Source organism: Anopheles marshallii, chromosome 3 (assembly GCF_943734725.1).
Source record: "Anopheles marshallii chromosome 3, idAnoMarsDA_429_01, whole genome shotgun sequence".
Lineage (NCBI taxonomy): Eukaryota > Metazoa > Arthropoda > Insecta > Diptera > Culicidae > Anopheles > Anopheles marshallii.
The window spans coordinates 62,185,057-62,292,807 of record NC_071327.1 but is presented as its reverse complement, the minus strand read 5'-3'; the positions used below and the strand labels follow the sequence as shown (position 1 = coordinate 62,292,807).

At 45.4% G+C, this 107,751-nt stretch overlaps 1 protein-coding gene across 1 annotated transcript; it reads right to left on the bottom strand.

The window, feature by feature from the left end:
- Window positions 1–2,658: 2,658 nt before the first annotated feature.
- Window positions 2,659–101,271, bottom strand: LOC128715936 (protein alan shepard). Its single transcript, XM_053810860.1, has 9 exons — window positions 101,258–101,271; window positions 56,881–57,105; window positions 16,893–17,131; window positions 11,783–11,841; window positions 11,381–11,505; window positions 3,593–3,734; window positions 3,159–3,514; window positions 2,905–3,075; window positions 2,659–2,802 (listed from the first exon to the last, which is right to left on the bottom strand). Exons 2-9 carry the CDS (start codon window positions 57,016–57,018, stop codon window positions 2,659–2,661), a joined length of 1,374 nt encoding a protein of 457 aa, XP_053666835.1. The 5' UTR covers window positions 57,019–57,105; window positions 101,258–101,271.
- Window positions 101,272–107,751: the final 6,480 nt, after the last annotated feature.

Genomic DNA, 107,751 nt, shown 5'->3' with positions numbered 1-107,751 from the left:
CAGAAACAAAAACAAACTATATCAAGAGCTGTTGAAACAGTACACGAAGGTGGCCAAATTGAGAAGAAGAAAACATAACAATCAATTGCGGAATGCCTCCCCCCGTATGGTTGGGGCATTGCGAACATGGAAAAGTGGTAAGGAATTCAGTAATATTCAGTGGAACGCAAGGGAGGAAAACATAAACAGTGCACTAAAGCGCACCACGGAGGAAGAGTGTGGGGAGTCCTTCGAAAAATCCTACTTAACGTACTAAACACTCTAAAAACTAATCTTATCAAGCTAGCACGTAATGGGCGCATATCCGTGTCGCGGGGGATTTACTCTACTGCTTTCGAGTTTCGTGTTTCTTCGATTGATCTACTCCTGCTCGCGCCCAACACTTTCGGCTAAATCGTCCCCCTCTCTCCATCATTGAGGTTTGCATTCCACAAACAAACGAGTGTATCATTATCTTCGCCCAATGTGTGCAGGATCCCTTTTTGCCTCCTGATTCTTCTCAATTAAATCATTCGTTCTACGAGACTAAAATATAAACTAGTTCTTACGCTTTCAGCTTCCGCTTTCAGACTACGCACTCAGCGCCTTTCTTCATTTGCCTAGATGCGATCCTCACATCACTTTCGAGCTTCCCTCTGCTCCTATCCCTACAAATCGGCCCCTCCTCCCATTATCGTCTTACGCTAATGCATTTCCCTTCCCAGCTACTTCCACGTTTCGCTTTAAATTAACAAAGACAAAAAAACATTTCCCGGAATGGAAAACAAAAATAAAGAAAACAATAAATTAAAATTAACTCTACTAAAATCGAGCAACACATCCGACAGGGAAAGAACAAATCCCCACAAAAACATAACCGAAAACGGAGCATGGTGGATTTGTAAAACGCAATCGCACACCGCCCTCGTTTTGTATGCCCTGGGGAGCGGGAAAAGGGATTGTTGGTTGTTTTGTGGTTGGCAAAATATGCCAAACACGTACACACCGGGAGTAGCCAATCCACTACCGTTTTGAAAGTAAGATCGGCACGTTGTACGCTTTCTGCAATATTCATGCAAAAAAAAGCAATCGCTTCGGTTCGATTCGACAATTCGAAGACTCTGCATCAGTTTCAGTGCAAAACTTTTCCATGTTCTAAGCCTTCTTTCTCTTCTTATTCTTCTTCTTCTTTGGATGATCATATAAAGGCTATGCTTTGTTACCCTTGGGTATGCCTTTAATATCGATTTACAACACATTACTTGTTTTGCGTACCCTCTGGTGATCACTGAGACGGTCTTCGTCAGGTATTGCAACATTTCGTTCAAACTTTCCCGATATCGCAACGTGGCAACAGCAATTACCAATTATCCACTTCTAAACCACCTCAACTGAGGAGCATGAAGTGATGTCAAAATACATTCGAACGAACACTTGTATTGCCGGTAAAGCCATCGCAACCGGTCACAAGCGATCAACGATTTGCGCCGATTGCGGGCTGCAACAAATAAGTGCGAACAGGTTCAAATGTGCTACATTTTATGGCAGCCTCAGAGAAAAATGTTCCATGCGTGTGTGCACCTGCACAACGTTCCGTTATTAGTAACGTCTACTATGCAACCAGAAAAGCAAAGTGTTTATCATCAGTCATTCGGGTGTATGGGGACGATCATCGGCCACTGGGTTCGTGAGGTTCGTGTCTAATCGCTTTTGCCTTCATTTTCTTCCTTTCTCGTTAAACTCGTTTAGGGTTTTCGTTCGTACGCGTTTCTGCTCGCTTTAAACATATCGGCTCTCTTTTGCACACGATTGCACGGTGCATTGCACATCCACAAGCGGTCTCCACAAGTTCGTTCGACAATCAACTTCAATCGAACCGTATCGTTCAGTTTGAGGTATCTTAATTCATTTGGCCTACCATAATGCGGGACAGACTGCAGCATATCGTGACACGCTCTCTACCATACGCTGGCACTTGTTATGCACCGTCTCCAATGACTTTCATATAATCTCTGAGTGTGGCCGTTGTTTTCCCCAGCATTGTCTTCCTTTACCGCGTGTCTTATTTGGTATTTCTCGATGCTTGCAACGATCAATCAAGAGTGCACTTACAAGTGCACTGGTTGCATGTAGTCTTACTATCCTATGCTCAAGAATGTGATGTATTTCTTCCTGTGATGTTACAAATTATCATTTCGTGGAAATGATACATCTATGGACGTCCTATCGATCGGTGGTAGGAGGTCATTGTAAATATCGGCACGATCCGGCCGTGATGCTATACGTTTAGTTAGCAATAACGCGACCATGCATCGATTCCTCGTTTGTGTGAAGAAAATACGATTCTCTAAACATGTCGCCTACAACGCAAAACGATGTTGAAGCGTTCGATCAAGGTGTACACGCATACACGTATGCCGTGGTTACCGCAATCTAACCCACGCGTGCGGTAAAAAAAAAGACGAAGGAGATGGGTTTTGCTGTTTTGTGTTGCACACACGCTGTTTTGTGGATGTGGTCACGCATATCGATCATTCATTCATGTTGTTTTCATCGTTTGCAAAGATGGTGACGGATGTGGTGTTGTTGTTGTTGTTGGTGGTGATGGTGAATGGTGTGTCTTGGCTACGGGAGGGCTGGCGGGCTCTTCCGGGTGTGATCTCTGCTCGGTGTAAAGATCTACTTCGGAGCGTGCTGATACTGCGTGGTGTATGCTTCGTCGGGTGAGGCGGCTGTGCTCGCCTGTTCCGTATCGCCCATCTGCAGCGTGTGGATTACCGACGTCGGATGGGTCGGATAGTACGGATAGGTTGGGCTGATGTACTGCTGCTGCGGGAGAGAAAGGATCGGCTGAAAAGAATTGTGCAACAAGGATAAAAAGCGATTATTAAGTATTTTTATTTGTGACTATTTATTAGGACGTACCGAGGAGCCAATCTGCAGTGTTGCCAACTGTGGCATCATGCCGTACTGGACGGCTGCTGGGTTATCACTGGACATGATCATCGAGACACCCCGTGGCTGCACCGGCGTCACACCGTCCGTCTTGTACGGTGTACCCACGCTCAGGTGAGAAGCGGGAACCTGAACGTATTGCTGCAATGGTCCCCAAAAAACCACATTACAAATGGAATCTTTGAACATCGCCCCCATCATCACTCGCATACCTGCTCCTCGACCGGTGCAATCGCCTGTGTCATCATGTAGCTTGGCACCCACTGGGAACCGGGCACGGCATAGCCTCCGACCTGCGGTGTACTGAACCCTCTGTACGGCATGTTGATGTGCGTACCGACATTGACACCGATTCCGTTCTGCTGCATGTTCGGATCGTAGGTAACCGGGATACCTTCCGCTCCCTCGCGCCAGGTTCGCGTGTTCGGGTCCGGGCTCTTGAACGGGTTCTTCTTCTTGGAGCCACCGTCGGCAAACTTCACTAGCAGTGGTTCCTTGGCGCCCGGCAACTGTGTACCGTTGAAAATCTGAATAATTTGCTCACACTTGTCCCGTGATTCCATTCGTGCAAAACCGACACCTGTAAAGGACGTGGAAGATGACAACATTAGTGGTTGCGGTTGGTTTAACCAAGGTGAGATTTCGCCCTGACACTAACCTTTCGACTGTGCATTCTGATCGCGCAGAATTCGGGTCGAGATGACCTGGCCGTACTTGGACAGCAGATTTTCAACGTCCGTCTCTTTGTAGTTCAAGGGAAGATTCGCGATGTACAGGTTGGTAGGATCCTGCTCCTGTTGCTGCTCAGCCGGCACCACCATCGCGGGGTCCAGCGATTCCGTGCGTGAAGAGGCGTCATATCGTTTCGGAGCCGTTTGCGGATGGCATTAAGTGTGCGTGTTTTTTTGTTTTTTCAACACGACGTATGAGCGTACATTGAAAATAGAAGGATGGTTTTGTTTTTGTTTTTTTGGAAGCGTTTTTCCGTTTAAGAAGGAGGGTTTTTTTTTGCGTAATACACCACAAACATAAACAACGAAAGGGAAGAGAAGAAAATTCATTAGTTCGGCTTTCCAATTGCCCGTGTGCCTGCGCGAAGCTCTCTCTCTTTCGTTGCGTATACGCAAAGCTGCTGTTTCTCGTTTCTTGTTTTTTTTTTGAAGGAGGCGAATGGTCTTCTTTTTTAACTTTTACTGGTCTGATTTGATATACGTTTATAAGAGTAGAGGGGGCGTTTGGGTTTGGTGGGCTAGAGGGGAATGGCGCATTATGGACGGACAGAGACAGTAGAAGATTTGGTGACTGAGAGGCGAGAGCACACATGGTTGGAACACACATATATGGTCGCCGATGAGAAGATGCGATGCGAATGATGAATGCTTTCGAGGAAGAGTTTTGAAACAAATTTGTCCTACAACGTTTGTGTTTGCTGTGTTCGGGTTCATCAATTAAGGGGTATGGAACGCTGTGAGACGAAGGATTCGGCGTTTTTTGTTGTTGCTCTAGTTGGTTCCTACTGGTGATGTGCCACAGTAACGCACCGAAGCATCACTGATCCTGGGGATCAGTTCAGAAAACAAAAAACGTTTGTGTCTCAACACAATCGATAACTTAATATTCCCGCCAGAGCATCGTAGAACCAACGCATACAAGCAATAACAGCACCAACAAAACTGCCTTTTAATGTTTGATGAACTGTCTAATGTAGTTTTTTTTTTCGGTGAAATGGAACAAGCCGAGATGAACATTAAGACAATAGGAATTAAGAGAGGTGGACACAAAAAAAAAAAAACGGAATCATTCCGGTGCTTGCAAGATTGTTTTCGAAAAGACCAACACGAAAAGATTGTTCTAAAGAGCCCACGCAAAGAGATTTCCTAGGGACCTAAGTAACGCTGGCTGGGAAACGTTGGACAAATCCGAATAGCATCCGAAGTCCACGAATAGCGCGGTACACTAGACCAAGACGAACTAGCCTCGAACCGAGTTAAGAAGGGATACAACGCGATATTTCTCCTGATGCCTACGCTTACGCTTCGAACATGTAATACTTTCTTAATTGATAATTGGTGTATGATTGGCCGGCTCACTATGCACGTTTTTTTGTTTGTTGTTTGTTTTGGTAGATGGTAAATATATGATAGCAAACAAGATGCCGCTAGAGCTAGGCTAGTTTACAAAAGTTTATTTGGTTAAGATAAGAAAAAAAAAAAACAACGAGGGCAATATTATACAGAGAATTGTGTATGTGTGTGTGTGACAGAGAGAGAGAGAGAAAGGTAAGAAAATAGTATTCACTATACAACAGTTTATTTACGATGTAGCAAGTTCTTTCGCTCGTACCGCTCTCTTTCTATGTTACTGCGTAACCATTACTGCAAAGACTAGCTTTAGATAACGACTTTTTTTTTGGCAAACTTTTCTATTAATCCATTCTGGAGTGGATCAAATGCTAATTAAGTAAAACAACACAAGGTACTAGGAAACTTGAAACACTGTAAAACTGGAATTATAAACAAAAAACACATGACTAGGTAGCTATTCAAACCACTACAAGTTTGGGCCTACGGACAGCCGTTAAGGCCGCACGCTTATTATTACGTTACTTTCTCCATTTTGTACATCTTTTCGAGAAGGAGAAATAAAAACATTACAGCTGTAAGCGAGCGTACGAACGAACGATCGAATCGCAAATATCAACAATTTGCTTGTTATCCACATTGACGGATTAGTGCGCTGATTACACTGCGCACCGGTGTACCAACGCAAGGGGGTACGTAAAGGGTAACGATTAGTGTTGGGTCGTGAGCGCTAGAGGTACCTAAATCGCTAAGCTTAACTAACAGAGCGAGCTCAGAGCGCTTAAAGCAGAAAAATGGGTAGCTCAAAGCTCAAACGATCACTCAAACGAGCGCTTGAACAATTAAACACGTCGAGCTCTTTGAGCGCGTTGAAATTTGTACGAATGAGCGAGAATGAGCGCCAAACTAAATTTCCTTTAAATTAAATGAAAGTTTGTTTGGTGTTTAAACCGCTTATTCGTACAAATTTCGAAGCGCTTGTTTGAGTTCGACGCGCTCAACACGCTCAACGCCCTTAAAACGCTAGACGCTTGCTTGAGCTTCTCAAGCCACCTCGCGCTCAACGCTCGCTTTGTTGAGCGCGAGCGGTTTGCGCAGCTCACTAAAACGAGCTACTTGACCCAACACTAGGAACGATGCAATATTTTGGCACGGTGTCGAAAGAGCGCAACAGAGAAAGAGGGAGCGATTGTACATATATTTAACTGTGATTTACATGAAGTTAGCATTCGATTAGATTGGTTAATACTGTGTATTCTCTGTTTCATACTTTATGCTGTTCTCCGGGCGGGAGGAGAAGGGGGGGCGGGTTTTAGTACGATAGTAGCAATAATAGTAGGCAGCCACGTTTGCGGCATCGCTTCGGCTATATTAGGATAGCGGAGGCAAGCGCAGGACGTGCCTTAAACATTACATGGTTACTGTACACAATATGTAGATTGTTTTCCATTGTTTTTTTTTTTGGCAACTTATTATCTGAACTTTTTGTTTGATTTGATGCGCTATGTACAACAACTTGTTCGCATGTAACAAATACTGGTTGAGTGGGGAGAACTGAGACACAACCTAATCACGTCTCTTTCCGGTACAAGAACAAACGGGAACAGTACAAGAACTAGACTAGAGAACTGGTGGCTACTAGAGCTAAGTAGAGTAGAAAAAGCTCGCTGGTAGATACTATACGGCCTATGGGGAAAGCGTTGTAAAAAATAGGAACCAACAACCAACAAACGGCAAAAAAACGGAGAGCTGAAGTTGAAACACTGTACTTAAGTACTATACACTAGCGAACGAACGTACGGATTGGATCACACTTTTATGGTACTACTGCTGCACAAGGGGACAGGGGAGGGAGGGGGGGGGGGGGTTGATTGATCTACAGACGTTGCTGGAACAAATGTTGGAAAGGCAAAGATGGGACATACTGGACGGTCGGGGGCGAAAACAAAAAAAACAGGATGTATGGGCAGGGCAAATGGTAAACCATTTTCTTTTTTATTATTTTTTGACAATCGTTGTTTTAGTACAAAAGAGCACAAAAGAAAAACAACCTCCCCCCCACCACCCTTTGTCAAAACCATTTCCTACATTAACGGTGTCAAACGTCACCGTTTCGTGTGGTTCTTGTTTGCGAGAGCGCAAAGCGTTAAATGGTGGAGGTAAGGACATAAAACGGTGCTGCATTTAATCCAACCAGCTTAAGGAAGGGCTAAAGTGTTGACAAACCGATTTCCGGTTTTACTGTCCGTCTCGCTGTACCATCACTTCCACCCTTCCGCCCCCTGCTGCTGGGGGTGGGGGTGGTGCGGGCCATTTTGTATCAGGGAAAATTGATAAATAAACCGGTCATGATGTATAAAAACCGGTAAACAAAAAATCAAGTAGCGCGAAAGGCATTCAAGGGTGTTTAAGCATGATCCGCCGGCCGGACCCGAACGGTTCCATCCTGTGAACGGGCATTAAATAATCCTTGGCCGGAAGCACGTGGGCGTGGGACGCGCAGCACGAGGCACAGTGGCAACTGCTGGCGGTAGTGTTTCGTCTGCAGTTTATTGCCATCCGACTAGCATTTACACAACTACACCCATGTCCGGTTAAAGCTCATTTGCAGCGCGCTGTAAAATGGGGTAGGGTTACACACCATAAAGCAACCCACCTTCCGCGGGAAAGCGTCGGTCGAAAATAACACCCACCGGACAGGGTTGGTTCAAAGATGCAAATCGTGTAATTTTTTATCGTTTCTCGTAAAATGATTACGACTGAGATGGTTAAACCTATCGTCCGGGAACGTTTCATAAATCTTTGCCGATTTCTTTTTTTTTTCAAACTTTTTGTGCCCGCATTCGGTCACGCATCATAGTACTTTTAAGCACAAATTTTGCTATAATTTTTTGCTTCTACAACAACGGAATGTTGGTGAACCCTTTTCGGATTCGATTTCACATTGGGAATGTGTCATCGTAAAAAACACGCAAATGAGTAGTAGGTGGTGTAGGGAGCTGCAGCATTACTAGTCGAGATCAGTAACAATAAACTACTGTAGTAAACGTATTGGACACTTTAGTACAAGATGAGGGAAAACAATAGACAACTACTAGCGGATGGCGACGTTCAAACAGAGGACGGAGGTGGTGGAAATCGGGACGAGTATCGAGATGTACGGGATGTCATAGAACCTTGGCAAAACAACACTACCACTAGGTGTCCTGTAATAGCCACCGGGTGTTGCAGATCTGTGGACACTATGAACGAAGAAGTAGTAACGAAAAACCAAACAAAAAATCAACACAACAAACACTATCTCTGTCCGCTAGTCAACACCAGTCGCTTCTCCCACTAGCTGACGGGAGAGTAGCGCACTAAGATTATAATGAACCGCATTGGAGCAACAAGTCAACCTCTATTCTAGGCGCTAGTATACTATATGGTCAGAGCTATGAGGGAATCGGTTGACAAATCGACTATGCAACAAACGATGGGGCTAAGGGGAGAACACGGTGGCGGGGGGTGGAGGGGGGGGGGGTTTGTTGAGGAGGGAGGTAAGTTTGGGGTAAGATTGAACTCTCTATTCTAGGGGATTGTTTTTTTTATCTCGTTTCTATCAAACAAACACACACGCACACAGGACAGCGTCGCTGAAAGAGAAACAGCTGAAGATGGCTTCTTCTCTACACATTGCGCTTAAACTGGCCGTTAGGCCGTGTTGAAGATGGTCCAAATAGTAGAGTGGATTCGTGTGTATGTCCTCTGTATGATGGTTTTGTTTTTTTTCATTCTAAACTGTCCAAGCTTCTTAGTTCGCAAACAGGAAAAAACCAAAACGTCTTCAAGGGCGGAATGTTTATGGAAGGATATCATCGGACAACAACACAAACAACAAAAAAAAAAACCCAAATATTTGGAGGTAAAGTTTTGGAGAAAATTGGAAAGTAAAACTAATTTAAAAAAAATGTACACGAAACAATCTACATAATGGTTAGCTGTTTGGAGTATGTTACTGTTAGCGATTGTGAGCGATGAAAACAACCAGGTGGGGTGGTTGGGGGAACAACATTGTTGTTAAATGGACGAGCAACACATATACACACTGAGTGGTATCGATCTGTTAGTATCATATCAGTAGCTAGTATCAGACAGTCGCCAGTTACTTTCGATTTGGTTAGTCAACTCCATTCCCCACGGGGTACAGGTGGCTGTTAGTAGGTGTATATGACAGATTGCAGGGGGGCAAATGTTTTGTGCCAATTCACAGATTTTATACAAATAGCATAACAATGTCGGGTTCTTCGTTCGATGGATTTGTGTAGGTAATTTTGTAGCTGGTTGTGTGTACAGTTGGTGTACAGTTGTTTCCCCCAAAAAATGTGTTGCTTGTTTTTGTTTGTTTGTTTGTTTGTTTGTTTGTTTGTTTTGATTTGATTTAATGAAATGAAGTAAACATTCTTAGAATAGAAACAAAATGGATGGATCGGAAGCATACTCATAAAGTTTTCCATTGCTTCTTATGGAGGAACTGGTTCAACAGGGTTTCCCGGTAGCACATTAACAGGCACACACAGCAAAACATAATAAAAAAAAATCACGGTTCATGAACTTTGACCCCATTCGATCGAGCAACCCTTAAAGGATGGGTTTGTGTGCATTGAAATTTCATTGAAGTGTAATATTAATTATTAACTCGTTTAAACTTCTTCGCTTGCTTCGCTACTTTCGTGTACACGCCGCGTCTGGATGGTGGTAGGGCTACCCTCACAAAACAAAAAAAAAAGGCAAGCAGGAGAGCTTCAAGAGGACACAGAGAAGGCAAACCCGAGCATTTTCATCACCTAGGAGAAATTGGTTAAACATAATCAACGGCAAAGCCTTTCCGGCTTTGTACGTGGCATTGGTTTCGCTTCACCGTAGTTCACCGCTGGCCTCGTCCAAAGGAACAAGTTTTTTCTTGGGTGGGTGGGTGGTGGTGGTGTTAGTATGTTACAAAAAAATACTACAAAAACAACAACAACGAAGCAAGGATCACAACCTCACACCGGAAGTTCCCTCCGATGCGGGGTTGCACCGTGAAAGAGGGGGAAAACTTTTTCTCCGCTTCAAACAACCGTGTTTGTCGAGGACGTTCGTCTTTTATTTTTTGCGTCTTATTGAAACTTTGCCAAATCACGGCTAGCCGCGGTCGAGTCCAAGGATGTTTTTTTTTTGCGTTTAGCTCTGCTTTAGACATTTTTTGCTCCCCAATGCTGTGCAGCAAAAGGATGTACAGCGGTTTTGTTTTTTCGCGTCGTTGTTGTACCCATCCAAAATGAGAGTGAAAATTAGCTTACAAATAAAGCATTCAAAAATCCGTTTGTGACTGTTTGTTCATGGTGAGATCATTTCTTTCGGCAACTTCTTCACTGTTACGGGAATGCTTTGATTTGCCGTTTGGGTTTTGACTGTAAAGCCGTAATGCCTGTTCAGGAATGACGTACCGGATGGGATGAGAAAAAATAAACAATTTGAATAGTTTAGGAACAAACGAGAAAGAAACCGAAAGTATGTAAGCAAATTAAACATTTTTTATATTCGAAACAATACTATTTAAATCTCTGTGGAATGATGATCAATGATTTGATTGTTTTTTGTTTTACTCAACTAGAAGCTAAATGTGTGACAGAATAATAAAGTAGCAAAAGATTTCTTCACTTAAACAAGTGTTTTGATTGTTATGAATGAAAACCTAACTGTATGTTCCGTTACTGTAGCAACGCATCATCTGTGATTGATAGCGCAGTTGATTTAAAGAAAAAAGTAACAAAATTAGAGGAAAAAAAAACACAAAACAAAACGTTAAGAAACAGTTAACAATAAGCAAACGCTGCAGCTTGACTGTCGAACCGAAGAAGCAATGGAAAATGAAGGAAACCAAAGGGAAAATACAAAGCAATACAGAGCAAAACAAAGTTTTAGGGAGGAACAAAACAAATGTAAAAAAAAAAGTCGTTGCAGGATATTGGGTCGCTCGTTGGTACTGTGGTCGCGGTTAATTGCTTGGTTTGGTTCCCTATTTAGTCGCAAGTCGAAACGTCCCATTGGTCTAATGCCATGGCAATTCCATGGTTTTGTGATTCTTAAGTGTTGTGCCGTGTATGTGTGTGTGTGTGTGTGTGAAGACGGAAAGGGGTAAGTTCGATGCGGTTTCTTTAAACCCGTCCGTTACTGTTAGGCGTGTGTTATGGCGTTTTGTTTTCGTTTGGTTTTTGTTTTGTAGTTGTGGGTGTGTGGTTTTTTTTTTTAATTTAAGCTAGAGAAACGGGTTGTCTTCTAACAAGAGAGTAAAACAGGTACGGGGGGAAGTGTAAGTATTACTTGCATGCAAACAAACGTACAATGGCCGGCCTATGTAGCACCCAGATACCCACTTTGGCCATCTGAGCTTGGATGCCCTTCGCTTGAAGCCCTTTGACGGCACCCTCGGCACACGATGGCGACTCGAAGTCAACAAATCCGTATCCTAGTTGATGTGGAGAAGGAAAATCGGAAAAGAAAAACAGTGTGGGTGTGAGAGAGAGAGAGAGAGAACGGAAGGAAAAATTAATGAAAATCATCGATCTGGCTGTCATGTTTGGGTCGGGCTGGCTGCGAGAAGCCATATTGTTGCAAATTGGTTGTGCGTTTCTTGGTGCTAAATTGCTGTTTCGTTATGAATAGCTTTTACGTTAGTTAACAAAATGGAGTTCACGTATGCGTACGAACACAAACGTTTGAACTGTAGGTGCCTGTAGTCTTACCTTTACACTTGTTTGTTGTTTTATCTAATATTGCCTTTGTAGAGATGATGTTACCATACCTGCACGAGGGAAGAGAGGGAAATAAGAAGGTTTTAATAATTATTTTAAGTAGTTAAATTTGTTTATAATATTAAGTTTATATAGTGCCCAAATCCTCATTAAAAACTATTTCGTCCTATTTGAGATTTTAACCCAGGGTGATCAACAGTATAGTACACTAGCAGTGATATCCCAACTATGCGTTTTTTGTTGTTGTTAACCATAAATCATAGTCCACATTTCAACGATTTATTTTAACTCATACAAAAACAAGCCTTGACTGTAGTTCGGCCATTTCCCATCCGGTAGCTAGAAATATTAATCCTCCAGCGCTAGAAGTTGCCCGTGAATTTATCGAACAACGATTGGACAATAATTAATGGCAAACAGTGTGTTCCGTGTTCCGTCCTCCCGCTTTCCCGTCAAAATACATCATTATCGTCACACCATTAGGCCGGTACGTTCCACAAGGGAATTGGGCCACGCAATGCACCGTGCGAAAAGGGCTTTTAATTTTGTTTTTCCGTCTGCGCCTGTTTGCGACAAAAAGAGCCTGGCTGCTGGACACGTTTGTGCGCTTCAATGACCAAAACAAAACAAAAAATGATGCATATAAATACAGCTGAAATCTCGGAAAACTGTGAAACTGTGTGTGTGACAAACAAACGCAAAAATACACGTAGAAACGCACGGAACCGTAACACGTGAGGTGTTTCAGTGGTTTGGAAAAACGCAATAAAAAAAAAACAACAGTGGAAAACATGGAGGATAAAACCAACAGCACACAGGAAGCGAAAATGTGGAAAAAGGATCAAGGAAGCACGCTTCGCTGAAATGGGATAGAAGAAAGAGCACTGGCAGAGGGGGAAAAATGAATGGGAAATTAATTTTGGAGCGATGTACTTGAAAGTGTAAACAATTTCCGGTAGCAAAATTCTCGGCCCATCTAGGCTGACCGCTCCACTATCGGGGGGGCACCAGAAGATTGGTAAGGGGTGAGTTTTTTCTAGCCAGCGACCACCACACGAGGGGAAACTCGTTAGCGTGCTGCTCCACCCATCCCCACAATGCCCCCTCCTCCCCCTTTCCTACGTGTATCTCGGTCTACATCCATTCAGAGTGTCATAAACAATTGCACCGGTGTGGAACGGTAAGCCGGGGAACGGTTGTTGCTGCCACCCCCGAAGGAGGTTTGATAATTAAGCGTATCCTATTTCGAACCGAAATGCGACGAATCGGTGCACCGGTTGGCCCGTGCTTAAGGAAGCATAAACACACGGCCAACACATTACCATTGTTTCGTTGCTGGACAGCGAAAGTGGGAACAAAACCAGGACATGGTGCACAGTGGTGATATGAAACCCGACGACCGGACGTCGAACAAAGTGCAGAAGTGCACCAGTGCATTAGTGCAACGAAAGAACAAAATGGATGAAAATACTGTTTAGCAAAAAAAAAAAAAAACCAGGAACAACCCAAAACGCGGACGGAACCGTACTGCGCATAAAAGAAAAGAAAAGAAATACAAATACCTAGCGTAGTGGTGGTAAGCTCAGTTGAAAAATAATGCAAATTAGCGAACAAACTGCACAGCAGAACAAAACAATAAACAACTCAACATAATAGTGGGTAGCAACTCCCACCCATTTCCCTGGTGGGACTCGTATGACTAACGATGGGACGGAAAAACTCGAATCCAGCGGATGGATGATACCGTAGAAGACGTTGAATCGTTTCACCTTCTGTGTGAGAATAATTGTCTTAGGACAATGTTTGCATTTGAAGGCGTTATACATTTGAAAAGGTTACATTTAACTAAAAACAAATCATTATCTTTATCATATTATTCCACAAAACATAAGAAAATTAAAACTCTTTTAACCTATACAGACATGTCCCTTTTTGAAATAACTCTTGACGGGAAAAGACAAATCCGCCCAAAAGTATGCAATTCACATACAAATCACTCCCTTAGGGCAGTGAGAAAGACTTTCTGCCCAAAACAGCAATAGAACAATGATAAAAAGCAATGAACCAGCCAGCCTGTGATTTTGAAACAACTCTGGAAGGGAGAGACAAATCCGCCCAAAAGTATGCAATTCACATACAAATCAGTCCCTTAGGGCAGTGAGGAAGACTTTCTGCTCAAAACAGCAATAGAACAATGATAAAAAGCAATGAACCACCCAGTCTGTGATTTTGAAACAACTCTTGACCCCTTAATCGCCCAAATCCGCCCAAAAGTATGCAATTCACATACAAATCAGTCCCTTAGGGCAGTGAGAACGATTTTCTGCTCAAAACAGCAATAGAACAATGATAAAAAGCAATGAACCAGCCTAAAAATAAATCAAACACACCAAAATATTCCACATCGATACATTCATCATCATACAGCGACTTATTTATTGATCTGTATTGTGACGTGTGCAGGACGACGTACCAAGTTATTGGTTTCGCATGACACAGCAACCACGCACCGAACGGCACACAACAGCGAGCGAACGACGAGTGCCAAACTAGCTAATTATAGCGGGTCATACAATTCTGGGGCTTCCTGGAAGGTCCAGCTTCCTGCACGCGTAGGAAGCCATCCCGTCAGCAAAAGGCTAGCATTATTAAGAGCGCAGCATCTACAACAGCCATCCCGTGCGGGTTCATTTTCTTGCCCATCGTTCGCCGCAAGTGACAAACAGCGGAATATGGCCGGGAAGTGATGCTCTTTGTGTGTGCCCATCGAGGGAATGATTGACCTGCCCATTAGATGGGGAGGAAAAATACGTGACCATGTGGCTTGGATCGGGCTTTTTCGTTTGTCGCACATCTTCGTGAAAGTTGTATTCCTTTCTGAAGGTTATGAAGAATACATTGCAAACCATACGGGATGACATCACGCCGTAACATTGTACGGGGTACTGTGTTGCCTCCCGATCAATTACAGTCAGGAAATATGTATCAACAGTAGTAAACATTGCTCACTTAGCATCGTGTCCGATCCTTTTTCCACCTTTGCAAAACGAACCCAATTTATCTTGCCGCTAGGCTAGGCAATAGGCCCTCAGCTATTAGAAATCCTTATTCGCCCTCCCCCCCCCCCACGTTTTTCCATCAAACATTCCCACCATCACAATATGCTACGGAGCATAATAATGAAGTTTTACCAAATTAATACCGCCCCCCGCATAATGGCCACGGAGTGATGCGAGGATGATGGCGTGCGTGAGTTGACTTTTCGAGCGAAAGCAAATGCCGCACACGAATATTAGCAAAACGGGGGGAAAAAAAAGGATGATAAGGCCATCAATAAAAATTCGAGATTCGCGCAGAATATTAAGCCCATCGCCGACGAACAAATAGATAAAAATGGCCAAACGATGCTTCATTGAACGGTTTTTAGTGATTTTTCACGGTTTGCTTGAACGCAACAACGAGCGGGACGTCACGAATCCCTAACTACGCGTGGACGTGGGTGTGTCTGTATGAAATATCGATGAGTATATCGAGTCACCTTCACCACCCAAGAAGCGGACACTTTCACACCCTCCGGAAAGTAGTGGGCAAAGAAGAAGAAAAAAAAAAACAACGTTCCGAACAGTTTTCCCTCTGGTCTATGGGTTTTCAAGAAAACCGGCACCATTTTCCGCCCACCCTTTCCCCGTTTTCTGACAGTGTATTCGGAATATATTGTGCCCTTGTGAAATGCAGTGAGAGCATCTACGGTGTGCGGAGCAAAGCCGATTCAACCGAAGCGTAGGAGCAGCAACAACATCAACGATGGCATAATTTCCATGCTTCGCATGAATAAAAGATTGATTGTGGGATTTGCGGGCATTCCGTCTCTCATACGGCAGGGCTTTTCACCACCGCCAGGACGATGGTGTCGCTATCGGTGTGGTGTATTCTCGCTGTTGCCGGGTTGCCTCCTCATTACTGGTAACGCGGAACGATGGTTCCAGACGAGCGGTCCAAATATTAACGACCAAATGGCGAAAAGCAGGGATGTGGAAAGGGTTTCCCGTGAAGGGGCGAGAAGAAAACTCATTTAGAGTTATTGTTCCACAAGCCGGAGGGGAGGGGGATGGGTGAGCTCTGAGCCTACTAGCAGAGCTGCCAGATTTGGTGCCGGAAATCCGTACCATCCCAAAAAACCCACAGCCAGAAGCCGAAAGGAGCACCCCCGAAATGAGTGGTGCAATCGCATCATCGGCATGTACACTGCTTTTGGGCAGCGTTCGGTGAGGGAGGTTCGTGGGCAGTGTTACGCGCCCATTAGCGGATGGCGAGCGTCACCGATGGTTAGACAGGGCGCTCGTAAAGTGCGGCAGGATTGATGACATTTATGCGCAATCATTCGAGAAGCGTGTGCTTTTGTTCGCGGGCTTCTGGCCATTCTGGACGGAGATGAATGGGGATGGAACGATAGATAGATAGATAGTCGGTTGGCAAGAGGGAAAGGCAATATAAGCCACAAACCTCGCAAGTTAATGCTAGTAGCAGTGGTTTTTTTGGGGGCCGATATTAAAATTGCTCGGGAAATGATTTTGATTTTCTGATGCTACGATAGTTCGTGGTATTAAGTGGTATTAAATAGCCAACCGTAACTGGGTTTGGATATGTCCTTAGATATATTATGATATAAGTTGTATGGGCTTTCTACTATAAATAACCATAAGACAGCATCGCATCATGCTTAACCCAACAGCAAGACGGCTCACCAAGAACTGTATCAGATAGTATTCCCTCACGCAGTAGCTCACGCTAGAATCGCGTCGATGTTCCGCGTTTATTAATATAAACGTTGCGATAAACGTTTCCCACCCACCCGTGTCAAAATCTCCATTAAATATGGTTTAACACAAAGAAACGACTGACGCAATCTTTACAACAAAATATGATTAACCCACCCATGTCGGCAACATGCTAATCACGGCACAGATAACACGCCCTCGCGACTTCGCGAGTTGACATTATTCTGCAAGGATTTTTCCACATTCCTACCCCAACCCACCCCCAACCCACTCCCTCATCCCCTCACATGCCTTTACATGGTTATGGTCGACCCCGTACTTACTGTGCACACATGTTGACAAGATCCTTGTCGGTCGTGCCCTGTTGCAGGCCGCGAATGTAGAGGTTCGTTTTGGACAGCTGCTCCGTCTGCTGTGGCGTGTTGCTAGGACCCATCGTGTTGTTCGTGTTGGTCGTGTTGCTCAGGCTCGTGCTCAGGGTGCCGCTCTGCGAACCGGTGTTGGACGAGCTGCTCGAGTTCGTGTTGCTGGGCGACGCTGCTGTCGGCACACGCTGTCCGTACTGCGAAAGAAACAGAAAAGCACCAGATACCGTCAACATTAGTTCGACCGCATTTGGGGCAGTTTAAAAATAGCATTACCAAGAAGCATGGAAATTGATCTTCAAAATGTCACGGTAAAAATCAGCTAAAGGCTCCATTATAATACGCTGGAGCGATATGGAAAATGTTGCTCGTTTGTGGGGATCATAAGTAAAGCAGCGTTACACAACACTCACAATCGCTTTGCCGGAAACATAATTGTACAAATTTGAAGTGAAACGTTTGGAAAATTTCATAAAATTCTCGGAAAACTTTGGGGAAGAATTTGTGAGAAAAAATTGTCTAAATAAATTTAAAAAAAACGATGATCAACTCGATTTAATGTTTTGTCCTTGTCAAGATTCTATGAAAGTTATATTCATACAAGCTGGAATACTCCAGAGAAAATCTCTTGACCCTCCACCCCGTCAAAAACCTCCTCCTCGCTAGCATATTGTACTGTTGGGAAAATGACTAAAACTCGCTGGAACCGGAGGACTTGCCGAACCGCCGGGAACGGTCCGAACGAAGGATTAATAACGAACGGGGCGTGAATAGTGGAAACGAAACTAATGAATCTTGCATCAGTTGTTATTGTGCTTTGAAGTGTTGCGCCGGCCGACCGGGCCCATAACACAGCGCGCTTACTTTCGCTGCCGGATATGCATTCAGCTGTGCGGACGCCGTCGAAGATCAGACGCTTGCCGGGGAAATGCCTGAAACGGTTTTCGGGAAATTGGTACCACAACAACCAGCCAAACACGAAGGAAACAACGAAACACGCTTCCGGGAAATGTGCAAACGGGCGCGCCCGGGATGTCTCAACTCATCGTGCTTCCGTTGTCGTCCTTCGACGCTGGTATTCATCCCCCCCTCCCCCCGCCCTCCTCTACAGCCAGTGCTTGATTAATTCGAAAATTTTAATAAAACATTTTTTCGCTTCGCCGCCTCGTTCCTTGTGACGGGTGAACAAAGACAACAAAAAAAAGGAAGGAACAAGGGGTTTTGTGGGGGATGCTTTTCCAAATCGAATTTCCACGAAATTTGGCCCCAGGCGGAGACTCCTAACGTCGAGAGAAAAAGAAGGACGTGCTGATATGGAAAGCAACTGGGAACCAACTTTGAAACTTACAAATCTACTCACACACACACACCCATCTGCATAGCTCCATACACACACACACGGACACGGACAAGTTTAAAACCGAAGCACATAGGCATATCGGTTCGGCTGGTGGAGTAACTTTCGAGGAAACTTTTCGTGCAAAAAAAAAGTGGAAGTAAAATTGCAAGGATGTTTTACAGAGATCGCGGTGGGAAAAAAGTCGTGGAAGAATAACATCAAATAATATACATTTTTGTGCCCTCTTTCAACCGGATTCCTGTGCTTCGGAGAGTCTGGACCGGGATTCGGCAGCGTGGAGTGTTTTTTTTTTTGTTGCGAGATAAAAATATGAACCAATACAACGAGCGAAAAAATGGTCATCTGCTTTATTCCGCTGGGTTTCCTTGCTGTTTGCTGCAAGCGGTGTGATATGTGAGCCGAACGCTCGCGTCGCGTTGGCACTCAGGATATGCGCATACACAAGATGTTGTCTATCCCACCCTCCCCTTCCGGCTGGGACACTTTTCTTTTATTCCCCCATCCCACCCAAAATCTGCTCAGAGAGTTGGTTGAAAAAAGTTCGATTTTTCCTGCTTTCCCTCAAAAGTGGTTCCACAAACCACATGCCAAGCATACGAAAGCCGCGGCCCGATGACAACTACACACTATTCGTTTCGTTCGTCTGGTACGCTTGGCCGCTTTCCCCCCCTGCGTAGGATGGAATGCTGCAAAACTTCGTCGACGGCCGGATGCTTTTCGCACACAGAGCGCTTAACGGCAGCCGGTGGAGTAAAGCTCGCCCGGCCAAAGGATCCTTCGTATGCGCTCGGCAATCCCCCTTCATCAGTATGCAGCATGCGACGAAGGCTGTGCGCCACACGAAACGCGAAGGAATTTGTTCCCCACATCGCCCGGAGATGCTAAAATATTTATTCGATTGTATTTGTCCTCATCGAGCACTACGGTTTCACCCTATGTCAATGTGACGGTACACGTGGAACGATTTACTTAAACCAGGTGTGCGTTAGTAGTATTTCCCATGAGCTTTAGCGCGACGTGTTTTTTTGTGGTTGTTGTTGCTACATTTGAATAGAGTGGCGCATTATGCAAGTGACATTTTATTTAGATCTTACCGCTGAAGTTTTTAAGTTTTTGCAATCTTCCAAGGCACTCTCAGGATCTTGCATTTTGTTGAAGGTACGGGTTTGAAAGAGTTCGATGCCATCTTACTCACCAAAATAATCATTCAAATTCTGATAATTCAAGTAAGCACACGTGTTCAAAGTCACGAATGTTGAAGTCACAACATAGTAAGAATCAGTGTTGGGTAAATCAGATTCATGAATCTGAATGAAACTTTGAATTGAACGTATTTCAACGATTCATTAATCCTTGTGATTAGTAAATTTATAAATAAGATTCAAAGATTCATGAACCTCACACGAAACATAATTTAAAGTAATTTTAATCTCGTGGATTCATAAATCTCAAGGATTTATGCTTTTGTTAAGAGTCGTCTCCTGATCTTAATAACTCCTCGCTAAAGATTCATATGAAAGACTCTTCACAAAAGATTCATTAAGCACAACACTACCAAATATTGTTAAATCCCTTCATAGACAATACACACACATAGAACATCATTTTCTCACAGCCAGCGAATGTGTAACAATTTTTAATATTTTATAGTTTATGGAATGCCACAAATGCCACCTCTTGTTAAAGCTATAAAATCTCCAAACTTAAACAACTCGCTTATGTTCCTTGTTCTTGTTATTATTTTGTAGCTTAACACTACATAAATTATGTTTGACCATACATTATGTGCCTTGTTTTGTTTTCCCAGAACTTTTAAACTTGTTTTATTTTTGTTTGGAATCAAATTCTTAAACAGGGGATGAAGATTTGGTCATGAAAGAACTGAAAACAATTGCGTAGGCGGTCACACTGCAGTGCGTGATGAAGTACGTTAGACACATTTCCTTTGCAATTTTCCGTCCTGTCAGTTGTGATGTGATTTCCATCATGCCAAAGGCCAAATCATTTTGTCAATTTTTTTGCAATTCATCCAGTTCGAACTGAACAATGTGTTTGTGCGTAAATTGTTGTATTGAATGATGCAAAATTGCTTTTTGCTTGTTCGAAGCAGACGGGTTTTCACTCTTGAAGGAGACAAAATTTTGTGTTTTGAACCTTCGCAGGGTAAAAAACTTTCATCACGTAAGTTAAACAAAAAAGATACAATATCACAAAAATGTGCAATTGGCATAACATTTAAGTAAAGAATTTTAAATTACAAAAGTGGAGTAAATTTCGGTGCATTTAACACGTCTCATTTAATCTTCAAAATGAAATTAATGTTGACTTCCTCCAATGGGCAACTACAGATTGAACAAACAGAAACTTAAGCGAACCATTTTAATCGCCAGTCGTAACGGTAGGGGTGATAAGAACCACGACGTTCTACACGCATTACTGAAATTTTACCGAAGAATTTACGATGGTGACAGTATTGCCGTTGCCCTTGCCTCTTGACGTAAATCAATGTGTTCGCCTATAGCGAGGCTGCAAATTGATAAGGAATGAATGAGCAGCGGATGCGTAGAATCAGACAAACAGATAGATTCTTAAGGTCTTCAACATTAACTAGAATGGAAATAATTATTTGCGTTATGCATTTGCAAAGCAAACCTAAGGGGGAATACGGTTTTGTAAAGTACATTTCAATTTGCATCAACACATTGCAATAGATGTGTGGTGTTGTAGTAGTTGGAGTGGAAAAAATTGTCGTGATTAGTGTAATGAACTACAAATGTTATAGCCGAGTCGACAAGTTCATTACTCGTAAAGTAACCAAACAATTCCACAGTGGCACACATTAGAGCTTGACAAGCCAGAGCATCTCCGTTGTGGAGATGTCATTTGTTATCACACGTTCTGTATCAGCCCCTTCCACAGAGCTAAGTACATAGAGGCTTCATAAAAAAGTAATTGACCACAGGGTACGGGGTTGACGCAGTTGAGGGGTGGGAAAGTCGTACCACACACAAACCCAACAAATCGGCCATCCAAAATGACCAACCGTACACACGGACCAATTTTTGGACGAATAAAAACTCCCGCAAATGGCCGACAATGGGGTTCGTTACATTTTGGGGCGGTCAATGCAAAGGGAGCAGCCCCCTCCCGATCGCTTCGCACCACGCATTCCAACTCTTCGCTATCAGCAGGAGGTCACAGTGCAACAAAAGCGGATTGAATCGGTCATACGTCTATTAAGGCAGGCACTACGTGTAGGCCACACACCGAAAATACCCTTAAAATCTACGCCTGCTGCACATTAAGGAAGGGCTCCCTACGGCATCACACGCCCTGCAGGGTGTCAACTGCAATTTTCGTGCCAAACCGAAACCTTTCGCATTAACCACACCGCAAAGCTTTCGGCGGGGGAGGGGGGGGGGGGGGGGGCGTTAGGGGCGGCGAAACAACCCCCGTATCGTGGCTTCTACTCGGGACATTTGCTTTGCCAGCGGTTCGAGGAAGCTGTACATTCGATAATGGCGTCCCGTTGGCGAATGTCAAATCATTCCCAAATGCCCATTCCATCCCTTCCCGGCCCAAATGCACTCGTCCGCTGCTGCGGGAACCGCCCGGAGTGGGGTAAGGCGCGTGGTACGCTGCGAATATATACGTACACGAACGGTTAACGTTTATGATGACGACAATCGGCAATCGATGTCACTGGCAGCCATAATCGTAAATGATTCATGGTTGTCGTGCGTATATGCGTACCGATCATCGGTACGCTATTGCCACTGGCCGATAAGCGACCATATACATATATACCGGGGGGGGGGGGTCTTAATACTGAAACAGTTTTAATGCGGAAATCGAAACAATGCTTCGGAGGGGAAATGTTGCCGGAGACAATTTCGGCACGATGGCAGTAAACTCGATGCTTAAGCGATCGATAGATTTGGTGGATTTGTCAAATGCCCGGATAAGGATTAAAGCACCAACAGATAAATAATAAAACTGATAAGAAAATAGGTGCCTTCCAAAATGGGTCCACATTTAAAGGCAATTCAACCCAGAGAGGGTTGCATTGAAAACAGGCCAGCTGCGCAACAAAGCTCCTTGACAGAGGGGTTGTTTATGCTGGTTTTCCCAATAAATTAAACTCTTTTTCGGACTGCTAACCTGCATAAGTCCCTGAAGGACCGAAAGTTATGTTTTGTGCAACATCAGCCCAACAGATGTGCTAAATGTTGGCTAAAAAAAAAAAAAACGTTTGCGTGTCACTGAACTTTCGATGTCGGAAGTTTTCCAACCCGAACGGTGAAACGCGAGCGTACAGAAGAAGACAAAAAAAATGGTCACAAACAAACATTTGCACTCAACCTTTCACCTTTTTCGGGTGGGCATAAAGTTTATAGGAAATTTATCATAATTAGACAGCTCCCACCATGGAGCTCCGTCCGCACCACCCTTAAGATTGCGAATCCCCGTTTTCCGCCCGTTACTGGAGCAATACTATTGGACCCCGTAATGGAGCGCGCGGCAGATACCCGTTCTACCTGTTGGTAATTATGTACCGGTAACTTTTCAGCACCAAGTGTCGAAGAATATAACGGGAAGAATAAGGTGGGACCGGGAAAGACGGAAACAGAAAAAGGATACTTGAAGGGAGAGCCGCTAAAAGACCAGCGCCGTGGAGCGGTGCGCGGAAGGTCACCACCGGGGGAGTTTGGTTTTTATTTTCGATTCACGCTTCACGGAAATGACACGACCCTTGTCCAGATGTATCCGTGTGCCGTACGCTCCCGACCCGACCCCGGCGGTGACCCGAATGAAAATGGCATGGCATATTGGCCCGGCTTTTCCACGGGGTTAGCAAAAACCGCCGGAGCAAGGCAGAGCTGCGCCCGGTTGTGCCGCCGGAGGAACCTTGTAAATCTGACGCCGTTTATTTTAAAAACCCACCACTTTAGCAACTTTTATTGCTTCGGTGTTGTGATTTAATTAATCGATTACACCCTTTTTTCCACCTGGTGGTGGGTGGGGACTTTATGTTGTTGTTGTTGTTGTTGTTGTGCTTCCGCAATCTAAACCAAAACATAATTTTCAACATCTAAAAGCTGCTGCTCTTTTATTCATCGCCCTCCCCCATCGCCGGTTCGCGCAAAAGTTGGCCCGGGCTTTCGGAATGCTTCCCTGTAAAAGTAGGCATAAATATTCACGTAACGCTGTACACGGACGTGACCGGAAGGAAAGAGTGCTCCGGTGTTTATAGATTGCGTTGTGTCCTGCGGCGCTGTTTGTAATCCATCAGGTAAGGTTAAGGTTTTGCGGCAAGCTGGCAAGACGGACGGACTATGCCCAGATGCAAACAAGTGATACCGGGGGGGGGGGGGGGACGAAAAATGGGAATTTCACCACAAACGTTGTTGCTGAGGTTTTGTTGGTAAAAGTTTGTCTAATCGATAGACGACCATCTACGGTTTATGTAAAAGTAAGTGTACAAATGACTACCCGGGACAGCGGCAGAAATGATTCAGTGCAACAGATATATCTGTAATTTCGTATTAGCCTCAGAAGAAATGAATAATAGGAAGGCATCCTTTACAGTCTAAACTCCCACAGACAGCGGGAAATGAGTGGCGAAGGAAAGAAAAAAAAAACGAATTAAATTACACAATTACAGAAAAAAGCACACAAAACGCTGCATGAACGCCCAAAGAGACTTTAAAATAGGCTGTGTTCGGTACCATTTTCTTTCAGCCGTAACAGATTTTCCTTCCTTTTTCACGTCCCTAAGTTGGTGTGAGTGTGAGCATTTGTGTGGGCAGAGGCAGCTATTTCCTGGTTTCTTAAACTTGTTCGCGACTTTCCGCTCTTCAGGACTGTCAGCAACAAATGACGGAGGTCAGAAAGTGAAGATACCTGTTATTTTCCTGTCTTTTTTTTGTTAGCAAACCATTTTCCTCCCTTCGCCATTTAGCGGGATCGTTTCGGCATAGGTTCCGAAAATGGTTCCGAACAACAACAGCGCTGACCTTTCTTCCCCTATGTTTCTCTCTCTCTAGCTCATCCCGCACTTAGAAATGTCAAATTAGTTTCGCAATTCTAATTTCCTACAGGACGTGGAAAACCTCAACACTGGCGGTAAGAGGGCTTCCCCCTTCACCCACCGGAACAAGAGGAAAACCACATTCGACGTACAAACCGCTAGAGCATCCTCGTGTTCCCTCCTGATCGATGGGCGGTAGTAGTTAAGTCCATAAGTAAAGGGTATGAGAAGACAGCAGCAACAAAAAAAAAGCCATCCGAAAAATGCTATTAAATGCTGCTCAATCAAATTGAATGCTTTCAATCAATTAAACGTTTTGTACTATTGAGCCATCCCGGTTTGGATTCTGTGTGGTGCGGCGGTATTCGAGGAGCATAATTGAATATTGCTTCCAACGCGGAAGTTGTCCCAAAACGCGTCGGTGGTTACGGTTCTCACTGCGAGTGGAATCGCATTTCGAGCTCGGAGACTTTTTCTTTCTGCCTTTCGCTCTCTACAATCAGTTTTGTTTGCCACTTGTGCGCTCGATATGAAACGGGAAGTGGGAAACCAGAGCTTGTTCGAGTGTTTTTACAGTGTGTGCTGTAAAAAAAAAATCTAGAAAATGGCATTTAACTGAAATTTTGCATTATAGTGTCGAAATTGGAAGTCTATAAATGGGCCAGATCATACCATAAGTTAGAAAAGTTAAGCTTTCAGCCTCTATTTGTCAAATAATACATGTACCAGGCTGTGTCATTCTATGCAGATCCATAATGGACATAGCATTTTGACGTAAAGAATGACGTAAGGGATATTTTTTTCGGAACCACAATTTGAGAAAACTCGATTACATTTAAGAAATTCAATTGAATTGAAACAATACATTGTAAAACATTTAATAAAAACAATCTAATCCTTTTTCCTAGGCTTCATGTGACGTGTCATTTGTATGGGGAGCTGTAGGCGGATAAGCCTGGAAACGTCAAAACGCAATATGCGTTTGACAAAAAAAAAATGTCAAAATGCTATGTCCTTTACGAACCTGTTCAGAATGATATAGCCCGGTACCTGGATTATTTGACAAATACAAACTGAAAGTTTAAGGTATGATCTGCCCCAAAAGTTTGAAGCATTTCTATATTTGCTCTTCAAGTTGAAGTGGTTCTTTTAGACGAAAGTGAAATCTTTCCTTCATTTGCGACTGCTTTGCAAGCTAAAACTTAGCTGTCGTCACCGCGGAAAAGCTAAATACAAATTATACATTTCTGTTTTCAAGATTTGAGGACTATTGAGAGTGGGTTTTAATATCTGATAAGGTTTTTTAGACTTTTTTTAAAAATTGCTTCAGTAGTATGCTCCTCAGCGTAGATAAATTTCATTAACTTGATGTCTATTCTGCCATATTCTTAACACACACAGCGTAAACTGTCGCCAGGCTTCGTTGGAAGTGTCGGCTGTATCCGAATCCAGATTGCTGTGCTCTTGCTCACCATATGTGTTGCATTAGTAAACGAAAATGCGAGTGCGTTTGAAGATTATGAAAGGTAGAACCGAATGAATATTAACGGCTTTACGGCATTGACTCCAGCATAGGTTGGGGATGACGCTACGTCTCTGTTGGAAAACAATCTGTGCACAAAGCGTGGCTGCGCCTGGGCCATCGCAGAGCAACTTCAAGTGGCACCGTGCCGTGAGGTTTTCTTCGGGGTTGGTTCGTTAGGATCGTGTGCGCATTCATGTTTTGTTCATCCCCCCCATTCAGCTGACGCTTCCATCCGGAAGTGGCACCAGCACCGTGCTTAACCGCGCTATTGTCCCCGTGCCATCCGCTATTGTTTTGCGCTTTCTAATCCATTTTCAGAGTGGATTTTTCTTTGCTCTTCAAAAAAAAAAAACACGTGTGCGTTTTCAGTCCACCTCCAAAGGATTCCTTTCGTACGCTCTCGGTCTAACTTTATTTTCACCCGTTTCCACTGGGTTTTGTTCCAGTACTCGATGGGGCTCATATTTCGTACACGTATAATCTTATCAGCGTAAGTAAGCGTAACAAGAACAATTCCTTGCGAACGAAACGAAACGCAAACAATCAAAAAATCGAACCTTCCCGTTCATTTCCGAGTTTGAAATTTTATTTTATAACATTTTCCGCAAAACATCGGCTCGGCTTGTATTTTACGCACCCTGCGGATGCCAACCCCGCAATAAGCAAAAAAAAAAACACGCTTGGATTGGGGTGGAAAAATGGCTGAATCCAACGAACCATCCTTTTTTTTTTAAATATGCTGGTAGTGACAGATTTTCCACCGGGTGAATGGGATGCGATACGTGTTATACTTTATTTCTGCTGCTCAATTTGCTAGCTGTACGGAATGAACAAACCGACTAAATTTGAAAATCGAATCAAAGGCAAACACACGCACAGCAACGTACACACGTGTGTGGGCCACACGTGTAACGAGTCGGAAGGAGTTTGCAACGGGCAACGGAAAAAGGAAGCTTTTTTTTGCCAACCGAAATGCGAATAATCATAGCGAGAGCAAACGGTGACAACAATCGGATCTTGTGTATTGCCGGGGTTTCGTCCGGGCTGCAAACGTTTTGCCGTGCCGTGGATTAGTCGTATGGATGGCCACACCAAACACACACACACACACACACACGCGAACCAAACTCGGTGGGGAGAGGTGTGAAATCGTTGCATAAAGAGCGAAGCATATCTTCGCTAGTGTCCACATCCCCAATATGTCCCCGGTAACGCCTTTAGGACGAAAGTTGGACGAGATTTTGGGGAGCAAATTTTCCGCACCCCAACGAAACCCTACTCCCACAGCTGCTCTAAACCGGATGTGTTTGGCAGAACTGATTCGCAACCATGGGTGGAAAAGCGTTCCCGTCCATCCCCACCACACTAATCCCCTTTTCCCGTTTCGCAGCCTGCAGCGGGTAGCGAAAACCCTCCACCCACGCATCATTGTCCTGAGGGTGTTGTGAAGTGGGGGACCGCGGGAACTGGGAACGAGCAAGAGAAAGTGTCAACCGAAGAAAACGTCAATGATGGGGTGCGAATGACAGGGATGGTTGTACGGGTCGTGGCATAAGCAAAAGGAAATTTATTCCATACAATAAAGATCCAACTTCCGGCATTGTTCCGGCATTGTTCCCGATTTCCTTCGCATTTCACCGACAAAAGCGCCTCAATCGCTGAAGGTACCGTTCCGGGCAGTATCTTTCGCCGCCAGCGCTTTTGTGTCTCGCTCGCACTGTTTGGTCTGTCGCTTGCCCGCATTTCACTGCCGACTGGGAGAGTTTTGGACGCCCTTTTGTTTTGCAGGCTTGTACTCGCGGCGGGAAAAGCATCAGCATAATCGGCATCCCCGTGGAGTAGAACAAATCGCATATGCAGTGTGTGTGTGTGCCTTTCCTTCTTCGAGTGAAGCTTTTATTCATTGTCTTTGCCGTTGCTGCTGCTGCCTGGTAAGAAAATTGTCCTTTTTTATGATCATTCGTTTTATCTGCAACGAGGTTTTTTTTTTTATTTTGCTAGTTTGAACGGAGAAGGACGTTTCGAGGAACTAGCAGCAGGGTAGGGAGGCAACAATCCTCATATAGAATGGGAGCGAAAGCTGAGAAAATTTTCATTAAATTCTTCTGCCATTTTGCACTGGTAATTCTTCTTCGCCGTTACCATCACACTGCCGGATGGGTGTCAGTTTCTTCGGTGGAAACGTAGGCACCACCAGCGTACCACCCCCGTAGGTCACAACCCAGCGAAGCAAAGGGTTGGCAAATTCCGAAGCAATGGATCCATTCCATGCGCTTCTGGGTCCGACGCGTTTGTTGGTCGGTTCGCGAACGGAAATTACCGCCCAACGGTACCAAACGGAAAGGATCAAAAGCGGTAAAAGCGGATGGCATTTTCACATCATTCTCCGGCGTGTCGGTGTGAAGAGCTCCCGGCCAAAGGCTAGCCGAGGGAGCGAAGGATGTGTAGAATGTTGCTGCGTACGTCCGCTCTCCATCGTAATCTTCATTTTTGTGGATGGAATTGTAAGATCTCTAAATTAGAATTAAGCGGATCTACGTGCCGAGAAATTCAAACGAAATCCGCAGGGCAACGGGCAAGCTCGAAAGGCCCACGGCCGCATGTGGGTTGTTCGCCCAAAAGGAACACGTACAGCGGTGTAGGTTCGAAGACATTTTTGGTGCGAGCATGGATGGTTTGTGCTTATTATTAGCTCGCGGCCCCTCGAAAGGTCAGCATTGGGTGGATGTATTAAGTGGAGTTGGTTCTCGCCAGTGCAGTCGTTTTCAGGAGGTGAGTTAAGACAAAGAAATTTGCGTAGGACTTATGAAGTCCGTATCCACCCTGGAAGATATGTCATCTGCACCGATTGCCGTCCAAAGCCTGTGACACATGTCGGCAGTGTTTACGAATAATTTTTCAGCTACTTCATGCGCTCCAGGGACCAGAGCAGCAAAGGCCTCCACACGTTCGCATCGTTCCATGGAGCAGCAAACGGCCGATACGGGCCCTGATTTCGTTCTCATTACCGTGTCACCGTGTTTGTTTAATCAGCAAATTCACAAATTTGCAGCAAACTGTACACACTCGTGAGGTATAAAACAGGGCACAACAGTGGAAACTGGTCCTAGACCCCGCCCAAAAAACCGCACGGAAGCAAAGATGCCTGCCCGCAAAAATACTTTCAAAGCACTTTTCGCTTATCAGCCAGCATATCGTAACGATAGCCCTCAAGCACGGAACAGATACGCACACGGTACAAGCTTCCGGCGGTCTGCCTAGTCCTCGCACGGATTCTCCACGTCCAGCGCTGTTCCACGTACCGGCGCGGCCCGTCCATGGGAAAGGTTGCGCATAAACTTTTGCATAAAATATGATAAAAATGAGATTAGCGTCGGACGGGGGGGGGGGGGGGGGGGGGGGGGGGGGAGGGGGGGCGTGGGAAATATAATTTTCAAAACTTTATCTTAATAATTTGATAGACAAAGCGGGAAGGGGGGGGGGAGGGGGGGTCGCAGACAGTGGCAGAAGGATCCGGTGGACGAGATAGAGGGAGCATAGAAAGATCATGCGATAGATGGAGAAGGTTGAGAAACGAGATGTTTCTGTCTGACTTCCGTGTCAAATCGGGAATTTTCCCCCCCGTATGGGGCACGGGGATGGTGCACGGGTGCAAAATAATGGCCAGATTTTCATTAGTATTTTTCTCACACTTTGCATCTCGCCCGGCCGCACGCTGGTTGTGGAAGCTTTTTTTCCGTGTTTGCTTCCTTTTTAAGTAAGGTCGGTTTTTGGGCAGAAAATGAAAAGCCGCACATCGGATGGTTTGGCGGTTGCGGTTTGGCGAATTATTAGTCTATGTGTAATATGTTGCTGGTTTAAGCAACTAATGAAGTAAAACCGCAACAGATTGACTGGCCATAGGCGCTGGTCGGGTGCGAATCGATTTTAGTTATTGTAAATTCGTGGCTTTCATTACTAAATTTGATCCACAGCTGTTGTTTTGTCGGGTTGTGATTTTTCTGTGCATGCTGCAGCATAAATATTCCAGCACGAAACCTTTTTCCGTCGAAAACAGCAGCTAATTTGTGATGCTGAATAAATCTTTCCTACTTCCTGTACGGTTGAGAAGGAAAGAGGATTGTTCGTGCTCCGCACGACCTCCCATAAAACTCAACGTGAACTGTTGGTGGCGGTCATTTCAACCCTAGGACAACCCGTCCACTTCGTTAACCCCAAGCTGGAGGAGAGATTGTATCAGCAATTATCGGCACACCACAGTAAAAAGCGGAGCGACAAAAGGGTTCCGTCGCTTAGTGTCCTTTTACCCACCACGGACACTGTTACACTACATTAACTTTCAATTGTTAATCTGCATACTGGCCAGGCGGTGGTGGCGCGGTGGTGAAGACTACGATGGAGTGACTTTTGAGCAGTTTTTAGCGGATTATTTCTTCCGAGGCAGCTCAAGCGTTTCGTCTTACCCGGTGACTTTTGGCGAGGAAAACAGTAGAGGCGCGTGCTGAATCGTGACTGCTGAAGCTTACCTGTAACGGAAGAAGAATGAATACGTAACGACTTTAGTGTTTGGAGCGGGCGAGAACGATTGCGGATGGACAGTGTGAATTAAGGTTTGTTGGGAAAATGGAGATGTTTTTGACGTTTCTTAAGGCATCGTGGTAAGTTATAACACAACAGTGTTGGGTTGATTTATAAAGGCTTTTGATTAACGTTGGAGACAGCGATTGTGTTAAAAGAATCTATTATTTTCCACATTTATCAAGCGTTTCCATTGATAATAAATTGGAACTCAGTTAAAACTGAGCTCCGTTTCTAGGCGCAAGTGTGCCAGAATGGCGAATCGAAATTGAAACTTGAATGTCTATTCTGTAGACCTGCAGCAAAACACCCGTAATCATGAAATCGAAGGGAACAAACTTCATTTGCCACACGTACACGCTTCGCCCGAAAGCGCTTCATCTTCAATCGGTGCGAAGTTGAACGTGTTACGCCTCGGACGATATTGCCCGACCCAGGCACCGTCAATGTCGTCGATATATTGAGGTAATGGCAGGATCGCATAAACCGATTTGAAGGCACATTCGCTTTACGGCAAATGTTATCACTGTAATGCGCGCAACACTAGACGAACTATGGCAGGATAACACCACCGTCAACGCGTGGTATTTGGCTCCCGGGGTTGTTGGTACGATGGTGAATGGAGCAAAGCGAAGTAGTTCCAGGAGCGAACATTAACCGACGACGCGCGGGAAAGGCAACGTGGCGTGGAAGAAATTCGATACCAGTAACATATGGTACCTCCATTTGAGCGTACCGGTGGTTGTACGTGTGTGTTGGTTGACAAAGTACGTATGTTATAGATACATCCCCTCATGTACGAACAGAGAGCACCAATTGCCACTAACATGGTTGGCACTTGATGACATTCGACGTTATAGCTTTTTTTTGTTGTTGCTTCTACTACTCCTTGCCGTGCCGGATTGAGTGGGTAGCTGGGAAGCATTCTTGAAGGCGATGGATACAACCCAGAGATTGGAATAACTTGGAATCCATCCCGCACCGTCTGCCAACTAACCTCGCCTTCGTCATATCGATTGCCGATCCATCGCTGGAGCTCTCTGCTTTGATCGCTAATGCAGTCGATGGAAGGTCCGGAGTGCAAGTATGTGTGTGCACCGTGGGGGTTGTTAAAATAGCATGTGCATGTTTTGCTGCATGCATGCATGGAATGAACGCAACAAAAAATAGTGTTATCGACTAAACAACACACATCGTGTATCAACAAAACCTAGATGGAAAAAGAACAGACTAATGATTACGTTACCAAGCGATAGGCACCCCCCCGTAATACGTGCCTCATTAACCGATGGTAATAAGGTGATGGTGAAATAAAAAAAAAAACACTGCCAATATGTTTTTCCCAACATAGAAAAGCAATAGGTTCTAGACTTAATGCGGTTTTACGTGTTGGTGCCGTGACCAGGATTTTCAATTTCGTTCTTCATATCGAGAACGTCCATTATGTTCTACAAATGCGCACAATGTACGGTTAACTGTAGCATTAGAAGCGAACAAATAGCGGCCTTTCAATTTAAACACACACACACACTGACGCACAGTCGTACACTCGCCCTTGCGTTATCTTTGCGTGCTACCTTTGTGATGTCTGATAGCGTCTCTGCTGCTCATTTGTGCCGTACCGTTTGATGCTGTCACCGCCTGCCGTCTGATATACGTCGAATACATGCCTTGCCAGTGATACTGCGGCCATCGTACGTTATTGCTAACCTTTACTCTCTGGGTTATACAGCGCGGTGCCGACCTATGATTGATAGGCGGTATAATCAATCATCACACGCGTTAAAACAAGACGCCCGTGGGGGCTGAAAATGTGTACGTATGTGTGTGTGTGTGTGTACTAACCCCACGCAACTAACGATTTCTAACGAACTTGACGCAGTGTAGCAGAGGTTTGTGAAAAAAAGGGGTGTATTCTTGACAAAAAAAAGCCTCTCATCCGCCACGTTTTGAAACGTCCGCTTATCAGTGAGTGGCTGCTGCTGCTACTTTGCAAGATACAATGCTTTGCTTGACCATCCAGCCAACCATCCAGCGCATCGATTCTGGATGAGTGGGAATAGAGGTGTAGCGAAGGTATGATTTCATAATCCGGAAGTATCTCAACTCGGGCTACGTGAGCACGTCCGGATGGGAATTATCACCCCCCCCCCCCCCCCCCCCCCTCCCTCGCCTGTAGGACAAATTATAATCGAGCTTTGCTAGGCCAGCCGGCAGAAGAACCATCACCGGTTGGTATCTGCGCCCGAAGTGACGAAGCAGTGACCATCGGACCATGGCTGTGCGTTTGAAGGACGGCGACTCTGTGGCGAGTGCCCGGAGTTTAACTCACGACCGAAACGAAGCGATTGTCACGTAGTGATTAATCGAATACAGCTCGGAATGATACGAACGTCTTCGGTTGGTTCTGTGCAATTCTTCCCGGAAGGTTCTTCCACCGGTAGGTCAACCCATTGCTGTCGCAAATAATTGCGGGTTATATAACGGATGCTGATTATTGTGTGTACTCTAATAGACGACGGTGCGAGATGCTTTTTGAGAGCTAAAAGGACGCTTGCAGCTGATCAGCAGTTCAATTTTACGGTGAAATGTCTACAAGGTTTGCACTGCACCACAATTAAAATCTTCTTGCAGATCATCTGGTTCGTTAAGAACACTCCATCGGGAAGGGGCAGAACCACCATTGAATGCTCTATGCTTGCTGATCAGTTTTAATCGTTAACCAGAAAGTGGTTGAATTCCTTTCACAGCAACTCATTATCGGATCTTGGGACTTTTAGTAGGACACCTTGCTCATGTCTTAGGAGAAAGGAAGAGTAGTTCCAGTTCAACACGAGACGCTTGCTAGCAGCATTCTTCCAATAATGTTCCTGATTATTTCACCATTTACCTGTCCATTCATCTGAATTGATTGGTGCTCACACACACTCTCATCGCAAGAGGGATCAAGCTGCTTACTCGAATCGTTTACTACTGACCACTACTAACCATCGTTAAATGATTTCTAAATTTCCCCCAAATTTACACCTCTCCATCAAAAGCTGTCTTAGCTAAAATCCCTCAGCAATCATTATCGTTCCGATTAATTGTTTTCTGAACAATTCTTAAACCCCCACAACCCTCCCAAAAATGGTCCGCTGAGACCGCTGTAGGCAGGGGATAGGCATGAGATGAATAATTTTCGCACCTCAAAAGGGGGGAAAAAAAACACCTCAACCGCAAATAAATGAGTTCTGATAGCGAATGAATGCAGATGATAATGATTGGAGATCGAAAGGAAGGGGGTGGGGGCACTGTTGTGGGTTTGGAAAGATATTTCTCACTCTTGCTAGCAGTATTTCCATTTCTTCCATCCTTTGCCTTCGTTTTTTTTTTTGTGCTGGCCCAGACCTTAACATGCTTTCAGTGAAGGAAGAGTACATTTTATGGCAAAGATTAATGATGTTGGGCGAGGATTTTTTGTTGCGGGCACGGTACAGAAAGAAACGCGTATCCTTCCCGTAACGGCCAGTGGATGGGTTCTAGATTCTTTGCTAATGGCAAATGATATAGTCCCGTGCACGGATGGGAACCGCTGGGTCACGGTGGGTATGACACGACCACGATGATAACTTCCCCCCTCACTTCTGTCTTCGCCCAGCGCTTGCCCCCGCTGTGTTCATCGTTCACCTATTTTGACGCTATCGTTCCGGTGGTGTAAATAGCGCCCGACCTACGCACGCACGCACGCACGGTCCAGATAGGATCCGGTGTGATTTCCCATTCCCCTGGAACCGGGCTAATGATTTTCCGGAACGCCGTTTTGCTACCGGTGGATGGGTTTTGCGCATGAAATGTGTTGCTTCCTTCCCCGTCCTGGTCTCGTGTAAATAACATAAATTTTCATTCTATTTGTTCATTTTGCAAATGAACCCCCGGGTCACGATGGAGGAAAAAGGTTGATCGCGATCGCGGAGGGGATTTTCTTGCTGGAAATTAGGTAAAAAATTGGAGCAAATTGTTAGCAAAAACTATTTTTAAAACAGGGGTTTATAACACTTTCATTCAACCAAGTCTACATTTTAAAACTAAAATGGTAGCAAAAAGAGGCCTCCAATAGACCACAGGTCTGATAGTCAAATAAAGAAAGTGGAGTAGTGCGGAAAGTGACACATGTGTCCAGTTCAAACAAGCCACATCAACATAAACAACACTTTTGTAGCTGGTAAAGATTGCCAGGGAATATAAAATTGCTTATGACTTTAATTGTTTCATCTCCGTCAGCTTGGGAAATGGGAGCCAATCGTTTATAAGCAACTTGTTGTTAATTTTCTTCTTCGACACGATCGCTGCCGTTGCCTACAAGAAGGTTAATCGATGGCACTTTAAGTACTCTCTGCACATGAACTATTAACAGCAAGCGGTTGGGACGGTACCCTGCCCCGATTCAGCCATCCTCCCCATATGTGTGTGACTTGATGAATTGATGCCGGTTTGCTGCCGTGCTGCATGTGGATGCTGAAGATGGATTATCATTACAAATCCAGATGGATGCTCACGACCGATCCGGTACAGCTTTCGGGCTGAAGTCAGCCCGAGCGCAAGATGGATGAGCGTCTGGCGTTCCGGCCCGCTCAGATTGCCCCTGCACTGCAACGAGTACGCTACGTGGCAGCAGTGGCCGTGCTGGTAAAAAGCACCCAAACCAAGACATTCGAAACGACAGTAATTACAGTTTAGCAGAGTGAAAAGAAATGGAGCGGGGTGGAGCAAAAAAAAAATCTTCCTTCCAACGGCCCATTTTCACAGCGGCGCCGAGAGGAAACAATTTCCCAGGAAAATTTCGGCTCATGTGCGCCAGCCCAACCGGAAGCATTCGCTTCTGCTTCGCTCAAGGGAAAGGCCCATCATCACCACCGGAATGGTAGGCCGCAAATGCACCAACGAATCTGATTTTGGGTAAATGGATTTATGGTCTTATCATCACCCGGTCGGATGCAGAGCCCGGCGCTTCGCTCCGGTGCATCATCCAGCGCACTAAATCACATACGAAACAAATCACCACATCCGGGGGGTGGCGGACACGCCCAGAGCCGGGTACGGGGTTTGGGGTGCATACGGTGTTGTCAACGTCATCTCCGTGTGGTTTCCGGTATTTTCCCCCCCCCCCCCCCCCACCGGGGAATGAAATTCCGGGATGCAGTTGAACGAAGGATACCGTAAGGCACAGCTTTGCCCACAGTGGCTTGCGAATACCCCGAAAAGCTCGTAGGCCGGTTGGATGCCAAAGTTTTGGCGAACAATTTCACAAGACGGTCGCCCAAAGAGCGGATAGAACGATGGTACCTGATTCTTGCATGTCTTTCAGCAGCAGTTGCAGTTGCCTTCATCGCGAGCAAACAGGATTGTTTCCGAATGATTGAATCGTAGCCATGCTACCCTACCCTCCGATTGCATGATTATTTTTCCGATATAATCCATACCACGTGCTCTATGCTGCAAATCGATTCTTCGCAGTTGGTTTCCTCGGAAAGCAGTGGCAGGAATTCGGAAACTATGCATCTATTCTCGGAGGTATCGGAACAGCTCCCTTGCCTTCAGTGAAACGCATGATTATGTGAGATCCACGGTAGGGTAGACGAATCTGACTACTTTACCTAGACCTCATCTCCTTGGACACACATGCCCTGTTCTTGATGGGAATTACTATTTCTACCGTTGGTTGAACTTTTGCAACATTGCTTCACTACACTTTCTTCACCACTCGATGACGGCCCGGGGAAAACTGATCCATAAACCATCATTGAGTTCCATAAGTTCAAAAACGGTTCTGCAACGAGGTTTCTGCACCTTTTTTCTTCAATATATTCCCTCAAGTTTATCATTTTGACACACACACACACACACACATAGCCCTCATTTTCCTAATTCTATGTGGGATTGAAAGCGCTTTGAAGCGTGGAACGAACAAAAAAAAACGAACACAAAAGCGCCTACAACGGCGCGTTGAGCGGCTTGAGAAGAAGTTTATGGAAACTCGAGTTTCGGTAAACACGACCTTCCGGCTACCGGGAAGGTTGTCCGCGTCGACATACACGAAAGTAGGCACAATATGCCGTACGTTTGCACAACATGGAAAATGTAAAAGCATATGCAAAATTTAAAAAAAAAATAACAACCAGGAACACAGTTGGTAGTTGGTAGAAAAATGGGGAATATACATCGTAACCGCACCAAGGTTTCGGTGGGGAACATTGGAACAGTCGAAAAAAGTTTTCGATAATTGAGTTTAACAACCTTCTGCGCGGCGACTGCGAGGAAGGGAAGGAGGGGGTGGCACGCTACACAAACCCGTACAACGGCCGACCGGTTTCCCACGTACGCAAAAAAAAGGGGTTTGGGAGCACCTCCGAGGGTTTTTGGTGTGGAGCTTCAACCCCTTTTCCCCCCTTTTCCAGTTCCCACCATCTTGGAGGGGTTTAACGGGTTGCAGCAGCCGGAACAAATTTAAGTTTGACAAAATGTCATGCGGTTTGCATCTAATTAAACTTGCTCATTTTTCACTGCGAGCCAGATTTGCAAGTTCGGCCGAAGGTATGGCCCGGGAAGCGCTCGAGCGTGTCTTTTGCACCATCGACAGGAAGATCCGCAACGGATTGGAAGTGGCAAAAGCAAGGGCCACCAAGCTTGATAGTGACATTTGCGGTGTAAAAGTTTGCTTGTGAGTATGACTAATATGGAAGAGCGAGAAAGAGAGAGAGAGAGAGAGATAGGGTTCAAGTTATAGATAAAGTTAGTGTTTTTAAATATCTCATTTAATTAAAATTCATTGCCGAACCACCGAGAGATAAGCGGTGGGTGATGAATTTAAAACAAAATCACGCACGCAATTATATTTACGCATGGAAGGCATATTATTATCGGATGACAGCCGCACTATCCACGGTTCCATATGGTAGCAAATCAAATGACCATCTGTTGAAGAACCGCATCGGGTTTTGCACGGACACACATTACGAACGGAGCGCAAGGGCGCCGTTGTTGCAGTTTTGCGAACATCGCGTTTCGCTTCTTTTCTGCTTTGTTTTCCCGCGCCTGATAAAGCACCGATACAATGGCCATCTGTTTCCGGGTTTATACCCATCCCTTATCTTGCGCTACTTTCTTCCACTTCCCCCGGCTCCGGGCATCGGTACGCAGCAGTGATAAGCACATTCCCGGTCACCCCGCCGTTATCGCGCCCCGCCTGGAGATCGAATCATGCTGGCGACAGATTGTCACTAGCAACATTTACGGATTCGCACACACAACCACCCGGCCATTGCTTGCTACGCCACCTACGCCGATTGCTGCACCGTGGTTTATTTATGCGCAAGGACATCAAACAATCGTACGCGGGGGGGGAAGGGGTCAAAAGGGGGGACAGTTTAAACACAGCGATGGTGTAAACAGGTGGGTGCACATCCTGCGCACATACACACACACGGGAGGTTTAATGGGTGGGAAACAAAAAAAAACACAGGAACTTACTTCCGGTAGAATGGCTTGATGAAGTGTGATTCTGGATGGAGCTGAAAAAAAAAATCAACACCCGCCCAACACTCACTCACATGCACGCACTAATAATGCCACGTGATAGGCCTTGCGACACCTCTATTTGGTTGGGTGTTGTAATGTGACAAGTGTGATCACCGCAGGTGTGTGTGTGTGTGTTTGTGTGCAACACATACAAAACAAAACAAAAAAAAACACACACACAGTTTCACCGAGTATGCTACAATGTTGGAACTGATTGTCACACTACCAACACTAAACACATGACCACATATGGCACCGGGGCCACTAATGAGCGCTAGTGGTACAATATGGTATATCGATGCCGCTTCCGTATGGATCGAACGGTGTCAAATTTCTTGACGTTTTTGAAGCGTGTCAGTCGGATGGATTCTAAACCTTCACAAACGCACTACCGGAACTGTGTTGACCGGACGCGAAGATTTACACCCCACATTAAATGACACCTGTTTCAGCTGCGGTGATAGTGCAGTAATACTCGCCACTGTTTGGACACGCACCTAACACTTGGCTCCTCTCTACCATATGGTTACTATCGTCGCACCGAAGCGGAGGGGTTTTTGCGTTTGAGAGCCTTGCTTTAGTACCTCTATACACCACTCACCCTGTGGCCCTGCTAATAACGCACTAAATAACAAACGGGATGACAACAAAACCGAAAACAGTGAAACACAATCGAGAAAAAATGTCCACTCTTACACACGCACGCACGCACGCACACCGTCACCGGTATAGAAGCGCTGGCACGCAGATCTGACGAACGTGGTACGGCTTGCGGTGTCTTATGCGTTACGTTGCGTAGCGTTGTGACGAATGAATGAATCTTGCGACTCCCTCTCCGGGACCGGGTACCACACCACGCGATGACCCGACACGATAGTCGGCGTGAGTGAGTGAGCGAGTTCGGAGTGTGTTTTTTTTTTAACTCGGATGACACACAACACGAACATGCGGCGCTGAGCCGGGAAAAGGAAGTGTACTCAACGGAACCGGCACGCACACCGAACCTCGGGCTGTGCCGTGTGTGATCTGTGCGAGGAAGATGACGATGAGGATGATGTTACGGGGTTCTCCCACTGATAGGTTTGCCGTACCATCCGGCAGTGGCAGCAGTCAGCCAAACGGCGAATACGCGGGGCGCGTCTGCCGGTTCGTTCACTCACGTTCGGTGCACGAGCTTTTATCAGCGCTCATGCGCGCTCCCGAGCGTGATAGTGTGCTCGGGCAAGGAACGAGAGTAAGAAACCCGATCGGCAACGCTCAGTGTTTTTGGGAAGAGATTGCGACAAACGCGAGGTACAATTGGACGGGGTGTTGGAGGTGATTTGATGACCGCGGGAGTGCGTTCAGTTCCGGCTGTCCGGAAGATCAACGGCAGTGCAAACCTCTCCCGCTCATTCATTCTGCACCGATGCTTTCTACCTCCAGCAAGCAGTTCTCACAGCTCTCAAAATGTGCGAAAGGAACCCGCTCTCCCCCCCCCCCCCCCCCCCGCTCCTCCAAATGAAGCTGCCACCAGAAGCATCCAATTGCGAACGTCTTTTCGGAACGTCATCTGGTTACTCACTTACTGCCACCTTCCTGTGTACATTCGCAACTCAACTCATCCTGTACTGCTTCCTGTTATCGGGATTTTTTTGTTCGGGGCCCATGTAAAGTCATCCAACCTTTTGGACAGCTTGTTCCGGGAGTACTTATATTCTACCAGTCTTACGCCAGCAAAGCGTTTTAATACCTGACGATCGTGGTTTTTATCACCATGCCAGATGGTTCGGTACGACAAACGGGGCTGCTCATCTGACCCGCGCCGTCCTGGGGTTTTAGTTAAAGCGTGACCGATTTTGACCCACCGATAGCGTGTCACGTACCTCAAGAAAACCCGTGGAATGGCTGTACCGCAAATGAGCGTCGAAAGGGATTCGTACGCGACGGACGCTGCCGCCGCACTTGGCAATGGTGAATTGTTATTTCTGGTACGTGCCGATGGTGTGACATCCGTTTAATCACGTCGAACAAGCCGAAAATGTGAGATTTAAGATTGCGGTTCTCCGATAAGCATTCGCTGCCAACCGACGACAAGCTCAATTATTATAATATTGGATCTCTCGAGTGAGCCCCTGCGCTGTCGTCGGGATTTCTAGACGGTGCAAGAACCGTGCAAGAATTTCCTCTCGAATAGAGCTCCTTTCGAAGGGTAGGATTGGGTGCCGAACGCCGGTAACATAATGACACGGTGGTGCCCAAGCGTGCCGAGCCATGCGGCATTTGCATTATACGCTTTCGGATGCATTGTTGCATACTGCTACCCGGTTGGTGGTATTATGATGGACAGCCCAACACTCGGAAAGAGCATGCGAGAAACGCACGAAAGATGCTCTCAAAACTACCACCACCACTAGCTGCATTCCAGCCATTCATCTTTGCCGGTGTGTTGCTTGTTCCTTACGTTCGAGTGCATTCGTCTTCGAGTTTAGATCGCATGCGGTACTGCGCTTACTGCATTCACACGGGTCAGACCCGGCCCGGTGCTACCGATGCACAACACTACAATGTAGCATAATCCCACGCGTTGAAACGGATTTCTATTGCTTTGCTTTCGCATCCCATTTCGATTTCCCTTTTTCGGTGCATCCGCCGGTTGATGATCTGTTCCGGCGTTGCTTGTCACGTTCGGTTGGCCTCTAGCTGTCAACAGCTATATCTAATGACGCGACAATACATTGCCGTCCTTTTATGGGTCTCTTTCTTGCCCGTTGCTTTCCATTCCCTACCGAGGGGTTTGATGACAGCTACAATCCTCTCTGCTGATGACTTCTCGCTTTAGATCGTACTTACAATGGGTATTGTTGCTAAGGAAAATTCTAGCATGGATTACACGAAACAACTTAAAAATGATGTCTTTATGCAGTGGCATTAAGCATCCAAAAGTAATTTCATAATTCTTTTAGTGCTTAATTTTGAGCTTTTCCAGTAAATTTCCTTTTCAATTTTTCCTCACATTTCCTTTTCAAAATTCGTAAAATGGCCATTTTAGATATAAGAACTTGTCGATGGTAGGTCAAAAATTGCAAATGGATTTGTCCAATGTACTATCTTGCGAACAACGTGTATATTTCCCTTGGATAAATTTCAATACTCATCTCAAACATCGCTTTATGCCATATTGAAAGAGCAAAATTAAAATAGTGAGATGGATTTAATTAATTTCCCATTCCCAGCCGACATGGCAAAATGCACACTGCGCTTCCAGAGGTAAATTAGAAATCAAACGGACGCCCTCGAAAGCTCGAACGGCAAGTAAATCTCATCCCGTGACCTGTTTTTTTTTGTGAATTCATCGTTAACTTCGAAGACGGCAGCACTCGGCAAACCCCGGGAACAAAGCGCTTAATATACATCATACAGGTCCCCGTGTCCCGGGACGGGATCACCCGGTCCAGACGAGCCGAAACCCAGGAAACCGTGCAAATTAAAAGGGAAATCTTGTCGTTAAATTAAGCCGATTCCGAAACCGGTCCCCGGGTTTCCGGTTCGCTGGGCACCGGAATGTCCAGAATGGTGACCCCGTGGGCCCCGTCTGGAGTAGAGATAGTCCGATTAGGAGGGTTTTTGGCTCGCTTTTCGTTTTGTTTTTACATGCCACTGCTCTACATGCAATAAGGGTAGCCACCCTTGCCCTTTTCCGTTGCCCTTTTACCCCGGGTTTCCGCCGCAGCCAATTCATCCACCATGGGCAAAGTTCTTCTTCGGCAAACATTATCATCCCATGCGGTTCCAAGATAAGGCGCTGCTGAGCCCCATGCCCGGCGCTGTGGCCCGTGAGCTTAATTACTGTTATCTCCGCCGTGATCTGAGGAAATTTCGTTGGCTGAATTCGCCCACAGGCAACCGTCATCATTGCCACCATCATCATCATCATCATCATCATCATCATCACCGTCAGTATCGCCAAGGCGTTGTCATCCGAGGCCTGCTTCTGCCGATTGTCCTTTGCCGAAAAACCGCAGCAACTATCACCGACCACGAAACATGCTCGGCGTACATTCCGGATTTTCCAGAGTCTTCCCCAATAGTCATCCTAAATGGGGAGGGGAGGATGTATATGTGTGTGTGTGTGTGAGTGTATGTGGTTATTTCATTTGACGGTGCCACTCCGACGACACTATACCCAAAGCAACGGTTGTCTGATTTTGGCAGCACCATTCTCCCTCTGCGTGACGTGTTTAGAGAGGGAAAGAGAGAGAAAAAAGAAACGAAAGAACCAAGAACACGACTAAAGGCATGTTCCCGTCCGCAGCCCGGGCATTTTCTCCCGTCCCGAGCTGTGTGTGTGCGGTTTTTACTGGGCTTTAGTAGCAAGATAAAATGCAAACAGGAAAACCCCAAACCTCCGCAGCGCAGGGCCGCCGTTGCGAATGGTGCTGCTCGGTGCAGATCTACCGGAAGTTCCGGTTCCGGTTGGAATCCTTCAAAAGACTGCGGTTTTGCGGGATCCGAAACTTGCCTGTGCTTTTCGTTCAATTTCGTTTGCTTTTGCCTTGTTGGTTTTTTAGCGTCTGCTTGGGTGAAAAAGGTTTTTCCAAGGCGTTCTTGAGTCCTTGCTTTGGGGCTGTGCTGCTGTGTGTACGGTGTACTGGACGGGGGTACGAAAGAAGATGCGAGATGAAGATATGTATGACACGTTGAGCAGAAAATTCTATTGCTATTATGTATGGTTTTGCAACCGTAAGCACAATTGAGAAGCAGTTGAGGAGTTCAGCAGTTTGAAGCAACTACAGGAAAAAATAATTCTTCAACGCAAAAACATATGAGCAAAGCACAAAAGTATCTCCGTTTAATATTACTTTGGTTCCTAAACGTTCCAGAAACGAACTTTGCAACACATTTAATCGAGCTTAACAGGTTTCAACCGGCGACTTTAACGCTATTAAGAAACGATCAACACAATAAAGTACACTCAAACCGGAGAGGTTCGTATTAGCGCAGCAACTCATCCGATATGGTTTCACAATCTGTACGTTTAAAGCAAATAAAGTAAGAACAAATTCCATATTGATTACGTTTCAATGGGGCAAAAGGTAATTGAATTCCTATTCCGGGGAACAGCAATTTGAGTCGAGTCGTTCTACGAACCCGAAACCCGGGCTCGTTTTGCCCGGAACTCTCGTTGCAAACTAAATTAAGAAGTCAGCTGCCATCATTTGCTTCATCTGTGCCACTGCCGGTAACAACACCCCGTCCCGGTCCGTGTGTGGGACCGGTGGCGTCGGTACTTACGTACAACGTCTCTCTGGTTTTTTTGCTTTATTTTATTTTTGTTGTCCATTCCCATGTGCCTCTCCTCCATGCTGCTTCGCTGTTTGCAATTGGGAAGGATTGATAAAGAGTTGCAACGATCTCGGTGACAAGTCGGTCTTGTACCGAGCATATCACATACCGCAGTGACGGTTCACCAGCGTCCATTCTCGAGGGACTCGGACAAATATTTGCCAACCGAAACCGCGCAAAGTCAATGCAAACGCTGATGCTGCTGCTACGTCGATGAAGCTCGCCGAGAGGGATATACGAGCGGGGAAGGTGGGGCAGGACGAAGCAAAAATAAAAAAAACTTGGCGAAGGATGGATACAAGTCCAGCTTGTTGAGTACCTTCCGGCTTCGGAATCGGTCCAAAAGCTCCACAGTTTGGCGAGCGATTGAATTGGGCTGTTCGGTACGGTGCTGGGGGACAGCAGCTCAGCAAACACGTTCGACTGTGAGCGATATCCTCGAAATGGATGTGCGGACGACATCCGGGAGCTTACAAATGGTAAACCAGTTTCAACAAATGGTGACCTTCCTTTCCCCCTCCCCACCCCGGCCATATTTGTTTTCCCGCCCGCCGGGGTTTTAAGCGAGCGTTTCGATGTACACCTACAGCAATCGAGCGGATATACTTCCCTTACAGCGGACACAACCTGGCATTGGCACATTTGTGCACTTTTTTTTGGGTAACATTTGGAGTAGAATGCATTTTCGGTACATCCAAATTCACTTTTCAGCGCGGCTCCGGAACGTCATACCTTCATCCGGAGGGTGCTAAGGGTGCTTGGGCGTCCGTTGTCAGCAGCACAAACCAAACACTCACACGGAAGGCAACCATTGGGCTGCAAATCGGGGAAACATTTCCGGCACTTACAATAATCGAGACACGACCGGATGCTTCCAAAAACGCAAAAAAAGAAGAAAACACTCACACAACGGTAACCCGGCAACGCTTATGAAACATTTACTAGAAGCTTTTTAAAGGAGTAAAACAAACTGTTCAATAATTCCTCGAACTCCTCGAAAGATTTAAATCTCTTCCAAATGACGTCATCTAACAGATGTTTACGAAAGCTTCGCATGTTTCCCTAATTGTCACATATCTCGGATGCCACAGATTAAACACATCTCGCACGAAAATAAAATTGGGAAAAAATTAAATGGAAAAGCGCCCCAAAGATGGAGCCGATTTCCTTATCGGCGCATCTTTTGCCGACGTGGCGAAATGATGTTGCAGGAAGCGGAAAATCGGAAGCTTTTGCGACACAGCGTCCGTGAGGACGGGTGGATGGCGAGAGAATCACTTAAAACACAATAAACTAAACCATACAAACAGAAATAAAAACACCCACACACAGTCACCCAACAATCACTTTCGGCTTTTCGCTAGCAGTGGAAGTAAAATGCACGAGCATTTTCATAATTGCTTGTAGGTTGATGGACAAACACTACCGAAGCTTACTCACACTGGCTAAAACATAATTTCTTTTCCTCACTCTCTCTCTCTCTTCGATTCAATCTCTCTCGCACACGTGCAAAAGTATTTCCACACGCACAGACACACACACTATCAAACATCAATTTCCAGTATACAGTGAAGTAGACAGAGGAAAAATCACCAACTGAAGGGTGGAAAAATTACCAACACAAACGAAATGCTGACGTCGGCATGGCGAGTACGAACGAACAATTCATGACGTCGATGAAGTGTGACGCCTGTACGGTGTTTTTTTTTTCCTGAAAGCCGAAAAGCATGCCGTGACGTCAGCCTACTTGATGTTGGATTACGTGGACACGCGCATGCCATTGCTGGGAGGAATTTTCATCATCCCCGAACAGCCCTTATTGAATGTTTGTACGTCGTTTGTATTTGTGTTTTTTTTTACGAGAGAATCATTTAGTTACGTTCCATTTAAAGAAAAAACTAGCGAACTTATTTCGCATTTTAAAGCGCACATGTGCGGTTTTTGTGTAAGAAAGCACTTGAACCTTCTTTACAGGTGCACCGAGATTCATGTATGGTAATCATCTTACCAAGCGGGAGGGGAAAAGCAAACGCGTACTTCAACTCAACGATGAGTACTCATTTAGCATTTAAATCACGTCGCGGCTTGATGAAGCATCGTCTCCATCGCTTCATGAGTGGCACAGGGCTCATAAAAGTCGCCGCCGTCTCTCGCAGCGTTCGGGATTAGAGTGAAAGACAACGAGCAAATAATTTTTTTTTGTTGTTTCCACACAACCACGGTAGCTTCGGGCCATCCGAGGGTACTCCCATGCACGTTCACTACTCCCGCTGGGCGGATATACACGCATTCCCGACTTCCGAACGACATCCTTTTGAAGCAGGGCAAACTGTCGGGACCTTCTGCCGTGGTGGCGTTGAGTTGGGAAGTAAATTATGAAGTTCCTTCATATTCGTGTCGGTTGTCTCCGTGAGGCGAAACGGCCTGGACGGTTCGTCCTTTTTGGCAGAATGTACGCTTCTCCTCAGTCACGCGTTTGGCAGTCGTTTTTTTTGTTACCCCTTCCGGCGGAACTTATGCGCTGCGCGCAGGTTAAGCATATTTTTGGGGCCCATTTGTCGTGCGGCGATAAGCATTCGCCGGTCCCCGGATGGGGCGTGTGGTGGCCGGTGTTGTCACGTCATATTTAGTGAAGAATGTCCTTTGATCTTCGGTTTGGTGGAACCGGCAGAAAGGAGCCATAGTTCAAGCGTAAAAGAAACACGAGCTGAGGCTGCAAACAACACACGGGGCTAGGAATTACTGTAAATTTTCCACTGATTACGCAAGGCAACGCCTAACGAAGGGGTAAAATATTTTCAACAATAGTTCAACGATAAACTTTAGGCTTTAATATATACAGTTCTGGCGCTTTTCTGAACGGCACTATTAAATATGCTTAGCTTAGACGCGTTAGCTCTCGCTCGGTTTCGAAAATATGGCGGATTAACCCTCCGAGAAAAAAAAAAACCCGTCTTTGATTCGGAAAATATATCTCACCCCGAAAATTCACTTTCCCTCACTTTCCCTCAACCGAACCAGCGGAGACTTCGTTACGGAATGTTTGCATTTTTTCCACTGAACCGGAAACGCTCGGACCATTCAATAAAATTCCCGAATCTGTAGCCGGTGGCCTCGCAAACGAACCATTCTTTAGCCACGGCCGGTACCGGTATCGGCCACGGTACGGCTGTGTGCCGGCGGCAAACCGGCAAATGGTAACCGGGGGGTTCTCACTCGCTCGCACGGTCGAGACGAAACCCCCGGGCCGTACCGTATCACCGGGTCGTGGTCCGAGGACATCATTTGCCTTGCAAAAAGCCGCAAGCTTTGCATAATTTTATGAGACCATGCGGCAACCCGTTACGCTCTGCGGTATTGCGGAAAAATGTGTTTGACGACAATTTCAGCTACGATTTGCGAACAGCAGAACGGGTGACGGGTGGGTAGACTATCCACTGTTGGAGAAGGTGGACAAATATATTCATATACAATATATATAGATATATGAACCTTCGGTGCGATGGGATATACGTTTCTTCGGTTCAGTGAAGGAGAAGTGACCGGAAACAAAATTAAAATTGGAAGAAGACGCCAGCGGTCACGTTCGCTTAACGTTGAGTGAAATATTTACCGGAGCTTGAACTAAGTGAAGCTGTAAAACAATATCAAAGTTGATTTACGTTGCTGCGGGCTTTTCTTTGATTTAACAAACTGCTGAGGTTTAAAGATACACCAAGATTGCCTTAATGAAAGATTTGCTTAATTCTTGGACACTAAGATCCGGTCGCGGAATTAAAGTCTGTATGAAAAACTTTCTCGCAATCCAAACATTTTCCCGTTATCGATGTCTTGCGATCGGGTTACGAAGCTTAATTCATGTAAAAATAAACAAACCCGGTGCGTACCATCGCAATCGCTAAATACGCATACAAAGCACCAAACCAGACCAGGTACGCTGAAAGCCATAAAAATCAACTGAATGTGCGAGCAGCAAATTTTTACGGCCCAATCGTTTGCCGCTTTTGTGGCCACTCCCCGTCATGTTCCCGGGTGAGCATTAGGCTCAATTCAACAGCATGTAAATGGTGAATCCCCTGCGGGATGGCATCCTTTTGCTATGGCCTTTCCGATCCTAACTGCTTTCAAATAAAGTGGTTCAACGTTTCTCAAACGTGTGTGTCGAAAAGGAAGAGAAACGCAGCTAGCTGCAAACAGTTTCCCGTTTTTATTTAGCATTTTTCTTTTTGCGCTAAGCCTTCAACGTACTACAATGATTAAGCGAATTCAGGATGGCATGGTTTAGTTATTGTTATTCTCTTCTTTATCAAAAAAACTCCCTTCTCTGTGGAACGAAGGTAAGATAGCACGAACTAATGCAAATATAACCACAAATCCGCATTAAACCCGTGAAGCACCAGGCGTCTCCATTGGAATCGATTTTAAATAAACCTGTACATGATGTAGGCCAGCAGCGCATGGAAACAGGGCTGGAGGCTGTTTAAAGGAAGGGAGGGGAGGAAATATTTCCATACACATTACTAGTGCTCCTACAGTGCATAACCGAAAGGATGAAATCGAGACGGGGCCCTCTCTAAACCCCACAGGAAGAAGGAGAATGGAAAATAACCGTCCAAAACCATCACAGTACAATGCTATTGGCCACGGAAAGGTAACCACACAGCAACATCCCCATCATCATCATTTGTTTTTCTGTGAACATTATTCCGCAGGCTGGAGTGAGCAAAACAAATCCAGCGCCAAATAAAAAAGCCGTTAGCAACGGTGCTCTCTCTCTCTCACCTCCCGGTGGGACGATGTGTTTTGTGTTGGCGTCCCGATAGTATACACGCATCCATGACATGTGTGCGATCAACCCCTAACTCCCAGCAAAGGAGCACGCCCTAGAGATGTGATATGTAAAATACAAGAAAGACACATCTGATGTGTTTTTTTTCTCGTCTTCATATTTGTGAAACGATGTTTTCGACTTAGTTGGCGGACATTTGCATTCGGTCAGGCATTTGCATCTATGGCAGGTGAATCACTGTTTAGCATCTTTTTACAGCGACTGCGGAAAAGTTTTGAGTTCTCAATTTCTTCTGTTTCTGGCTACGATATCTCTGCTAACGATGCGGGTTAGTAGCGTGGTTGAATGTCAGGACCTTCATGTCCCTAAAGTCCCAAGCGCACTACAGTTACGTTGTCATGTAGAACATAAACATTTATGGAATTTTAATATAAAATGAAGATATTTATAATCGTTTTTGTTTCCCTGTTTTTGCAAATGTCCAAAGAATTTCTAAAGGATCTGGATTACGGTTTGCAATTTCACTTAGGAATCAAACAAGGAGTTCGTAATTTTTTTATGCTTGCCCAAGCCACAAAGAGCATATTGAATCCAATACGTACATATTCGGGTTTTGATTGCAATCTCGCACTTGGACATCCATTGGGATGTGCTTCAAATGTCCAGAGATGCCTGCAAGGGCAATGTCGTCTCAGTACATTGCATATATTCATACTGTTTTGCCGGAAGCCATTTCTGTAATGATGATGTCTTAAAGTAAGCCCGATCAAATGTGAAAGGCCAGAAACCCTTCAAGATCACACCCACACGGAACTCTGTTGAGATTGATATGCAAACATTACAACGACACATAAAGAGATGGAATTTTCGAATGGGCCATTTGCTATTCACAATTTACAGACATTTGCAGAGCTCGCAATATGCTTGTGTAATTTTCTGATTGGAAGCCCGTTCGTCCCAATATTGAGTACTACAGCTTGCCGCCATTTGCACAACACAAACCAACCCCCTCCCGGAACGGTAACAAACAGTTAGCAAAGAAAACACCCCACTGGGCAGCGGTGTGTGCGAAGCACAAACGGTTGTCGGACACGAATGATGAATTAGCTATAGAAATCCTATTTCTCGGACCGTACAGGATTAATCAAAATCCCTTTTCTTCAACCGTAAAACCTTCACTGAAGATTCTTCTAGGAAGCAAACAAAAAAAAAACACACACACACCCTATTTGCCAACATCTGTGTGAAAAGCCACTTGCGTGCTTTTACAATCAGACCAACAGCAAAAAATAAAATAAACGGAAACAGATCCTTTTTGCCGTGGTCCGTAGTTATTTTTGATCCTCCTTTTTTTTACGCCGCTCAGCACTGCGAATTTAAAGCGAAGGTACCCAAGAATCTAAGATTGTTTCCATGTTCCATGATCCGCTAAAGGAAAAGGAAGCCACAAGAAAATTTCCTTTTGGATACACAGCAGACACCGGCCAAAGCAGAGAAAAAAGAAAGGGCAAAGCAACATTAAAAACGAAAGAACGATCCAAAGCAATATATTGTGGTTTAAGGTTCAGGATTCCCCAGAAATAGATGATGCTTCTCTCCGGCAGCCAGGGCAAGAGACGGGGAAGTTTGTTTGCACCGGTACACTACATATATATATATATATATATATATATATATATATATATATATATATATATATATATATATATATATATATATATATATATATATATATATATATATATATATATATATATATATATATATATTGATACTTAAAACCTGCCACTGTCCCGGACGATGCTAACGTGCGGGACGGTACTCGTGGTCAGTTGGGACGCGGTCGAACGGTTAAATGAAAACCTTTCACATACCCTGCGCCACAAGTCGTCAATCCAAGCACAAGATCGGTTTGTGTTCATGTTACAGGGCGAATGCATGGCAGGAAAACGTTACTATATTGACCATCGCCGCTTAGATGTCCGTTTCGCATGTAGTGAAGCAGATACATGGGTTCACTTCCCGAGAATGTTCCTTACGGTGCAAGGCATTCGAGACAGTCAGTAGAGGGAAGAGCCGAAACGGAAATCTTCCGGAAAGAAAAACAGAACCCTTAGCATCAACAGCAGCAGTGTAGCAACGTGATCCATCTTTCGGTCAGTTTTATTATGAAATCCGACAGCAGGACGGGTTCTTCAACCGCAGTTTTGAGATGAATGTTCTTTTAAGCTGTTGAGTAAGATGAGAACCGGCATCAAATGCAGGTGGATGACGGAAGGAGATTTTAAACGTACTGAAATACTTTTATAGTGTAATTTTTAGGGAAAAAAACTATCTCATTCTTATGAATTTATTAAATGAAAAAAAATATTTCTTACTACCACTAACTAAGATGCAAAATTTAGTAACTTCTTTTCAGTTTGTTTGCAGGAAAATTAAACGTTTTCCCAAAAAAGCTCCATCGAATGTAACTTTAAAGCAAAGATACGTCCTGCTGAAGATTAACACGAACGCATCGTACTGTTCTTTAACACCAGGAAGTAAAATAATTGCGTGGCCAAAAGTTGAATCGTCGTAAGCATAGAAAGCAGCAACAAATAAAAAGTAACTTTGCTTTTCCGAACGGTGAACTTTTGGAACTTCTTCGGAAAACTTTTCCACGTCTGTAGTGAGCTTTCTAAGGACGGAAGATAGAATGTGGCGAACGTCGAGTTCTTTTTGGTCTGGTCGCTTCACAGTGTACGACAGAAATCAAAGCACTCATGCACGCCAACATCTGCCACCATTGCTGACCATTTCTAGCAACACTTTTGCAGAAGTTTTTTCTGATGTCCAGGGAAGCGGTACAGGCACAGCAGGGGCAGACCGCGAACGCCGTCGCCTTGTTCGTCGTCTGGTAGCGGCGAGGGGTCAAGCAGCAAGTTGTAAAGTTTCCGTTAGCCTAACCACACCCTGTTGTATTAATCTTGGGTTTTATATCCACGAGCAAAAAAAAAAACAGGAGGCCATTTAACTGGATAGACGTTTTCATTGGCCTTGAGAGCCTGGAAGCAAACGTTGGATGCAGTCCCTATTCAGGGGTGCAGTAGCGCGGAAACCTTTCCCAAGCTGTGCGAACGGAAGCGGTAGACCTACGGTCGTGGTCGTTCCAAGCATCAGGAGCTTGAAAGACTGGACTGGACTGCAAGTTTCTCGGCATAAAGTGCTACCATCGCTACCAGTATTGTAATGGTCGGTTAACAACGAGCAAATGGCGCTGCTGGACGTGCATCGGATGCGGAATGGGAAATTATAGGGATGCACTTAGGTTTCATTAGAAGTTAAGATGTTTCACATGAGAATTGCATTTTCGCGTGTAGTTTTACGCATTCAGTGCAGCAGACGATGGACAGTGAAGAAGCAGTCCTCGATTGCTGTATCTGGGAGCAAAAGCAATGCAATACTAGTGTTGGAATTGTGATCATGCTCAATAACGTTCGAAATAACTGCACGATGCGGTACGAAATTCACGCTTCCAAGTGAAGGTACGTGACAAGGAGGAATAAAATTCAAAGAAAAACTTGCTCAATTGAACATTATCTTGCGTGGTTGGACATTTCCGGTAGCTACCGAATCAATAAATACTCCGTCGTTAAGCATCGTAAGTTTGACTCAAGAAATCGATTGAGAAATGTGTCGCTCCCCCGTACTTGGAGGGTAGTTATCTCGCACACAGCCACAAGACACTGCTAATATATTAATGGCAGCGATGTTATCCTTTATTAAATCCGACCGAAACTTAGCCCATTACACGACCCGTTACCAGCCCGGAAGACTCGCGGGTAGCGCGTCTAGCGCGTGACGACACAGTAAACCGCACACCACCACCGCGAATCCACCGTAAATCCGCCCGCTTAATCATAATTGTTCATTGGAAAAACTGGCTACCCAGAAGTCCATTTCGGGAATGAGCCAGAATCAATTATCAACGTCATGCGATGCGAGCAGGAGGTGAACACCACGGGGAGCAAGTTGTTCGGTAATAGAAAAGCTACAACACTCGTGCTGTCGGTCGAGCCACATCCGAGATAGTTCCTGATCCGGTGACATTAAACCACCAAACACCGACCGCACATACGCCGCATTAATACCGCACATACACCGGGTACGACGACATTTCCGATAATCCGGCTGTAGCACCGAACGGTACAGCACAGGCCTAAGAAGGGCAAAACGGGTCGTTTCAACGAATTATGCGGGCCCGGATGGTGTTTGTTTCGTTGAGTGGCTTATCTATTGATTGGTCATAAAGTTTTGGTCACATCCTAATCATCCCCCCGTCACTGGCCGGGTGCGGTGTGGCTGCCACCGCCAGCTCGTTAGATGGTTCAGGGCTCGGGGATTCAACTCTTATCCCGACTGTCCCTACCTACGCTTCGCCGAATGGAACATCCGCGAAGGAAACCCATCAGCAGAGTGAACCCGATGAATGGATTTCGGATATCACATTTGGTAATGTGTTTCACGGGTTGGCGGTGTTTTCCGGATACAGCACTAACGTGCACACGTGGTTCGCCAAATTCCTGCGAGGTGAGAAAAGCGGATTAGTGTCTAGAGAGGCGGCGGAAAAAAAAGGAGATAACCGTACACGGCGCCCTGTCCTCTTTTGCGGTTGATTATCGTTCCATGTGTGTTCCGTGCGGAAAGGTAAAGCACCTTCGCTTGTCCAAAATGACACAGCACTTGAAGCATTAGCTGGACGTTTTGTCGAGCGCTGCCGCTCGCTGAAAGTGTCCTCGAACACAAACGAGACACCACGTAATAAGTGCCTGTATTTATTTAGCAGGTTTGCCCTTACTCTTAGCATTATGCGCCATTAGCGTACGACGTGACAGGTAGATGGGGGATAAAGTATATTCCAAGAATTTTTGTCCAGTTTGGGGGATTTTTTTCATCTTCTTTTAGACGCTAACGGCGGTTGGGTGCAATTTGCCCGATGAAATAACTGACGATCACGTTCATTTTACGAGGCTCGAAAGACCATCGAACGATGGACGTGTTCGATGGAGGGTACGATTACAATGCGTGTACGGAAATCGGACAGCAACTGGCCAGTTGCTGGGTGCCGTGTCACAATCGGACAAAACTTTGCAAACGAGGAAACATCTTCGATGGGGTTTTTTTTCCTGTAAGGCCCCAATGTTAACGACTCGTCTCGATGAGAAACACTCCGTGTTTAATAACATTTCTTTGTCCAACTCGCGCACCTGAACGACTTTGATGAATTCGTAAATAGTTGTACTTCAACAAGCTCACTTTCATCCGTTAGCGAGCCAATCGGAAACGAACCGAAGAGGAGCCCTAAAAACGAAACCAAACAAAAAAAAAAACTCTGGAAAAACCTAACTCAAGGTGTCACATACCCCATTCGGGTGTGGGGAAATTCTTTTGAGTAGGATAAGAACTGTGCAACATACAGACAGGATTTTTCCTTCCAGCGAACGAACGGAAAGTTCGGCATTCGAAAAAGGATCGGGATGAAAAGAAAACTTCATCCCAAGCGCCATGAAAAACAAAACTGAAAGGTAATGGTAACGGGAAGGAAAGGATGAAAACTTTAATCGAGTGTCGTCTTCACTTCCGAACTAATCAGTCTTTTTTTTTCCCCCTCCCCGTAAGGCGGTGGATTTTCTTTTTCACTTTACCATTTTCCTTTCTGCTTTTCACCACAAACTCCTTCAAAACATGGAAAAGCGCCACCCTGTCACCGTGGCACCTTCCGGTGGTTCAACGGGTAGAAAGTTCTGTCCCTGTCTGAATCGTCTGCAGCAGGAAAACACATTTCGCCCCTCCATTCTTGCTGACACTTTCCTTGAGCGGAGTGCAACTTCGTTAAATAGTTTCGCCGCGTCACCCTGTGCTTTCATTCGCATGTTTACCGCCCACTTTTACATCTCATCCCAATCCGTTGCCGTTGCGTTTGCAAGCAATTTCAAGCGTTTCTGGTTGGCTACCGGCAATGAATAACACACATTTATCGTGGCCCACAGTGGCAAGAATACGCGATAATTAGCCAACTTGGCGAGAAAAAAGGGCATCATTCAGTTAGATTAGCCGCAAGTTTGAAATTTGTGTTCAAACATATTCAAGGAACCAGCAATCATTTCTCATTATCAGCATCTGCTTTCAGTAATGGTGAAGTCAAACTATCCAATCCAACAAGCTATCTTCAAGTTCAGTTACACTTTCTCAGTAAAAGTGCTATTTTAAGCTACTTTTATGTTCTCAAAATGGCATCATAGCCTCTTGCCTACGTTATCGACGATTATCCTCAACAAAAAAAGGCGACCAACTAGGCAGAACGTTCGAGTGCCGCGAGGAGTGCTTTATCTTTTTCGTCGTATTTTTTTTTTTGTAGCACCGAAACTCAATTTCTCACAAAAAGTTTCGCACTCGTCACGCTTTCGCTTTTCATCAAATTTCTACACCGCACGATAGTAGCAAATCTAATAAAAAAGCACGACTACTCTACTTGCCTTTCATTTGATTTCGCATCAGCCCATGCTTTTCGTTTCCCTTTCGGGAAGCTTCCTGGCATGAAGAACATTCCTTTTTTTTTCACTCGGCTCTGCTGTATAAGTCAGCCCTTTTGCACGCCGTAGCACCAACTGCAGATCCTGACGTGGAGGAAAAGTTGTTCAACAAGCTTAAACCTAACCGAAAAGATGTCCAAATCGAAGTCGTCCAACCGTTGCAGTGAGGTCCCCCTTTTAGCAGTTTGCCGGTGGTGCTTGCCGGCTGTGTGGCCGAAAGCCTATGTAGCAACACCCAAGCACGTCTTGAACTGCCTTCGGTCGGTGTTCAACAATTTTCCTACGAAGCAAGGGCGCATTCAGACATGGGTCGTATTGTAATCGAGTGTCAGATCGAGTTATTGGGTGGTCTCTCTGCTTCGGCTGACGAAACTCCAACACAGACAGCTGAAAGATGCCGACCAATGTGACATACACACTGTCACCGACCGTACGTACACTAAGTGGAGCAGCAGATACAAAACAAAAGTAGCTGAGAAAACACGTCGTACCGTTGGTGCCAAAACCAAAAAACCGACGGCCCTCCACAAACACGCCAGGACGACATCCGGGCGAAGAAAATTGAATTCCCTTTTCGCCCTCGCTAAATGGGATAGATAAAAGGCTCACGCGAGCGATATCGCGTACCAAACCACCGCACACAGCAGCGCCAGAGCGGACACACCCGAATGCGACACTAGAAACTGCTGCTCTCCCTGAAGTGTGACACGACCGGCCGACCTACTTTGAATGTTTTCATCCCATTTTACAGGCGCATAACTTTCGTCATCGTACTCGGCCCGGCTCGCCGAGTCGCCGTGTGACATGAATGATAAAGAGCCTTTGCCACCGTTGATGTGCGCCGCACAATAAGCCGACTCCTTCCCCCCAATGGTACTAAATGTAAACTAGCTTCCACCTCGGTGGTGTATTCTTCCTCCTCCAGGATCTCCGATGAGCGGATCTCCGTGGGTACATCACTGCTTGCCATCTCCTCCTTTCGATGCGAAACAGTTCGTCAGTCAAACGACACGTGTCATCCGTTGAGGATGTAGTGACGCTGACGCTTCAAGGCCGATTGGCGAAGCGTCGGGACGACAGTGGTAATGGAGTTAAAATAATGCAATAGAAGTAAAACTAAATTTTCGCGTTCCCATCACGGGAAGCACATGACATAAGGATGGGCGTGTTTGAGATCTCGGACGATGCTACGTTTCTTGCCTGTCCTGCTGCTGCTGATGTTCGATGAGAAGAAAAGGAAATAAAACAACCACCACCAGGTTGTCACCAGGTCTATCAGCAATTAGCAGGTTGCAAGCGCAACAAACTTACTACGGGAAGGACCTGCAAGTGGTGTGAGAATTTCATTTACTGATCACGACATTAGCGAGTTGGTCAAGGGTTGTGGAAGTGACTGTTCCTCCAGCTTCCAACTTCAAATTCCATGCCATTGCAGGATGGCGAAAGGATCAAAATAAGAGGCAATAGGTATGCTACAGCTATGATATAACTGCACATATAGATACCTAATGTGTAGCAGATTAAAGCCATCAATTTATGTTTTGCTTTCCCTTCCCTAAGCGAAACTCCATCCAATCATGGGACCAGAGATGTAAAAATTACTTTCAAAAACTACCGACACGGAGGAGGCACTGTGTATCACCACCGGACGCAAGGTTGCTTAATCTTGCCGCTCTACCTGAAAGGGCTTTGGGATACGATTAAGGGATGTAATACAACCCATAACCCACGATACAACGTAGCCCACCGGTGTAATCCCAAATCTTTTTCGAACAACCTAGCAAAACACACACAGGGGGGTGGGTGTGGGGTTTTGGGTGGATGAAAAATACACGCAAACGACCGTATCATCTGACCCACCGCCAGGGTTCGCTGTAATGCTGGGTCCGCTGGTCCTCTGAATCTAATTCTCGTGTAATCGTACTCGCACCGGGAGCGCACTCGGTTACAGCGAGTCAATGCGATTCCGGTGTGTAAATAACGGGGCAAAAGGACGAAACGGTTCGGTCCCCAAGAGTGTTTTCCGTGGCAAAATATATCACAGGTACCTGGGCACCCGAGTACTGCACCGCACAACGCGATAAGCATGAATGCCGGCCTGGCCATTGATCAGCGAACATACACGCGGTTAAGCGCAATTCGCTGCAGTTTATTTATTTAGGTGTGCGAGGGTTTTTTTTTTCTTCAAAGCGTTAACCAGTACACTTACCTGGGTCGTCGTGTGTGGTGTATATGCATAGGTCTGCGGCGCAGTGTATCGGTAGGTTGGTTGTGTTGGGGCGTAACCCTGCGCCCAGGTAGTGCCTCTGTACGGTGCACCGGGAATGCCGCTGGCCGGACTAGTCATAGCGGGTCGCTGGGCACCCTTTAGTGTGGCCGGTGCAGGCGGTGGTGCTCCAGGGTAGGCGCTACGAGGCGCGGCTGTAGTACTTCCCTGTAACGATGAGATAGCGACCAAAAAAAGGATTAAAAATTGAGTTCCAATTGCCTAGAAGTATCGAAGTGTTATCATTAATTTAATTTACAGTCTCGAAGATCAAGAAAGTCTAATAATTTGAGAGGGTTAAACGACTCCAATGAGTCGACATTGAATACTGTAGACTAGATGTGACTTAAAGTGATATTAAACTTACTTATCTTAGGTAAAAACAACAAATGGAGCAGCACCAGCTGCGAATATTGTGCCACTTTCAACTAATAATCAGCCTTCGTCCAAAAATTGTTTGTTCTTCCTAATCAACCGTCAATATTCTACAGCGTCCTACTAGACCGTAACAGCTCCCATTTTACTACCCCCAAAATTGGATGAACTCATAGTGGGACCGCTTATGGACGAGCAGCGCATCCTCTAAACTAGTCTCGTTGACGCATTTATGACCACTTAGTGAAACTTTGCCAACAAGCTTTCTAGTGAACGGAACAAAAAGAAGGAAACATTTTTATGATCCTTACCGATCCGACGGTAAGGAAACCGTCGCTGGTGAAGGGAATAGGAAATCCATTCGATATTTTCCATCCCCTCCCCCACCCGCCGAACGAGTTCCGCGACGTTCAACGACCTACGACCACCGGAGGGTTTTGAAAGATAACCGACCGGATGGGACCACCGCGTGTCCGGGCGGACCCATTTCTTTGAGAGTGTGCAGTGTGGACAAACACAGGGCCAAATATCCTTGGGTAGCGTACCCAACGGCCAAGCAACGGACGGGAAGTACTTGCACGTACCGTTCGCTAACACACCGTGTGGCTACTCTGCTGCAGAGCAGTAGCAGCAGCAGCAAACCAAAATTCCAAAACCCCGCTGCCAGTGGGGATAGCAAAATTTATTGCCCGGTTTTGTGTGCGCGTTGCGTTACACAATGGCAAACTTCGGCGAGCGAGAACTACGTACTAGCAAATTCCCTTTGTACAGTGTGGGGGGGTGGTGGGAAAACAGGGATATCATTGCGATCCACGGTGCCGTGGCTTGCTAATATGTGTGTCGACTGGCATTGGCTCGGTGCCGTACGATCCGGAGAGCCAGCTAAATGAATAATGGTACCGCACATCCGCGGTAGTGGCCGGCAGCATACCTCGACCAAGGGGATTGTGCCGCGCATGGTACGCCAGTGTTGCGGAATCTTACCAGAAACAAAACCCAAAAAACTTCGAGCTCAAAACTGCTACTCCATCTTTACGTGCTCCGTGTGAGTGTCCGGTGTGGGATCGGCTGTGTGCTGGGGGTGCTGTAGTTCACACACGAGAGAGAGAGACAGAAAAGGCGATCGAGGTAAAAAGAAACTTATGTGCCACTCTGCTTGTACGTCCTAACGACGACGACACAACGGCACAACTCCGACGAGGACGACCATGCATCCATTATTGAACTTTCGCAACTTTGACTTGGCCGGCGGCAAGCTTCCGAACAAATGGTGGGTATGCGTCTTATCGTTTTATTTCTTTCTTGTTGTCCCGGTCAACCAGTCGCTCCCGAGTGAACCGCATTTACACAGCAGACACATCAAACGGTTCTACTTCGGTACGACGCCTGGTACGACGGACTGGTTGACCATGTCTGGGAGATGCGTTATGCAGATTTTCCTCATTTCCTGTACCAAATTGAAGTGCGGGACGTGCTACGACAGCTCAGATGGCAAACATCGCACGGCACATGTGGTGTAATGCACCTCACAACGGCCTTCGTGATCGGTGGGTCAAACTTCAATGGTCTTGAAATGTTCAAATAGTTGTCTGGGTGCTGCTATTTGGCCATTCGAACCATTTACTCTGCAGACAAAATATAAATGTCTCGTACACAGTTCGAACGACAGTTCGCCATCTAAGCCGTATGGAACTATTTCTGGCTAAATTCTAAACCATTGTGTACAATTAACTTTATCTGTCCATTCAAATAATCATAAACCAACGGAAAGTTTCCTTCTTAGCACACGTTCTTGTTGAACTATCTTCCACACCCTCGGGTGGTGAAAGTTTATAAGTTCTAACGAGTCCTCTGGGATAACACTTAGAGAGCGCAGCTTACCGAACTCGACGTTCATCACCACAACAGCAGACCAAACAAAGAGTCGAAAAGTTAATGCAAAAAGCAAAAGCGTTTGCGGTGACGCTGTAAACTGTAATGCATGAAGAAGATGCAACTGGAACCGTAAGTGCATAAATTTTACATGAGTACAGAAGCGACGGTAACGCGGTAATGCCACACCGCTCGGTGTAAGTTACATACTCCATTAGCGCCGTTACGGCGGTCACAGCTGGTGAGTTTTCGTGAAGTATTGCTACATTGTGAGAAAATGCTTTCAAGTTTCCATGCCTTTGACGATCGGAAAGCGATAACAATCGCGTAACAATAAAAAAAAAACATTGGATATACTTTGGATTATATGGAACTTATATAGCCACGGGGCCACGAGCGATGAGGATTCCCTCAAAACTCTAAACATTGAGTGACTTGAGTTTTGAGGGAAACCTGGCTCATCTACAAAAGTCTCAAAAATTTTTGAGACTTTTTTGACAGATTCGGCCAGCAGCTCAAAATGTAAACAAAACCTGTTGTATCTGCCGATGGTATGGCGAAAGAATAATGGTTTATTTTTTATACAAGTACACTTTTTGCGTACTATTATGAATGTACCTACATTCTGAAAGTGTTTTATGCGTAATTATGATTGTACAAGCACAATGTTTTGGCGTACGGTATGATGTTTTTATATCTCCGCAACGTAGTTTTTGGAACAATGTGTGACAAAAGTTGTGAACATGTTTTATAATTGAATTTATACTTTTCAACTGCAGTATGATTGATGGATTAAGCTCCTGTAATTAAGAAAATGATGATTTAGTTTTTAATCAACAAACCACAATTTTTTTGACCATATTTTCCATAAAATTGAAACAAAAATACAGTAGAAACAAAAAAATAAAAATACATGAAAAACATTTTACTCGTCACACACTGTATGTTGTCAACGTCAAATCCAGTAAGGTAACCACTGTACTGAAATTGAGGGAATCCTCAAGAGCCAACGGAGACTTTGGTTTTGAGTGACTTTTTGAGGTAAATGAGTGACTGAGGAGGTTTGAGACGCAGTCTCAACGCTCGTGGCCCCGCAGCTTATAGTTCCAGTACTCACATACGCCTCTGAGATATGGACTTTGTCCAAAACTGACGAAACCCTCTTCTGTAGGGGTTCGAGAGGAAGATTCTCAGAAGGATTTTTGGTCCCGTATGTGTGGAAGGACAATGGAGGAGCTGCTACAATGACGAACTCACTGTCGAATTAGAATTACAGTCCCACAGCGAATTAGACGAGCTGGGTTCCGGGGTGAGGTTGGTAATGAAAATGATACCGGACAACCAAGCCCGTAAAGTCCTTTTAGGTCGTCCTCATGGACAGAGGAGCCGTGGAAGGCCAAAATTGAGATGGAGTGATGGTGTTGATGCCACCGACAGAAAGGCCGGGATAATGGATTGGTTGATGATGACGCTCGATCGTGAGCGGCTTAGAGGACTCCTGCAGCAGGTCAAGACTGCCTGATAAGTACGTATGTAGGTTAACGTTGGACACAATTTCTACAATGTTGCGCATAGTATGAGATTACAGTAAATTGCTTGTTGGAAAAACGGTTGAACTTTTCCATGAAAGAAACCTTATAGATATTTGTTCTGTATAGTTGTAGAGGAATCTACAATACAACTAATAAAATCACATTTCATTTTATATGTTCGAAATTGTACAAAAGTTTGAAACGTAATACAATTGCTCACAGAGCGCTGTCGGTACACAAGGGAGCATTTGTCGCTTGGAATGTTTTGGTGCTTTCAAAGTCAACCCCTGCAGAATAGTTCCTGTTCGGACCATTTGAGTTGCTGGCTGAACAGCAATAATTGGCAGGAATTTTCACGGACCATTCGATCCACCCCGAGGAGAAGGAGGGGACCGCGCACACAAACGTGCGGAAAAGCGTACAAATGAAAATTACTTTGTTGTTGCCGGATCGTTACAGGCTTTAATCATTCCCGTGCCGCAATCGGCTTTCTTGCTGGATCGGCCGGCCCACCACCATCACCCACCAGAAGCACATCCAGAGCACGCGTTCCTGGCGCCTAACATTCGCCACGGCCACTGCCGTTATGCTGGCGATGGTGGAAAAATGGTGCGTTGGCGTGGTTTTAATTGAAGCATTCATTCCTCCTTGCAAGTGCTCGGGCCAAAGAAACGTCCGTGCTTCCCTCCATTCGCTTCCCTCCCTGATTGGACGCAATTGGTTTCATTTCTAGCGCCACGTTCACCACATCCCAGGGCACGATACGTACACCGTGGCCACGGCATGTCGGTCGAATCCGTGTACCACTATATTTTGTCTTTTCTTTTACCGGTTTTGCTGGCTGGTTCACACCATTTTTTTTGCCAACCGGCGCAGGGCAGCGCCGAAACGGCGCAGGGCGTCGGTGAATTGGCAAAATCTGCCAACAACATTCTGCACAATTAATCAAGCAAGCACTCTCCACTTCATCGGCTTGAAATGTGCTGCCATCGCGCTCACGACGGTACACGTACACGTTCCGTCGGAGCTTTCGGAGGTTCTGGCACCGGGTGGGAATGAGAGGGAAATTTCTCCACTAATGCCGGATATTTCCCAAACTCCCAATCACGGATGGTTGGCGCCAGCTGTGGGAGGAAAATGTGGCAGAGAGAAGACAAAAAAAAAAGACGGAACGCACTCATAACAAACCCAGCTTCGCTAATAAAGTGTTTAACCGAACAAAGGAAGCATTTCTTGGTGTTGTTGGAGCGCCCGGGCATCAGTAGCGCTCCATTGGTTTCCCATTTTCCGATGGCAGAAAAATAGCCCCCCGATATGGGAAAAGTGTGCGAAAGGGAAAAACAAAAACTTGCTATACCTCCTTTTTTTCCAAAACCATTCCGTCTCCACAAGGCATCGAATGATCGAGGTTTCGGGCTGGGCAAAAGGGATGAAAAGTGATCCACAAATGGGCAAGGTCGCTTCGAGCAGGAAAAAATAAGAATTTAATGAGAAAAAAAGGAAGAACCAAGGAACATTCCGCACAGGAGAAATTCGGGGTTGGGCGGCAAACTCAAAGTTCATTTGGTAACAATAAAAGCGAAAAATTGAACGTGATTTACTGAGCGCGATTGAAGTGCTGCCCCCCCCCCCCCCCCCCTCCTCCCCTTCCTTTATATTCGTTCGTTTTGAAAGATTTAATCCACCACCATACCACTGTGCCGAGGTTTCGATAATGTTCGAAGCGATGCCAATGGCGTGCACACTTCTATTTTCTATCTGCCAATATTGATTCCAAAGTATGGCCTGAGTAGGGGTTGGAAATATTTTAAAGAACTGAAGTCGACGGAGGAACATTGGCAGTGGCTGAATCGTTTCCGATCATAATTCCCACCATCTTCACTCTCTCCGTCTTCTCTACATCGAAGTGACACTCGAGGAGGCATCTCAGAACAGGACTCACTCACTTCACGAGAATACCCACACACACACACACATTGTGTGCGTCCCTATCGGTAATATTAATTTCATTGAACGAATTTAATCCCAAGATTATTAACTCTCGTCCGTATACCCATGTCCGCCGACCAGCTCATCTCGCCCACACCAAGTTGAAATCAAAAGATTCATAGAAGAAAAGGATAGCGGAGCACAGGTTGGTTGCTCGAAACCAAAGACGTCATTATAGGTCCTTGCAGCTAGGCTCATGTCATTATCTCGGTCTCGAAGGGGCGGTGAGTTGCTTTCCAGTGGTAGTGAACCGCTTGATTGTCCGTACTACTCGGAACGGTAGAGTTGATTATGATGATGCGCCTCGGGCGGGTACGGTTTGATTGGTTCGATTAAATTATGCCATCCATTGGGAGAATGAGTTCACACAGGATCAAATTTAAATTTTGTACCAAAGCCATTAAGCTCTTCATTTAAATCCTTATGACGTTTAAGAAGAATAGTTTCGGAAAAAAAGGGGCTTGAATTTATGATAGGAACGATTTGCTGTAAAAGAATTCCCATTCAGCTGACAAGTTGCTGCAAATAAAATTGGAATTTGTCTCTTTTGAAGACACGTAACTACTGATTTTCATTGATCATATACAAGGCAAACATCTTCCCACTTCTTTACTTCATATTTGCACAACTTCAAAGCAGATCAAATCGTTTCATCCCGCGTATCGGTTGACTAATAATAAGCGCATCGGGATCCGCCGTAGAAGAAGCCGCCACCAACATACAAACCGTGGCCGAAAGAACACGGACCAAAAACCTTGAAGCGACACGTACTCCACGTGCCGGCGGTGCTTTTGATCACATTCGGCAATCGAAAATCGTACAAGACGATCGCACGGGCATACCGCGAGCAGGAAGGAAAATTCAATTCAACAATCGTAATACGAATTAAAAAGTGAAAAAGCGTCACTTTCATCGACAGCTTCCCACCAACTTTCAACTTCGGCTGCGGACCAAAAGCGTCCAAAGCCAAGCGCGCGACGCAGTGAGCTGGAAAAGGCAAAGATCAACATCAAGCGCGGTACAGGAGCACACAGGAGCAGTAGCTGTTTTGGGTAGGTACCGGTTTTTCGTGAAAGCAAACGCTTAAAATGCAGCCACAAGGACTGGGAAGCAGCAGCAAAGGTTTGCTGGTAAGTGTTTTATTTTATTTTCCCATCTGCCCAGGGAGCGCAGAAAATCGCAAAGAAATCCTTAACAGCTTTATCCAGTAATCCGTCTCCACGGCGGTGAAGGGGAGGGGGGGGGGGGACGGAGAGGCCTCCCGTTCCACCCGAGCTCACCCAATTTTCCATTCGCCCTCCTCGCTTTTTCTTACCGCGCGTACAGGGCTGTGTTGATTTTACGTTACATTTCTATTCCATTTCACCGATGGCTGAAGCTGACGGCGAGTCACGTTTCTGCTTAATCTCTTTGGAAATTCCACTTTGACCATTTGACCGCCAACATCGAGATGCCGCGGGCGTCTTCAACAAAACCTTCATATCCTTTCCTTGCCCCTTCACCCCCCCTCCACCTTGAGTGCAATAGAGCAATGGCGCTGGTAAAATTTCCACACGCTTTTCCTCACGTTTCTTGAGCTCTCTCTCTCTCTCTCTCTCTTTCTCTGATGTGCTCTTGGCGGAGTGTTTGTTTCGGTTGCGAGGGAAAATCGCACAACTGGCCCAAAGTTCAAATTCCGTTCATACCGCGCAAAAGAAAACCGATAAACCGCGCTGCTTTGCACTGCATCATCACCGTACCACGACCCCTCCCTTTCGTTTTCTCGAACAACCCACTTATACTTATCCTTATTGGAAGATCGAGAGTTAGATTCCGCAACCGTACATTCCAGTACGGTACGCCGGAAGATGCGGCACATTCTTCCGTGAGCGAAGCTATTCGTACCGCGGAGAACACGAGATACCCCGGGCCGCAAACGGATTGCACAAGCCGATCATGATGGAACTCCGCTGGGTGGAATGAATGACGTAATTGATTGAGCTGCCACGTGAAGAAAGATGGCCGAAAAAGGGAAAGCGGGATGCATTGGGGTGGTGGGTGGCACGAGAAAGCAAGGGATAAATATCGAGTATAAATTGGGATGATGAGAAGTATAGTTGGGGGAGAGGGGAGGTGGGGGTGGGGGGGGATCTTGCGATTAATTTAACCACGCTGAAACCATGAGGATAAGGGATGGGTCTCCCGGTGCACGATCCACAGCGAGCGGGGGTGGGGAGAAGATTGCACCGGAGACGGACGCACTGCGGACGAACTGCATTTACGCGATACGAATACAAACTAGATGCCATACCGTCCGGTATGTTGCGGGGTCGATGCGAACGCGAAACGAGAGTGAGTCGAGAAATATGTTAATTGTAGGTTGATTATCACAATCTTGACGCTTTGCACCGTCGGTATGGAGGGGGTGCCGGCAAGCAACTTCATTCCAAAGGAATGCATTTTTCGTATGCTTTACCGGGCCGGTCGGTATGGGATGGAAGGATGGCAGCAGGCAAAGCATCGCGATTGGGTTTGGCTCAATGTATTTGCTATAATGGAACTGTCCCGCACAGTTCACTGTGTTCCGAATGAACGCAAAGTGTTTGAGCATTTTATGGCCGGGGGGGTGTTTAGATAGCATTAATTAAACCCATTTTGTAGTGCGTAGTTTAGCTTTCATTGGAACAATATTGAAATCACTTTTTGGAGTATCCATAATTGGAGATCATTTCGCAGGCACGTAAGCGCGTAAAAAAAAGCAAGGAACATCCTTTGTCAACAGAAATGTATTTAATTTAAGTTAATGTCATCCGATACTCACAACAAAACCGTACTTTCCATCACTTGACTTGAAAGTAATGTCAATAACCTCTCGGATGAAAAGGTTGAATAATTAATACTAGTTCGAGATACGAAGATAAGACCATTTTTATGCAAAGTTGGAAAACCCACGAGAAGCGTGTTCCGGAGCGTAAATATCGAATATTGCAAATTGAATCCCATCAAGAGTGTCGGAGACTGCGCAACCTATACAACGTTTTGTGTTCGGGTTTTCTCCCGCATTAAATTGAATGCTAATTTTCGCGTCTCACGTTCGCCGGGCACGGAGGAAAAGCTCGCATCAATTCGCGTTTTTCACTCCCCTCCCCCTACATCCCATAAAGAGTTGGCCTTATGTAATGCTCCCTTCCAACACAAACAACATCAAGCGGGTTTTTTTTTGCGCCCATGATCATGGTTAGTGCAACACCCACATCCTACACGATTCCACATCCCATTCCGGTAACGAAACGAGAGTTCCGAGTTCGGTTAGCCTTGCCCCGCTGATTGAAAGGGAATAAAATTACCGGGTTTCTGTGAAGCGGATTTTCACGAAAAGCGAAACGATACCCTAGCATTTTTGGGGTGGCGTTGTGCCTTCGCGAGGAGAAATCTTCAGATCAGATCGCATCGAATTAACAGCAAGAGCAAGGCAAGCAAAAACCTCAAAATGCGCCAACGAAAGAAAATCATAGACAAAAGAAAATACCCATATCACAAAATCGGAAGGAAATTTAGGAAGTGGGGGGATTGGGGAGGGAATAAGAAAATTGGCCTGGTGGAGATTGTACCAGTACCGGTGTTTTGTGCTACGGATGGCGTAGTTAGGCTTTCTAGTTGCAACCGATGGGAAGCTATCGAGAGATGGGTTGGGTGATCTCATGAATTAACTTCAAAGCTACGCTGAGTAGTGGAGGCTTTGCACGAAACTCAAAGATATCTCAAAACCTGTGAAGAATAGGAGCCGGGTCTAGCAGACAGTCCCGCGTACACACTGCAAAACGCGCCGGGAAACCTGGTGAAACGCGACCGATGACGTCGGGTGGTTGGTGGATGGTTCGAGGTTCGCGAAAGGGCTGCAGGGCACTCTCACCAGGCGCGGAACCGAATCGGCTTTTTTTTTGTTATCAAGAACATAATAATTAACTTTTATGACTTTCATTTGAAATAAATTTTTATTGAATGTTGTTACTGTGGCTGCTGCGTTTTGCTACACCAGCCCAATTAGTGGCGGTGGCAAACCGTGGCCCGGGGAGAAACGGTTTTTATCACACATTGCACACTGAATGATGGAGTTAAGGGAAATAAAAATTCAAACGGAAACGGAGAATAAAAATTAAATTTCATTCGACCGTGTATGGAGGGGGCTAGAGTGTAAATTAATGTACTACTAATGGCTTTGGTATTGAAGTTCGGTTTCGGTGTCATGTCGCATTTTTTTTTGTGTTTTACTTCGTTTCTTCGTTAACGCTCTGCCCAAGCCAAAATTCTACCTTGCTCTACGATGTTTACGACCATTTGGGCCATTTAGATAAGCGTTTGCGTTTGGCAGAGACGTACTAAGAACGGGATAATTAATCCGTTACAAAGTTGCACACCGAACCATCGTCCGCCCCTAGGCCCCTGCAGGAACACAGTAGAGAAGAAGTGTAAAGCTTTTACCATAAGTCAAAACCGAATATCGTAGCAAGTGATTTGACACCGCGATACAAGCCTAGGCACGGCCTAGTACGGCGAATGATTGGAGATAAAACAGTCAACCCATTAACATGTCAAGCTTGTATTTGGACACACACAAATGTCACCAACGGGAACGGGAAAATGCCTCACAACACTACCCTCCGCAGATGGGTCACGGTTAAAGAAACTGTAATTTACTTCCCAAAATTGATTGCACTCCACCGAGCGCACTGTCGGGGAGAGTCCCCCTTCCGTTTCGTTGGTGTCACTTCAAATGGATGTTATTACAAGCACGGACAAATGCTTGTAACAACCAGCAACGTTCGCCTGGGAAGGTTCACTTGGGAGTTAATTAAAAAGCTGACACTTTAGCCAGATACGCCTTTTTGACGTTCGGGGAGTTTGTTATTCTTCTTTTTTTTTTACTCGTGGCGCCACCTAAAGGATGTGACTTCGACTCTTCGAGTGATCATCAGATAGCACCGTCCACTTCAAACGCCCACACGCCTTCCGGTAATTCGAGCACCGAAACCAAATGCCCACGTCACACCGAAATTGGGCTTCGGTTTTTTGGCGAAAGAGACACGATTGCTCCCCAAAGGTTTGTCGGAATCGGATTCTGACTATCTTTCCCTATGATCTAGTGTCTTACTCGCCCTGGCAGGGGAGGGTATGGAAATAAATAAATAAAAAAACACAGAACTGAACACCGAAATTGAGTCGCGAAATTACAGTTACGGCTGGAAAGCGGGTCAACATCCGCCATGGTTCAGCTGTTGTTGTTTGATTTCACGTTGGTCACACTCGAGCAACACACCGTTGGCCCAACACGTGGGATCTTGCGTCGATGCGCAACCCTCCATCATCAGCAACCATCATCCACATCGTCATGATGGCGATTCGACATTACGTTAAGTCGAATTGGACCACTAGCGCTTGATTATTGGTGAAATTGACAGCGGCCCCGGCCGAACAAAGGGCCACAGCGGAAGAAATACAGCTCGCTATGATGTCAGAACTGTGCTGTTGGCTAATTATAATTAACTGGCGATTCTTCTGCATCCCGAGTGAACCCAGTCGCCGTGGTCAAGCTGAGTGGTTCACTGTTATTGTTTTAGGACCCTCGGTGTCTGGTCCGGGCATCTTTTGCAAAGATTCGTCCAGCGGATACTAATTAGCGGTCGTACGGAAAGAAGACGCCACGGAACGCGGCTACCGGATTTGCCAGTTTAGCTGCGACATGAGATGGGAATTGGTACGGCCAGCTGTCGGAACAATGGTCTAAAAAAAAATGCTGTCGGAAGAAGTTTTTATATTTTATTTGAAATCTTTGTTTTATTGCACTATTTCAAAGTGGAGCGATAATGAAGACCAACAAAAAATGAACTATCGAAAAGTTTTGAAGGTTCGAAACAACGAACTTTGCACATTACATGTCCTGCTAAACCCATATAGCTTGAAGACACACTGAAGCTAAATAAGATACTTAATGCGATATTCGTACCCCCGAGCATGGGCGATAAAAACAACCATTTCGAATAAATCAATTAAAACCACCCATAATAATCCTCCTTCCGGCGATGTAATCTGGGCGCCTAGAAGCAATCTTAAGTCTCGTAAATTCCTCTATCAAGATGGGCACCCATCGTCGTTTTTCTTTTAAATCATGCCTCTCTGTTTTGCAACCTGTCAAAAGCAATAAAAATATTAAAATTCTTTTAAAAAAAACAGCACGCTGACATGTAATTTGCGTGAGAGCTTCGAGCAGGTGGACGTAAATCTTGTTCCCGTTCCCGCTAACCCGTTTTCGATCCAGAGTTCTGGTTCTAGACGTCTTCCGCTCCACGGTGCATGTGCTTCGCTGCATAATGGCCCTAATTTTTGGTGGTGAAAATATGCGGCCGCACATATTTGTCACACCATGCACGGTAGGTTGGCACATTTTCGGGAAACACGCTGAGGGTCTTAAGCGACAACTATGCACGGGCATCGCTTATGGATAAATTTTGGGTCATGTGCTTGTAGATGTAAGCCCGAGAGAAAATTCTTCATGCACTGATAGCTCGTGCTCCTGTGCGAGGCAATTGCAGTATCCTCCCAAAAAACGAAGGCTCCGAAGCGGCGATGTGCAACCAGAGTTCGTGATATGACGCTAGAAATCGCTCAACAGTCAAAATTTCCCCCGCTCCCGGGGAGTTGAGCGAACGTACACGAAAATCTTGTGGAACTTGGGCACATGCCGACACTGAAGGCCCCTGATGCGCCCTAAATCAAGCAAACCGGTACAATGGTGGTGACATTTTCCATTATCTTGTTAGATAGTGTCATATTATTAAAACCATTTCCGCGTTGTCTCCCCCCCTCCCACCACCCCTCTCCCTTCCCGAACCTTCAGAATGTGTCCTTCCCTTCCAAACATGCAGCAAACAAGCCGTTCAACTATTGCCACTTTATGAATGCGTTTTTGGAACATCCCATCCTGGTACGATGCTCTAGCGATATGGTTACCACCCCGCAGAGGGCGTTCTCATGAACGGTTACACCGTTGTTGGCATTCCGACACACGTGCGTGATTTATGGCGGCCGGTATGCATCTGTCCAGGGAGCCGATGGGCACGGGTGTCCCGAAGTGTGCTTTCGCCCCATGTGCTACCCATACACACTAGTGCTGTTTTATCGATTTTTCATTCGCTTGGAAAAGCTTACGGTAAGCGTGTAGTTACAGTTTAGCGTTCTAATGCGCCGGAACCTGAAAGTTCGTTGCAGTAAAAAGCTTACCGAGACTATCTGAGGCTCCAGGCGGATGGGTTTTCCATTACGGTTTTTTGGGTGGTTAATAAACACTATGAGATTATTGGACACAAAAAGCAGGGTTACTCTTATGAATCATGTTTAATTCATCACGATACAGGGTTTTCACAGCCAATCGATCAGCGTAAATCCACTGAATGTCGTCATCAACAGCCATCCATAGCCATATATGAAATCGTATTACAAAACTAAATTTCTGATCAGTTTTTAGCTAACGTCGAACTTCAACAAACTCAGATGTTCTAGAAAATGCAATACAAAATTGGAAATGTATACGCTCTTTGTATGCTTGCGTTAAATAAAATAAAAAAGTAGTATTTTAAAGTAGTAGTAAAAGTAGTAGTGTAATAAAATAAAAAAGTTGTATTTTGTCATTTTTAAACTTCAAAATGAAGTCACAATAATTATTTTATAATAAAAAAAAAATTTGGATCCTTCTATGGAGCCAATATGATAGACCTGGATCACAAGAAAATGAAACGGATTAGATGATAATGAATATGGCCAAATAACCCGTAAAATAAAATCGGTTGGAACAGATGTACTTCGTAGTTATCTAAACTTTGTAACTAGAAACTAATAAAGTGGTTAATGGATCTTAATAAAAAACCAACATGTTTTCCGTGACCATTGTTTTAAATAATACGAAATCAAGCACTTGCATGATTCGTCTCAAACCCCTGTAAGGGACCAATAACCAAAAATCTAAAAATAAAAACATCTAACAAAGATCATTCGAATAACAAAAACAGCAATTACGATCAGGTGCAGCATTCATTGTAGCGCATGGATCGTTAGTGCATTCCAGTGGAATGAATTTTCGCAACATTATTAAAATCGAGTTCTTCATCAAAACAGCTCTCGGACGTGTTTTATGATTGGCTGGCATGCCGGCAGTACGGATCGGTACCGCGCCACACACGCCGGGTGTGAAAAACTTTATGAACCAAGAGCACTGGTAAATTAATTCGTAACCTAAATACTGGAAACACTTGCATCTACCCCACTACTCCGGGGCAACGGGGTAGCTTGCACCTCGTGCCGAATGCAATAATAATTTAATTCGAATCATGAACTGTACCGGCGCTCGGGTGGTTGCATGCTGGTGTGCGGGCGAGTTGGCTTGTACGTCGTTTCGCTCGTTGCAACTGGGCACGTACGAGCCCACTGGTTCGGAACTAATGTGTGTGCATCATTAAAAGGTTAGTGTTGACATTGGCACCATGTGCAAACACACATACTGCACGCTGCTGCCGGCTGAATCCAACACGAATCCATCCTCCCCGGTACCTTGCCTCTCATACCCACATTCCACCCTCCCACCTTCTCCACCGAAGTGGCCATCGCCTTCCAAGGTGTTTCAGCAGGTGCCGTGGCAGATCTCTTTAGGTTGTCGATGCCGTGATGCATGTGCCGGAGACGATAGCTTACGGCGTAGTACACGACCGTCCTCTGTACGATGGAAGTAAAACGATTTGGCGAACATCCTTCCACAGCATGCTGCTGTGTCTTCTCATTACCATCACCGGAAGGAAATGTGTGGAAAATAATGCAAACAAATCTTTTCCGTTCCTTTCTCTCGGTGCGGCGTGTGTGCAACACGATTGCATACCATCGTAGCATTAGACTGCACCAGAAAATACGATAATACCCGATGGCATGACAAACGGGAGAAGACGGTGGAGTCAGAAACGTGTGTGTGTGTGTGTAAGAGTATGATCGTTGACGTGAAACGATTTATCAACGGCACACAGACGCACCACAAAATTCAGTGCCGGAAAGACGGTAACGATGTGTTCCGAAATTGGTGGGGGTTGTATTTTTAATGTTGGGCAGGTGGAGGGGATGGGTCGGTTGGGTTTTTGTCTCCCCTGGAAAGCATCCGATTTGCGTTCGGTTGCAATATTCATGGTGCCAACTGCAGCAAATCCCATTTCCAATGGGAAAAGCGATTGAATTTGAATGTCTTTTTTTTTTCCTTCCTTATTTGCCCTCCATGCTGTTTTTTCTTCCGCCCCATTCTCGGCAGCTCTTTGTGACAGTACGAAGTGCCAAATTAACAACACCGGCATTGCTTCGAGAGCAAACTAAACTCATCCTGGCGTAATCATCCAACGACCGTTACCGGGCGTTATAAATTGGAACCGTATTTTTACTGACGGTTTAAATTCCAATAGCCAAGCCATGGGGCGGCATCGTACAAACCCGATGCGGATGAATAATGAACGTTTGGCGTGCAGCTGATGGCGCAACCTTCGGTGGAGGGAATCGTTTCATTTTTTTGTTGTTCGCCTGGTTGTTTCCACTGATTCGTACCAGTGCATTTTATTTGTTCACGCACATCTACAGCCATCGAAACACACTTCTATTACCGGTGAAATTTAGCGAAACTGCATCACGCTAAACGATAGCACTGCACAACACAAAAAACGACGAAAGGAAAAAAAAATGAATCCAAAACACCATTTAAGTGTCAAACCATTGTTGTTCGAACTGCGCATTCAATAGCGATTGGGTAACGTGTGGCTTGTGTAGTTTTTTTTTGCATTGTTTTGCATCAAATAGTATATTTTGGTTTTTCTCTTTTCTAGATGACAAATGATTTTTTTTCAAAACCTCATTAGTATTAATTTTAATAATTTTAGAATATTTCCAATTATATTTTAACATGTTCATAAAAAAGTGGCATTTTACAGTGTGTAAAATAAATATACCGACCAATACTGCTTTTTTTAATTACCAATTTAATGAATTTAATTAATTACATTTTATTAATCTAACAATTAATTATCTTAAACCCCGAACAAATTGTTCAAGTGGTTGTTAGAGAACCAAATACTAAAAAAAGAATTCAAAGTTGTTCAAACTATCTCCTTCTGCTTTTTACTACTGTTATGTAGATTTTGTGGAAAATAATTCGTTATAGTAGTTACATATTAAAAAAAAGATTGTTAAATCAGCATTGTCATTCAAAATTAGTACAAAGATATTTAAAAAAACACAAAAACCTTGGAAATTACCTGCGAGCTGTAAACACAAGACAATACTATAAATTATATTTCTAATAGCTCATAAAACTATGGAAAAATCAAGAACAGCGTATTTTATCATTTACAAAACAACATTAAACCTTTTTCATTCCTAATTTAGCATATAGATTTCGTTAGTCCCTCTTTGTCGTATATTTATGTTGCCCACTGTATTCTGTCAACCATCTGCAAATCAGAATTGCATTCTTCGCCCAACATTGCCAAGAAATCAACTATCATCCTTCCAGTCTCCATCATTCATCGTATTGTAACAGCTGAGCCTTGCTTTTGCCGTTTTTACTTTCCACCGGTCAATGCTTATCGCACAGCCACACTACACTCACAAGAACGGGGCAGGATGCACTTTGTTTGTTTATTTGTACGGACGACTGCATATCTGCGCGAACGCATTTGGAACCGTTCGACATCGCATCGGGTGGAACACACCGATCCATTCAAGCTTCGCAGCGGTGAACAAATGGTTGTTGTTTGGAAAATAAAACCGACAAAATCAGCCCGTCTGCAGTGCGGTAAGACAAACAACGCTCTTAATACGATAGGGCGTGCGTTTCGCTTTGCTTTTTGCTTTGTTTTGTTCGTTATTTTTTTTTCTTCTCTTCATGGGCGCTTACTCGGCCCTGCAATGCAATCCGAAAAGCTGCAATTGCACACTAAAACAAAAAATAAATAAAATCCTCCTAAAGACTTACACTCGATCACTCGGTGGATAGAGGTGCATTATTTAGCATGCAGCAAGCGTTTGCATCCTTTCTTCGCAGCAGCAAATGGGTATGAAACTAAGGACGATATCATGATGAAAATGCAAACCCGTAACGTAAGCAGACGAATGAAAAACCAACACTGGCAGACAGAATGGCATGCCGGACGCTGTTGCATATTGGGGGGGACAGGTGCATCTATTGTCCTGCAGCCGGTAAATCAACTTCCAAGCAGCACGAAACCATTACAAAGCAGGAACAAGCGAGAAGAAAACAACTAAAAAAAATTCAAAACACAACATGTGAACTAAATGAAAAGCCCAAAATTAGAACCAAGAATGCTATAAATGATTTCCCATGAGAAAAAGGGAGTGGGATATGGTGACCGAGAAAGGAAATAAAACCATCATCCAAAATAAACGAAAGCAAAAAAAAAAGTTTCTTAACACAATCTTATAAAACGAAAACAAGAAAATACCACACGGCCAAAAAAGCATTCCGATCGGTCTGAGAATGGGAAGAGATCAAAAGCGAACGGAACTAATTGGATCGTTCCGTCTGCACGCGTCCGCACCAGCTGTGTTGCACAGTGTGTCGGCTTTCCCATTCGTTTTCTCATTATTATCACGATCATTTGCTACGTATATTATCTCCTTATTGGACGTTTTCTTTGCGGTTCGATTGCATGGCATCACCGCTGGTTGTTTAGGGGAAATAACATTATCACAATAAAAGTGATTGGAAGTGCGACATCAAAAAAAAAACATAGCGGGACTGAAAAACGCAGTCAATTATATGAAGTTAGAATGGAAAAGGGTTGTTCAACCTTCAATTGAAATAAAACTCAAGAAAGATTTGTTCAAACTTACATTTGCGTGATTTTGTTGCAGTCAGTTTGGGGTACACGTTGGAAACCTTCTACATGCAGACATTAGGCCGCACGTGCACCAGCGGTAGTCTAGGTTAGTCAAACAAATACTCTAACTTGAATAAAAAAAGATCATACCATAACGTATCGTATTTTTCACATTTCAAATTAAATTTTCCATCGTGCAATAGGACTGCCAAATTGTATTCGAAATTGCAACAGCCGCTAACCTCTAAACACTTGGAACCAAATCAGCATCGATCGAGCCCACACACTGTTCCAACGTCTATAAAATGTCGAGTAATTCCCAATCGTAAACACTGTCGACAGGTGCGCGACGTTTTAATTGAAACGAAATAAATCGAACCAGCAGCTGATGCAGCGCCACCTATCGGCGGGTCCCTGCATGTCGAGCAGGGCGCCAGCAAAAGGGATAATGTGCAAATTGTTTAACGAAATGCAGCCGAACCGAAACTGATTAGAGCATTATCGGATTCGATAATAGACGGCACGGTGGACTTTTACGATTCGGCGGAGCTCGTAAAGCACGATTGAAGCATTAAACAAACTGTTACTGAGGCTGGAATATAAAGCGGTAGAAGATTAAACTGATATGAACGTTGCTACTTTATGAATGCATAAATATTGACGCATATACGACTCGAAACTTTGCGTTTCTTACGTCCGTGATGAGAAGTGTTTATTAATAGACTTTGCGCTGCATTTTAAGCACTTTACCACCACTGATTCGATTCCAATGTTACATTCTTGTTGAAATAAATTTGAATATTAGGAAATGGAAAACCAACACAATTGACTGCAATGGAATAGATAACAGAATTGTCCACAGTGTTGGAAAAGTCAATCATCATCGTTTGCGGAGGGGGGGAGCTAAAGCACACAAAAAAGACAACGCTCCTAAGCTATCTCCTACGCGCGAATCGATGGTTCTGCACGTGTACGACATCGTAAGCCACCGGAGCGCGCAAAGCCCTGCCATCGTTTATCGCTAAATAATGCTTATTAAAAGCTTAACAGTTGTTGTCGTTTAATTTTCGGTGTCATCCAAGCACGAAACAATCCTCACACACTGGGACACCCCCGGTGCTCGTTCACTGTGCTCGCCGTACCCCGGGTTTGCGGGTTAGTATTCCCCATGCGGTGGTTTGGTGGAAAATTTCCCCTTCCATGCCATGTCCACCATTTCCGATCGCACCTTTCCGAGCGACTTCAGTTTCCGAAGCGCCCAGTGGTTGGCAAGCAGCTTTTGGAAAAGAAAAACAAAACCCTCACCACAAAGCTGTCGGGAGGGGCAGGGGCGCGGAACTAATACATGCCAACACGTCTTGCACACAACAAACGGTGACATTTTGCAAACGCTCATGGGTGAATGGTGTGGGTGAGAGGATGTGTTTCATAAAATGCACGCATTTGGCGATAAACTTTGACAAGCTTTTCCACCGCACATGGCGCACATGGCCAGAGTCGCTGTGGAAAGGTGATGAAAATTTTCCAAACACACACACACACACACACACACATGACTCAAGAATCTATCCCAGATGTGGCCGCAGGGGTGGTTTTTCCAACGAATAAGCAGAAGAAAACTCGATACCTTCCCTCTGCACTCCCGCCCACTACGTGGCGCACCCACCGAACGTTTAGCGACTACGATCGCGAGCTATAATTTATGCGTGAAAACAAACCTGCTTGTAATCTCTGCACTGTTTGTTCTCATTACACGGAGTCACACTTCGGCGTTCATTGGATAGATTGGTGGGGCAAGATTCTGCTAGAACCACGAGATAACGCGGTATATGTGGTTGATATCAGTGCGGGGTGGTGTTTTGAGTCGTAACGTACAGACGGAGAAAGAATTACAAAAAGAAGGCACAAAAAAAAAACAACAACACTGCAAACCTCCACACATTGTTTGCGGCGGAGGGGTTTGTCTCGAAATAGATGGCACTATCCCACATACTGTACACACCGAGCTGTTCATGCGGCGTAGGAAGTTGTGGAGCGGACCTCGAGAACTAACAAGAAACGTCGGCCATCAGTGAGTGTGCGGAACGTTCTAGGCGTGACCCGTCGTTGCGCACTGAAGAAGAAAGAATGTGGATATACAGGTTTTTTTTTTGTTTTGGCTGACCAAAGTTCAGCGCACAATTTTCTACCGGTAACGGTCTGCGACTGTTTGTCAACACTCGAGAATAGCACCCTGCTGTTTTTTTTTTCGATGGCATTCCGTTTATTGTACCACTTTCTATGATATCACCATCGTGTGGACACATTCAAAGTTCTATTGGCCCGAGCGGGAATCTGATGTAGAGCTATTGGCGAGATCACGAAATGCAGCTTACCGAAACAAACTTTTTTTTTTTGGCCAACACGTTGGAGGAGAAACGAACGGCAAACACCTTCCAGTTGGCGAGCACCAGTTGCGAGTTAAAGTGCAAACGCTTCACGCTTCATAGTGCACGAGGGCTACAATCATATCGTTACTCCAATTAGCAACTTCACCGGTATCACATTGTTTCGAACTGTGAATTAACTAATTTAGCTAATGACCAGCTTTCCCAAATGTGTTGTTCCCACTGCATTCGGTGCAACACCGTACGAATGTATTGGCGTATTGGTGTTGATATGCTGCGCGGTACGTAGTGGTGACGTGACCGGGATACATGGAGTGTTTACTATGTAATTTTGTTTTTGTTTTTTACTTGCATCGGGCAAGTAGTCTGGGAATGGGAATTGTTTGTTTAGTAAAATTTATAAACATGTTTTAAGTAAACATATAATTTGTTACATTTTAACAACTTCACTTCAAATAAGCTACTTTTTCTTTGATTTCCTTTATAAAACCAAAGATGTATGAGGGAATAGTATTATTTCCAACAGTCATCAAATTTGACGCCCTCTGATAGAGTCATCTTTACACATACTATAAATAAATCTTCTATTCCATGGGTCAAACAGTTTGGTAATGTTTTTCGAATTAAATTTTCGAATTACTATTCGTACCTTTTCTTCCTCAAAAACACTGGAAACGCGATTCCTGCTGAAACTAAATAGCGTCCTAAACAGAACAGTGTCTTAAGCATTCTGTGCCAACATTGGGGCAGATCATCCTATAAGTTAGAAAGCTTAAACCTTAAGCCTGTATCTGTCAAATAATCCATGCATCGGTCACAAATTCGTAAAAGACATAGCATTTTGACAGAAACAGTGGCATAGGGGATCGTTTTTTGCGGAATTACAATTTGAGAAAAATCGTTAAAAGTTCAGAAATTGAACTTTAAATTCCATTCATTTTTCGCACACGATGAAACATAACCTATCCTGGTTCAGACCTCATAGCAAAAGTTTTTGTTTTGGCATTTATCGAGCTTCGGTCAACTGCTTCCATTAGGGAAACAATCAAATCCTTTTTCAATAGGCTTAACTTGGTTTGTCATTTGTATGGAGACCTGTTAGCAGACAAGCCTGGAAACGTCAAAACGCATACAAAAAAAAACTGACTATAAGTATGATACCGACCATTATTGTTACACAATCAGTTTCATTAGAGTTCCTTACTTGGATTTGTTTTGATGATAAGATGTATCGTACGGGAACCTGAAAACTTTCTTCGCCCAGATTGTAGATGGGACTTCATCTACGTGCCCTTTATCATCAACTAACGCAGAGGAAATTGAACTAGAAAACTCGGCCACTCGGTTCAAGGAATTCCATCACATCCTTTACAAATGAAGACTCTTCTCGGGGAAATGCGTCTAAGTGGATTGAATATCTGTTGTAACGTATCTGGTACATTAAAAAAACAAGAAGCAGCAAAAAAAAAGGCAGGCACACGATGCAACCCACGGGTGTGAGGAGATTGATTTGTTCTGCTCTGGAACATTTGCGCCAAAAATTGCTTTCCCCGTAGAAACGGACTCGCTCGCCTACATGATGGGGCCAGCAGCCGTCCCTGAGCAGTGTACATATTGCTGATTGAAGCCATCCGTTATCGGACCTTCGCCCGTGTGGACCGTGACCGGAGCAGCGGAGTGGAAAAGAACCTGCTGGAATTGATAGAGCTGGCGCAAGGTTATTACTTCTGCTACGATTGCTTCAAATTGATGATGCGAAATACGCTGCCACTGGTGCATCAAGACATGTGCCCGTTATTTTTCCCGCTCCCCACCCATTCCCCCCATTCCCCCCTTTCACCTTTTCCTTTACCCGTCACAGTCACCTATGACCCGGTGGCTGATGAAGAATTCCTTACATTCCCACCGTTTGTCCCCAAAAGCTCTCTCAACGTTGGACCCCTTTTCCCGTCAAACCCCACCACACCGCACGATTAGTCGTCCTCTTCCATTGCTTCCGATCTGATAAATTATCCAGCAGGTTTGCGAAAATTTGCACCCATCCCCGACCCCCCGTTTTAAGGTTGCTTTTCACTCGGTTCCTTCAAATTTCCTGCTTTCGGTGGATCATGTTATGCGAGTCAAGCGAGCAAAAAAAAAAAAACACTATTTCCTTTTCACTTGACTTTGCCGAAACCGAAGACCAATCGTGTAGAATCTATCTGTTGCCCCTTTCCCTGCAATATAATGGATATACCGTTTTCGGTTCAGTGCCCTCTCGGAATTTCACCGTATTTCGCGTGTGGCGCTCATCATCGCTCATCTGTGCGCTGCTCCCAAGTCAACCTTTTTCGCAGCATGTCTGCCAAGCAAGCAAAAAAAAAAAAAACATCGAGTGAGTGTGTGGAGTTTTTTTTTACGTTCGTTTGTTGCCCGTGTTTCTGCACATTCGAATTGGCAAAAATATAAAAATCACTCGCTCATTCCGTGTGGCCCCATTCCCAGCATCAGCAAGATGGGCCAACAAAAAAAAAAGATAGAAAGAAAGAATAGCGCATCAATGCCCCATGATCCGGACAGGGATCTTCGCCAGCGCATGCCGTTTTCTCAACCATGTGCAACGGAAAACTTTAACACACGCTTCATTCTGGAGCGGAATAATGATTATCTTTGTTGGCGGTTCGCTTTTTACTCGCCATTTTTTTTTACTCTTTGCACCGGCCTCAGGCACCGCCGCACCAAGCATAAACCCATATGGAGCTCCGATATCTTGTGCGCCCGATCGCTGCCAGTGAGATGTGAGTTCAAAAATAAAGAAAGTAACGCTGGTACCAGCGATGCCGGTAAAGGGGTGTAGTGTGCCGTCCACCAGAAGGGGATACAAAACCCGCAGGGTTCAAAAGTTTGGATGGAAAGATCAAAACTTCTGGTAGCGCAAAAATTATGCTTCCACTGCTTTGCGCGACGATGCCGTGGCTAGCCGTGACGTGACGCGTCAACTTTGCAGATGATCCACGAAACCTGCAACGTACGCCGGTTACTTGCCTGCGGGTCGCTCAATCGCACAGCCGTGCAGTTGCTTGATCCTTCTGTCCCGCACATACATACTGCGGGCGTCTTACGAACTTTGCCGGCATAGCACGGGCATAGCGACCAAGCGAGACACACATGACAGCGTACATTTTAGATGGATGTTGAGCAACTTATCTCCGGCACAAGTACATGCTGATAGCTGCTGACTGTGATAATTTTTCATCTCAGTTGTACAAACTATTTGCCTCAAATCATACTTGAGATTGGTAAGTGCTGTATGTCGGTACCACTGATGTCAATGACTTGTTTTGGGCTTGTTCTTGGCTGTAATTCACCGCGCGAAGAAGCCATTTACTTGACTAGTTATTCTTGATGCTTTTTCTACAGCAGATTTGTCAGTCGGCAAAGTAAGAAAAAAAAAAGGAACACAAATGGCCACTCATTGCTTATTTTTTCTTGTATTCTCTCTTTCCCGATACAGCTTCTTCATAATGGGACGGTATTTAGTGGCCTAGCTAGGAAAACAAGATTTTCTTATCATTTTTTAGCGAAAATACACACCTTGAAAAACAAGAGATGAAAAATTATCTAATATGTCATCCACTATCTCAACGAAAACCATTGCCAGTGACACCGATGCCCGATCACGCAGCGGAAGCGGTGATAAGGTTGGAAAAACTCCTCCAGCCAACAGTCACTCCGATGGAAAATAACCGCAACCAATGTCCTTTCCCCGTGCACCGTCCGTGCGCAGAAAGTCAACAAGAAGCTGGCGAATAATAAATTATTAAACCACCACTTACCACCACCAGCGAATAGCAACAGTCGGCGGCCAGTGTCCCGGTGCACACGGGAGAAACGAGTGAGTAATTGGCCCATGGTGATGCCCACGACGGAAACGCACCGGGGAGAAGAAAAGTACAATTTATATGGTCAACGAAAGAGCATCTTGCAACGCCTTGCCGCCTGGAAACCGATCCACCCTTCGGGCACAAATTTGGAGTGGTAAAGAACCGGCCCCGGTAGGGTGGCTTCCCGATAGGGCTATTTCTTCTTCTTGGGGAAGCGTAATCGAACCGTTCCCACCCATTCATCCCTGGTTCCCTAGACAATGCTACCTTGCGATTCACCGCGTAGTCCATCCCGGTGCCCGTGCGAAGGAGGAAGATTTCTGGTCCGTAGCTCCCGAATAAATAAATTAATCGAACCAACGAACGGTCCATTAGCGCCACCACACTCTGTCCGTGTATAGAGCAAGCTCTACACTTCCCCGTCGTTGTCAGTGGAATCGCGATTGTAATGGCAACACTCCGATAGAAAAGGCAAGGTGGTGGTGGTTGCCTTCTAGGTACTGTGGTACTTTGGACAGGGAACAGACAATCAGGGGACGCACATTGAGTAATGATTCCGCACATGTAAACCGCAGCAAGAAGCAACCGCAAAGCGAACGAATAAAACCGTATCTACTGCGTCCTGGGGAAAAGCGCACCGCAAGGAACGGGGAAAACTGCTCGACAAAAACCGTAAGGCGAGTATCGGTCGGAAGTTGGGGTGGGTGCCACTCTCTATATTGGAAACACTCACCCCGCACCGTCTGCAGTTTTATGTGGTTCCGGGTTCCTATTTTTTTTACCATTACCTTCCATTTGAACCGAACCCACCTTCGGCTTTTATTCCTTCGTTTGCCGGTAAGGCTTCCTTTTGGACCGTTTCCTGCCAGCTTGCCACACCAGAGTTTGCGTACTTTGTTTCACGGCAATTTTTTGTTGTTGTTGCGTGAATTATTTACCGTGGTTAAAATTATTGTCCCTACGGAAGAAGCCACAATAATCACTGGTGAAGCAAATTGCTTGAAATATGATGCCCTAATAAAAGCATGCTCTCTCGGATGATTTGATGTCCGTAGCGTTTTAAGCGTAGACGCGCGCTCGTACTGGACGACTGAGTGGTAAGAAAGAGCCGACACATAATGTAAAACGAAACAACGATAAAAACGTTGATGAAATGCGATTATGTTGACGATGGTGCGGCAAAGTCGTTTGACACATTGGCAAATTATAGTTCTGGTACCTAGGAACAATAACAATTTGTCAGTTCATTGGAATTTTTTAAGTGTCACTAATAAAGATCAGAAGCAGTGCGCAATAATGCATAATAAAGTAAGTTAAAATGTTATCACCATTAGGTTTTTTTTCGTGTCTTACAAACGGGTCGATAAAAATAATGTCAATGAAGAGTACTTTTTTACTTACAAAAGAAGGATAATTTAATAAACAGTAGAATTTATATATGTTAAATAACTTTACGCATTCAATTTAAATTCTCAGCTTGAAAGAACTTTCTGCGCAAGATGCTCGTTAGCAATAAGACCACAATGAACAATTTCGCTTGATTAATTCCATCACCGCAGATTGGAGGAATTTGGATGTCATAACTATTTGGAACGAACGGCACTTTAAACAAACAAGACACTCTTCTAAGCCCTGCAAAACCAGCAACAACTTTTACCGGACAGGAACACAATTTGATAACGTAAAGCCCCCGTTTCGCTATGACTAATCGATCGATGTTGCCCCCGACGGGATGATTCATACGGTTGTAACTGGTAACGCGTCCCAGCTGTGTCTGCTCGCAAGTAGGATCTACACTAAATGACATGCCATGCCCCACCGGCAGCTAAACTGGACACCATCCGCACCACTTCCGTGCGCAATGCCGTTGCGTTAAGCAGTATCCAACTTTGATGTGGGTTTTGCGCTACAACACAGCAAAACAACGGACGGGTTTACCGTCGGTGTGCTGTCGCTTACAACAAGGCGAACACAGCCTGCCTGTCAGACAACTGGCTGCAAAACCGGACCCCTCAAGGCAGAGCGAGCGTTGCGGTCGATCTATCGCACTAGATCCGGCAGGGAAGTTCTTGATGACGTTAGCCCCATCGTGGTTCGATTAAAGTCACATTGCCCGAAGCACATCTTCGAGCACACGGTCACACTTTGTTGGAAGCTCGTTTACCCACCCATAAAACTTATGTTCGGAGTTGAGAGAGAGAGCGAGAGCTAGTGAAAGCGAGAAAGCAAGCGGTATAGGGTTTCTTGCGAGCTCAAGAAAAGCGCAACGCAACGAGAGCGTTCTGCGTCATGGTGGCGGCCGCGTTCTGAAACGAGAAGATCCAAGTTGGAAAACATGTTTGGTATTAAATAACTTGTTTACAGCTAACCGTGCGGCACCCTCCAGCAGCATCAGCACCTTCCAGTAAACGAGCAAAGCCCCGAGTCGGACGAGTATAATGAGAAAGATTCATCTCGGCGTTTCTGTACGGTGCGCGCCAAAGCCTTGGTGTAGGACAATCCGCACACAGGCACCGGTTGTTTCCGCAACCGCTAGCCAAGCCGCACACACGGTACACGCAATCTATACCCGTCATCCAGTGCTGACGCTCGTACATCGAGCACCGAAAAGCTATTAGTAGATGACCTCCACCTGCCCGCCTTTCTGCCGAACCGTTCCGATCCGATGCGTATCAATTTAGAAACTTCGGGCTCTTCGGGCTGTTATCCACCGGCACCGCAGCAGTGCCCGGGTATACGTGGGGTAAGGATACATCGATACGTAACACGAGTGACGGAATTATTGATGGTAGTAATTGGGATGGGTGTTGAACGGTGTTACGTTCTGTAGCCAGTGGGCAGCTTTCACATTTTGCGTTCTAGGATTTGTGCACCGTTTCTTTCGACACCGGGATTGTCTTATTGTAGTTTGCAAATGTCAATCGGTTGGTGCGGGGTGTGACAGACCAAAAGCAAAGCGATCATTAATTATTTCGTTGTATTCCACACGTGTTACGCACATTAGCTATTGGTGTATGATGACTTTTGATTGCGAAACGATATGGAAGTACGGGTCATAAGTGTTAACACGCCCAAAGCCAAAGTAACAACCCGTTTTGTTTTGTTGCCCGAATATTCAAATCGGGTGGAAGAAAATCGTCTCTTTAACGCAGTAAACCCATATTATCGTGTCTTATTGTTTGCACGCATTCTTACCCCTTGGTGCGATACTGTTCGATACGGCTATCATCCACTACACCTTCATGCCTGGAGGACACACCTTCGATTACCGAAAGCGATAAATAATTCGACCCAGAAAACGTGCCACAGGAATAATGCACCACCAACGCCGAGGGAGTGTGGGGGGGGGGGGGGGGAGGTTAAGGTGGTTTGAAGCTTTTTCCCCGGCGGGTTGGGGGAAGGAAAACAGAACAGGGCTGGGGAAAATCTATTCCATTCCGATTTCACGCCCGCGATAGGAAGAGGTCGACACTGACAGGCGGCAACAAACACATTCACTGTCCTGTCAAAACAGATTTCACCAGTTACCGGTGATGGGCTCTAGCGCCACACCGACGGCGACGAAGAATGAATGCCAAAAAATCAAAGAAAACACATAAAGCCCCTTATCTGACGCTGGGCAAAAGGGGGGGTAAAAAAAAAACCAATGCTCACCCCGGTTGTAAGTAAATCTTTTCCTGCTCATCGCGATAAGGGACGAGAGCGAAGAAAATTTATGGCTCTTGTTCGCCGCACTTGTTTCGGCCCGGTTTTTGGGTGCAATGCGTCCCCCCTCCCCTCCCCTTTCGTTCCATCAAAAACATACTGCAAAAAGCCCCCGGCAGCAGCTTGCCACCGATTCGATGAACATGCCGCGGAAAAATGAACGACGTATCGATACGGCCCGGGGCCGGAGATGGGTGGTAAAAGTGGGTTGTGGTGGGATGTAACTTTTTTTTTGGCTCCCTCGAGAGTGTGACGTGAGCGTGCCGGGAAGTCGAAAAATTGAACCGATCGCATAGTGTACGCAGGAGAAGAAAACTCAGCTTCACCAAGAGTCAGCGGTTAGCTTCTTCGGGGTTTTTTTTACCAGCTCAAAGCTCCAAATCGATCGATAAATGTCTATAAATTCACTCAGTGAAAATAAAATCCAACTCCCTGCGGGAGAGTGGCGCTGTAGATGGGATGGGGGACTGATAATTGAATAAATCAGCGCATAAGCCCACGAGATCACACACACATTAGTTCCAGGAATGTGGAATAAAAAATGCTCCGGAATGTGCTCTCTCTCTTTCCTCCCTCCTAAAAAAAAAAGAAACAAACGCCTTTTTGCAATGCAACCCGTTCGGGGCAGGGAAAATGTAAAATAGTATTACGATTCAATTAAACGTGAATTAAGCGAAACATTAATTACGCATTCAATTGGACGTGAACGATAGAATCTGGTGTTGCGGCGTTGGAAAGTTTGAATGGACCTGCGACACAAACAAAAAAAAATGTATGCATAAGTTCCATGCAAAGCCAGCGTGGAACGAGTGGCTTTTGGGATGAGAAGGACATTGATTGATCGATCCATTCGACAAACGATACAGATTCGATTTGCCTTAAAGCACGCACCGGAAGTGTATTGTGATACAATATTTTGCTATCAAAAATGATGTCAAATTAAAAATGGGGGGTGGAAAACACAGTGTACAGCTTCGCTTGTGGCATCTGGAGCCAATAATTATTACTTATTGGGTTGGTGTGCTATAAAATGATATCATTGTACCTCCACAGTTGATAACTTTTATCCCACTAATTAAGTTGGAGAGAAAATTATATTAATTTGGGGATTTATTGTTTGAAAACATTACTTAAACACGACCAAGTATATGATTTTTTTGTGGAAATGTGGAATCAAATTTAAAGAAAAACCAACCAGAAAATAAGAAAGCCTCGGGGTATTCAACGTGTTAAATGGTTTATATTTTACAAATGCATCATACAAACGAGTGTTGAAAAGCAAATGAGCTATGTCAAATTGCTTAACAAAATATAACCTATTACCTAACATTTGATTGATTGGAATTTTACAACTGGTTGACTTGGTATTGTCCATGAAACATGCTCACTCCCACACGCACACACAACACCAACTCAATCCAGCTCAAACAACATGGAACAAAAATTCACAGTGGTATCGCTCTCCACATCGAAACCATTAGAAATGGGAGTAGTGAGCTACGTTCGAGCAATTCATTAGTTTCATTACAGCTAAAATGGAAAACTTCCCAAAATCTAATCTCAAGTGGGCCAAAAGAGCTCCATCATTCACCCGGTTTACCGCCCCCCCCCCCCATCACCCTGCCTCACTTCCACACCCCACCCCACACGCAGTGAAAGTTTTGGTGACTTTCCTTTTCTGAGCAGTTAGCAAAACTACCCGCTCTACTTGGGGTGGCCTCCCGAAGGGCGACTACCAGAATCGGGTGACGATTTCAGTGACTTTTCCCTGGAAAATCCCCCAAACCTACACCAGCCCCGCCTACATCCACCAACGCGGTGGAAAAACATTTACGCTGGCAAACATGTTCACACCGCACGGAAAACGCGGCAAAGAACCACCCCTGTTCGCATTTGTCCAGGAGGGGTGAAAGAGATCGCGCCCGGCGCCCAGTAAGGGCAAACAATCCCGGGAGCGAGGAAAACAGTAAGTAAAAGGGCTTCATTAAATTTGAATAATAATTCAAGCAGCATGCCACCACTCCACAAAAAGAGACTGGGCGCACGGCGGGCACCGCACCGCTAGTGGCTTTTGCCCAAAGCCGTCGGTGGAAATTCTCAGGCGACGATGTAGGAAAATCGTTTTCCCATTCCCTCCCCGTGTGTAAGCTTTTCGGGTGGGATTTTGATAACTTCACAACACATGGGCGGGTTAGTTTGCTACGTAACGGGGGAGAGAGTAAGCGGAGGAGAGAAAATTGCTTCCCTTACATTTCCTTACAATACGACAGTGTGCGGCCCCGTGCCCGTGGGTCCGTGCCCTCAGTTAGTGGGGCAAACGACGACGTCGACGACAATCGTAACATTCACAAGAGATTGTTCCGTTTTAGTGTGCGAAGCACAAGCAGAGCCCTTTTCTGGCACCGATTGCCGATGAAAGTTGGAGAACTCTGCTCGAGGGTGATTTCATTTAGTTTAATTTTCCAACACCAGCCAAATGGCTTGCGAGGATCGCGGGGACGTTCGACGTTCGCAGGGCGAAGATGTGGTGTAGCGAGGTACGCTAGAACATTGGAGTGGTGCTTCCGATGGAAGCGTAACGGCTCTTATGGCGCACAAACACCACTTTCGTGCTGGAGAATGATTGAGCATTTGGAACGCAAGCACTTGCCGACAGTACGTTCTCGATTAGTTTGCTCAAGAATGCTCCATTTGTCGTACAGATCGCGTTCGGTACAGCTGAGAATGTACGGATAGAAATGTAATTCATTGAATTCCTTACACGAAGAGAAAATATGAAGAGATGGAATGGTAAGCTACCTTTCCAACAGACACCTTTTGCGCATATTTGTGTAGTTAGACCCAGCCTAGTTTAACCACAATCGCTTTTCGGTTAAGCTGGCCTAAATATTCGACCAACTTATTGAGGTTGACAATCAAATCAAAAAAGCAATATTTTTAAATGTTTTTCCTAATCAGGGTCTATTTGGAGAACTTGGATATTCTATTTATAATAAGCACTATAACATCACAGCTGAATAGTGACTTCTTCACCTTATTTGATTCTACAATTGTTGTGAATTTGGGATTACCTTGGACGACTTTCTGTGCTACGAATAACCGATAGCTCAGTAATCAGTTTTGCGTACTAGCAACACGACATTTAGAGTGTACCTAATTTGTGGAATAGTCTTTCAAACATTCAGATAATTCGTTGAAATAGTATTATACCTCAATACAAAGATATCTCTGTTAAGCTCATTAGTTGAGCACTTTTGTCTATAGCGTTGGATTATTTTACTCAATGTAACATTTCTCTTCGTTTCCCTTGTGTCCTGCGAATCTATTCCCGCTAAATCCCGCACGAAAAGTTCATTTGACGTAGAATTGTCATTTAAATTTTCAATGAACGCTGTCCACACTTTCAAGGCATCGTGTAAAAAGAGATAAACTCACTGCGCTACGGCTTCTGGCGTACGATTGCGACGCCTCCCAGCTTCCAAGTCCCATCATCCGGCCGAGTCTTCGAAAATTTATGCACAGCAAACTCAAGGATGAAGTAAAAACGACAGCCTAGAATATTACATGGCAGCGTTTAAAGCAATTTGCCCAAATGAATAGGACACAATTTGGAGCACAAATCTGACACTTAAATTGAAACCGACCAGTGGTGGTGGCCACGCCGAGCGAACACGGAACGTGCGGGTCCGTACACAAATCCTAACTGAATTATGTAAAGCTGAGCGTTTGGCGCTTGCAGCGTAATTATAGTGTTTGCTTCTGGGTCGATAGTACAGATAGTTGAAATGAATAGGTTTTGGAGCAGTTCCAGAAAAGCTTATATACATACATTATATTTTATTCTTTTGTGCGGAAGAAAATGCTATGGTCAAAAATTGTCCACAAAAGTCCAGTGTGTTGTAACCAACTTTACAAGATCACCAGTATATTTCCGTTGCTTTTGTACATTTCAGTCACGAAGTCACCAGCACTCGCACTAGCGTTCGTGAAAAATGACTCATTAAAAACTTCCAACGCGCCATTCTACCGTCACCAAGCACGGTTTGCACGGATCGTCTGTCACGTGCCTCAATTTTTTTAATTTGCTGCTGAAAAATGGCACCCATCATCTTCGCATCCCGCAGAAGATGTCGCACCGTGTGTCCGTTTTACGCAATTTTCTTGTCATCGAAGCGTCCCTGCTGCAGCTGATGCTAGACAATGGACCGGGGCCACCGTCACCGGCCGGGGCCGGGGCTCGCAAGACGACACCCATAAAACATGACAGATGGCGAATTATGGAAAGAACTTTGCGCGGTAAGCATGACAGATCGACGACGAAGGCCATTGGAGACGATTTCGGTTCCGCCTACGATCATCATGTTTCGGTGGAGGGTGGTTCTTTTGCACCCATTTCCCTTTTGTCGATGCTGCACACACATACACAAACCCATATAACCTTATCGTTTCGTTGAGCGCCTTATGAGTTTCGTTATTATTTTTCCTACCAATAGCGCACCATACAACGGAACGGAACGGCACAGTCACAAACACCTAAAAACACCCCCATGGCTGACGACGGGAAGCTGCGGTACGGTGGTTACGGTGATGGAGGATTTTTTTAGGACTTTTTCTGGATAACATCAGTCATCACCGTGCTGGGTATGACGGTGGCATAAAAGCTAACACGCCGCACCACCACGGTGTGGATGCAAAATGCTTGAAGAAAGCTCCCAACCAGATGCCACCTTCTTGGCCACGATGGGACGGATAGAGATAATTAATCTAAATACATAATGTTTGGACGATTTTGTCCTGTCCTTTGTAACGACGCACTTTTGTCACCGCACACGGAGTTTTACGCGCAAACAATAAGGTGTTGGCTCGGCGCAACCGTAGCGACCTTTTCCAGATATGCGTAGCGTAAAAAATGGCACATTAAATCATCCTTCGCTTAAACTTCTGCCGGTCGTTACCAGTCACCAGCGTCTTTAACGTTAGGTAGCAATCGTGACCGTCTATCATGGAACGGAGAATTTCACTCACTTAATCTCTGTGGGGTTTTTTTTTTTGTTTCACCAACAAGTAGTCATATGGCTACCGTTGGAAAAGCGGAAAATTCCCCGTTTCTACCTACCAATCGTGATCCAGCGCAAGATCAGATGAATGTCTGCCCAGTCCAAAAAAGATGACAGCGAAATGTACGCAAAAAAACGGGCTCTTACCACAGAAAGGCATAAGTAAGAATCGTAATGTCTCGGGAATCGTTTGGGAACGTGTTTGATGTTGTGCCAGCGCGTCAAAAAGAGCAGTATGAAAAGCACTCCTCACGCAACAAAAAAAACAACCCCAAAGAAAAACCCCGTTCGAAAGCTTTCGCCAACGAGCGAGAAAACACTGTCGTGGCGAACAAGAACGCCCGGGCACCAGGTTAAGGAATGAGAATTTCCCCACAAAGCAAGGTGAGACTTGTCAACCACTTCTTGGTGGGCTCTTAAGCGTTTCGTTTCGCTACGGTCAGCGCACATCGAAGTGAGGCACACTCCGTTGCCACTTTTTCGCCCCTCCCCCCCCCCGGGTGAGTTATGGAGCGTGTTGGGTGGCAGGGGTGTTGGATTTTGATGGGGGAGAGGCAAAATAAGCTACTTAAGGTACGGTTGGTTACCGGTAGAAGATTCATGCCTTGGTAAGTGCTTTTTTATCCCTTACGGAAGGCGCTCGTTTCGTTTCGTTTTTTTTTTGCTGTCGTCTTTTCAACTCTTGGCGTGGATCTTCGGCAAGGAGAATGCTTCAATTTTCTTCAAATCCGTTGGGAAAACACGGGCACATCCAAATTGTACCCACATTTTATGCCACGTGTGTCCACAAAACGGATGGCGGTGGGCCAAAGTCTTAGTCCATTATGAATGCTCGTCGGATTGGTGGATTAACCTTACCAAACGCAAAAGAATCATAAATCGCCTGCTCCCCTCGCTGTGCTTCATTAGAGAGGAATAACTTCACTGCTTCTTTTGAACTGCGTCTGTGCCTCTGTGTGCGTATGTGTATGGGTATGCGCTTGTATGTGACCCTGTTCGCATGTTTGCTGATCACTGTTTTACCGTCCAATTTCGTCCTACGGGGAATGTGCCAGTTGATTGGATTGTGGAACTTACCTAAAAATAGACGAAAAAGAAACGAAAACGGGAATCAATATTTAGTGTGTGAATAAGAAGGTATGCATGCTTCCCGAGACGAGACACCACAACGAAATGTAATCATAGCATAATGTGATATTTGATGACAAACACTCACACGCGGCAGTGCGCCACACTAAGCCGCGTGTGTACTGTACGTCCTGCTTTCTGCAGTGATTCTGCTCTGATACAGTGATTCCGGAATCACGTTAGATGGATTAGATCTGTGTAATAGTCGCACCACTAAAGAAGAACGAAAGACTTTTTTGTGACCTCATTCCACGGCCGGAAAAGCAAATGTGCAAATACGGCGCATGGATGAAGCGAATCTTTAACGTTGACACGCGCGCGCTGACAGAAGTTCGTGGTGGAATCGTTTCCCGATCCAAAGATACACAGCAGTTGTGTTGTTTCGCACACACACACACTGGCAGATTGACAGTACCAGCGCTACTTCAAATGGAATAAAAATCTCAATGCAAAGCAAGAACGCAGAAGCGCACTACGGGCGAAACGAGTCCAAATAGCCGGGCAGGAACCTAAATACAAAAAGGTCACGCTTCGTTAACTCTCCCAGTGCCAACACCAGCAAACATCAGGCTTCCACCGTTGTTTGCCGGGTGTTCTTCGATTGTACGCCACGATGAAGTGCCGGCCACACGTACCGACATCAAATCTACTCTTCTTTGGGCACGAAGAAAAGGGCCCCCGACGGGATGAAGCGAAAATCAACATCTGCAATAAGTTCACGGGAGGTTTTCCTTCCATTTTGTCCGCTGTTTTTTTTTTTTTGTTGTTGTGTTGGTTAGGGAAAGCTCCCACCCGGCGCGGCTAATGCTGATGACACTGGCAGCTGCCACACTGTGCCGTGCTTTAAAAACGCGCCGCACATGAATCATCTTTCCACCGTAAAGCCTGCGCAAAAAGCAGCATGAATTTGAAATCATCATAAATGTCACACGCAGCATCAGCCACGCAACAACCCGCGGAACGCAGCTGAACGGGGTGGGTGATTGGTGCGCGCGTCTTTGCATCGCTGGTGAAGCGAAATATCGGACGAAAAAATTTCTCACTCGCGGTGTTTTTTCTCTATAAATCGAATTTTTCCATATGGGCAGCAAATTTTGCTTGTCTAACCACTTTCTGTGTTTGTGTACCATTTTTACAATGTATAATGTGTTTCGCAAACATTTACCGTGCGTACGCTTCCACTGGCAGGTGTCAAACTTTGCCGCAACAACACACACATCTCCAAACGCTGTCAGCTACAAAGAAGCTTTCGATACTCTAAAAGTCAGCCGACAACCGTTCTACCCTACCGGAAGCGTTGTTTTACGACGGTACAACCCATAACGATGAACGCGCACTGCAAAAACCATCTTTATCGGTTCCGGTACGCGACCATTGACTGAGCAATGTGTCTTTTTTTTGGCGTGCAGAAACACAAGAAGAAGCAGCACACACAATTTCACGAATGAAAAATCAAACGAATTTTTAATGTTCCGCTAGGCATTGCAAGGAGAACGAAGCACGCACACGAACACGAAAACGGGGAAAGTAATACAGCAGCGGAACAGCAGTGTCTCCAGGCCGTTAAGGGAAGCCTTATGAATGTTAAAATGCGTCGCTGACGAACAACGATGATGACATTTTAGGGCACGTTCCGTGGTATTACGGGTAATGGGGCGAGGGAAAAACGAACTGATCGACCGTTGTGACTCGGTACTAATGGCGTGTTTGATGGCGGTAGAGCAGCACCAGCAACATGCTTTTACCGTCGGTATTGTCGGAACAATTCTGCGAGCAAATCTTCTCCGGGTGATTGCATCTGAATAATGATTTCGCCATTCCATCGCTAGGTGGTGGTTTTTGGGAAAGCTTTTTAAACGGTAACCTTCGGCAGATATACGCGTTCCAGGTGCTCTCAGACAAGCAATGTGAATGCCCAGCAAGTAAAAAAAAACTCCAGATGTTCACACTGGGAGCATTGAAGCTAATGGAGTTATACTACTTCTATAAGGTGGCATTGCATTTATTTGGCAAACTCTCTATTTATTGGGGCACATCAATTTTGTCTCATTCAAAGCAATCCCCTCCTGATGCAATGCACCTCCGCCAACGATTTTTCCAATCTTCGAAACAGTTATTATAATACTTTTTCGAGATGGCTTTATATCCCTTCCTCGCTACGGCGTGGATGTGTTCGATCGTCTCAAAACGATGCCCTGCGAAGCGATATTTTATGTTTGTCGGACAGTCAGAAGTTGCTTGGTGCCAAGTCAGGACAATATGGAGGTTGCTGTGCGGATAACGAGCAGCTGTGGCAGCTCAAAACGTAAATAGAGACGAATGCAGTCGAAAGACTCAAAGTCTCTATAGGCAAACACAACAACAACTCGAAACATAAATCGTATCTCCTATATTCTCCTATATCGTATATTCATTTCTGATGTCTAACTTGACAGGGAAGTCAAACGCAAGACGCAGCAGTATGTGCAAGAAACTTTGGGGAGCAATTGAAATTGTTAACTTTAATATGCATTTACCGAAACCCAGAAACATCTTATATTCAACGGCATCTTATGCGAACTGAAACACAAAACGATAGATAAATTTAAACCATACGTTTTGGTCCCAATTCCTGTCTGATTACAATTTTAATGTCATCAAGGGTTTGTCTTATTCCCAAAAAAAAAACGGGCTTCGTGCAGTTATGTTGCACCTCGTTAAAGAGCAGAAATAGCTTTAGCTTTATATGAAGAATTAGATCAATGAAGAGCTTTAAATTTCATAAATAATTAATTAATTGCTAATAAACCACAACCTTCAACATGGCTGACGCCAATGAAGATTCCAAGCCTATATCTAGTTATCAAGTCGTCTCACAAATCACTGCATTTTATTGCTCTTGTACGGTTCTTTCAATTCTAGCATGCACTATCGTCGCTGCGCATAAAACACTGGCCCGCACTATTGTTATCGATTGCTTTCACGAAACAGGAACTACCATTAATTACAATGTGAAACCCAGCACTGGGTGGGAGGGTGTGGGAGGGTCTATTTGTCTCATTTTCCACCGCATACCACTGCACCGAGATCAATTACCAGTTCTCATTTCTCTTCGATGTGAAAATTTACCATCGACCACCGGGGCTCACTATTTACTGCCTTTTCCTCCCGGAGGCAACCCCGGGGACGGCTTTTAGTGGGTGCCGTCTAGCCCGGTGCACGAAAACGTCATGGCCAGTAATTTTCTTCGATGCACCGTTGCACTCTGCTAACCTCTTGGAAAAGAAGAAAAAATCGAGCGCTACCGAAACGAAGCAGCATTTAAAAAAAACTGTTCCATAGCAACTCACTGAACCGTTGCATTTTCTTGAAACCCACGGCGAAAGGGGTCCATATTTCACGCAAACGAACGTACACTTCAATAAAACGCAGCACCTCAACGTTGGGCACACTCACACACTCGACGTTTGGCAGTGAAAATGAGCACAATAAAGGATAACAATAAAACTAGCACTATCTAGCATCAGGGGCCGGTCATCTCTTACCGATGGTTAACAGTGCAATCGATGCACCGTTTTCCACTTTTCGAGTTCTCAGCAATCTATCTAAGCATCTTAGCCGCGTCCCCACCAGTGCGTTCCTCTCGGTTCACCGGTGATGGTAGTAATTAACGAAATTCGGAGGAAAGAAATTAAACGAAAGGCTCTCCCCACTGCAGTGGTTGGAGGATTAGAGCACTGTTCGACGAACCAGCGAACCCGACTCCCGTCCAATGCATTCTTCGACCGTTTTTAACCGTTGCGGAAATACCTTAAATTAATGTGCAAACTGCTGCCTTACTCCACGGCTGGGCGTTGAGGACGTACTACGCCCAAAGGGAAAACCAATTTCGATACCTGCAATTTACGATCAGCCTTTTGCCCCGATCGAGAGCGGTTTTGCGAAATGGTACGGCGTGGTGGGGTCAATAGGAACCATTTGGACCTGGGTTTCACCATCGCTAAGATCACTTCTAGGTTCAACCGGCACAAGAAAGCACGCAACATAATGGCCGCCATGAACGAACGATGGGCCCGCAGTTTGGCTGTTTCCGGACGCGGGGTTAGGGGGGTGGTGGCGGTGGTAAATTAAAAATAGAAAGCAGCAGGCCCGATGCCTCCTTGCCACTTCCGCCGAACGGTAAGGGTTAGGACAACGGACCATTGACGTCTGGAAGGGGGAAAACTTAATTAGCAGAACAGGAAAGCTTGACCCTTTTTTTGCTGAAACATTCTGGGAAGAAAGCTCTTCCTGTCGAAATGGTTTTCGCGTGGTCTTTGTGTCCTCCCATCAACATCACGAGACGAGATCAAAAGCATTCAACTGTACTGTTGTTGATGCTCATTCAAGATGTCATTACAAGCTGAGCTCACTACTCCGCATAGAACGCTTCTGAGCTTGACGGGGCTGTACCTTGCTCGTGCACACAATTGATAAACTTCAAAATCAATTCCATACGCCAAACAGAGTTTCCACAGGGTAATCTGTGCCAACCCACCCAGCACAGCACTGCCCAAACCTCGTCTTCCACGTTAGTAACGTCCAAACAGCAGCTACCTTTAATCGGTGTGCATTGGCCGACGCACACTGGTTCTCACTTTCCAGTTGAAATGACACCACCCTTTTGTGTTGGGCTTTCTGCCACAACCGAAACACTGCACTGACCGTACGCTTCCCGGCAGCTTCCACCCATTGCCACAGGGCGCGACAGGGCTATTAAACTGTCGAATTCGGTACACGCAAAACCAATTACGGGCAGAAGGTATTTCGCGCGTTTCGAATCACACCAAGTGGAAGAAATTCCTCCTTTCATTGGCACACATCCGCCTCGTGGATGGTAGAGTTTGCCGGCGCTGACTCACGACCGCATAGCACCGGAAATGGGCACACACAGGCCACATGCACACGAAGAGGTTGGTTGAGTTCGTGATTTATGGTCACAGCAGCATAGTGCGCGGCGGCACGGACACGACAATTGAACTGCTCTCATCGTACACACTTCAACACAACACAATCTAAACGAAGCGAAGCCATAAAGTGATCGAATAAAAGTTAGCCGTCGGGACTGGTGGCTACGAAAGTTAAATGAGAGAGCGACGCCAGTAAAATGGCGAATCACATCTTAAAGACGAGCAGCTTCAATGGGTGTAATCGGGGTGCCCGTAATAACTGAACGCAATCGAGATTGCATCAAGCAGTGAGTATTGGGATAATTGTTTTTTTACTATCAAACGAGTTTTAATTACATGTGAATCGATTTATTTAACTGATTAATTGCGTGCTAAATGTCACTGCGGATAATATCTTGGTTCTTATCATTTATGGACTTTCTGTCGTATGCCGATTTTCTCTGATGTCTACGGGCACGACAAGGTAAGACAACTCCATCATTTATCAAAATCCTGCAAAAAATGCATAGATATAAGTAGCACCACGGCAATATTAATAAAAGATGAGTTGGAGAGGTATAAATCTCGCATTACAAATGCTGATTTAAGATATTTCTCTGGGAGTGCTCTTGAGCAAGTTATCTTATCCAATATCTGATACATTTTTCGATCCGGCACACATTCTCTCACACCAAAGTAAAGTGTGTTAACGTAAATGTCGGTGTGATTTGAAAATGTAAATTCTGCCATTTCTAATTGCTTCTTGCCGATTGCATCTTTATCTAATCGTAGCACTGATACGTAGATCTGTGATAGCGATATTACACTCAGATCCTATTCATGTAACCGCAAACTTCTTCGCGTGACCACAAAACCGAGACTCATGGCAGAGCGTGGTAACACGCAAACCACCGAGTTGCAACCCCAAAAATAAAACCCTCCCTCCCTCCACAAACCGCATCCCGAGCAATGGAAAAATCATTTGCCGACTAGACAGCCAATCCCGGCGACTGGAGCACCGAGAGGTCTGGAGCCTGTCACCGCATCATCCAACTAGGTCTTTCTGTAGTCTGAGGTTTTACATTTCCCGCATTTCCACCCCTTTGCATCTTCCGAACGATCATTCGGAGCGTGTTTCAGGTAAGGGAGAAAAAAATATGATCCATTGAAATATCTTGCCGGTCCGGTCTCAAGTGACTGGAACGAACCGGATTCTAGACCGCCAGTCGAAACGAAGAACCGAACGGAACCGATGAAGGGAATCCGGGAGGCAAGGGCGCAGGTTGCCTCTACACCGTGGAGACATCATGTGCTAAGATCATTAACAATGTACACTTTACGCATGTGTGTGTGCGTGTGTGTGTGAATGGGGGGGGGACCGTTGTTGGAGGCGATTCGATAACGGTTTGGAGTGGAGGAAGGTTTAATATCCAGGGCGGAATGTATGCACACACACACGCACAACCACTGCCACCGCGATCAGCTCCACCAGCATCCCGGTTTTTCAACGATACTTGCATGTGTATGGTATGTCACCCATCTGGAGCTGAAAGGAAACCGCGAACGATGGGAGTGCGTGCTTGCGCCCGCCGATGCTTCCGTGGAGTGCTGTCGCCCCCCCCAAAACCTAGAGACCAAATGACAATGGCAACGACACGAAAGAAGATTAATCTTCCGCCATGGCGAAGGTCTACATCCGTGAGGAACAAATGAATTCTTGGATCGAAAAAATAGATCATAGAACCACTGGCGGCAGGAAGTGTGCACGACCAAACACAAAAAAAAACGAACCTCCAGAATTCGTCTTTTTGGAGGTTTTATTTCGTATTTTTCTTTTCCTTTGTTACCTCAAATCCATCTCTAATCACCCCGGGGACCGTTTTTCATCGTTTTGTGCTCTCACACCGGTAGAAGGATGGACTGGCCTGGTGCAAAGTGGTGCTGGGGGACAGCGAACGGGTGGTGGGTATATAACCTAACAGCTAGGGAAAGCCGATCATGAAACGAACATCCCCCAACAGACAGACAGAAGTTGGGATTTTCCTTCATTACATGATGACGTTATATATTCTTTTTTTTTTCACCCCACCTTTAAGCCTCCCCTTCTTGCTCGTCAACGAAATGTTTCGTTTCCATTCGCACAAATTTGTACCAAAAACGATTCTTCTGAGCAGCTTCCGTCTTGCTTCAGCCGGAGGAACCGGGAAGCACATTTGATGGGGCTCCACCCAACCGAAACAGACACAGACAGCGCACCGGAGCTCACAAAAGCTCCCCACGGACCATGACTGGTAAATCTTAAGGCGATTGCGATTATTTGGCACTCTGGTGTGCGTGCGGTTCTAGCGGATGGGGAGGAAGTGACATTAGGAACATGGATTCCCCATGTGAGTTGTTTAGGAGATGGTGCGTGCGTGCGTGTTTGTGTGCGGGGTCGGTGTATTTTCCCACACGATACAAGGTCATTGGAGGATTGTGTCGGACGAGCAGTTTGACTTTTCCTGATGGACAGAACTTGCCATTTTTTTTTTTGGTATCTCCATCCCTAATTCCATTCCGTGGAAGCGAAATGAGCTGTACGATGTCGACAAAAAAGTGACAGCCTTGCTCTGCTAAGCTGCTTTCATTGAAGATGCTGCTCTAGAAATTTTCTTTACAACATAGATAAATTGTTCTGCTATCTCAAGAAGAATAACAACTTGACATTGAATTGATACAGAAGTACAAATATTACACAAGCATTTCTTCATCACCCCAAGCAAGCTAATTTAGTGCATTTCTTAGCGTTCTAAACCTTAACAAAAAGCATACAAGTGCTATTCGCTAACTCTACCACTTAAAGATTCTTCAGAAGTCCATTTCTTTGGTCACAGCTGTTACATTCATTACTGCACACGCGATCAATCTAATGCTTGTTGAACGGCCTAGTTTTATAGTGGAAGATGGAGCAAGACATTTCCTAACCTCCTATTTTAAATTTAATATTGAATATTTTAAAAAGAGCCTTAATTCTTCATAAGCACTTATAGTAGCTTCAAAATTATAGCAAACAATTATACTAACTTCAAAATTCTAAACCAAAATTTTGTTTGTTTTTGTGGTAACGGCGCTAGTTTTCACATGAGCTGAATCCCATCCAATCAATTCCACTGCACCAACTACCAGCTAAATACAGTCCAAAAACCTAAATGACTGCACAAAAAAAACTCCGCGAAGTTGTGGTGCAAAACACAAAAAATCATACAAAGCAATTTCTCAAAACAAAGAATCCACCCGCGGGGGTCATTTAGCACCCGTCTCCCATAAACGTGGCCGAAGCGAATTGAACCGAGCGTCTTGACGGATCAGTCATTTCCGTGCGGGTTCATCAGCTAACCCGCGAACGATGACGGATGTAATTTAATTTCGATAAATAAAGAGTGGTTTAATTATACACTCGGGAATTTTTATCGATGCGCATGGGAAACACTGGCACGCTAGAGAGAATAGTGCACTATTTCCGTTCAGTGCATTTGATAGATGTCTGAAAAGGATGCAAAGTGAATTTCCCGAAACGTATATGTGTGTACTGCAGTACATAACCAAAAAATAAAAACTCTACAATATCCTTTACCATGTTATGTGTGCATATGGGTGACAACATTTTTGTTCCGCCGAATCAAATTAATTTGCATCAATCCATTAAAAATGTACCAAAACTACAGCCCTTTGCTAGGCACCAGACCCCGCGCTCCGGACCTTGCTTAACCACAAATAGGTTCGTTTCACCCAAATGAACAAGAGATTAATGGCGATTCGCACGCATCGAACAGCGCGCTCCGGAGTGTGTTTAATATTTATGAAAGAAAAACGATTCTACAGATATGTTTCGAAAAACGAAAAAATAAAAAATCGTCATACACAGCTACAACACAGCGAAACCGCTTTTAATGACCGATATTTGAGAGCGAATGTTTTGTGATGGATTCGAAAACGGAAATGTTGCAGTAATTAAAAAGTAAAAACAAAAGAAAAAAAAAACTATTGAAACAGATGAACTATCAACTGATAAATTATTTGGCATTCTTCCACACTTGGTGGGGACGTTCGTTCGGACGGAAAAGCGGATCCCACCAGCACTGGTAATCATTAACATAAACGCATTACCATACTCGCTAAATGTAGCAACCGGCAAACGGGGCAAGAATTGTAACGTCCGAAGTTCAATGCCATCAATTATGGATGCGTTTTTTCCCCCGATGCACTAGACGTGCGGAGTACGCATCATTCGAATGATATTCTTGGTTCCATCTTTTGACTGATTTGTCTCGAGCTGGAGTGATGTGTTTCCCACTAACGCGCTTCCCTACATTCTCTGTTTCGTATGCAAAATCTGCGTTTGCCGGGGCAACTGCAAGAACACGCAACACAGGTTGTGTGTGTTCAAAGTTTGTTACCAGTGTCCTGGCCACTTGCGTTAAGATGTCACCTTTAATTCCGTTACGTTGCGTTCCGTCAGCGGGCACCGAACAATCTTTCCCCGGTGTCACTAGTGGAAAAGTAGTTTTGATGCGTGTAGACACTACTTCAGCAATCAATACACACCTGTCACTTGCGGCCCCTTCAACCGTCAGCGCGTGACAGCAGTCTCTAGTGGCATCATTGGTCACCGCAACGGGTCATTGCTGGTGTATTTAATTAAAACATCTAGACATGGTGAAGATCAACGAACTTCACTTGTCCATATGCATGATACAAAAACAAAAACAAAAACCAATGCTTAAGTACACATACACCCTGAAAGCGTCTCGTCCAAAATTCTTGATTTATCTAGACGTCTACAACCTCAAAACGGCACGGCTGACGGAAGCTTTTAATTGTACATCTGCTGTCTCGCATTCTAAACGCAACCCCGAAACGGTTTTGAGATCTGAGAAAATAGACCTGGTCTGGCCGTAATTATACCACCAGCCGGACCTGGAACGGTTCCGGACATTATGCATCGGGACACTACCACCAGACACACACACACCACCGGATGCGCTTGACTGGTTGTGCATGGAGCATTCGCGAACACGCCGGGTGGATGCGAGAGTACAGCTTCTAACGAAGAAAAGTCTATGGAGCTACCAAGGCTCCACTGATCTGACGTTGATTATTAACGGTTAGAATGCGTGGGCCGTGGCCATGAATGATCGGAGCAAAACGCACCGTGCGTCGGTTCGGTTCGGTGAACATTTTTTTTTATTATTTGCTGCTGGAGCGATTTTAGATTCCTTTGCTCTTTCTCGATGGCAATCGAACTGTTCGGTGCGACCACGACTCGCTCTCTATCGTCAGTTTAAAGTGAATAGTTTAAAAAAACTACCCCGTCTTTTACGGCTAACTCTGGTAAAAGCATGTGGAAAGTTTATTCGACCAGAACGCGTGCACGGCCGGGTAACGGAACGCGGGTTTCGTATTTTCCAGACGAAGCAATTGCTCATTGCAAGACATGTTGGACACCCATGTCGGGAGCACAACGAAACCGATCTCGTGTCATTTGTTTGGAGAGTTTTTAAATACTTTCATGTAATAATTATTGAAAATGATTTATGATTTCATCAAAGGACGTTTAGCAAGTGATGCTTACTCTTAGTAGAAGTATCTTTCCGGCTGTGCGTTGAACACGGGGCTGTCAGCTACAGGCTCGGAAAAGTGTGCTGGAAAATTGCTACCGGCTTCCGGTGCGCTCGGATGGAAGTTGGAAGAGTACCACCCCGCAAACGAACGCGCTGTACACCTTTGGGGCAGGCAGGGGCAAAACCACTACTGGCACTGGAAAACCACCACCACCAGAGAAGCGATTATTGCTGATGCTTGTGTGCAATTCCGTTTTTCTTTCCCCCTTTTCGGCACCTTCTGGTTCTGCTTAACAACCGCCTTCAAACAATGTTGCCGGGTGTGACGCGGGTGGGCGGCTTTCTATTCCCACAGATATGCTCTTTCTCTTTCGCTTTTGCTAGCTCACTCACTAGTGCACTTACACACCAACAAAACACTATCGCACATACCCAAATACAGGCGCACACAAACACACACACACACACTCACTCGAATGTGCACACAGCACGTACACGGGAACACACCGGTAAACGGAAATGGAGCTGCTTCGGTGCCGCACGCTTACTTCCGGTTTGAGGGGGGGGAGGGCTTTTTTACCCAATTTTCAGCAAACACCCCTTCACTGCACTTGGTTGTGTGGGAAAACAAAAGCTTTGGCTGACTGCTGTGAAACGGCGAGAAGGGATGGAGCCCCAAAATTAAATTTTACATTACTCAAATGTTGGCTTTTTCTTTTGTTAAATATCACGAGATCAAACACAATTCTTATCACGCTGCTGTTGTATGTATCTATCGCTTACACGCGAGACGGTAGAGCGTGGAGGGTGTGTGTGTTTGTGTATGTGGGCGAGACGGCCGGAACGGGTTCACATTTACAGACACGAGTACTTCTTACTTTGCGGGGTGCGTGGATGCACTTTTCTCTACCGGATTCAACGGTTCAACGTAGCAGCAAATGTGCTCCGCCGGTGGCTAATACTAAGACGATACACACATAAGAAAGCTTCTCTAACGATGAAACACAAACACAGCGGAGCAGCGTACGCACACGTACAGCTTCGCATGGAAAACACTAGCAGATGGAGCGTTTGAAATGGAAAAGAAAACTCATAACGACCAAAGAGAGAGAGCGAGAGAGAGAGAGAGAGAGAGAGAGAGTGAGAAATGGAGAGAAAATGAAGGGGATGACTTGGGAAGATGTAAGACAGGAATGTTCGGGGTACAACGGCCACCGCCGAGACACGGCATGTATTAATCGTCACTTCCGGTGTACGCACACACGGCAAAAGCCGGACACCGGCGGCATACAACATCACAAACACCGCCCACAATGCGTTGGAAAACGCAACCACATGAAACTGCACCGGACGGTTGAAAAATTAAATTAATTCAGTGTACCTAGCGCTGGCACGTGCCGGTTCTCCGTTCACTGCGGCTTATCGATTGCCCACAACAATGGTTGGAACGTTGCGCGAAGCAGCAAAGCCAAACCTTTACGTACGGAACCTTCGCTAATCGCGCTGCCACGTTTGTACAGTTTTGCGAGCAGTGGAGAAAAACCAACGAAACAAGAGGAGGAACTCCCGTGGAGGAATATATGTACGCTGCAGCAAAACACGTAGCAAAGGAGAGTTCGCCGACCGGTAAGACGTCCACTGTAAGACTGTCTGGCATGCTCAGCGCGAGCCTATTTTGCCACAGTGGCGATCACGGTGGCTGTGCATGGCGTTTGTGTTTGTATGCATGTGTTAACGGTGTGGAGAGAGAGAGAGAAAATGGTGAGATAGAGAGAAAGAAAATGGGGGAAAAAAAGGTGAGAAAAGGGGTTGGGAAAACAAGAGCGCAAGCTGGGAACATTCCACGAAAAACTGAAGCTCGTCGTGTGCGTCACAGCTCGCGAGAGTTCCTCCCCGGTGGTGGTGTATGAACGGATGGAGACGCCTGTACCAACTTCCGGTGCACTAACCCATACCCCACTCACACACACACACAGCTACAATAGGTGTTGAAATGCACCAGTGCAGGGATGAGTAAAGGGGGTGAGGTGTATGCTATGCAGAAGGATGCATTTTCCAAGCATGGGTGGGTGTCCTTCCGTCGAGTGCACTTCACCGACGAGCGGACGAGAAGTGGTGCACCAATACATCGCCACAACGCACACCATTGCACGCAGGCGCATCCATTCGCCTGGCAAGGAGGGAGGGAGAGGGACGTGGAAGGTAAGCAGAAGTGGGGGGAAAGGAACCGGAAGTGATTTCTTGAAAGCGGGGGAGGTTCATCGTCCGATAGGGATTCGATTTTACAAAAAAAAATGTGTATTAAGCCGAGAAATATATAGAACGATTTGCTCACTCAATTGCGGAATTCCATAGTTCCATTGCATGATTTGACTGATATTAAGCGAAAGGCAGTTGTGAAATGGCTACCATAATACGTCTTAAAACAACAAATACACGCGTACCGGTCAACTTCAAAACTTTAGCCCTACCCTCCTCAAGACCCCCTCTTCGTAGAACTTTCTTCCAGCCAATGCCAAACACTCAGAAACAATAGTGAGTGACGGTCGATTTGCACAATCCCACGGCTAACTGCGGGAACTCACCAGCAAAGCGAAGGAACTCATTCGAGAGCAAATTCCAATGAGATGAAACAGATCATCCACCCCCTCACACAACACCCTTACGGATGGACCAAAGATGACGTCCCTTGCTGTTTCTTTTCTTCTGTTTCTTCTCTTACTTTCTGGCTTTGTCTCTCTCGCTCTCTCGCTCTTTCTTATTCGTGATCCAGTTGAATACAATGCCGACCCCACTCACGGACCACTGTGTTTAGTTTGTTTTGCATTCCAGCTAGTTCACTGTCACGTCACTTATTATGACCGTCAACAAACGAACGGTGTGTGATGCAGACGGTCCAGCCGCGTACCAACACTGTTAATCAAAGCAGTAGGGGCCGTCGTCACGCGGGCAATCGAAACCGACGGGAATCAAATTCGTGACTGGATTTTTGTTTCTCATGTGCAAAATTTTCACTTCGTAAACACACACGAAAATTTTACTTCATATGCACCCTAAAGAGGCCGGTCAACCCAACAATACACACATACACATACGCTGAGCACGACCACTAACCGGTTTGTGTCGGTTTTTCCGTGGGATTTGATTGCAAATCGTCTTCTATTTGGACACTCCGAACTCCAAAATACTTTCTTTGCAACCCCCCGTTGGGAAGGGGAGGAAGGGGTAGTTCTCTCTTGTTTGTAATGTATTGTAAAAGCACACATACATACAGTCACACGAAATTTCGTTCTCTCCATACATCTCTTGCTCTCATCCACCAACCGAAGCTCTCTTTCATTGTAGTCAATTCACTTCGATGCGCTCCCGGTTTCTGGCGCTGTCGTCATCGGAAACCCACCAACAAATCACAATATACCAACAAAACAAGGGCACTAGCATAAGTACAACTTCCACGCCACGAAGATTCACCCAATCGAGCGTCCGTGTCCCAATACCACCCCAAAACGCTCACACACCGTGGAATGTAATGACCGGTTCATTGTAGCGGCGTCACACACACACACTCACACACACACACACACACACACACACACACACACTGAGCCGGAGTGCGAGAAGATGACGAAGTGGAAATATGCCCCATATGCATTGGGAGCTCACGGGAAACGTATTAGTAGTAGCGGCCGTTTCCGGTTCTTTCGTTTCACTTCCGCCACAATTAAGAAACTTTGGACGTAAAGCGATACGATTGTGGTAGCTTAAATTTCTGAATTTCCCATTGCAATAAGAGAGCTTTCTCTTGGAAACCACTCGGACCACTCCTTACGAAGACCTTCGAAAACAATTTCAAGATCTTCCGGGGTTTTTCTTTTCTGCGACAATTTCGCAGCCACTGTACGTTAGGGGAGGGAGGGGGAGAGGGGATCTCACTATTTCGCTGCTTACGGCCACGTCGACGTTTGTCTGTGGAGCCTAAAGAAGACGAAAAAAAAACAAGGTTCTCGTCGGCGAAACTGTCGATGTGTCAACTACGGGCTATTGCGCGAATCTAAGTGAGCTTCACAGCCGGAGAAGAACGCACACTGCACGGGCACAGCGATCCACACGTACCCTTTTTCGCTTGCTCTGGCAAGGGGAGACAATCTGCAAGTGTGCGTTGCCGTCGTCGCTGTCGTCGCTATGTGGACGTCGTTTGAATGCCGAACACGCTACGTATAGAACCGAGGGCGAGGGCGAGACCAGTGCACTGCTGCAGACACCCACGGTTTCGGTTTCCGTCGTCGATGCGCTTGGGGCGAACGTTCACGTCGGACTGGAACCGTGCGGTTGTGCGGACGTGTGCCGGACCCGGTCCTTCGGCCATGCTCTCACATTCGTGCTCTTGCGCGTTTGTGCTCTCCGCTAGAATGGAAATTGCTCGCGTCCATTTTATCCCACTGGAATCTCACCCCTACCCGCATCCCCAAAATCCACCCCTGCACGTTCCCGTGCAAGGGTGGTGTCATCTCACGCAGCAGCAGCAGCAGCAGCTGGTGGTTGATGTTGTGGCACCGCTCTCATCTCATCGTTATCGTATCGCCATCCGCTCGAATGCTCGCTCTCACCACCCAACATCTGATCTGCGAAACCACCCCGAAACTGTCCACGACGCGGGTGGGAGAGATTTCATGCATTTCGGGCCGGCATAACACAACGGGGGGGGGAGGCAGAGGGAAAATGACACCACCAACACCATTGCAAACACTGGTCGCCCAATTGCGTGAGATAAGCGGTACTTTTCGGAGCAGTTCTGGAGCGGTTTCGGAAGCTTTTTCTGAAGCTCTCACCGCTCCACCATTTTACCAAATCAAATCAAAGATGGGAGAAGAAGAAAAATGGGCGTTAGATGGCGGCGGTATACCGTTGCGCTGCCCGAGAGTAGGAAAACAACAACAGAGATCAAGAGAGGGAGAGTGAGGAAGAGAGAGAGTGAACCAGCGTCGTTAAACCGTGTAAAGGTGGTTGTGTACGGTCCGTTCGTTCACCGGTTTCGCTCCGAACGCATACAACCATCGAAAGAACGGGTGTTTCCCGTGTCGCGACGTTAGTGCGTCGTCGCGTGGCTTGTGTATCGGCACTTGGCACATCCACTCCCTGCCACCACCGGTACTACCACCTCTTCGCCGCTTCCGCTCCAAAGTTCCGGCTTCTCCCCCTCGACACCCCGACACAAGGACGAATGCAGCCATACGTACTTGACTGCAGCAACGCATGCTCACCCACCGGACGGGAGCATTGCGAGTGAGCGCAGAGCTGTGGGAGAGAGTGAGTGAGTGAGCGAACGAGCGAGGAAGGACCGATAGGTTCGCAATACCACCAAAATACGCAATCGACAGTCTTTGCTGCCGGAAATAAACTTGTGCACTACCGCCGCATCAACTTCCAGTTCGCACACGGCATCAATTTAGGCTTTCGCTATCCTGCTACGAATTGCATTGTTCGTACATTTTTCCTGTCACTTGGCTGAAATACTGGTTGTTTCGCTCGGACAAATATTTGTTTTGTTTCGTTAGCAACTGAGCAAACCGTATCGAATTGTTTAATCACGCAGCCGGATAGTTGGGATTTTATCTCCGTTCTGTCGTGTGGGATCGACACCGCCACCACCATCCGGCCACATCTTTGGAAACTATTTATGTTGTTGGAAAATGGGAGCTGGGCACTTGTTTCACATTAAAAAAAATCATTCAGACTAGAGATAGAATTTTTTATTCTATTCAAGGATTTAAATCCGAATTTAAGAGTTAGAATGAAAATTAAACTCTTAAATAAACTCTTCAAAAATTTTATAATTTCAACTAAGCGACAGGAGGGAGGGACTTCATCAACTGAATCAACTCACGATTAAATCACGTAAAAAATTAACTCTCAACAAGAGTTAGCTCACGATTTAAATCGTAGATTGAAGGTCGCCTTGAAGAGTTAAATCTTTATTATTTTTACAGATTTAATTCTTTGTCAATGGGTTTACATCGCTTAAGTAAAAGTTATAAACGCACTCCCTGAATTTAAATCATTTCTTCAATCTGAATTATTGTGCACATCACTAGTTCAGGCGATTTCACTACGCCTAATTATTAGAAGTGTTAACAAAAATACGAAAATGTGCAAAACTAAATCATAAAATGTGTTAAAATGTTTTACATATTAAAAGCGTTCATGTTAAACAATGAACTGGTTCGATAAGCGGACAAAGCATTACATTACATGTATTTTTTTATGTCCTAAATAATACGCACGGACAGAAATAAAAACCAAATTAAGTAGTTTTAGTGTTGAAACACATTGGTTTGGTGGTAACAAAAAAGTACACAAAAGGTAAATTTGCAAAATTGAATATCCGATCCGTACCACACATTCCACAATTTCCTGCTCACGATACGGCCACCAGCTGATTCTACGTAGCTTTCTCTACCCGTGTGACTACATAAACACTCATCGCTATGATTCATTGGAATTAATC

What these genes read in the sequence shown, in the direction of transcription:
- LOC128715936 (XM_053810860.1), bottom strand. Translation starts at nt 57,018, where the DNA reads ATGACTAGTCCGGCCAGCGGCATTCCCGGTGCACCGTACAGAGGCACT. An exon ending in AACAACAAACAAGTGTAAAG is followed by an intron (nt 11,506 to 11,782) that starts GTAAGACTACAG and finishes CACATCAACTAG; the next exon opens with GATACGGATTTGTTGACTTC. An exon ending in CACTGCAGATTGGCTCCTCG is followed by an intron (nt 2,803 to 2,904) that starts GTACGTCCTAAT and finishes CCGCAGCAGCAG; the next exon opens with TACATCAGCCCAACCTATCC.